Raw genomic sequence first — 130,652 nt, forward strand, 5'->3', positions numbered from 1 at the left:
CTTTACTTTTGCACTCCCAAACTACTCTCAGCAAGCACATTCAAAACCGAGGTCAGGCCCAAAATACAATGTTGGCTGACAAGAGAGGCCTTGCACCCAGGATCACCAATTTTGAGAAGGCAACGAGGACTGCTGAAAAGATGAACTCCACAAAATTCCATGGAAACCCACTCATCGGACCTTTCTGAGAACACTTGAAATGCAGGTTTCTGCATGCAAGGAACTGTGTGTGACAGATGGCAAAGTTTGCCAAATGCAAACATGCCTACCAGCTCTGAGAAGCCATTCTCATTCACACTTCTTCAACCTGGGAAAAATCCCCATGTGCTCACTGAGAACAAGTTAGCTTGTGCTACTTGAAGCTGCTTCCACAAACAGTTTTACTTCTGCACTTCTAAGCTGTTCTCATCAAGCACATTCAGAGCACAGTTCAGGCATGAAACACAAAGTGCACCAGAAAGAGATCACCAACTTGCAGGAGGAAAGAGGACCAGCTGAGAAGATCAGTTCTCCAAAGTCTCACTGACATCCACTTATCACATTTGTTTACAATATACACTTGAAGTGCAGGTACCCAAATGAGTGAACTGTTTTTGATCAATGGCACAGAGGCTTCAATGTGAAAGCATGCCTGTCACCTGTAAGGAGCAATTTTTCTTTCTTCTAGCTAACACAGAAGAAAACACCATGTGCCTACTTACAACAAAGTTAGTCTTGCAAGTTGAAACTGCTTGCAGCAAATGGCTTCCATTCCCCACTTGCAGCCATCAGTGGTTGACAGATGGCACAGAGGCTTCAATGTGAAACCGTGAATGCCAATCATTACAAGTGCTTCTGACACACTCTAGTTGAACCAGGGAAAGCCCAAAGTGGTCAATGAGAACACACTTTGTTCCTGCAAGTGGAAGCAGCTTGCATAAACTGCTTCAGATAGAAAATTCCAAGCTCTTCTCAGCAAGCACATTCAGAAAACAGTTCTGGCCCAATGGAAAAAGGGACCTAGCAAGAGGATCCCATACATATGATTACCTTCATAAGGTAGCTTCCCAACTTCTGTGTGGAACTGTGTTTCTCCTTGGCCCTTATGCTGTTTTGGAGACCACTAGCTCAGCTTTGTGCAGGATCATCAGACCTGGACTTTTGGCAAGATCTGTACAGCCCTCACACATGCTCAGATGCTACAGGACTTTGCAGACCAGTCCAGACAACAGTAGGCATCCATTCATTGTCTGCAGTCTACAGATTCCTAGATGCATGGCATTCATTATCATCAAATGCAGAATTTTCATCAAAAACCATATATATATATATATATATATGTATGTATATATATATATTTCCAATCTGAATCAAGAAAATCAGAAATATCCCCAAATCCAAAGAGTGGATCTCCTTTGTGATGCTACCAGTGGAAAATTCCACAGCTGACCTCATGGGATGGTACACAGTGAAAACACAGCTGCATGAAAAATATTACATGACATGACCTTCTGGTTATGTAGAAAGTGGCATGTGAAGTACACATGCATGTCTTCTTCAGACATGGGATTCATTTGCAAGACACCTTATCAATGGAAAATACTCCAAAATGGGAGAAATCAGAACCACATCTCCAAAGTATTTCAGAAGAGACCAACTCCATCTGTGTATCTATCGCTCAGTCAGTGTGTGTGCTCTAGTGTGTGTGTGTGTGTGTGTGTGTGTGTGTGTGTGTGTGTGTGTGCGCTCTAGTGTGTCTTTGTTTGTATTTGTACCAAGATAGCCGATACTTCATTGCCCCCATTGGAAAACTGACTCAGATAATGCCATCTGCCAAACTCCTAAAAACCAAACTTCTTGCTAATACAAGGAAACATTCCTTCCTGTTGGTTTGGATGTGTCCTTTAGGAATCACTGCTACATTTAGTATACTCAAATCATCACAGTAGATCAGGAAACAAAAACATATATATTTTAAAATAATAATATATTAATGGAAACAACAAATACAGGATAGAGTAACAACTGTGTTACTAAACAAGGTCAAGGACAATGGCAAACTATAGATACAAACTTTGAAGAAAATAATTATCAATGTAAATATTCCTGGGCTGCCTCAGCCCTGCCCAGGCACACAGCAGCAGAATAGTTTTGCAAGCATCCTCAGGAGGGCTGGAGCCTTCTTTGTAGGACGAGAGGGAGGTTGAGGCTGGATCCACTCATCATTATTTTGGGGGAGGCTCCTTTTCCTCAGCACGAAGATGGGTTTTCTGTGAGGGTTCTTTGCGTAAAATACGTTGGCCTGCGCTGGAATCCTCAGCTCTGGAAAGAGAGGGGTATACAAAATAAGGTGGCTCAGGAGGTGCTCTCTGGGACACCCCAACATCTGAGAGCCTGTGCCAGAAAAGGCCAGAGCCACACACCTGAGAGCTCTCCAATTCAGCACCAATACCAACAAGACAGCCTCCACAGTCCTCCCTGAGGAAGAACTAGGCAGAGCACTTCCACAGACCTAATGTCGGTTCCTACCAAAAGCTTTGGACTCCAGAACATCCCAGGTCCTCTTACATCTGCCAAAGTACACCACTAGGGTTTGCATCTGAAATCTCCCACAAAAGGCTCCTGTGCCGAAGATTCAGTCCACACATGAGCCATCTTCATGAGTGGGTTTGGAGGGAAGCATTGGATGGTGAGTGCTCTGGTGTCAACATAAAATTCTCATTCAAGATGAATACACTACTGGGAGGTGGGAGGGACTGGAAGAAAGGTTGAGCGTGGTTGGAGGAAGACCTAAACAGGGGTGCGCCCTGGGCAATAATACCTTGTTCCTGTAGGCTCCACTGAATCCTCATTCTCCAAGTAGAGGTCCTCCTTCTCCATCTTTCTCTCTCTCCCTCTCTCCCAGCCTTGTTCTCTCTCTCCCAGTCTATGCCTGTTTGGCAAGGGCTGAGAAGCTCTCCACTGCCACACACTAGAGCTTTATAGACAGCCTCAGTACACAACCAAAGAGAAAGTTGTGAAAGCCAGAGAAAAGGCCTAGGATTCCTCAAGTATGGCCACAGTGAGGACAGGCTGACCAGCACAAATACCACATTAGAGCCATGCTTCTGCATTGGTGGAGCCCACCTCCATGTGAACCAGGCTTCTGAGAATGGAGGCCACATTCCAAATGCTGCCCTACTGAGAACAATGGTTCCAAAGGCCAGCAAAGGGAATGCTTCCCTCCAACATGGTGTATGGTCCAGTGGTGCCATGACCCCAAGTGGGAGAATACAACAGCCCGCTTCTCCTTCCTCTGAACACGTGTTTCCTGTCACCCTCCTCTAACCTAGAGCCTGTTCTCCATCCCTTGTGGGTTGGATGTGAAGATCTCTGCTATGAATTTCTAAGGCTACCAAGGCCCCAGACAGACTTCCTCTTCCATTGATTCTACTAACCTAACAGTAGGTTAAGATAGGAGACAAGTGATTCTAGAACTCATAGGGATGGTGGTCTTCAGCATACATAGGCTGGGATAATGGCTGCTGTGGTGTTTGGCTCACAAAAACCAACCAACCAACCAACGAAAAAGTGCTGGCATTATTATCAGATGAGCTTTGTGGCTACGTGCTCAGGAAGCCCTCATCTGACTCTAGTTAGGGATCATAACCTGGCTATTGTGATCACTCCTTGGCAAGTGAACTCAGGTACAGAAGACCATGGAATTTATGCAAAGACAGATGATTCAAGCTGTCTCCCAGGCTGTGTTTTCTTCCCAATTTCATCCTGTTACTGCTTGCTAGAATCCTGGCAATGCTCTGCCAAGGCAGAGGTTTTCTGGTCACACAGAAGGCTTTCAATCCTACTGCTTCAGTCCACAAAATGCCAGTTCCCTCTTTAGCCCATGCATTCCATGTTCCTCTGAAACCACTCCTATCCCAGACCATGAAAGCATACTGCTCCTGGAAAGAGGCTTTCCTCCTCACTCCTCAAAGATGTCAGCTTTGGATGCCTGTTCATGTACAGGGGAGGCACCTGGTGGGGAGCCACAATATCCACTGGGGTATACCATTGGACCTCGAGACCTTCCACCAGCAGAAGTGCAGTTGGCTTTGTGCACGAACCCAACACACCTATTGGAGTGTTCTTGGGGGTCAGAGACTACACTTTGGTGCTAAGAGTTGACGTGAGTCCACATCCTGACCCTTGCTCTCTGCCATCTGATTGTCCCACTTACTCTGACGGTGAGACATGATTTGGCCCAGCTCATAATCCTCCGGCTTCTCCTGAGTACGCAAGTGTAGGTCGAGGGCCCTGCGGATGACGACAGGAGCCCGATCGTGGCAGGTCACCTGGAGCAGCATGGAAGACAGGCCTTCAGGAAATGGGCCTTGAAGTGACTACTCAAGGACAGTGGGCAGGGGCATTCTGGAGGCACCTCCACTCTAAATACAAGGGCAACATCCATGACCCTACTACCTGAGGCTGACCTCCTGCTCATCACGTGGGCTCTTCCCATAGGCTACTAGCCCAATCCTTGTACATAACTTCCTGGACCTGCCATTGCTCTTTGTGCAGCTGCACTTCTCTCCAAGTGAAAGGACCCCACTACCTGCATACAGATGCAATCTCATCCCACAAGTTGAGAGGAATTGGACAATAGCCTCCAAGATCCCAGGTCAGCCTGAGGATGCAGGCGGCATTGGGAATGGCCTAGGCACAAAACCTACAGGCTTTGGTCTGGATTGCCAGGGCCCAAATCAGACCCAGGAACATGACCACACACAGGAGTGCTGAAACATAGCCACGAGAGCTCCTGGCCTCCAGAGGCTCAGTGCTGGCTGGGGTGTAGGAGGGCACCTCATCCAGCAAGGGTGGTCATTGGGTTACCTGGACATTTAGTGTGCTTGTTCCACATCCATACTGACTCTGCAGAGAGACCCTCTCAGCTCCTTGTTCAAGGAACATGCAGAACCTCACACTGCTGTCCTCCTCCATAGACGTCAGCATCCCATAGAGTGGAACCTGCAATCTAGGTCCTGGCCTGTTCTCATCTGTCACCTATACCTGCCTCTGCCCTTCTGGACTGCATGCTGCCACCTGACACACAGACTCCCTCAGACATGGTGGTGGACAAGCTTCTGCTCTCCCTCATCTCAGCTCCAGCCCTTCACACTGACCTCTCCCTTCTTGATTCCCATCTATCCTCCTGATCATCCAGAAGCTCCAAATTCAAGAGGGCATGAGTAGTCCATGGTATTGGACCAGTGTCTGCTCCCCACCCAGGTGTAAGCACCAGGGGACACCCCTGCTCCCAGGCTTACCAGGACCTTCTTGGCCGACTTTGGACTTTGTATTTCTAAGTGTACACGAATTAAGCAGGTGTCTCCCACCTGCTTGTGGGAATGCGGCCTGGAGGACTTGCAGGTTGATTCTGAGAACTGTGGGGGATGGAACATCAGCAAACCCAGAAACAGAAAGCCACCCCAGCCTGTCAGTTGGCTCTATGGGCTTCTAGCACATATGTCCAGGTGCTCAGGCTTCTTATTTCCCCAGGTGGGAGTGGAATGGCAACACAAGTACAGCTTGAATAAGGTAGGTGTTTACCTCCTTTCTCTTGACCTCGCGGCGTTTCCTCACGATGAAATATTTTATCCGCGGGGTCCTAGACTGATACATGGGTGAGTGGTCAGGGGCCTTGATTTCTGCAGAGCAAAGTGGAGAGAATTGTTAGATGGCACTCAAGGATTTTACCACAAAACACACACAACCCCTGAGAGTCTCCGCCAGGGCGAGCCTGCACCAGAATTGAGAGCCCTCCTATCCAGCTACAGTGCCACCAAAGACTCCCTCAGTGATTCTTCCCTGGAGAAGATGATGTACAGGATTCTAAACCAAAAGAGCACCAGGCAATGGAAACAGCACCTTGGGCCCAGAACTTCTCAGTGCAGGTTGGATCTGCCAAAGGGACACTGCTAGGCTCTGCATCAGGATTGGCAAAGGCTCCTGTGCTTAGGCCTTTCTCCCCAGGGCAGCCATGCTCACACATGGGCATTCAGGGAAGCGTTGGATGGTGGGCGAATTCATCCCCTTGCCCTGGATGAATCCACTCATGGATGACTACGTGAAGGGGAGGTGGTATCCATCAGAGGTGTGTTGGGCATGGACATGGGAGGACTTCAGCAGGGTGGTGCCCTGGAGAACTCTATTGTTTTCTAGGTTCGCTCTCCTTCCCCTTGTTTCTCATCAGGAGCTGTCTGCTTGGTACTTTTATTCTGGTTTTTGTTCTACTTCTGGCTCTTCTTTCTGTCCTGCATCTTCTTGTAGTTCTTTCTGGGTCTTTTTCTTGTTCTTACATGGTTCCTTCTTGTTCTTCTTCTTGTGTATCTCCCTCCACCCTTCCTTCTGTTCACTTCCTTCTTTTTCTTCTTCTTCCTCCTGCTCTTCATCGTGTGATCCTCTCCCCACTCAGTTGTGTCCTCTTTCTCCTCCTCCTTCTCCTTATATCTCTGGCAATGGTGGGGCGTCCTGAGGAGTTCAAATCTATCACACTCTTCTGCCCAGATGCAGCCTCTGTTCAGTAGTCCAAGATGAATCAGTTCTCAATCAATGGCCAGGAGTGAAACCAAGACCAAAGACAAGTGACTTCCTTTCTTTGTCATTGTCACAGTCAAGAAAGACTTCCTAACAGACACCGTATTCTGGATAGGCTTCTACCTGTGGAAGTCCGCACCTCATCTGGACCAGGATTGCTAAAATAGATTCCACCTCCATAAAGTTTCCCCAATGAAAACAAGGTTTCCAAAATCTAGGAGAGGGCCAGCATCACTGCCACCCTCCTGCCATAAGGCATAGATGCCATCACACCTAGTGGGTTCCAGGCCCCCCGTAGTCCTCCCTTTTGACGTCTGTTACACACAAACCTCCCCTGGTCTGGAGCCTGCTCTCAATAGATGCTTGGGTTGAAAGTCTGTTTCTGAAATCATCTTCGTAGATTCTCAGTTTGGTAATTCCTTATTGACTGGCTTATTTTTGTACTAGGGATAAAACCAGAGGCAATTAAGCACTGAGACCATTCCCAGGCCTTTTTACTTGGGTACAGGGTCTCCCTAAGTTTCTGAGGTTGTTTGGAAATCCCCATCCTCCTGCACTGCCTCCCAAGTCCCTGAGATTCGCAGACACTGCCCCTTGCCCAGCTCCTTGCACCTCAGTCTTCCTCATGTGTGAGACAGAGCCAACCCAAATGAGGTGGTGTGGGAAAATTGGAAAACTCACTTACGTGCCCTACAGATGGTGGGTTCTATTGTGGACAGGCTGGGATGGTGGAGGCTAGGAGTGTCTGGCTCACAAGAAAGGAAAGAGCACTGGCATTGTGGACAGCTCAGCATTGTGGCCTCTGTTCTTCAGATGCCCTTCTTTGTTGCTGGAAGGAATAATAACCTGGCCATTCTGATATCTTCAGGAGATGGGCACCCAGGCACAGAGGACTTGGAATTGTTCCCAAAAGAACCCAAACAGGCTGTCCCCTAGCCTTGACTTCCTCTTCACTGAGTCCTGTTCCCAGTTGCTGCAATCCTGACATTCCTGTGAGTAGGCAGGACTTCTCATATCCTGGCCATGGATTGGGACCTGTGCTGCTTCTGTCCATAGCAATGCTGATCCAATCAGGACCCATGTTCTCCTCCTCTTCATTTGAAGGCATCCTTATCAGTGAGCCATAAACCAAACTGATGATGGATTGAGCCTCTCTCTGCCTTGCCCTCATGGATATTAGCTTCACATTGCCAGACCAGGTCCAGGGGAGAACACATTTAGGGAGGTTCAGCAGCCCCCTTGGGCCTCATTGAGCACCTCCACATTGGACACGCCCATCACTGCACTTGGTCTCCTGCACCAGGCCCACCACACTTTGGTATTTTGTGGCCAAGGCCCACTTTCTCTTGGCTATGAGTTATCCTGAGCCCACTGTGGATCATGTCTCCCCACTGTCTGATTGTCCTACTTACTCTCATGCAGAGGAATCATTCTCAGCAGCTCAAAGTTGTCCACATCCTCATGCTGCAACAAATTTTGGTCCAAGGCCCTGCGGATGAGGCTCTTCACTGTATCCACACTGGTCACCTGGATCAGGGTGGAATAAATGTCATCAGAGAATGGCTTTTAGAGGAGCTACCCAGAAGACTGTGGTCAAACATTCAGGAGAAATCTCAGCTACATATACAAGGGCACAATCTTGTTATCCTGCTACCTGAGTGTAGCCTCCATATAACCCCTGGGTTCTTGCAACGTGCTACTAGAACAATCTTGGTACAAATATCTGCCTGTACCTGCCATCTCCCCTCCCCCTGGGGAGCCACATTCCACTCAGGTCAAAGGACCAAACTGCCTATGCACAGACATACTCTCATCTCACTGAGACGAGAGCAATGGGCCAGGGATCTGTGCACCAAGTGTGCTCTGGGGTGCAGGCTGCCTTTGTGCGTGGAAGAGGCAGACGCACTGAAAATTTTGGTCCTGACTGCCACTACACAAAACAGACTCAGATACAAGAGTGTGTACTTGAGTGCTTCATGATAGCCTTGAGAGGCCCTGGCCTCTGGAAGCTCGGTGGGGGTCTGGTTGTAATGATGTACTTGACTCAGCACTGGCAGTCACTGAACGTGTCTTCTCTGAAGCTGGACACCTGCAGCATTAGCGTGTCTACTGCACATCCATAGAAATTCTGCCAAGAACCCCTTTAGCTCCGCATTTACATACATGCAAAGGCTAACATTCCGAAGCTTTGGCATGACCCCCCAGGTGATCCCGACCCCAAATTCCCACACCTAGTCATGCTAAGGAGGTTCTCTTCCCTGCTACAAGGAACACATCCCCTCCTACACATGTGACAAGTCACTGCCACCTCCTCTGCTCCAACCTCACTCATTGAGAATACCAAGTTCTAGGCACTGCAGCCTGCACCCTGGACATATCTCTGACTTCATCTGTCCACAGAACTTCCGTCTGCACTTCTGGCCTGCAAAACCCACACTACAACACCCACTCACCACTGGAGCTGGGCATGCTGATGCTCTCCCTCCTCAGGTCAAGCCCTTAAGATGGACCTCTCTCTTCTTTATTTCCCACCACAGCCCCGGGGTTGGCTGTGTCTCCTGCCTTCCACTGTGTGGACACCCAGGAGGCAGCCCTACTGTCGGGCTTACCAGGATGCGCTTTGCCTCTCTCTCGCTCTGTCCCTCTAGGAGGATATAAATAAAGCGGTTGTCTTCCACCTGCTCGCTGGAGTGAAGCAGTGAGGAGCTGCTACTGGTGACTTTTCTCATGCAGCACTCATTGCTTTGGGTGGCCTGGGGCAATGATCCTGCAGCCACTGCAGAGCTGCTGCTCACAGCTGCTGGGGTCCTGGATGCCACTGCCACAGAAGGCTCCAAGAACTGTGGGGGATGACAACATCAGCAAAGCCCAGCACCTGCACCCCACCCAGCCTGGCAGTTGGCTCTGTGGGCATTCTACAACATCCATCCAGAACCTGAGGTTCTTGTCCCCTTGGAGGATGTGGAGTGGCACCAGGAGTAAAGAGTGAAGAAGGTGACTGTTTACCTCCTTTGGCTTGACCTTCAACGACTTGCTGGCATCTGTTTCCCGAAGAAGAAAGTTATAATGCACTCCTCCAATCAGGCCGTAATATACTTTCGCATCAGCAGGGACCCTCAGCTCTGGAGAGGCAGGGGCAGAGGCGTGGTAGGTGACACTCAAAAAATACACTACCCAACATCCCCCACAACTGAGAGCCTCTGCCAGCTCAGGTCTCACATACAGACCTGAGAGCCCCCGAATCCAGCTACTGTTCCACCAAAGACTCCCCACTGATTCCTCCCTGAGGACCCTCTATGCACAGGAGGTCCAGTACAGGAACACCTTTCAAGGAAATAGCCCCTTGTACCCCAGACTCTCTTAGTTCACGTTGGACCCAACAAAGAGAAACAGCTAGACTTTGTATCTGGATTGGTCACCAAAGACTCATGTGTTGAAGGTTTTCTCCCCACTGCAGCAATGATCACAGGTGGGTTTGGGGAAAAGCATTTGATGGTGGGTGCCTCCACCTTGCCAGTGGATTCATACACTCATACAGGGCTACACTAATTGGAGGGGTATGGTTTGGAGGTGTGTTGAGCGTGGGTGGAGGATGTCCACAGCAGGGCTGTGCCATCCAGAGCAATATATTTCTCTTGAATTCCCCACTACTGCATTTCCTGCTCATGAGTATAATTCTCATTCACATTTTTAATCAATGTATTGTTATACTTCTTGTTCACCTTGTGTTTCTCCTTCTTGTTCTTGTTCTTCTTCATCTTCTCCTCATGCTTCTTCTTATAGTCATCTTGAACTTCTTATTCATGGTCTTCTCCTTCAACTTATTTTCATTTTTCTACTCCTCCTTCTCCTTCTTCTCCTCCTCCTCCTCCTCCTCCTCCTCCTCCTTCTCCTTCTTCTTCTTCTCTCTCTCTCTCTCTCTCTCTCTCTCTCTCTCGCTCTCTCTTTCTCTCCCTCCCTCCCTCCCTCCCTCTCTCTCTCCAAGAACAGTCTACAAGCTGTGAAGGGTTCTATTCTACTACACACTTCTCTCTAGAAATGGCCTCTGGTCCTAATTGGACTCAGTTTGCAATGAATAAAAAGATTGGAAGCCAGAAATGATTCTTCATTGAACTGCTTTTCTCATGTACTCATCTAGGTCAGGAAAGGCTGCCAAAGTAGGCACCCTGTGGTTGTCTGTCTTCTTTGACACAAGACAAAGAAGCCTCTCTTCTTGGCCCTTTGTGGATAATAGCTTTGCAATGCCTCCTCAGGCCAAGGAAAGAACACGATAGGCAGGTCCACAGCCCCTGGGGAACATGAAGAACCTGCAGATTTATGCCCCATCATTACACTTTGTTTTGTGCACAAGTCCCACCATACTCTTCCTGGGCATTGGGCCAACGCACACTGTGTTTTGTCTCCCAGTTATCGTGAGCCCACTGTGACTCACTGCTCCCTACCCTCTGATGGTTCCACTTACTCTGATGGTTCTCGACAATATGCAGCAGCTCATAGTTTTTTGGATCCTTCTGCTGGAGCAAGTGTACATCTAAGGCCTTGCGGATTACGACTGGAGTCCTGTCCTGGGAGGTCACCTGAGCAGGGTTGAAGAAAGCTCATCAGAGAGGGAATTTGGGAGTAGCTACCCAGAGGACAGTGCTCGAGGACAATCAGAGACAAGAGAGCTCTCAACACAAGGGCACCATCTTGATACCCTGCTACCTGAGGCCTTCATGTGAACATGTGGGGTCTTCCTATGAGCCTCTAGTCCAATCTTGGTACAAGAGTTTGCTTCAACCTGCTATGCCCTACAGGGACAAGGGAATAAGGACCAAAAGGCACACTCTAGTCCCCACAGATGGGAGGAATGGTCCAGTGGACTTCCATATCCCTGCTCTGGTCTGGGATGCAGCTGCATTTTTGTGTGGACAAGGCACAAAACCTAGGTGCTTTGGTCTTGACACCCAGGCACAACACACACACGGACTCTTTAATGATAGGCATGGAAGCTGCTGGGCTCGAGAGTTTCAGTGCTTGCTGGGGTGTCAGGAGTTTTGGACCCAGCAGGTGCAGTGGTTCAACATGGCTCCCCTGGAGGTGGTCACCAGAGTCTCATGATGGATACTCCACACCCAGGAAGATCCTGCAGAGAGACCCGCTAAATCTCTATTCACATACATGCAAACTAGGACACTAATGGGCCCCTCCAAGGCCCCCAGTTGTCTGTGACCCACACCTACCCACCCTAATCATTCTACAATGGCTCCCTTCCCTTCAACCAGCAACATATCCCCTCCCACACACAAGAAAATGACTGCCAAGTCCTCTGCTTCAATATACTCCTCCTCAATACCACGGTTCAATATACTCCTCCTCAATACCAAGGTCAGTAGAGGATGGCCTGTACCCTTGATATTTCTCTGACCTCCTCTGAACCCAGCACTCACTCCTGCACTTCTGACCTGCACACCCCCAAACACGCAGGCCCACTCGCACCCAGACCTGGCATGTTGCTGCTCTCCCGCCTCTCTCTTCCTCACTTTCTGCTCTCCTTCCTGACCTTCCAGAAGCTCCAGTTCAAGAAGACAGGCCTAGTCTAAAGTGTTTGCTGTGGACTCGGTCTTCCCCACTGTGGGCTCCCAGGAGACTCCCCTGCTCGAAGACTCACCAGGATGCTCCTATACTGTGTTGTCCTTTCATTTTCCAGGTAGATGCGAATGACGCACCTGCCTCTCATCGGATTGGTATATTTGGGCCGTGGGGAGTACTGAGTGGAGACCCCTGATGTCCTGGACTCCGGCTCTGCCCCTTCCCTGGGAGAAGGCTCTGGCTCTGGGGTTGGCTGAGGAGCCGTGACAGGAACTGAGCTTGTAGCTAGAGGAGAAAAGATGCCAACATGACTGCCTTGCCCTGACCTTCCCACAGACAGACAATACCCCTGCTGCCAGGAAGAACTCAGAACCTTAGCCCACACAGGACCTCTTTGCAGACTGGGGTCACTTCCTGAATGGACAAAGGCTTATCCTAATTTCCAACCCAACACCAGGCATACAGACTCCCTGCAGTGGAACAACAGTCGGACCTTTCCTCATATACCCTTAGGTACTCACCACAGTCCGCCTGGCTCTCAGGCTCTGCCTGGCTTGATATGCCATCTTCAGTAGGGGCCAGCAGGTGGTGTGCTTGGTGCTCCAGGTTAAAGCCACTCAGGAGGAGCCACACATATGGCAGCAGCTGCTGCAGACTCAGAGAGCCTGGAGGCTGATGGGAAGCCTCGGTGTGGAAGTTCACCCAGGTCCCCAGGAAGGAAGATGAGGCACTGTGGGGAGGCAGGTGTGGAGTCAGCAAAACCCTGGCCTTGCCTTCGCCATGGCCTCCAGAGCAAACCTCTGACCCTACCCTCCTGAACCGTCCCTGGTTCTGAACACACCAGTCCACCTCAGGAAAGACACAGTGGCTGTACAGGCAGGGACAGGACAGGTCACTAGGCAAAGAACCTTCAACGAAGGAGCGTTAGATTCATGGTATGACCAGCTCTCCCCTCCTCTGGGCAGGCCCGACACTCTTCTTCCTCTTGGCTACCTGCTCTCCAACCTGGAATGCACCTTCCAGGAGTGTCTGTCCTCCTGCCCACTCTTCTCAGGGCTCAAGAGACACCTCCTCCCCTGGCGAGGGCTGCAATGCTACCTCATTCTCTGTGAGCTCTCACTGAGTCCCCCTGAGTAGCGGTGGACCTCTCTTTTCCCATGAGTGCAGACCACATCTCTGTGGCCCTGAGGGAGGACAGGGAGGTGTAGAGTAGGGGATCCATTATCCCAGGGCCTTCCCCAGAGGACCATGACTACCTACAACTCCCTGCCTTACCCCTCCTACTGTTGAAACCCCACACCTTACACTACAGGCAGAAAACTGAATTGGGGAGAGCAGTCTTTCCTCAGCCTTCCCAAGTCAAATCACCTTGCAGGTCCCTACTCTAGAAACAGGAGCCCACCCTCTTGACCCCAAGCCCATTCCATGTTGAAGTTGGTCCAAGGGTCCACCATAGTCACTGAAGAGGACAACGTGCAGTTATGCCCCATGGAGTCAGGGATGCAGTCACATGTAGGATATGTACTCATGGCACCTGCGGTTTGAGGCTGACCCCCATGAAAAGGGACACAATGGCAGTCATTTGCACCCCATTTTTCACTGAATTATGAAACACGTGACTGGAAACGTGTCTTCACACAGTGGGTGCTTTCTCCATGTTCATCAGTGAATGAGCCCAAACTGCTGATTCCCACATATCTCTGGGTGTGGGAGCTGCCATGTCCAAAGCCCCTGTCCAGCTATGTCCCAGCTAGGATGCTCTGTCCCACTATGGAAACTAACATGTCTTTATTAACCCAAAAGTGCTTTTCCAAGGCCCGAGTTTTGAGACGCCTCTGGCACAGATCTACGTTCTTCACAAAGCCAACATCACACCAGAAAGACCACCTGGCCTTGCTGAGTCCACCTGGGAATGAGCTCAGTGCACACCATTGAGCTGTGGTGCCCAGTGTGTGGGGACTGCTCCACGGACCTCTGTGGATCAGCTGGAGTCAGAATGGTTTCTCTGCCTGAGAGGGGATGTTCACTCCCCTTGCAAGGCTGTGGCAGGCACCTCCAGGACTCGTCCCATTCGGGGCTGACATTCCACTATGAGTGTGGTCCTCTATCTCATTAGGTATCACAAACCTTTGGGTCCCTGAGAGGTACATGGCAGCCCCAGAACCCAGGCATGAGGGGGCTACACACTTGGGCTTGGTGGTCTGGTGCTTACCTTGGGAACAAGAGATCCAGCACCTGCTGGGTGGGGATGAAATCCCAGGAGATTAACCCCATGTTGCTGCTGAAATGTAGGTTTCTCCCACAAATGACAGGCAGGAGCTCATTCCTAAGCTGGTCCTGCCTGTAAGGTTCAAGGCTCTGTACCCTGAAGGGCTCCTCCGTGTTCTCATCATTTTCACCCTGGGTTGGGACCAAGAATGGTGGGTTCAAAATGGAAATGGTGACAAACAGAAAAATAACTTGTGCCAATACACTAGAGTCAAAGCACAATGGGACAGTTCCCATCAGTACAAACACACACACACACACACACACACACACACACACACACACACACATACAGAGTCAGAATAGGAGTCCTGGGCCATTCATCAGGGATTAGACTAGAGGGCCTGCTGGGCTCACCTGCCCTGTGCTACTTACTGTTATTCTTGAGCTCCTCTGCGACAATCTCCAGAGGCTCTGGCGTCTAAGATGAAGCCTCACCCAGTGCATCCACAAAAGGGCTAGTTGGCCCCCCTGAGATTCCTGGGAGCCTGAGGCTCGGCATTGTTTGCAACCACAGGAGAACATCCTTCTCCCTCCAGTTTCTCCAACCAAATGAGCTCGGATGGCTTGGTCAGTGAAGTGGGTGCCTGGATACCAGGGTTCCATGTTCTGTTTGATCCATTGTCAAGGCAATGATGTCATTTCCTGTGTCCATACCTGAGCCTCTTTTCACATAAGACCACTTTCAAAAGCCCTATGGGCTGCTGATTTCTCCTCCATGCCTACCCATCTCAGGTGCGCAGGTGTTCGCCAACAACTACCCAAACATCCCCACCAAAATCTGCCCTGCTTGGTGCCACTAGAGTTCCAGCTTGGAGCCTTCAAAAATGCATTCACAACTAGTCCTTCCCTCTCAGCAGCTTTTGGACCCTGGTCCCATTAATGTGCAACTCATGCTGTGCCCAGTCTTTTCTGGAAAGTAGGGTAGCATCTAATCTCTAGGGTTTATTGTGTCTATTGACCCATAACACCCTCTATTCTCTCTGAAACCAGAGATGGGACTCACAGGTGGCTAAAGCACAAATGTAGAGATGGGACAATCACAAGAAGGGCAGAGACAAAGAATGCACCCCAACTCAATCAGGCCTGTGTCCCACACAGGAATGTGGCCAATGTCCGTCCCATCGTGGCTGCAGTTCCCTCTCTACACCATGGCAAGTTGGAGGGGACTGAGATGCAGAGGCTGCTCCCCTCTGCCATACAACTTCCCAAGGCTTCTCCTAAGATTTCAAAAGGGCCAAGTGTGTCTAGTGTTGGGGTCTCACAGAGACTCCGAGTTACCACATCATCCTGCTGCCCAGAACCGGTTCACCCCTCACCTCAAGGGGGCTCAGCCTCTGGATTCATGGGAATTGAAGTGGGTACAGGTGATGGGATATCACCTCCAAGACTGAGTTATGCCAAGTCCATGACCCCTGTCTGCATCCCTGTCTCCAGCACCACTCCCCTCTCTCTCTTTCCTCCTCAGAGCAAACAAATCCATTTAGCAAGTGTGTCCTGTGATAAAGACATGACGGTCACACATCCTCTCATTACAAAAACACTGAGGCTCAGCCAACATGGATCCTACCAGGAACACAGGCATAAACTCAGAGTCCGATCCTCCCAGCCGAGCCTCAGTGGAGCCTGGACTCCCAGCCTCCTGAGTCAAGGAAACAGAGGTGCCTAGCCAAGCCACCTTGGATGCAGCCGCACAAAAACTGAACTCATCAATGCCCCTTGCTCTCAGTTTTGAGTAAGAGGGGAGGTGGTGTTTCACAACACTGGACATCAAGTGCAGTCTCCAGGCTTTGGGGTGTACCCTGACCTCTCTATCTGCCCAAGCCCTCCAACTCACACTGGCCTTTTACCCAACCTCCTCCTAGGGCCAAACTCAATCCTGCCTCTCAATTTCTGCTGCCTTCGCCAACACACTGCTCCCCAAAATGAGCAGGGCTGGCTCTCTGTTATCATGCTGGTGCCAGCAGCAATGCCACCCCACTGACATAATTCTGAGTCCCAACCTAGGCACTCCAGCTGTCTTTGCCACACCTGGCCTGTTTGGGCTCTGGCTCTTGCTCTTTTCTTTCATGTGCATGTGTTTTGAGGTTTTGAGTTTCTCCCACTGCAGAACTGCAGCTGTAGCAGGGTAGAGTTCATGAGGGTGACATTCTGAGACACATCCAATTTCATCAGGACTGTTAACTGGGGTGATGCTGGAACACAGTGATGAGTGAACACATGGGAGGTGGTTGGACCCACCTTGCCTCTGAGTGGCTTCCTTTAAGGACAGGAATGTAGGGATGGGAGCCCCTGGCATGGGATGCTTTGCACAAGGCGTGACCATGGGCTCTCTTTCCTGGCAAAAATGGCTCCAATCAGCATGGAGAGCACTGTCATTCCTGGTGGCTAACAACAGCCCTGGACCCCAGAAAGGAACCCACACTCAAGATTAACGTCCGAGTGTGCGTGTCCTCGAAAAAATGAGGTCTCCTGATCCCAGGTGCAAAGGGGTAAGTCCTCTAACTCCAGGGGCCATGAAGGGACATCTGAGTTTCCCTTGTCCTTCTTTCCCTCTCTGAACCCATGGTGTCCTCACACTAACCACAGTTAGGACCCTGGCCTCATTCCCCAGTTGGGATCATTAGACTCCATAAAGGACAGTCTCTAAGATGCTCAGTAAACCACCACCCTCTGCACAACCCATAACCCTATTCACCCAAGAGGCAAGAGGATTTCTATTCAGGAAAACCAGGAAAGGGAGAGCCTTTCTCAAGGACACAAGGACATTAGTGAGTGAGGGAGTGATTAATGGATGGAGAACTATTTCCACCACCAACTTCCAGGAGCATATATGGCCCTTTGGGCACAGGTACGGACCCTTTTTTTCCAATCAAGTTTTTCAGAGAAGTGAGGCTGCCTTCTAGATGGCACCTCCACACTAAGGGGGTCTCCTACTTCTTCCACATGTATATATTGCAACGGGCCTCCCACTGTGCATCTGAGAACACTCTGTGGGCATCTGTAGCCTTTCAAGACCCCAGAAACCATGCGGGCACCCCAGCACCAGCAGAGCATTTGTGCACATCACAACAATCACCCCGGGTGAGAACTCTCCATTCCACTCTGTACTATGCCCTGCCATCTGTACTGATCAGTCCAACCCCTCTCCTTCCTGTTTCTTGATTATACTACCATGGTTCCCACACATGGATGCCAGGGTGCTTGTGGACCCCCAACCATTTGGGTTCCAGGAACAAATGCCACAGTGGAATGTGTTTGCGAACTTCTGGATGACGGGAAGTCCCACCCTCCAGGTTTTCATCTTCAATGTAATGAGTGCAGAGGGAGCCAGGAGGGCTCTGTCAGGTAGAGAGGTGGGAGCTGATGGAGCCTCAACTAAGTGCCCAGGACTCTGGGTTCAGAGCTGGTGTTATGTGGAATTGTTGAGAGATGTGACGAAAACCCAGCTCACTATATGCAGAGACAGCAGATGCCCTCACGTGGTCAGGCTGCTGTGCTTCTCAGAGCCCCAAGATGTTCCACAGGTGTGGAGGTGGGGAACGCACGTGCCAGCCCAGGCTGCTCCTGAGCACCTCTACCTGGATTCGAAGCACGTGACTCTGCATCAGAGTCATCACATCAATGTATCCAGGCCCCCCACCCCAAAAGTTCTCTCAGAGACACTGAAGTTCAACTGGCTCTGGATTTGACCTTTTCTCTGGGATTCTGGGGGCCCATTAATTAGGAGGTCACAACAATTCTCAGCACACAGGCTGAGCCTACTGAGATCCCAGGAGTATCCAGGCATTGCTTCTATTTATAGTCCATCAGAGATCTGGAGGAGCAGGCAACCTATAGGCTGCGTGGAACCAAAGACCCTAGATCCTGAGATCTGAGCTGGACACACAGGTCATGTGCACACAGTCACCACTGTCACTGAGAGTGCAATTGAAACACCCGCAGAGTTAGCAGTGGACCTGGTATGCCCACGAGTGAGGGTGATCTGCATTTCTTGAAAATGATCGTGTCCAGAGAAAGGCAAATTTTGTAGGATTTCACTTATCTCAGATTCTCAATTATCAGGTTCATAAAAAGTAAATACCATGTTCTTTTCCTAGGCCTCAAGGGCACTAGAATTCAGCATTGATGGCAAGAGTATGTCCACATGAGTTCTGGAGATGCATGGTGGTGACGCCTATACACCAACATGAACATGCTTAATGCCACTCAACTGTGTACTCCAAAATGGTTTAATTACAAAACGGATGTTTGGTGTCAATTACCACAATGTAAACACTTGGGAGACTGCTGATTGACTTATCTTAGCATAGTTTGTGTTGTATTGGCACTGGGTAATTCATAGCACAGATTTTATTTCTCAAACTTGGGAGGCTGGAAGACCAAGACCGGGGGCCAACTTGTAAGAACGTTCTTGTTGTGTCCTCCTGGGCAAGCAGGTGAAAGAGGGACAAGGGCTGATTTGAGAAGCCCTTTCCCAGGGAAGGAGAATCCATGGCCTAAGCACGTCTTCAAGTTCCCACCCACTAACACTTTATAATGCAGAGACAGAATAGAATGACAGCCCATGCTCCCCAGAACATCCCAACTTTTGGCATGAGTCCATTTCTGCAACATTTCACAAGTCATGATTTTGGATAAGACAAGAGTTAAGCTGAACACATGGGGAGCGGGCTCCCTTCTCGTCTGCTGCTTGCAGTGTTGCAGGTGGCCTTACAAGCCATCACTGAGGTTCTGCACAACAGCTCCGACTGCCCCCCATCACATCCCCATGAGGCTGACTCACACACAAGTCCTGAACACTCCCAAGCCCAGAAACCAGAAATGTTACAAGAAATCCAAGGGAGATTTGTTCAAAGTCAGCCCAAAACACCAGTCCACACAGGCTCAAGTCTCTTACAAAAGTGCCCGAGTATTTGCATTTAAACCCTGCATATCTTCTTCCTGTAGCACTTCCATTATCTCCAGATGACTTCTGACACCTAATACAATGAAAGGGCAGTGTGATTCTCTGTAACACTGTAAGATCCAGGAAACAATGAGGAGAGAAGTATCTGTCCAGAGAGACACAACTCCTTTCCTAATAGTTTGGATTTCCAGCTGGTGGGGATCATGGATGCAGAAGAATGGGTGCAGGGCCAACTGCACTTTCTTGCTTTGCATTGAGGGGAGGAAACACTGCAGCCAGGATGAGGGCTTCTAGGAGCTGATATCCTTCAATTCAACATCTGGACACATCTGACCTTCAGGCTGGAAGACTTTCTAGCAGGGGATCCAAGGACTTGCCTACTGTGGAAGGAATCCAAAAGAATAACTTACTTTAAAGGACATCAAAGAGGTTCAGGAGGGAGGGAGCCAACCCAATTGTCTAGACCACTTTTAGAGGTCAGGGGGTGGGTTCCAATGCAAAACACCGCAGTCCCATAGAGAATTCTGCAGTGTGTTGGTGATTAAGGAGAATGTGTGAATCCAGGGGTCACTAGGTCCTCTCAGCCATAAGGAGGGAACCTGCCATAAAGGAACTAGGACAAGGGTGCGAGGAATGCTCACTGGGGGGAGATCTGAAGGAAGAAAAGTGTACTCATTAGAAAAGTGTCCCCTGAAAAATTCTTAGCCAGCCAAAAGTCGTGCGAACTTGTGTGGAAAAAGAGTCTTTGCACAGTGATGAAGCTAAGAGCTCACATGATGGAACACGGCATCAACTGGGACCAAATCCAATTTCTGATATTCTTGTAGGAAGAGGAGAGTCTGGACCCAGAGACCAGGGAGACTTGGGGATACAGCCTAAGTGAGGATGGAGTCAGGAGGGGATGCCCATATGGGAACCACAGATCGTGGGCAGCAGTAGGAGAGTGGGAAGGGCTGGGAGAGTTGGGGGGACAGTCCCCTTGAAACTTGGGAGGGGTTATGGAACTGGGACAGCCCAACACCTACTGTGATGAGCCTCTGGAGCTCAACGGAAGACACATCCTCTGTTGTCGGCCACCCAGTTGACAGAGTTTGGTTGCAGCAGCCTAGGACCCAGCTGAAGGTCTGAGTTGTTGGCCATGCAGGTTGGATCTGGACCACAGACACCCTCATCAGAGACTGTAGGGTCTCAGCCCTGAGGCAAGACAAGCACCAAGTCAGGCCAGGTGGGGAAACGGCGAGGCACACACTCTGGGGGCTGGTGCCTGTGTTACTGGGAGCACTTCTGATCCCAATTCCCTGATCTGCTGCCAACACAGGCTACAGAGGAGGGTACAGGGACACAGACCACGGATCTGCCCCACTCAGTGGGCCCAGGCCAACACCACACCCAGCAGCCTCGTGCCATACCCAGTGAGTCTCAAAGCGGCCCCCTCTTCCCATCCTGAGAGCTCTTCCCTTCCTCATGTGCCACTAGCTCCCTACTGTCTCTGGCAATATCTACTCTGTGAGATGACAACATCCATGGGTACTGCTCTCTCATCCCAGGACAGTGTGGTCCCACACACCCTGGTGAAATGGGCCGCCTGGAAGCTGGACCTGGAGGTTGTTGAGGCTGAATGGCAGGTATGGTCCTCTGGCACTTTATTATTTAAGTTAAAAACACAAAAACAAAAACAAAAAACGGGTCTTGGTGCTCAAAAATGTTTGATTTGCATATTCTCATCCCCTAACCCCAATATTTTCATTATTTCCTCACATATGAAATCTTACTAGGAGAAAGTTAATTTCGTATTATACAAAGTTGATTGAAATAACATTGGTATAAATAATCAATCACCATACTTTCAATTTTTGTTCCGCTTTCCTCTTAGAAACCACATGGATACAAGAGAACAGAGGACAGACTCATGGAAATGCTTGAAATGACAAGAAGCTCCCACTCAAGCTCAGCATTTAGTCCTGGACAGGGTAAGACCAGGCCACTTTGACATCTGTCCCAAAGAGTCTACCAGACAGAATCCTCTGACTGATCCCTGACTGAGCCATAGGAACTGGCTAGAAAAGCCTTGACATCCTCAATACATTCTTCACTTCAGAATACTTGACAACCATTGATATCCATCTCTCGTTACCTTGTTCCCCAGCCAACCATTCTTCAACAAATTCAAAGGAGCAACTCATGCAAGCACACAGAGAGAGGTGTTCACTACACACATCCATGTGTGAAAAAGACAACTGGTATTTCTTGTTGGGGCTATTTCAAATGAAATCCCTTCTGCATGACCTCCACAAACCAAAGGAAAATATCTGTGAAATTCCCACATAGAAGAGAAGATACACTTGCCAAGGAGGCAGTGCCAAGAATTTTGACACTGCAAATGTAGAGTGTGTGTTTAGGAAGCAGTCACAGTTTCCATGAGAGAGTCCCATGAAATCAATTGGGAAGATCCATGCTCTAGCCCTACCATGCACGTGATGTGACTTGAAAGAGTCATTTAGTCTTAGTAACCATCATCACTAACCACTAAGTCAATGAATAAAGGTCCTCAGGTGTCAAGCGACAAAATGTGGGATGAGCATGGATGAGGATGGGTGGGAGAATCCTCCCCCTCTAACACAATTAGGGAAGGATGTGCTGCCCTCAAGTGGCTGGGGGACCTGGGATCCTGCCACAGAGGGGGATTCCAAACCTCACATCCCCTGACCCAGGCCAGAAGACCAGGTAGAGTCCAAGGACCCTGGGGTGGCCCAATGGCAATAAAGGTCAAAAGGAACTAGGGATCTGCCTGGACCCTCAATCCCCTACTCTGAGCAGGGCTGCATGACGAGGCCAGAGGCCATCCACAGCAATCTGCCTTTATAGGAAAACAGGGACTGCAGGCTGCCTCTGGCTCACTGAATCAGGGTGGTATTTTCATAAAGCAAGACCACTTCTTCACATTTGACCAGCAGCTCATGCGCTGACAGCACAATGGCTGGCTTGACTCAGGCCCTGAGAAATGAAATAGAAAATTCATAGCAAACACATCTTTAGCTCTTCCACATCATCAGGGGGTGCGATTCATTTCCGTCAACAAAGGGGTCTGAAATGGTGTCTAAACATGCTGGGGACTCACCTCTGTGTGAAACTCTTCAGGAAAAAGGGGATCAAATCTCATGAAGCAACTCTTCTCCCTTCTAGCCCATGGGCAATGCAAGGAACCTGCATGATACCAGAGGCTCACTTCTCTCTTCTGATGTCTTCTGGAAATGAATCATTAATGCTTCCTTCAAGGTGAAGCAGAAGCCTGCATTCCCAGCTGCACAGAAGTGTCTGAGGGCACTGTCTCCCTTAAAACCCAAGAAGAAAAACAGGTCATTAAAGAGGCATATGGATTAGAGTACATGTTCAATGATCCATCCTCCCTGGAGCCTTCCACACGCCCATCTTCCACATTCACAGAGCAATGCTTGGCCATTCTCAAAGACCAGGAGACCATGATGCTCATCACCAGGAAGTCATTAAAGGACTCGAACAGAGCAGCATGGGTTGCAGAAGGTGGCACACCAAGGATCTTCAGCTCTGCTGCTACAACACAAGACCTTAACTTCAGTATTGACTTTCTGCCACCTACCAAGTACGATATTAGTGTCAAGCACAACATGCAGACATGCAAGTAGCAGGTGACACCCCACATCCATTTACAGAAGTGGGCAACATCTGCATTGGAACAAGAAAGTATCTTATCCTTACTGATAAAAATCATAAGAAACAAAGAATAAAATGGATGCAAGATTTCTCATTTCACTATTACGTAGCTGTTGGAATTCCCTATTAAAAAATACTTCCTCCAAAATAAAAAGTATCTCAGACATGTGTCAACTATTCAATGGATGACATTTTAAAACTATGGCCTTTACTTAATATTTATGTATGCTATAGCCCTGCCTAATGCTCTTTGAGAAAGGAGCACATAGAATTGGATCTTTGAAAACCTCACATTTGCTGATAAATATTACTGCTTATGTCAGGCATGGTGAAGTGAAAAGTGGGACTTTGGATGCTCAAAGAACACAATGTTGTGGGATTGGTGTCCCTGATTCATAGACAGTATGTGGTTTCTATGAAAGCCAGTGAGGGAGCAGGAGTAAGGAAGCTCATTGAACAGATGACCTCAGGGGATACTGGCAAGTAGGCCAAATTGAAGAACATGTTCCAGCTAACAATGGTATTTGGGCTCCTGAGCCCAGACTGGTTGTTAAAAAAGGTGCAGACAGGCAGTGTTCATGTACAAAATGTCTACCATTTAAAGGTGGGTAATTTAAATGGCATCTAGTTACACATCTGAAAAAATGGTCTGCCAACTTATGAATTTCATTTTAACAACAACAAGAAAAAAAAAAACCAGACAATTGTGGGAGGCCATCCTCGCACGTGATTTGACTTACTTCCCTGGCTGGGTGAGAGGCGCTCAAACATAGTTGTGTCAGAGCCATTCCCCACCCTTTCCCAGGTCCGAGGGCTTGTCCATGCAGAGGCGTGCCTGGCCACTGACCTGAAGACCCAATCGTTGCCCTTGACCTTGGGATGCTGCCCCCCTTAACGTTCACTGGATGGGATTTTCCCTTGAATTTTTTATTCCCCAATAAAAGCTTACTCCCTGCATGCTCTCCCTCTCTCCCTAGTCTCTTGTGTAAACCTCGCCACCACATTAGGTGGCTAGAAGTGGGAGCTAGAAGAAGCCGTCTCAGAGCTGTGTGAAAGGTAATGAGAGTCTTGTGTCTTTAATTTAAAACTCACTAGCAATTTCTTATGAACTGAACCTTCTTTCATGAAGCTCGAGCTGGTCGCAAGGCAGAAACAATGAGACATATAAAGATAAAACCTTGTCTTCACCAGGACGCCTAGAAATAGGTTTTATTTGGCTCATGCAAATAGCTTTCAATAGAAATTCTGATTTCTGAATGAACCCATTTAATTTTATAATGCACAGATCACAAGGCTTTCTTTACAGAATATTCTCTTCTTCCTCTTAAAGCCTCACATAGAAAATGTCTCACAGGACATCTGAGGGGAATGACCCAAAGGATGAGAGAATGGCTGGAACCGTTCTCAAATGTGCCCATATAGCCTAAAGTGTAAAGGCATCTAATTGTTATCTAAAACAATTATGAACCTATTTGATCCATTATTAATAAATATCACCACTTTATCACTTGAAGCAAATCACAGAAAATTGGAAACAGATGATCATTGGCTTTGATACCTTTACTTCCATTTCATTACCCAGAGATGATCAACTCTATACTTCAAATGATGCAAATTTATTACAGAATGCCTAAGATCCTGAGGATTTATTTTGGCTCAGCCCATGGTATTGCTTCATTATTTTATTATTTTGTAAGTAATAAAATGTAACTTCATGTTGGATAATATATTCAAGTCATGAAAATATCATCCAACATCATTCTTCCCATTAGCCCAATTTCTCTGCATGCTCACTTACTCTTTAGGAATTTTACTAATTATTTGAAGGTTCTAGAGGACCTGTTAGACTCGTAATGGACAAACAATCCAACATACTCCAGGGTATGTAAGGGTGCCATAAGAAAATAAGGTCAGCCTACAGCAATGGGCAGCTGCCTGCCCCAGGGTGGGAGGAGCCCTGGCCATGGCACCAGGGCTGCTGGGCAGCAGAAGCCTCCACAGCCCTGCAGGGAGCCTGGAGCACAGCTCTGCAGAACCATGCCTAGCCCTGGACAGATGCACATGAGTTCCCATCACAGGCTAGAGTGACAGTCCCAGGTGCATGCCTGTCATGCCAGCCACCAGGGAGGCTGAGGAAGAGGAACCTTCGAGGTCAGCCTTGGCAACTTGACCCCGTGGCAGAGGGGAAAAAGTTTACAGGGGTCTCTGAGGGTGTAGCTCAGGTAGGTCACTTGCCTAACAGGCTCAAGGACCTGGGTTCAATCCCCAGAACCACACATACACCAAAAAGTGACCTTGGAACATGGTTTAAAATGATGGGTCAGGTACACAGAAGGAACAGGAGAGGGTTTTTAAAGCGAGGACTTAAAACAAAATCCACAGGTGCGACAGGAAAACAAAAGGACACAGAGTCAGTGAGACCTGAAATACCTGGGCAGGTCTGTCTTTTAACCTGCCTCCTGCCCCCAGGTCACACTGGGCTCCTCCATTGGCCCTCCCCTCTCCAGGGGGCCTGCGGATGGATCAGGCCACCTCTTCTCCTCTGAGGTCCAAGGCGCAGGCCACACTGCTGAGGCCACCGCATCCTGAACAGGACCCTGCAAATCAAAACCCACCAGCTGTGACCAGCAGCTCCGCTGAGGAAAGCCCTTAGGTGAGAACCAGGACAGCGAGGTCGGGCGGTGGGCGCTGTGGGGACCGCCCTGGGCTCCAGGGGACAGGCAACCCGGGGCCGAGGTTCCAGGGCGGCGTCAGAGTCCTCCTGGGGTCCCAACCTCCTGTGGGCGTCTAGACTTGGCCGCTCCTGGCCAGCTCACCTTCTCCGCTCCTGGATCCCAGGAGCTGGACCCACCACACCCGGAGCTGCAGCCCCGCCTCCAGGGCACTACTTCCGGGCTCCTCCCACACTGAGCTGTGGGGGACCAGGCTCCAAGTTCCCGCCCTGGCATAGGCCCCGCCCCCGTCTCCCTGGGGAAGGTGGGGCCCTTGGAGCCCTGCCAGAGGAGCTGTCACCTCAGCTGGTGAGCTAAGGCGGGACAGCAACTAACTAGAGTCCTCACCTGTCCCCAGCTTCCTAGGAGTGAGGCCTGTGGCTGCAAAAACGAGATCCAACTATATGCTTTCCTATAAGAGACTCACTTTTACACTCAGAAGTTATAAAAGAAATCTTAATTTTATAAATTAATCCTCTATCTTAATTAACTCCAGAGTTTTAGAACAATTATCCTAGGGGCCACATTCAGGCTTCCAGCTGGCTGGAAGGAAACGGTGATCGTGACCCTGGGCTGGCCTGAGCGAGGGGATCCCCGTTCCTGAGCTTCCTGGGAACTGGAGCAGCACCTTGCCCACTGTCCAGAAGCATCAAGGCATGGTGCAGGCCAGTTTCCCCCACTTCCAGGCGGGAGCAGCCTCAGCCCTCTTTGAAGCCACTCAGGTTCCCATGTCTACTCCTGACCTAGGAGCTGAAGACTGGCAGCCTCAGTGCCCCATGTGCACCCAGCAGTCATGCTGCGACTCCAGAGGCTGTTCTGCCCCAGGCCCCCATGGCCTGTGTTCCAGCTGCTGCTGAGTAACAGTGGTCGCTGTGCTGCGCAGGGGAAGGCTGAGCCCTCCTTCCTTCCTTCCTTCTCACCCCCTCCTTTGCTGTTTGCTGCCCACCTCCCTGTTCATCTGTCTGGCAGGCTGGGCACTCCCACAGTGGGCACGCCTTTCCTTCTGGCACCTTCCCACTCCATGAGGCAATGCTGCTTACCTTTTTTTTTTTTGTTTTTTAAATTCCTTTAGAGAAACCTCCTGACTTTTCCAAACCTAAGATGGCCAGAAAGTTCTGTGTCACCAAAGGTTAGCTGAGTTGAAGTAGTAAGAACATATCCTCTTGACCTCACACGGGGACCAGCAGTCTCTGGTGGCAGAGGTGCTGTGATTGGGGTGAATGGGCCTCAGGTAGGCCATATCCTATTTATTTTTAGCAATAATATAACAGCATTAAAAGAGAGGAAAAGAATGCATCAAGGAGAGTAACTAAGAACAGAGTAGGGACAAAGAGCATGAGAAGAAGATTAACATTAAACAGGGATGAGAGGTGGGAGGGAAAGGGAGAGAGAAGGGAAATTGCATGGAAATGGAAGGAGACCCTCAGGGTTATACAAAATTACATACAAGAGGAAGTGAGGGGAAAGGGAAAAATAATACAAGGGGGAGAAATGAATTACAGTAGAGGGGGTAGAGAGAGAAGAGGGGAGGGGAGGGGAGGGGAGGGGGGATAGTAGAGGATAGGAAAGGCAGCAGAATACAACAGACACGAGTATGGCAATATGTAAATCAATGGAAGTGTAACTGATGTGATTCTGCAATCTGTATACGGGGTAAAAATGGGAGTTCATAACCCACTTGAATCAAAGTGTGAAATATGATATATCAAGAACTATGTAATGTTTTGAACAACCAACAATAAAAATTAAAAAAAGAAAAAAGAATGCATCAAAAAGGCAAAGGGAAGTCCATTTCTAGCACCGCCACACACACGTGCACGTAGCTTCCTTCTACAGGCCAGCGCTTCTTGGTGCTCAGAACTCAGAGTTAAAATTCGGAGCTTCCCCTCCCCTAAGGGGCTGAGAACCTGATCACTGCAAATTGAACCCTTTGTACAAGAGCTCCAGAACGAGAGAGGTAATTCCTATTTAACCCTGAGAGAAGGCTAAACAATATAGAGCACTAAGTTAGATCTGAAACAGCTCCAGAGTCAGAAAGCCAAGCCTTGGGGAGCCCGAGACACCTGTGTGCTCCCTGCCACGATGACAGCGCCCCCTAGCCTGTCCCAGCCCAGCCAGCTCGCTGAACAGTCTTCTGGGCCCCTGTGCAGGACCCTGGAGCTCTCTCCAGGGAGCAGGGGTCTGCCCAGCTTCATCCGCATTTTCAAGGTCTCTTGACACCCACAGGCTACACTCATGTAAGGCTGTGGGCTGGGGCAGCTAGGGCCCTAGGGGACAAAGGGCTCTGAGACAAATACTGGGCTTCCTGCTCTTGGCGCTGCTGCTCCACTGTTCTGTGCTCGCTGGCGTCCTGGAAAGACCCCTCGTGTCTCCTGGGAGCAGAGACATGGCTGAGCCAAGGTGGAGCTGGTAGGCAGGGCAGGTGGGGCTGGAGGTGGATGCTCCTTGGAAAGAGAGGAGAGGCCTGCAGGTGCCACACTCGCTCCCTTCTCTCTGTAGGTAGCAGGATGGGTGGCGAGGATGCCCAGTTGGGTCAGTCCTGCCTTTGCCCCTCCAGGTGCTCAGGCAGGGCAGCAACATCCTAAAGTTCACATCTGGCCCCTGACCTTGACCTATGTACACCGCAGCCCATGGTCCACGGCTTTGGAAAGGCCTAGGGCCTCTGGTTTCACTGCCATGGCCTGCTGTCGGTGAGCCAGCCTGTCCCTGGGTCACAACAGCAGGGTGCCCAAACCCACCCTTAGCATCACCAGGGACGCACACGGCAGGATCCCGCCATGTGCAGAGGCAATGCCAGGACAGCCCAAGTCTGGGTAAGGGGCAGGGGCGGCAGCAGCAGGGCGCCTGAGAGGCATGCTCTGATACCAAAGGTCTGGGTGCCCGTGTGCACTACACTCAAGCGAGAGCCTCAGTCCCTGAGGTTGGGGACAAGGACCCAGGGCCCTTCTTAGTAAGCCAACACACAGAAGAGTGCTCCTAGTTTCATCCACCCCCTGCACCACAGTCAAACCTGACCTTGAGATGGTGAAGGGACTTAAAAGCTAGTATCTGGAGCCACAGAAACTGCCGGAAGCGCTGTGCTGACAGGGCTGCGGGGGTGCCCTGGGCTCCCGGAGGAGCGGCTGGCAGCAGCAGCAAGAGGGAGAACTAGGCCCCATGGGTCCGGCTGGCCCCTGACAAAGACCGCTACTGTGCTGCTTCTCCTCACACTGGGAAAAAAACACAATTTTTCTGAGAAAAGATTTGCCAAAAAAGGGCCACGAACATCCAGGAAAGAAAAAAGAGGCGGGGCAGGTAAGGAGAGATTAATCCCCAGGAGCACGTTATTAACAGTTACTGAAAGACTCAACACCCGTGTGTGATGACAAGCACCTGTCAGCTCTGGAGAAGGAACAGGGGATATTTAAAGCAAGGCCCTGACCCAGGGGCGAAGCCACCACTCAGTCTGCTTCCCCTGCTGCTCCCCAACCTGCATCAGGCTCACCGTCTCCTGTCCCCTGTGTGACCTGGAGGAAGGCCCTCTCATCCCTCCAATCGGTTAACATCTGTTTTAAATTCCTCAATCCTCTTCATTTGAACAAATTTCAGGAAATGGCAGCATGTATCTACCTGATGTGCACTGACATTTATTTGGATATAAAATAATTATGATATAGACAATTATAGCCAACACCATTGTGTTTCCCTATAGCCACGGACTATAAATATGGACTAAGTGTTTTATATACTTGCTTTCAATTAAACCTCATTAGAGCTGGAGGGAATTGACATTGCTATTATCCCCATTTTAAAGAGGCAGCCACTGAAACCCTGAGAGAAGGTTACATGACTACAGGGGATCCAGTGAGAACTGGAAGCTCTGGGATCTCCCCAGGAAAAGGCAAATGAAACCATGGTGAGAAACTGCTGTTCCCTTTTTAAACTGGTCTAAACAGAAAAATCATATCATATGCTGCCAAGAACACGGAATCACTGAAACCCGTGCACAGAGAGGGGGAGAGGGTCAATGGCACAGGCGTTCAGGGAAGCAGCCAGACCAACACCAGATGTAACAACAAACCCTCTGCTAGGCAGTCCTACTTGAGATGTAGGGAGCCTCACGTCCACACACGCAGAAACGTGTATGCAAATATTTAGAGCAGGTTTATTTATAGTTACCCAAACCTAGAAAAACCCAAATGACCACCAACTAGAGGATGATAAACACATGGTGGCATGTCCATCAAATGCAGCAGTTACCATACAGAATGAACAGGAACAAATCACTAACAAAGGCAACAGCGTGGACGAGCCTCAGATGTATGATGGTCCAAGACGCCAGACTCAGAGGCTGCAGGCCGCAGGCCACATGAATCCACCTACGGCATCTGGGAAAGGCTAAAGTGCTGGGGAAAAAAACTGAGGAGTGCTTCCCCAAGTCCAGAGCTGGGAGCTGACAACAGAGGGACACAAAAGAACCTTTGAGAGCAAAGGGAATATTCTTTGGATTGTGGTGATTGTCACGTGATCGGTACATTTGTCAAAACTCCAGAAACTGCAACCCCCAAATCATAAATTTTACTGCATGCAAGTCAAACCTAAATAAACCTAACATAAAAAAAAAAAGTTCATACTGTAGTAACTTGGCCACATCAGTGTTTATAGCAGCTCAATTCACAGTAGCCAAGCTACAGAACCAACCTAGGTGCCCTTCAACAGATGAATGGATGAAGAAAATGTGGTATCTATACACACAAGAGAGCATTACTTAGCCTAAAGAAGAAGGAAACTAGCATTTGCCAATAAATGGATGAAACTGGAGATTATCATGCTAAGTAAAATATGCTAGTCAGTCCCCAAAAACCAAAGGCCAAATGTTCTCTCTGATATGCAGATGCAAACGCACAATAAGGGAAGAGGAGGGGAGAGAAGAAGAAAAGTTCATTGGATTAGACAAAGAGTGTGAGGGGGAGGGAGAGGGGCTGGAAATAGGAAAGACAGCAGAATGAGTGGGACGTCACTTTCCTGTGTTCACATATGAACCCACGACCAGTGGAACTCCACACTATGTACAACCACAAGAATGGGAAGTCGCACACCATGTATGTAGGATATGTCAAAATACATTCTCCTGTCCTATAAAACCAAAAAGAACAAGTAAAAAAAGATTTCCCTGAAGATAGGCCCAGGCATTGGTAAGTCTCATTTGTTCAAAAGTAGCTGAAGGATTTATTACCAAGTCTGTCACTTGAGCTTAGTGTTAAAGAAGAGTAAATGATGCTAAGCTTTATTATTTTTCTATTTCTCTTCTGCTCTTTGGCAAAAATAATTAATTAGGTAAAAAGTAAATGACAAGAGACAGCCAAGCAGGGGGGACCCAAGGCAGATGCGACCTGGGGCCGAGTGCCCCGCGGTCACTGCCCGGGAAGCGGGACGCACCTGAGCATGCTCCATGACCTTTGGGTGAGAGACCTCAGTTTCACCAGGAGTTGAGGCTGCCTCCGCATGGTCATCATCTGCTGGAAAACACTGCCTTGCGCTGTCAAACAGAAACAGACCCACAGCTGTCAGCGCTCGGAACGGGTAAGACTATTTGTTAAGACTATTAAGTGACAGGTCAGCACAACTGGTGGTTATAGCAGGCAGGAGGCGCCCACATCCCTCCGGCTGTCAGAAGAGACCTGGCGGTGACAGACACCTGCGGCCTCCCTACAGCACCCCTGGCCACTAGGGCAGATGGCCGCAGCAGCACGCAGGGAAAGGGGGAAGGGCACATGCGGCCCCAGGAAGAAGCACCTACACCCCAAACCCCAACTCCTTCCTGTTCCAAGGAGGAGAGAGCCTGCCACTGGGGCAACAGCCTGGGTTGGTGTCCTGGACCACACAAGGACGGGAGGGCTGAGGCGTGCGAGGGGGCTCCAGCCGTCAGCCCACAGCTTCCCGAGGGAGGGCCCATCTGTGCTGCCCTCCACTCCCTTCCCTGGTGTCCCCTGGCCAACAGACATACTGACGGGTGCTCCATCTTCCTGGAGGGTGAGGTGGCATGCATGTCACGATTTCAATGCCTACACGCCCTGACCCTGAAATGGGCCATCTCTGAGGAAGCCGGCTTCACTCACTCTGTACCTGCCACAGCATCAGCTCAGCGTTCAGCGACAGAACTAACGCAGGGCCCCATTTCTCACGATTTTCAACATTATAGTCTTACATGTGCTACCAAAATAACAATCACTGAGATAAAAATGACTAAGATCACATCACCAAATGGCACATCTTAAAACATGGGAATCCAAGTAGAAACTGTCATGCTTACTGGAATACGGCTGCCTTCTCTGAAGCCTCTGCCATTTGTTTCATCTTTAAGGAAAAGGAGGTGCCACGGTTTGGATCTGAGGTGTTCCCCAAAGGCCCACAAATTAAAGGCCTGGTCACCAGCCTGTGGCACTGAGGGAGAAGGTGTGGGACCTTTAAGAGATGGGGCCTTATGGGAGGAGGCTAGGACACTGGTCAGTTGAAGATACTGGACCCCAACCCTTCCTCTGAGTCCTGGCAACCATGAGATGAACAGGCCTCCTCTGCCATGTGCTCCCACCTTGATGTCACAGGCTCAAAGAAACGGCCAAGCAATCATGGACGGAAACCCGTGAAGCAAAATAAACCTCTTTCTTCTGAAGTTGATTATCTCAGGTACGTTGTCACAGTGACGGAAAGCTGACAGAAGGCAGCGCACCACTGCAGTACCTCTTCTGGACACTGAAGGGTCCACTTCAACACCTTTTTCATAAGGAGTGCCACCATTCAAGAAGAGCTCGTAAGTCCTGTGAAGGAATAACATACTATGATGGCTGCGCATGGCGGGCATTCCGTAGACACCTGAACCAGAAGTGAAACATTTTTAGCACAAATGTATTCATTCTAATTATGTCTCATTGATGGATGAGAATGACAGTGTTGACCCTTCCATGGGGTGTCATCTCAGCAAAGAGACTCTGTCCCAAGCATCAACACAGGAAATGTACTTATATGAAAATGAGAAAGATTTCTGTTATTAAGATGGGCCTGAGGCTGTAGCTCAGTGGTAGAGCACTTGCCTTGCACACGTGAGGCACTGGGTTCGGTCCTCAGCACCACATAAAAATAAACAAATAAAAATAAAGATGTTTTGACTTGAATGACTTGTTAATAGCAAGTAATTACTGTTTTTAAATGTGTTGAATCAATATTTGAAATTAACCCATTATGAATTTATATGATTTTTAAAATAAAACAGTAACATAGATCGTTGTAAAATGTTGGAATGGGGGCTGGGGTTGTGGCTTGGAGGTAGAACACTTTGCATAGAATGCGTGAGGCACTGGGTTCGATCCTCAGCACCACATAAAATAAAAAATAAAAATATTGTGTCTACCGATAACTAGAAAATAAATATTTAAGAAAAATGTTGGAATGGCATAGACAGGACACGTAAAAAGTGAAAAATTCCTCTGTCCTTCCCTCTACTTCAGTAAGTCTCCTGCCCTGACTGTCACCCACCCTGTGACTCCCTGTGCCTCACAATACACATCAGAATGCTTCCCTATCGACCGAGCTCCACCTTCTAGGAAATAACTGGGACCTCACTTTGCCAAGGTGGAATTTTGGATGTTTCCTTATTTTTTTCTTCTAAGTATAAGTGAAAACCCTGAACATATTTTTTAAAAAATCATAAGAAACTTGAGTTTCTGTATTCACTCCTGATAATGGGGCGCCCCTCCTGCTCCGGCTAGGATGAAATTAGAAACTAGGGTTCAGTGGTAAGGAGGCTGTGCAGGGCATGTTATCCAAGTTAATCCTCACCAGGAGCTTGTGGGGTAGGAATTATTTCCCCAGATTAAAGGTGGGGGGAATTTGGACACTATGGCGCATACCTCCTGTTATACAGGCAGTGTGGGACCCAGCACCCTGAGTTTCCGTAATGACAAATTTAGAATCTTGATCACCATCCTCCCTACTGCTTGTCCATCTGTAGCCCTCTGTGAATGTCCTGTTTATATCCTAGACTTAGATCTTTATTTTCCCCATTTAAAAATTCAGATGAGCTGGGTGAGGAGGCACATGCCTATGATCCCAGTGACTTGGGAGGCTGAGGCAGATGGATCACAAGTCAAAGACAGCCTCAGTAACTTAGTGAGGTCCTAACTAACTCAGCGAGACTCTGTCTCAAAATAAAAAATAAAAAGGACTGGAGATGTGGCTCAGTGGTTAAGCACCCCTGGGTTCAATCACTGGAACCAATAAATAAATAAATACAAATTCAGATGATCTTTTACTTATTAGTTTTCAAGGGCTCTTTTTACGTTAGGGCTAACAACATTCCAACTTTGTGGTATGCATGAGGATATTTGCTTCTAGCTTGCACTGTGCTTTTAAAGTTTAAATTTGCTTACAGGAGGGCCGGGGCTGAGGTAGAGCACTTGCCTAGCAAGTGCGGGGCCCTGGGTTCAGTCCTCAGTACCACATAAAAATAAATAAATAAAGGTACTGTGTCCAACTACAACTAAAAAATAAATATTAAAAAAACTGCTATAATTTCAATGTCCTACACAGATTCACAGAGGACCTGGGGACCCTGGACTTAGCTTTTGCACTGTTTTCAGCATGGTGGAATGTGCCAGTACTTCAGGGAACAGTCCCAGCAGGCAGACAGTGCAAGCATATTCTAGAACATGTCCTATGTGTCCTTCTCCCTCTCTGGGTGAGGGTGTGTGTGTTGCTTTCATACACTACTTTATACAACACTAAAATCAACATTAAAAGCCCTCGCCCCAAAAGCTGTTGACATGCCAACAGAACAAACCTGAGTTCCTTGATCCTAAAAAAAGAACTTCTACAAAATCACACAACTGCTAGGAATTCGCAGAGCACTTACTTTGCTGGTATTGGAACGCCACTGGCATCGAAGAGCCTGAGAAACACCCAGCCGCAACTCAACTCTCCTCTCTCACCCGTTGACTGGGAAATAAAACAAGTCTGAGAAACAACATCTGAACGAGTCAAAATTATAAGCACATGCAAGCCCCTGAAAGGAACAAGGCCAGTATCCCCGCTTAGGGCTAAGCAGTTCTGCCCCAGAAAATCAAATGAAACGTGGTGGGTCCCACGGTACAGCAGAGGTGGCACTTTAAGTGATGCTCACCTTTTGTCAAAATTTCCCTTGAAAATCCCTGAAACTGTTGATGTGCCAACAGGTGCCTCAGGAGCTGAGCACTTCCTGTGGCATCACCCAGAGGCACATGGGTGCTCCTGAATCAGCAAGCTCTGTCTCCCTGCAGTGGACTGTGGGGATTCAGCATGCAAAGGCCTTGACACCTGGAAGTCTGCCCCACTGTCCACTGCCAGAGGCCACTGGGCCTGGCTCCGGGCTGCTCCTCTCCTCGCTCTGACTCATCTGCGACTCCCCTGGGTTTACTTGTCCTAAAGAAACCCAGGATGATGCAGTACACAGGGTACCTGTGGTGGCTCTGGGCTACGAGGGGCCGGGTTCCTATACTGCATTCAGATGCTGCTAGGGGGTGGGAGATGGAGGGCTGCTAGCATGGCCACGCCTCGGCTCCAGCAGTTCACATGACACCATGCTTCTGGTGTTCCCTGCACAGAACCGCCACTTGGCCAGGTCTCTCAATAAGAATTGCTGACTGCAGGGCCAGGTGCACTGGGTCCTGGGGTTGAAGTGCCATGGTGCTTCTGATCACTTTCTGAAAACCCCTTCTGTTCTGAATTTCCATTCTTTAGGAGCTCTGGCGTTCACTGGTGCTACACATGTAAGCAGGTCCTGTTCATCTTAAATGCCACTGAGAAAGCAGCACTGCATAAGAATCATGAGCACTGCCAGCTCGTTCCACCAGAGATGAAAATCCCACCTAGGGAAACCCTCCAGGACTTCACTCACAGACACACACACTCCAGCACTCCTTTTTTTTTTGGGGGGGGGGGAACTGATCCCAGGGGTGCTTCACCACTGAGCCACATCCCCATCCCTTTGAATTTTTTATTTAGAGACAGGGTCTCACTAAGTTGCTTAGGTCCTCTCAAAGTTGCTGAGGCTGGCTTTGAACTTGCCATCTTCCTGCTCAGCCTCCTGAGTCGCTGAAATCACAGGCCTGAACCATGGCACAAGGCCTGCCAATTCCCTTTTAACTGGTATATTATAAAGTGACATTTATCTTGCGTCTGACATACATTGCGAAGAAATTCCAAGTTCAAATAATATTCCCAGGTCTGGAGATGAAGAATTGGACCTGATAAAACAGTCGCCATGGAGCAAGCATGGCAAGAAGCCAGTGACCTGGAACGATAAAGAAACATGGGTTACTGACCACAGTGCACAGTGGGAAGGGGCGTTCTGCCCCGTCCAAGGCACAAGGCTTGTGCCTTTGCATTACCACAAAGGTCTCTTAAGGAAAGTTAAGAGCAGACGGACTGACCCATCCACACCACTGACTTGGTAAACACACTCAGCTCCCTTGTTGAGGGAAACACCTTTCTCTTCACTTACTTTTCTCCGAGCAGGGCTAACATACAACCTGTGCAGCAAACCACCCCAAGGTGCTCAAGGCCCACTTGGCATATGCTGTAAGGTTTTTATGCCAATCGCTGTTCATTTTAAACAGAATTGAGTGGCTGGGCACACATGTCTGCTGGGCTTTCCTGATGCCTGCCTGGAACAGGCCCCCTCCCCTTGGGCTCCTCCCACCCCTCTCCCTACACAGCATCCATCCCCCCCTTCTTGCCTATAAAACCCTACCCCGTCTTTGAGGTCTAGTTTTCTTTTACAAAACCTCCTGAGGCTCAAGGGCTAGAATTAACTTCCCTCTCCTCTGTGTTTCCCAAAGCGCTTGGAGACCCATATCCTCACAGCCTGCCTGATCAGAGTAATCCATAGCGCCCGCCCCACAGGGCCACTCTAAGGATTGAATAAACCAGGGACCCAAGGGCCTGTGCGTGGCTAGAGCATCCTAAGTAGAGAGCATTCTTATTATTTGCACCTGTGTTTCTTCCCCACTGACATACAAGTAAACCCTCATGCACTAGGAAGAAGTGGGCACGTAACGGATACCTCAGTTCATTCAGGAAGGTGACAAGCACTTTGTTATTCCTCCCAAAGCTCACCTTTATATCCTGAGAAAGCATGACACACAGCTGTGCATCACAGAACTGTGAAATGACAGACCCAAAGATATGTGGTGTGTCTCCCTGGAGGCAGGGAGGTCAGGAGGTCAGGAGGCCACGCTCACTTTCAGGCATTGTGCTGTAGTCAAGCAAGGATGCCTGCGGCACCCAGCAAGCTGCGGGCCTCACTCACAGCCAGTGCCCTCTCAAGGAACCCCCATTTGTGTTAAGATCTTTATTAGGAGAAGGGTAATTAGGGTGCAGTAACAAAGGGAGTTAGTTGAGGGAGGGAAGTAAACACTCAAGTAATGAAACCTGGGGGTGGAAGTAGGTGAACTACAGACAATTTGTATTATTAAAAGAACAGAGAGACATCTTGGATTCACTAGCATCCATCCCTGCGAGACTGACTCAGTGGTAGAAACCTTAACCTCATCCCAGTTCTGACAGTCCAGAGTGTACTGGTTCCCTAGGCGGCACCTTTCATTTCATCAGAGGAAAACACAACTGTCATTAGTGCAGTTGTAAGACTCCATTTCTGAAAAACACTTCACTTCCTAAATTTTATCTTCTTGTCTGCATTTTTCATCAAATGGGCATTTCCTAAAATTGAAATCCAATGAATAGGATGATTCATTGGAATTATAACCTTGGTGAGTCAGAAACACAAATAACTTTAATCAAAGTTCTCCTAGAACAGTAAAGAATCTAAGGGTTCACATGTGGCTCCATGTGCTCTGTGCTGAATGTGATGCTTCCACAGCCTCCTCTTAGGTCTTAACTGCTGGTCGCCTAGGAGGAAAGCAGGGTGTTTCCTGTTCTGCTACTCAGCACATTTCTTACCTGGGGAGAAAGGTCCAGGTTTTGGGCTTTTTGGGTTGCCACGTGGCCCTCACAGTGTGAATGTTGCTCAGGACCTGAAAGATTTTCCGATTTCAGATCAGGCTGTAGGAAGTTCTTTGAAACATCACCCTCTTAGTCCCAGATAATTACCAGTGGCTATATTGGTCAGGGCAGAGGGAGAGGAGGGGCTTCCATTTTTTATTTCATGCAGTTCTGTAAGATCTGGGTTTCTTTCTTCATCCAATATAGTATGCATCTAACTTTTCAAACAGTGAAAACAATGGTCCCAATACTTATTAATAAAACAATGAAGGAGCTGATAAAATAGATTCACATTTGTGCCCTTGTGACAGTAATAAACCACATCGAGTGAATACTCAATATCTGAGATATGCTTACTAGAAGAGGAAGTGACACTTTAGGTAGAAACCTCAGAAGCCTAGAGGACTAAAACAGAAGATCTAACACTTGTGTCATCAGAGTCCCAGAGGAGAGGAGTTTAAAAGGTACTGTAGGAAATAATGGCTGAAAAATCCCCAATTTCAGCCAAAGACAGAAACCGACAGATTTAAGAAGCTGAGCAAATTCCAAACAGGGGAGATCCAAAAGGATTTGTGCCAGGTACACCACACTTCTAAAGTAAACAGGAAAAAAAAAAAATACACTGAAGGTAGCAAGAGAGAAAAACAGCCAGGTTAAGCCAGGGGAATGACTCAGATGGCAGTGGGTGTCTCGGCAGAAACCAGAGGCCAGGAAGAGGTGGCACCACGGTGTTTAAGTGGTAGATGAAAAGAACTGTCAATCCAGAGTCCCACATCTAGTGGAAAGGTCCTTTAGGAAGGAAGGGAGACAGATACTCAGATAAAGCTAGTTTAAGAGAATCTGTCACCCTGAAGGGATGGTTAAAGGACACTCTCTGTACAGAAGAGACAAGATAAAGAAGCAATCTTGGAACATCAGGAAGGAGATCAATGGGAACAGTAAAGATCTGATTAAATACTACTAATTTCTCAGTTGATGGTTAAAGCAAAAATTGTAAGACTGGATGATGTGGTTTCAGTGTATGTAGAGGAAATGTGCAAGTCAGTTGTGAGTGAATGAGGACAAAGAGAATTAGAGAGAGGGACAGTCTCTGCCTCTCTCCAACCAGAACGCTGCCTGTGGTCACTGTGATTAGCTGGGTGTATAAAATGACACCTACAGCAAGCACCCAGGAAGCCACCCAGAGAGACCACTCAACACCACGGATAATTCAGAATGGAGTTCTAAGAAACGAATAAACCACACGCAAGAAGGAGGAAAGAGAACAGAGGACAACAGGGAGAGAGAACAAAGCCGGGCTCCCTCCCAGCCCTAGAAAATAAAACAAAAAAGAAAAGCAGGCAGCAGACCCAGAGGCTTGAGGCTCCCCCCGACGCTGAAGGTGTGGGTGCACCTGCCCTGCGAGGACGGTGGGTGCTGGGAGGGCGTCCTGGATTGGCACTGCCCAGGCTCGACAACAGAGCTTTCCTTTGTAATAGGCTAGATTTGTTAAAGAAGCCTTCAAAGAGCAAATAATGCAATTTTCTAACTATTAAATGTGATGCAAAACTTCTCGATTTCGAACTCTGATAAAAATTAATTTCATAAATGAACTTCTAGGATCTGGATATAAAATGAATCCCATATTTTCTGTTATTAAAGTGAAATTCTAGTTTTTGTTTTCGGTTCTCACGTGAGAACAGGAGAGTACAGCAGGTCCTCTCTTCTTGGTCACTGCTGACACCTCCTGGCGCGTTTGCGGTGGTGCTTTTGTGCACAGTAGCCCTGTGGTCACCCTTACTCCAAGTTCAGGTGGAAGAAAACCACCAGCGCAGCGCCACACGCAGTCCTCCCCGAGGCCTCCCTACCTGTGTGCGTGTGACCATGGTCTATCCAGGGGTGGATGTCTGAGACCTACTGCCCGCTCCACACCTGCTCTCCCTCCACCCTCCACACTCAGCCCACCACCAATCCCGTTGATTCCCGCCTCCTGCATCTCCCCCGACCTGATCTCCACCCAAGCTGTAATCGTCATCACTCTTTTGGTTGCACTTATTATGCTCCATGTGTTGTTCTCCATGCTTTACTTATAATAACCCAGTTTGCTCACATTGATCCCAGGAGGTACAAGAGGAGGAGCCTGAGAGCAAGGTCAAGGTCCCATGTTGTGCAAATGCCAGCGCCAGGGGCAATCCTAAGCAAGCTGGATCCAGATTTTTGCTTCTTCAAGATGATGCCTATTGTCCTCTGCCTGCCATGCCAGGGCCCTGCCCCCAGTGGTCCACTTGAGTCCCCTCTGGCTGCCCTCTCCTCCCTTTAACTTACCTTTTCTATTTATTCTTCGGAGAGGAGCCAGAGATCTTTCTAGAACATGAATCTCATCATGTCACCTCCTTCAGTGCCCTCTGCTGTTTTTAGGACAGACGCGCACTGCTTCTCACACTGCCTGCCTTCCAGACACTCCCTGTCAGGATTCCACACTGGCGGCCACCCTGCTCCCCCTGGAGTCCCCTCCCCAGAGGGCCTCTGCCTGCACATCCCATGGAGGCCTGGGGCTCCTCAGCTCAGGGGGTGAGGCTGTGAGGAGCTCTTCTGCGGCTCCCACCCACTCTGGGAACCCCTCTAACTAGGCTTTAGCTGACATCTACCAGACTGTCTGTTTCACTTCCACTTTGTGATTAGTACAAAATATTTTCTAATTTCCCTTTGACTCATTGATTATTTAGAAATCTGTTAATTTCCAAGCATTTGAAGACTTTGCCCACGGATCTTTCTGTTACTGATATCTAGCTTAATCTCATGTGCTCAAAGGCCATACGATACCTGGCTCTCAACTCTATTTTAGACTTGTTGGGGTTTATTTTCTGACCCAGGTCCACCTGTGTAGACTGGTGGATATTCCACATGCACTTACAACATGCTTCTTACTGTTTAGAGGTGAAGTGCTGCTCAATACTGATCCTACCTAGTTTGTCAATAGGTTAATCAATTCCTAATATCCTTTCTCATCTTCTGTCTGCTTGTTCTATATTCCTAAGAGAACAGTAGTGAAGTTTCCAATTATAATGGTGGCTTTTCCCATTTCTTTTTTCAGTTCCATCAATTTTTAGGTCATGTGTTTTGAAGCTCTAACATGGGGTGACTGGGTATGTATCTACTTTGTTTGACATTTTTTTTTTTTAATGCACTGGGAGTTGAACCCAGGGCCTTGCAGATGCCAGGCAAGCACTCAACAACAGAGCCACATTCCCAGCCGGACATTAATATCTTGAATAGTGAACCCTCCTCCCTTTAACTTACCTTTTCTATTTAAGGTGGGCTTCTTGTATGGAGCATCTAAGTGGGTCTCTCACTGTAACTCTTACATTCCCCTAATAATGTATTACATGTTAGGTATATTTTTATATGCCTATTGGTTTCTCATGTTTTCTTTTTTGAAGGGCCTGTTCAAGTTTTTGCTCATTTAAAAAACTGAGTTATCTTTTTATTTCTTAGCATCCTTGACTTGTTCTTAATCTTAGACTAAAAAAAAAAAATTCTACATTTCACTGTCAATGAGAGAAATTCAGGTTTTTCTTGTTCTTTATAAATTTGAGGAAGTTCCCACCTGTTCCTAGTTTGTAGGGGATTTCTTAAAACTCGTGAATGGGCACTGGAATTTGTCAATGTTTTTTCTTTGTTTATTGAGATGTTCACATGATTTTTTCTTGTCTACTAATATGATGAAATAACATTACAATTTCGCATGTCCAATGCTGGATGCACAGGTGTGTACATCTGAACATGGGGAGAAATTCCAGCTGGTCGTGACCTACTGTCCTTTCTATAAATTGCTAGATCCAACTTGAGAATGTTGTTTAGGATTTTAGTTTCTATATCCATGAAGGATACTGGTCTTGTAATGTCATCATTTGGTGTCATGTTTTTCCTAGATTTAGGAAATACGTTAGGGAATGTTTTCTCCTATTCTTTGGAAGAGTTTGCATAAGATGGGTATTATTTCTTCCTTAAATGTTTGCGGGAAGTCACTAGAGTGAAGCCATAAGGACTTGGATTTTTCATTGTAGGAATTTTTTTAATTGAAGTTGTAATTTCTTTAAAACAGAAATTCAAATTTTCTATTTCTTCTTATGTCAGTTTCAGTAAATTATGGTTTTTTATAAAATTATCTATTTCATCAATGTTGTCAGATTTACTGGCATACAATTCCTTATAATATCCCTTATTGTCCTCAGTGTCTGCAGGATCAGTAATGATGTTTCTATTTCAATGGGAGATATTGATAATTTGTTTTTTGTTTTGTTTTTTTTATTTTGTACCAGGGATTGAACTCAACCACTGAGCTACATCCCCAGCCCTATTTTTTTTTTTTTTTTTTTTTAGAGACAGGGTCTCACTGTATGGTTTAGCACCTCACTGTTGCTGAGGCTGGCTTTGAACTTGCGATTCTCCTATCTCAGCCTCCAGAGCTGCTGGGATTACAGGTGTGCATGTGCCACCTCGCCCGGCTTTCTTTCACTCTTTTTAGTCAGTCTTTCTGGGCATCTTTCAATTTTATTAACCTCTTCAAAGAATCAACCTTCATCTCCATTGATTTTCTCTTCTGTCCATCTGTTTTCTATTTCATTAATTTCTACTCTTTGTTATTTCCTTTTTTCTACATTCTTAGGTTTAACTCACTTTTCAATTTCTAGTCTCTTAAGTTCCCAGCTTAGATCACTGATTTTAAACCTTCCCTCTTTCTAGTATATGCAATTAAAGCTACGAATTTCTACCTAAGCACCACTTAAGCTACATCTCATGAAAGATACATTATTTTTTTAGAAGTCATTCAGACTATCATTTGGTATTAGGTAAAAAATGGTCTTTTAGGAATCAGGGAAGAGTTGAGCAGAAAAGGATTCCAGGAGACCTCACGGGAAATGGCGATGCTCCATATCTTGCCTGGGGAGCTGGATATACATTGCATTTTCAAAAATGCAATGCTCTATACTTAGACCTGAACTGTACACAACACTAGAAGACAGGTACCAGTCCCTCTCATAAGTGAAGAAATCTAAGGCCCAGATGGGTTAACTGTGTGTGTGTACCAACATCACACACTGAAGAGCCAGGGTTAACCTACTGCGGTACCACACACTCACACACACAGCGCACTCCACATTTAATGTGTGGTACCACACAAGGGCTTCTCCATCATCCTGTGTGAGATGGTTCAACTCAGTGAGCTTACCTTACTGCCATCAAACAGACAGAGGCAAACATGTCTGCTGAGCACCTGGATGCTCGTTCCTGGGAGAGGAATCATCTTACAGCTCCACAGGGTGAGGATCAAGGAAACACGACTTGGCCTTGACTTAATCTGAAAGAAAAACATAAAAACCTATTAATAGTGGTACAAATCCATTTCCAAAGCATCATTTGTAAAATACAGCTTAAGAAGATATACATAGAATACAAAAAGGAAAACTTTTACATGGATATACATACACAGAGTTTCAATAGTCTGTTCAAAATCAAACCCAGTTATTTCAGGTAAATTTTGCATAAAGTTATATTTGAAATATTTGCATTTTTTTCGTAACTACTTAAAAACTTCAATGAAAGACTACTAGTACTAGCAGGTAAAATATATGACCTGACCCTCGAATCACTGTATTCTAGTCTCCAGGTCCATTCCCATACGATGTGTGGAATTGAAGACAGTTACCCTAGCATGACAACCAAGATACCTGGCATTAATGTCACCCAGCTACCTCCTCTTTGGCTCTTAGATGCTTTGACATAGAATGTCATGTTTGGTCTGACTGTTCAAATCTATTTCACAGATAAAGGTCAGATTGTGAATACATAAACTGGCATTCTGTATTTTTATTTTTAAAGAACAGCTTCAATCAGCTAAACTTTACATTCTGCTTTATGATCACAAGCCTTTTCATTTAAATAATTTATATTGTTGCAAAAGATAAGATAATATCAATAATCTGTCACCTTTTTATTTAAGTAATGAGAGCTGGGTTTTTAGTTCCCGGGCACAAGTTCACGGCATTAACTGTGATCTGCTCAAGCACTGGTGCACCAAGCAGCCCCTCTGCCCAATCGCAATACAGCACCTCCTACTAAGGTGCCAGTTGATGCTCAGGGTGAGAGGATTAGGGGCACCAAGTTCTGCACCCCCCTTCCTACCACCCCGGCCAACACTGAGGGGTAAAGTCAAGGTAAATGGGAAGAGAGTGACATACTCTAATGCAGTTTATATCTGTTACAGGCACATATAAAGTAGAATTGGCAGACTTTCGTTCTGAAGGGTTCACAGATCATTAAATACCTTTCCTAGGGTCAAACTCAGAACATATCTGCTTTCCTTCTTGTGAATAATAAGAAAAGTGTACTCTTCAGGAACAGAATTTCATCCCTCCCTTCCCCTGAGCCTTAAGTCCCATCTCTCCTTTACTACCTTCTCTCCCTTTGAATGCTACAGAGTCAACCCAGGACCTCATGCTTACTGGGCAAGTGCCCTACTTCTAAGCCACGTTCCTGGCCCCCATCTCTTCTTCAACTGTGTCCAAGAGACCAGTTCAAACTAACAAGATTCCAAATTCATTTGGAAAATCTGGTAGGTACAACAGAGGAAAATTTTCCAAACCTCTTACTTTAGGTCCGTACCTGGTAGTTCCATGGTTTGTTACTGAGCATCTCAGTACACTGGAAGCCAGATGTTTGACATTTTGCTGTAAGGGCAGTTCCTTTTGGAAAAAGTTCCATATCTATACTCTGACCCAGGTCAATAAGTGCCAAACCAGTAGACAAATCGTCATCTTCATCGTTCTGTTCCAAAAACCTAGATTAAATACAATTCAGGACAGGAAATGAGCACAAATGACAAAGGGCTGCTAGATGTTCAGGAAAGAACCCTGTTCAGAGGTCCACACTTGCCTGTTTCCCAGTATGAAATTGTCTGGCTTAATGTCTCCGTGAATGATCTCACAGCTGTGGACGTGTTCAATCATGTAGAGCATCCTGATAGCGAAAGAGATGACGAGAGCCTGGGGCATCACTTTTTTGGGGGTATTTTTGTAGAGGTTAATGGCATTCTAGAAACAATGCAAATGGTATCCTGAGTTGGATGAGGATTAATGAAATTTCAAGTCAAGGACTTTGCCCCTGTTTAGCACTCCAACTAAAGCTCTAACCAGAAAATATATGGGTAAGGCACAAACCAGAAATGCACTTAAATTCATATCCATATTATAAAAACAGAACACTTACTAATAGTGTCCCATAGCTGTAGAGATCTCCTACCAAGATGCTCCCATTCTGGAATAAGTGGGCAAAATAGAATTTGATAAACATGTGGTGCACAGCTGGCTTTAGTCTCTCCATCAGCTGGGTACCAATGTAGAATTTCCAGAGGTTGGCAGACTTCTAGACCTACAAGCAAAACCAGGTATGTGTTATTTATATCCAGAGTCACATTCTGGAAAATAGTATCCTAATAAGGGACATGAGAAAGCAATGACATTATGATTTGTTCTGCAGAAAGCAATTCCAGATCCTCATAGTATTGTTTTATTTCTTAATTGCTCAATAAAAACATCACTGTCTTAAAGGAAAAAAAAAAGAGGCTGAAAATCATTTCTCTACAGTTCAAAAATGTATTTGCACCATTTACCTTTAGGACACATTTCTGTTTATTTTTGGTCTCATTCACATCTCCCTGGGTAGCTTCATAGACTTAGGCGAAGGCCCCTTCTCCAACAAGGTGATTGACGTAGACCAGTGAAGAACCTGGGAAGAGATAAATGTGTCAAAATGACAAATGGGCTCAAAATATTAAGGACTTTATCCAAATGAAGAATTTGTAAAATTTTCTTTGTACTTGAATTGCTTTCATAAATAAAAATGGCCACAGTTGCTTGGGAAATGTTTTACAGGCTTAGATGAAAGGAAGTAAATACCTGCAACAAGAGCCCCCTTACCAAGTTCAGGGCAGCCTGCGGGGGTCACTAAGGTGCGTGGGTTTGGGCACTCAGTGCCTCCCCATCAAGGTTCTCGCATTTTAAATTGAGCAGCACCTGTGCTGCCCATCTTGCAGGCAGATGACAGGAGAAATCCTCCCTGAAGTGATACATAAAGCTTTTTGAAATAAACACATTTTACAATAGGATAAAAATAAAAAAGACATCTTGACCAGGCTCCAATAGCTGGTGCTGCTCTCCAGGCTTTGCAACGCTGCTCAAGGGTGACAAGAAGAAGAGAGATGCCGGAAGGTCGGCCAAGAAAGGCAAGGGCCCAGTGAATAAATCTGGAGCAACGCTGAAAAGAAGAAGTGGTCCGAAGGCAAAGATTAGGGCAAGCTCAACATCTAGTCTTGTCTGACAAAGCTACTTATGACAAACTCTGTAAGGACGTTCCCAACTCCGAGCTTCTAAGCACAGCTGGGGTCTTCGAGGGATAAGGACTTGCGGTTCCTTGGCCAGGGCAGCCCTTCAGGAGCTCCTCAGTAAAGGACTTTTCAAACTGGTGTCAAAGCACAGAGCTCAAGTAATTTACACCAGAAATACTGAGATGGAGATGCCCCTGTTGCTGTGCAGATGCACTAGCAGGTCCAAGCAACTGTGCATTTGGAAAAATAAAACTTTATTAAAACAAAACAAAAAAATTAAAATAAAAAGGGCAAAATAAAATGATAGCAAACATTTGCAATAGACAATTTAAAATACTTAATTCAACTTTTAATTTTACATAGTTTTTGATTGATAGAAAAGTGGCCAAGAAAGCGGAGTTTCTGCATCCCACATGGCTCTTATGTCATAGACAAGGAACCAACCGAGGAGTGCTGCTGCTGCTGACTGAAATCCACACTTGCAGACTCACTAGTTTTTCTGTGTTTCAGGATACATTATATTTAGTCATTCTATCTCCATGGCTACTCCTAGCCTGTGACATGTCTCAGACTTTTCTTGTCTTTTTTTTTTTTTTAATTGACCTTGATAGTTCCAAAGAGTACTAGTCAGATGTCCTTCAAATTGGGTTTGTTTATATTTTCCTTGTGGTTACACTGGGGTTATTGATTTTGGAGAAAAAGACCATGGTGATGTTGCATTTGATTCTTAAAAATTCTAAAAATAATCCTCCCATTCAAAATCAAATATATATTTAAAAAAAAAAATCTGTGACTTCCAGTCTAGCACATAAGCAGCTTGAAAGCTGTCACTCCACTTTTATGGCAAGAAAGTAACTGGACAACTGAAATTCAACAGCTCTTCTTGAACTATTAAAAAACTGAGATCAGAGGGAAAACTGCTGCACCCAAAGTGGGGAGACGGAGAGGAAGACACAGAGATTCACAGCAGACACCACGCTGGAATTAGCAATGGGAAGGATAGTACTCCTCAGATTATCTAAGAAGATGACTCTCGGTTGTTTGGTGCACGTCTGCAATCTCAGCGACTAAGGAGGCAACTTAGTGAGACCCTGTCTCAAAATAAAAAATTAAAAGGACTGGGATGTGCTCAGTGATAAAATGCCCCTGAGTTTAATCCCTAGTATAAAAAGAAAGTCTCTAGGGAACCTTAAAGGCAACAGGGAAGACAACACAGCTTAACTTCTAGCCAGATAAAGGTTACACCAAAGCCTAACTATCTCAGTTCCATTTACACAGTCCATCAGGTCTGGCCAGCAACAAAATTGACAAGGCATATTAAAAGACAAAACACAGCTTGAGGAGGCAGAGCAAGCACTGGAAATGGGCAGAGATTTCAGCATTATCAGACCAGGATAGTTTTTAAAATTGTTATGAATGTGCTAAGGATTCTAACAGAAAAAGGAGACAATTTTCAAGAACAAATAGGTCAAATAAGCAGAAAGAAGCAAAAAGAAATGCTAGAAATAAAAAACCCACTCTGTGCCAGAAACCAAGAATGTCTTTTAGTAGACTGTACACGGCCAGGGAAAGAATCAGTGAGCTCCAGGACACCCTAAGAGAAAAACTGAAATGTAAATTGAAAAGAAAAAAGTGTGAGTTTTCAAAAATTCAAGACCAACACCAAACCACAGATCCTGGAATCTCAGAGAATACCAGGCAGGACAGATAGAAAAACCTACACCTAGGCACATCACAAAGAAAATGCAGAAAATCAAAGACAAAGAAAATTTTGAAAAATGCTACAAAATAGAAATAGCTATAAAAAGAGCTTACTTCCGGAAGAACAAGGATAAGTACATCAGATTTCTCCTTAGAAACCACACAAGCAAGAGTGTGCAGTACAACATTTAAAGGGCTGAAAGAGAAAAACCACCAGCTAGAATGCTCTACTTCATGAAACTATCCTTCAAAAGTGAAGGATAAAGACTTTCTTACACAAAAATGGAGGGAATCTGTCACTGGTAAACGTGCACTGTTCTTCAGAGAGAAGGAAGATAATATAGGCCAGAAACTTAGACTCAAAGAGTGTTAAGTAAAATACTTGATGTTTCTTATTCTAAATTATCTAACAAAAACCCATTTGTTCAAAACAATAGTGTCCACCTAGTGGTGGCATACCAGTGGATAAGTGAAACCAACAGCAGCAATGACAGAAGAGGTGGGCAGGAGGGAGGGAATGACACCCCTGCCGCATGGTGTGGGCCCTGCTGTGAGGGGGTGACGTGCTATCGGAAAGTGGACTTGGACTGGCTCTGAGTGTATATATACTGCACACTCTGCAGAATCCACTTGCAAATGTGACAAAGATAATATTATTGATATGCTGAGAGAGGAGACGCAACAGAATATGAAATAATTCAAAGCCAAAGAAGGCAGAGAGTGGGGGGAAAAAACCCACAAAGAACAAGTGTAATGACTAGAAAACTAACAAATGAAATATGAGTCCAGCTATATCAATAATCACTCAGAACACCAATGATCTTCACCCACCAATGAAAACACACACATTGAAAGTATAACGACAAATGCAGATTAACAGTTAATAAGATATAGGATGCTAACAGTTATCTCAAGAAAACAGAAATAGCTGTATTAATTCCATACAGCAGATTTCAGATCAAGGAAAATTAACAGGCATAAAAGGGGCATTACAGAATGAAAAAGGGGTTAATTCTCCAACAGGACATGTTGTGTATACATCTCATGAAAAGAATGTGAAAATATATGAGGCATGCATTGATAGAAATGCAAGCAAATCACTATTACACTTGGAGATTCCTATATCCTTCCATCAGAAATGGACCATTAAGGGGCTCAGGATGTGGCTCAACTGGTAGAGGGCTCGCCTGGCATGTGTGAGGCACTGGGTTCAATCCTCAGCACCATATAAAAATAAAAAAATAAATATATTGTGTAAAATATAAATATATTGTCCACCTAAAACTAAAAAATAAACATTAAAAAAAAAAGAAATGGACCATTAAACAGAAAATTGGATCTGAATGACATTTACAGAATATATGACATTCTCACACTGACTTGGAACATTCACCAAGACAGACCACATTCTGTGCTGTAATATACACCCTCACAAATTTAAAAGAATAGAAATCATATAATGTCTGCTCTCAGACCACAGTGGAATTAAACTGGGGATCCATTAACGCAGACAGCTGGAAAGCCCCTACATCTTGGGAGATTAAACACACTTCTGAATAACACATGGATTGAAGAAGTCTCATGAAGGACTTAGAAAAGAAGAAAGAGTATATAACTAAAAATAACACATTTTAAAAAAGAATTGTTTACAAAAAAGTAAGAATAAAAATAACAAAAAAAAAAAGATACAAAATTAATGATTTAAGGTTCCACCTTAGGAACTTAAGAAAAAAGAACTAATTAAATGTAAACAAAAGAAAATATTATGAAAGAAATCAATAGAGAAAAATAAGAAAACTCCAAAAATTGTGTTTTTGAGAAGATTAATAAAATTGATAAACATCAAGTCAGGTAAGCTAAGAAAAAAAAAAGACACAAATAATGAGAAATGAAAGGCTCATGGACGCTAAAGACATAATAAGAGAGTATTCAGAACATAATGTTCACAAGTGAGAAAAACTTAGATGAAATGAACCAATTCCTTGAAAGACAAAATCTATCAAAGCTCATAAAGAGAATTAGATAACTGGAATAGTCCTGCATCTATTAAGGAAATTGCATTAATAACTAATAACCTTCTAAAGCCGAAAGCACCAGGTTCAGATGCACTCACTGACAGATTCTATCAAATCTGTAAGGAAGAAATTATAGAGATTCTCTATAATCTCTACCAGAAAATAGTGGTAGAGTATACTTCCTAATTCATTCTATGAGGTCAGCATTTCCAGGTTACCAAAACCAGATGGAGATATTATAGGAAACACTACAGACAAATACTTCTCATGAATGTAAAAATCTTAACAAAACATTAGCAAGTAAAATCCAACAATGTATACAGTAAGTTATATACCACGACTGTCTTAGTCTGATTTCTGCTGCTATAACAGAATATTATGAACTGGATAAATTATAAAGAAAAGAGATTTATTTGGCTCATAGTTCCAAAAGCTGACAAGTCCAAGATTGAGGGGCTAGAACTGGTGAGGATCTTCATCGTCCATCCTAAGATGGTAGGAGCATCACATGGTGAGGGTGAGGCGGGAGATGGCCTGCCAGAACCCCCATTACAACTAACCCACCCAGCAACAATGGCCTCAGTTCAATCGTAAGGGTATGCCTTCATGGCTTAATCAACTCTTAAAGATCCCACCTCTTAAACTGTGACAATAGCAATTAAATTTAAACATGACATCTGAAGGGGACATTCAAACCATAGCAATGATCCAAGAAACACAAGGATAGCTCAACATCTGAAAATCAGTTAACCTGACCCATCATACCAACAGGCTAAGAATAATCACATAATATAATCACATGATCATATTAACATATGCAGGAAAAACATTTGATAAAATCCAACATCCGTTCATAACAATTCTGAGCAAACTAGCAACAGAGAAACTTCAACTTGATAAAGAACATGTACAAAACCTATAGCCAGCATTAGACCTGATGGTGATACACTACATAGATGCAGCCCCAAGGTCAGGAATGAGGTGAGGATGTCTCTTATCATTTCTATTCAGCATTGTACTAGAATTCCCACCTAGTGCAATAAGACATTTATTTATTTAATTTTTTTTAAAAGAAAGAGTGTGAGAGAGAGAGACAGAGAGAGAATTTTTAATATTTATTTATTTATTTTTTTTAGTTTTTCGGTGGTCACAACATCTTTGTATGTGGTGCTGAGGATTGAACCCGGGTCACACGCATGCCAGGTGAGCACGCTACCGCTTGAGCCACATCCCCAGCCCAGCAATAAGACATTTTAAAAAAATAAGTATACAGATTGGAAAAGGAAGAAATAAAACTATCTTTCTTTATAGATGACAGGACTATCTAAAGAATCAACACTAACAAAATCTCCTGGAACTATTAGTGGATACAGAAAGCTTATAGGACACAAAGCAGATATATAAAATACAATTACTTCCCTATGTTCCTGAAATACACAATTAGAATGAGAAATTAAAAAACAAAGAATACTTAGGTAATAATATATATTATGTACCAGATCTATATGAGAAAACCTAAACTCTGATGAAAGATCAAGGAGATTTAATTGGAGAGATTTCCATGTACAGGGATAAGATTCAATTTTGTCAAGATGTCATCTCTTCCCAATTTGACTAAATGCAATCTCAATAAAAATCTAGAAGTTATTTTGTGAACACCAACAAACTGATTCTAAAGTTTATATGGAAAGGCAAAAGACCCAGAAAGTCAACACAATATTGAGATGGAAGAAGGAAGTAAAGGGCTGACTTCATCCCACTCTGAGACTGACCATAACCCTGTGGTGCTGGCAAGAGACAAGCAAACCCATGGAAAAGAGCTGAGTCCAGAACAGAACCACACAGACTTAGAACTGCTCTTGGGCAAAGGATCAAACATGAGAAACAGTGTCTTCAGTAAGTGGTGCCAAGCATTCAGACATGCACAAGTGACAATGAACCTAGACACACACCTTATACCTTGCACAAAGGTTAACTCAAAATGGAGCATAGACCGAAACGGAAAAAATAAAACTATAAAACTTCTAGAAAAGATTACAGAAGACTATTTAAGTTTCCACTGGTGCAATGAGTTTTTCGATGTAACACCAAAAGCATGACCTGTAGGGGAAAAAAAAACCTGATAAACTGGACTTCATTAATATTAAAACTTCTGTGCTTTAAAAGACACAATTTAAAAAAAAATAGAAAGACAAACCAGACTGGGAGAAAATCTTTGCAAAACAAGTATCTAATAAAGAACTGCTATCTAAACTATTTGAGAAATTCTTGATATTTAACAATATGACAATTAAAGAATGGGCAAAAGATCTGAACACATAGCTCATTAAAAGTATGCAGACAGCAAGTAAACACATGAAAAAATGTTCACTCTCACTGGTGAACATCACTGTTGTCACCCTGAAATAGTGAGACACTATTGCACACCTACCAGAAGGGTAAAAACAACAGCAAAAGCTGCGAGGGTGTAGCAGGGAGTTCTTGCTCACTGCTGATAAAGACACAGATGGTATGGCCACACTAGCAGAGCTTGGCACTTTCTCATATAAGCAAACACTCAGCCCTCTGTATATGAGGATCTAAACTTTTTTTTTTTTTTTTTAAAGAGAGAGAGAGAGAGAATTTTTTTTAATATTTATTTTTTTAGTTTTTGGCGGACACAACATCTTTGTTTATATGTGGTGCTGAGGATTGAACCCGGGCCGCATGCGTGCCAGGCGAGCGCACTACCGCTTGAGCCACATCCCCAGTCCCCAAATCTATAAACTTAACCAACTATAGATTGAATATGTACAAATATTTTTAAATCATTATTCCTTAAATAATAGAGCATATCAACTACTTACTCTGTACAAAGTATTGTAAGTAACCTCAAAATTATTTAAAGTATATGTTAAGTTATATGCACGGCTACCCATTTTATATGAGAAACTTGAGCATCATGGACTTTGGCACCCACTGGGTTCCTAGAGCTAGCCTGTGCAGACCTGAGGGATGAGTGTATATTCATGCCTCGAAATCCAACAATCACACTCCTTGGTATTTACTTCAATGGGTTAAAAATACGTCCATAGAAAAACCTACATACAATGTTTAAAGCAACTTTATTCATAATTGCCAAAAGTTGGAAGCAATGAGGTGGCCTTTAGTAGGTAAATGGGTAAATGAGCTGTGGGGTACAGGGCCATCCAGACGGTGGGGACTATTCAGTGATTCAAAAAAAGCTAGCAAGCCATGAAAAGGCAAAGAGGAGCCTTAAATTCTGTTGCTAAGTGTCAGGAAATGGCCTGATGGGCTACAAACTGTAATTTCAAACACATGACATTCTAGAAAAGGCCAACTGTGGAATAAAGGGCCCAGTCAGTGTCTGCCAGGGCTTCTGGGGTGCAGAGGAAGGGGAGAAGGGGAAAGCACAGGAGACTCAAGGCAGGCCAATTATTCTGAAGTGCCCTGCAGCGAGGAGATCTGCCAAGCGTTCCAAACCCCAGAACGCACAGTACAGGGAACCTCGAAGGAAATCGTGGACTTTGGCCACATACCGGTACTGGCTTATCACTGTCACAATCAGCAGGCACACTTATTCAAGACGCTAACAGAGGATCTGGGAGGGGCAGGGAGGTAGGCATGGGGAACTCTGATGGCCCCTCAATTGTTCTGAAGGCCTACTGCGGCTCTATGTGTGAAAAGCCTTGCTCTCGCCTTATCCACAACCACCCACTTTCCCACTCCCACTAAGCCAACTATTTTAGTTTTGAGTATTCTTCAAGAGTTTTCCAGAAATATTATCAAATGAGTATATAATACTATCCCTCTTCTTAAGAAACATGTAACACACACTGTCCATACAGAATTAGTTTCCATTCTGCCAAGTGTGGTGGTGCATATTGTAATCCCAGCTACTTAGGAGGCTGAGGCAGGGGGATCACAAGTTTGACACTGGATTGAGCAATGTAGGGATACGTTGTCTCAAGATAAAATAAAAAAGGCCAAAGATGTAGCTCAGTAGTAGTCCTTGCATAGCACGTGTGAGGTCCTGGGTTCAAGCACCAGTACTAAAAAAAAAAAAAAAAAAAAAAAAAACCAAGTTTCCATTTGGATGATAAAAACTTATAATAAGATTGTGGTGACAGTTGCACATGTGCTTATTATCAACGTCCTTAGTGCCTCAGTATATTGAAAAGTGGTCAGAATGGAAAAAAAAAATCCTCATTTTGTTATCAATGCCTGTTTTTGACTATAAAATCTGTAAGAAATTCTTAAATAGTCTAACTGCATTTTTAAAATTTTGCAGTTCTGGAGATCAAACCCGCAGCCTCACACATGCCAGGTTAGTGCTCTGCTGCTGAGCTTCCCCAGCCTAAGCACGTGCATTTTTACTTTGATAGAGATCTCCGACTTAAATGGGTTCCAGTCCAACAGCACTCATGGTTCTATAGCCATGGATTAACAAGATTTCTCAATACTGTAGCTGTAACTCTTTACTGGGGCTGGGGGACAGGAGGAGAATCTCACATACACATGAATCACCATCAACGTTCCATGGATGAACAAGAATTCAAAGCTATATCACCCATAAAGTTCTTACCCAATTGAAATTCAGTCTTGGGCTTGATGGACGGAAGTTTACACTGCCACTCAAAAGTATTTGGATAGGAACTCACTGGTTTAGGAAGCCCAGACAGAAGTTTGAGAATCAACTTATCATCCCACGGATTCTCAATAGTGAAGTCTTAAAGGAACAGGAATAAGAAAAGAAACATGAGTTCAGTATTCAAAGATTTTACTTAATAAATTTTAGATAAAGCAAGTGGAGACATTCATTCATTAATTAAGCTTTCAAAAGTCTCATCCTTTAGAGAGCATTGATTCAAGTAATAGAGAATTGTTTCCAAAAGTCAGAACTGGGAGTTGTGCAGTTGACCATCTGCCATTTTGGATTTGAAAGTTTAAATCAACATTCAGGGTGACAAAGGGATATCATCTGCATCTCACTCCGCTCACCTAAAATGCTAGGTCCTGCCTTTAGCAGTGATGGCTGCACATTTAAGGCACAGATGGGGTTGGTTAGTGACCTCAAATGTGCTCAGACAGATACACGGTCTTTAACTGCTTGCCCACTCATACCCACAAAACACAATTTGCACATGAGTTGTACTTTGGTCTAAGATAGAAAACAATTTCTAAAGGGAAGATGAAGGTTTCTCTCCAACTTAGAATAATAACGTATTCTTATTAGTGGCAATTATGAAAGGACTGCTAGGGTAGAACCTAGCCTTGTCCCCTAGCCACTCTATCTCTGGTCCATATTCTCTACCAGTAGGTGAGACTGTCTGGGTGACAAGGGGTAGTAGGAGGGATCTCTTTAATCTTGACCCTCTGTTGACTTTTCTGTAAAGTGGGGAAAACAGCATTAGATTAAATGCCTGACACACAGTAGGCCCTTGAATTCCAATTCCCTCTTCCAACAGTACTTAACTTGAAATCTAAAATTAAAATGGATCGATTTGCCCTTCAAGTACATTCCTACTGGACTGCACTTCAGTACAGTGAGAAGTGTCTGACTGTAGGTTCTACTCAATGGCACACGGGTCCCCCTCTGAGTTCTTCCACAGAACAGCTCTTCCTATGCTGTGGTCCTAATGGCATGACTAAGCCTGAGCCTCTGTGCACACCTGGAGCACTGACATCCCCATGGGGACCCATCTGCATCCGGTCTTCTTGGGGCCTGGCACTGGCATCGGACAGGTCCTCCACAACGGCACGGTCAGTGTCTGTGAGTTTACAAGCTTCAAGGCCCCGTACAGCTTCCTGGGTAAGTGCAGCACCCGGGGCAGGCTGGCTGAAATGGTACAAGGATGCCAAAGAGAGGTCTCTGGGGCATGTGCCTTCTGGGCTCTTCTCTTGAATTGAACTGGATGTGAAGAAAATTATAGAGAAAATCAAAACACCCTATTATTAGAAGCCTAATGGACTTGATCACACAAAAGTTCTACAACAGAGTTTCCTTTTCATTCTAGGAATGTCACTTCAAATATGCTGCACAGCTTGAGTTGATTAAATCATTTTCTTACACAACTATAGGCAAATACAAAGCTAGTCCAATATTAATAGAAATAAAAATCAAAGACATGATGATATACTAGATAAATGGGGGTGGTGATATGCTTGGTATTATTTAGCAGGGAATGTCGAGAGAAAGGGTATCTCAGCAGCACTGCTATGATCAAGACTGGATATCTAACTTCTTTCTAAAAATGACTTCTTTTATAACATTCAGACAACAAAAAAATGTCAACCACAATCTAACAAAATCCTACACATTTCCATACATATGGGTGTGTGTATATACATGCATACACAGCTGATTCCCATTCATAGGTTTCAGATTTGTGAATGCACCTATGTGTTAAAATTTACGTAAACATCCAGATCAACATTCTATAATTTTCAGTCATTTGCAGACTTTAGAGAAATGAAAAATCTGGGTGCGTGTTCCCAGGCCAGGTGGAGCAAGGTGAAGCCTACAGCTTATGCTCCTCACTGCCCTGCTTGGAGTCTAATGCCATGGTTTTTGCATTTCTGTGCTTTTTGTTGGGATTTCAGGTGTTTTGCTGAAGTGTGTCTATTGTTCCTAAACATAGAAGGCTCTGAGATGCCTTACAGAGAAAACAGGTAAGCCTCATCCAGGCACAAGTGCAATGTAAGTCATGAGTAATATGTGTTAAATAAGGTGACTTTAAACAAACATGGCAACAGGATAAGCATGTATTTCCCCTGGACAAGTGTCCAGTATACACTACAAGGAACAATGAGAATCAATCATGTATATCTCTACACCCACATTTAACCCTTACATCTATACATATACATCACAAATAAATATGTCCCTTTCTCAACTGCAACAATTTCTTAGTATTCCCTAGTTTCCCAAGACCATGATAGTTCAAATAGTACTGGCCACTATTTGGCTTCTCAAATAGACACTAGGGGTACCTTACCTGTACATTGAAAAATTGTTTCCATACCTTATACTACCGATACTGGTAACATGGGTATCCAAATTACTGTCAATGCATAAATGATTAACAAAATCTTTCTCTCTTGTCCATAAGAATCTGAGTCTGTTAACTGTTAGCTCTTTTCCCCTAAAAACTTACTCTGTCACCATTGGTTATGGTTAAAAATAACCCTCACTGGTTAACTGTATCTGGAGTAGAATTACAAATATCTGCTAGGAACCCATAGTTTCAGTTATTCATTTTTCAGAAAAAAAAATGAATTAGCATAAGCATGTAGAAAATGGTTAACTCACCAATAATAAAATAATGCAAATTCAATAAATTTTGGTTTTTAATTGAAATTGTGCCCAGTGGGTTTTCTCATGGGCACCCTGGGACCTGATGGAGGTGTTGCATAAGGCTCTTAAGCGAGGATCCTGCACTTGGTTCATGTGAGCCTTGCTTCCTTGCAACTGAACTGTCACATGGGGCCAAAGACAACAGTTCCTTGGGTAGGATGCACCCAGCCAGCAACTGGGATTTCTGCCCTATGTACTTCTAAGTTAATCTTACATCAAGGATGGCTTATGGCATTCTTGTGAGTCAAAGGTCTGGCTGGGCTTAGCCACTCCTGATGGCTCTTGTTATCAAAAACCTCATTCAACTGTGACCCAAATAAACAAATGATTGGATAAAAGATGTGAACAGAAATTACTTAAGAAAAAAAAATAAATGAACCTAAACATATAGAAAGTGATTAACATCAATAATAAAATTAATGCAAATTCAATATATTTTTGCTTTTTAATTGAACTTGTGCCTTGTGGGTTTCTAATAGGAGGCAGTGAGAAGAAGGGGTCAGCACTCAGACAAATACAGGTTCACACTCCAATTCTGTAAATTTGCAGCCTTATGACTTTAAGTCAATAATTTATCTGAGACTCAATTTCCTTATCTATAATGGAAAAAGAAAGAATAGTCCCCACAACTCAGTTATTATAAGGGCTAACTGAAAGACAGAGTCCAGGAAAAGCGTAAGTACTGTGTCTAGAATAAAATAGTTACCCAGAAGATGGCAGCCTTGGTTAGGATCTCTGAGGTTTACAGCCTGCGCAGACATGGTGGGGTTTACGGTGCCGAGTCTACCTTTACTGCTTATTCCTTAGGAGGCTTAAGTACCTTCTCTTCTCTTTAAAGGAAGTCATCAATTTTCTCAATTTTACTGGGTATGAAAAGCAATTCTGTGTTTGCCCAGTTCTGCAACAGTCTTCACATGGCAGGGTCTCTTTTTGGTAAAAGGCTTTCCAGTTCTAATCCCCAAATGAGTACAAGTCAGTTGCAGACTCTGTCACCCTAGCTGCTTCTCTCACTGTCCTGATACCAAGAGGGGGGCTCATTACTGGGCTTAGAGGACCTTCTGACTACAAGCTGCCAATTGTTAAGCACTTTATGAGTTGTTTAGGATGGGATTAGGCATTCTCTTACATCTGGAAAAGGAAAGCTCATGGAAAGCTCAAGTGGAAATGCAGAGAAGGGCACAACTGCAAGTTACCTGAACTTTCTGTCTCTCAAGGGCTCCACCACATTCTCAACACAAGAACTCAACGGCACATGGGTGCACTGCGTTGCTATCATGCTTTCTGAAATACACAAAAACGAGAGACACAAACATTTCATGCATGTATATGCACGCGCATACCATTTGACATGGTTACAATTCTAGAATTCCTTTATATGATGACTTTCATTATAATTTCAAAATAGTGTTCCATGGCAAAGTGCGATAAGATGCGGAAAATCAAGATCACTCAACCCTCTCGTACAGGGGAGCACTTCAGTTTTGACATCTGATCTATAATGATCCTTCAAGAACAAAGAGTCCAGAGAGCAGCAGGTCCACTCCAGACAGGATGACCACACAGGTGGTCACTGGCATGGGTGACAGGTCACAGCCAGGTTCAGGAGATTAGTGAAGTGAAATTCCTTGGCAGTTATTTCATTATTGCTTTTAAGAAGTACCAGCAGTGACAGAGTTTGGCTGGTAAATTGGTAGTCACTGAAATGGTACCAAAGTCCCAGATCTCATAATATTTATACTGTAGGTTGGTAATAAAAAACTAATAATTATCTGTGCTCAATGTAATGCCACATATCAGGGTTCAATTCAGAGATATATATCTCTTTTATATAGGGTGCTATATTTGGGATGCAGTAGAAATAAAAGACTATTTGTGAGTTTTGTCATTATTCCCTTGAAGCAAAACACTAAAAAACAAAATTATTTTATGTGTAATGTATCCTTGGCTGCATGTCTGAAATAATAAAAATTTATAGAAATGTATCAAGGACCAAAATTGGCTATTTTTTTATTCATTAAAAACCATGTTTAGTATTTTTAGCATTCAAATAATTATCTGTAGTGCTCCCCTCTTGACTTTTGAAAAACATAATCATACTCCTGTACAAATGGTTTGGACTTTGTATATTTGCCTTTATATGCTTCTATAAGTTTCCCCCATTTCTACCTATGATCTGTTATTAAATTTTCAAAATATGTGGACTTTATGAAGTTAGTATGCCAAAGAAAAAAACAATTAATGGATTCCAAGCCCCTTTATGGTTTTCGAACGTCCCCCTTAGAATTTTCAAGAACACTATAATAGTAATGAACCAACTAATACTAATGTTTGTAGAAGACAGACACTGAAAAAGTATGTCGCATACCTTTATCTTCCAGATTGTTCACTGCGTCTGCTGGAAGCTTGTGGAAGGGGGTAGATGCAAGCTGGGCAGCAGAGGTGAAGTCCCCTGTGCTCTTAGGACTGGGTGCCAGGGTTCTGTTGCAGCGAATACCCCAGACGGTTGAATCATCCAAAAACTCTTCAGAATGAGGCACTTCCTACAACAAAGGAGGAGCTGAAAAATAATCGCCATCTTCTTGTTTTGTCTGTGAAATTTAGACATTAAGACTTCAAGCTGGGTGCAGTGGTACAGAATGTATCCCTGCCATTCAGGAGCCTGAAGTGAGAGGATCACGTGAAGTTTGAGACCAGTCTGAGCACCACAGCGAGATTTTGTCCCCAAAAAACATTTTACCCCTCATCTTTAATACATCTCAGTGGAACTACAACACAAGGGTCACATTTTTTATTTTAATTCTACATTTTTCTTTAAATTTGAAAAAAAAATTCCAGGTTTATAGAAAGATTACAAAGGTGGCACAGTCTCATATAACCTTCATTAAGCTCCCACTAGTGTCAATTTCTTCTAGATCCTGGCACATTTCAAAAAGTTAAACACCACTTGTAGCTATCAGTCCTTATCTGGATTTCACAAGTCCCCTCCAATATCCCTTGGCTGTCCCGGATCCAGTCCAGGATGGCATGTGGACTGTCCTGTTGACTTTGTCTCCTCTAGTTTATGAACATCTATCAGTCCTTCCTACTCTTTCCTTGCACTGAAATTTGTGAACACTAGTCAGGAACTGTGCAGAATGTCCCCCTAATTTGGGCTCGTTTTCTCACATGTAGATTAGAATTATAGGTTTTGGGGAAAACTTGGGGTAAAGGACCTTCTCATTATACAGTGGGGATGCATGCTAGCTAGCCACAAGGCTTGTTCCTGGTGAGGTTAAACCCAATCACTGAGAAGGCATTTGTGAGGTTTCCTCACGGGAAACCATTTTTCCCATTCTCTATTTGTTAGAGAATGGGAAAAATGTCTTACCCAAACTCAAGGGAGGTAAATTAAACTCCACCTTCTAGGATGTCATTAAAGCATTTGTGGACAAATGTTAAACCACCGCAGAATCAACAGTGGTGAGATATTTGGAAGCTCCAGAAGTGCCTGTTTCTTCCTGAAGTTTTACTCACCAATATCTGTTCCTTAGTGGATCTTGCCTATAGCATTTATTTTATTGGGACTCTAATGATGCCTTCCACATCACTTGGAATTCTTCTCTAAGGAAGAATCATCCTTTGCTCCCTTTTATTTATATCAATATCTGTTTTATTTCTTGGGTGATAATTCAATATTACTTTATTCTACTTATTGTTCAAATTTTTCTAGGTTTAGCCATTGGCTCATTCAGGTTGGCATCTATATTCTTTTGATATGCCACATCTTTCTTGGTTTTCTTATAGGAAAAAACAAAACCCAAAATCCTTCCTTAATTTTCTAGCACAATATGCTCCAGACTTATCTTGTATTTTTCTTGCCCCAGCCCCTAGAATCAGGCACTTCTCCAAGAACAGAATTACGGGTCAAGTTTTTTAGAGTCTGTAGGGAAAGACAAATTGCTGAGTCAGGTCCATAGCTCATGACCCCCTTTGGTTGCCCTTACAATGCCACCCATGGTTTTTATTTTTTTAATTTGTTTAGATACGCATGACAGTAGACCGTATTTTGACATATTATACATACATGGTGTATAACGTAGGATTCTATTCCTGTGGTTGTTCATGATGTGGAGTTATACTGGTTGTGTATTCATATATGAACACAGAAAAGTTATATCGGATTCATTCTGTTGTCTTCTCTACTTCCATCCCTTCCCTTCATTACATCCCTTTCCTTCAATCCAATGAACTTCTGTTTGCCTCCCACCTTTATTGTGTATTAGCATCCACATATTGTAAGGGTCCGGCGAAACGTCGGAGTAAGAGACCGCAAGAGACTGTCTTATGCAAAAGCAGAAGGGTGGGTTTATTTGGAGACCAGCATGCTAGGGCTCTCTCTATAGCAAAAAGAGATAGAGCCCTGAGAACAGCTTGAGCAGAGCTTATATACTTTCCTTGGAGAGGGCAGCGAGAGAAGTTACATTTTGTAGTTTGGCAGTTGGGGACAGCTCATTCTGGGAACAAGATTAGCAGACAGTCCACAGTTAGGGACAGCACATTCTGAGAACAAGATTAGCAAACAGTCCTTAAAATTTCAACAGTGTTTTGTTAAGCATATAGAGAAACGGAATGACAAGTACCTTTTTTATTAACGTTTCAATATCAGAGAGAATATTTGGCCTTGTTTTTTTGGGATCGGCTTATTTCACTTAACATGATAGCTTCTAGTTCCATCCATTTACCAGCAAATGCCATAATTTCATTCTTCTTTATACCTGAGTAATGTTCCATTGTGTAAATATACCACATTTTCTTTATCCATTCACCCGCTGAAGGGCACTTAGGTTGGTTCCATAGCCTAGCTATTGTGAACTGATGTGGCTGTGTCACTGTAGTACTGTTTTTAAGTCCTTTGGGTATAAACTAAGGAATGGGATAACTGGGCCAAATGGTAGTTTAATTCAAAGTTTTCTAAGGGATCTCCACATTGCTTTCCAGAGTGGTTGCACCAATTTGCAGTCCCATAAGGAATGGATGTAGACCTTTTCCCTCACATCCTTGTCAACATTTATTGTTACTTGTATTCTTGATAATTGCTATTCTGACTAAAGTGAGATGGAATCTCAGTGTAGTTTTAATTTGCATTTCTCTAATTGCTGCAGATGTTGAGTGTTTTTCCATATATGATTTGACCTTTCGTATTTCTTCTTCAGTGAAGTGCCTGTTGTGTTCCTTTAACTATTTACTGTTGGGTTATTTCATTTTTTGGTGTTATGTTTTTTGGGTTTTCTTTGCATATGCTGGAGAAATGCTCTACCTGAGTGGCAGATGAAGAAGATTTTCTCTTATTCTGTAGGGGAGAGAATTCTCCCTCTCTCCATGTTTTCAATTGTTTACTTTGCTAAACTTCTTAGTTTGGCACCATCTCATTTATTGATTCTTGATTTTGCTTCATGCATTTTAGTTGGTTCCTAAGTGAACATGATGAAGAGTTGGGCCTACATTTTCTTCTAGTAGATATGAGTTCAATTTCATTCTGCTCTAGATGGATTTCCAGTTTTCTTCTAGTAGATATGAGTTCAATTTCATTCTGCTCTAGATGGATTTCCAGTTTTCCCAGCACCATTTGTTAAGAGGCTATCTTTTCTTCAATGTATGCTTATGGTGCCTTTATCTAGTATGAGATAACTGTACTTATGTGGGTTTGGTTCTCACACATAATTTTTATATCTTCTGCATTGTCTTCATAAAATCCACCATCTCTTCCAATGGAGGCGAAACTGGCAGATTGCTTCTTCAGATGATATAAGATAAAGTACTGGCTTATGTTTAGCATCAGGATATATGGAAAATGCATTGTGGGTTTGGTAAAAGTAATAGTTCAACAAAATGTACCTTTAAAGTGATGGCACTATGTCTGCAATTCACTTCATTATTTGTGAAAATTTTAAGCTCAATAGATCATCAGAGGGATTAGGGAGCCAGGCAATAGTTCATCCAAACAACCCCCCAAGGGACTACAAATAGGAGCCAGGACTTGGTGTCCTAGTGAGGTGCTTGGTGAGCCAGTGGCTCTCAATGGTGCCTCACTGCCATGGGGTCAGGCAGGGGCTGGGGATCGAGCACACTGTGGGTATACTTAGGACCAGGGTGGAAGTCAATGAGGACGGACACAAAGGCCACCGTAGTGGAATGCAGTGGGCTACTGGGCAGTGAAGGGTGCCTGCTGAGCTGTGCTGAGGATGGTCCATCTCAGTTGGATTCAGATTTGTTGGGTTTCTCACTGATATTCCACTTAGGCCTCACTTCCTCCGTCTAGGAAAAACAAATATCCCCAGGTGGCTTGTTCTTACTAGAGGGAAGGCTCTTTGAGGGCAAGGATCATATCAAATACATTTTTATTTCCTATACATATTAGATATCTGGCACATCACAGGTATTCAAATAATTGTCAAACAATATTCTAGCAATATTAGAACAATAACAAGTATTCTAATAAGTAGAATAACGATTTTCTACTTCGCACAATATATTGTGGTTTTATAGACATCACACCATTTGAGTGGCATAATCACTTGGCAGATCTGTGTCAGATGAAGTAGAGATTGGCTTACGTTTGGTTTTGAAGGAAGTCTGTTGCTAGAGCGTTCTCCAAAGGTCCTGGCTCCTGTGGGCTTGTTTTTAGGCTGTGGTAACCTAAAGAAAAGATTTATAAAATCAAAAACAGCAAAATATGGTGATGAAATAAATGCTACCACTTGATCTAATGTTAGAAAGATTCTCCCCTCATTTATTAAGGGGTTTCTTACTATTGCACTTCCAGAAAAAGTGAACTGACTATGTAAATATAAGTTGACTAACAGTTACCAAAGAGAGGGTAGAAAATGCAATTTTTGTTAGTTTTTAAATTGTTACAATTTTTTTTTTAGGAACAAAATAACAATTAGAAGCATGGCCAATAAAATACCTTGGATGCCTTGAAACACCTTAGCTCTTTTCCCAGTGCCTGGCTGAGATAGGGAACTTCTCTCTGCATGCTGGTCATGCTTTCTCCATTCTGCCTCGGTGTGAATTTCCTCCATACCAAGACACTTGTAATTCACCCAGATACCTCTTTTTCCATAGTTTAAACTATTAACCACTCTCTAGTATCATGTGCCTCTGCCTTAAAACATTCTCTCTGCAGCGTTACCCAGTGTAAGCTGCCTCCTTTCCCACTTATCAATCCTGCAAATGTAAACAGCACAGTACGGACAGCTGCACTGATTCCTCTACATTCTGAAACAATTTCAAACCAGAGAATCCTGTTCTTTGACAAATTCTAATGCTTTCCTTTTTCTACTGTGCTTTCACTTGGAGCTCTGCCCTCCTGGAACCCATGCACAGCACTGTGGCTCTGCAGAACACTGGCAACAAGCTCCCAGCTGTTGGTAGAAAGGCTTATCAGTGCAGAGCTGGGCCAGAACCAGACCACCCTGGCAGACAGTCCAAATTCCCTCCCTGCTGCCTCACCATCTTGAGTCCTGCAGGCACCTCCAGGCATCCTGTGGCAGTATGACATGTGTCCCCCCAGTGATATATTAACTTGATGTTTCTTTACCCATAATTTTCTTTGTTTCCATCTTCAAAAATAGGAAAAGCAGATGTCAAAGTGACAACTTTATTGACTCCCCAAGCCCCAGAAGAATTTGCATTTTCTGCAAGAGAATAAAAAATGTATTTCATGACTGTTCTAGGAAAAACATGACCCTTTACACTAAAACTTCAACTACAAATGAAGTGGGAGGTAGAGGGGAAAAGCTTATAGAAAAGAACTGGCATCAGTTTTTAAATACTAGGTGGTAAGGCAAATCACTTTGAAGTGGGATGAAGTGATTTAACTATAATCACTGGGCAGCCTCAGGTCCCAAATGACTGCCACACATCAAGAACACAGTTCATCATTCTCCTATGCCACTTCTATTATCACCTGACTCATTCAATAAAAGCTCTCAGTGGTTTTAGTTTTCATTTGCTTTAAGAAAAATCTCTTCTCCCAACTCCAAATGGATCCTACTGATCTTTATTACAATCTCTGGCTCCCAGCATGAATCCCCTGGCCCTAGGTAAGAGGGCTAGTTGCTGGCCTCCAACCACCATCTGGCCACTTTTCTACCAAGAAGGCCTCAAATCACTCCTGGACTACTCAGCTCTTCCTGATGTACCTCCCCATGGGGATTTTATCCTCCTTTAGATATCACTGTTATAGCAACCCAACCCACCTAACCCAACCCAACATAATGCAAACCCCAACTCTACCACACGCATGAAAACCTTGTCCAACTCTGCCACACTTCTATTTCATGCACTTTCTGTGATGACCAAGGCAAGGCCACATCTTAGGTAATCCCTGACAATGCCTGGGCTCCACCCACAGTACAATGCATCAATTAGCTTTCAAATAAATTATTACTTTGAAACTGGGCTTCAAATGCGTCTTCATTTTGGTCTAGAGATGGCCATTCATCTTTGTCATCAGAAACATCAGGAAGTGTAGGAGCCTGGAACATATTCATGATGAAACCTAAAAACCAGAAAGAATATCCATCAACAGATTGCAAAAGAGTTTAAATTTTTTATAGTTTAAGGTGCTACACATTCAAACAAAATGGTTTACCCAGTGCTTCCTTGGTGTGCACCGTGGGCGAGGGCTGGGCTCTGGAGGGTGTTGCCTGAACCATTCCCAGTGACGTGTTTGGAGTCGCATGGAAAGAACTTGCGCTGGCCACCTTGTGCGTTTCATACACTGGCAAAGGAACAGGACCAAGAGCAGGATCATCAGGTCATTTAAAACGTGTTAGAAGGCACACAACTGCTTCAATAACTTACGACAATTAGACCAGGTTACCGTGGTAACCGTAATTGTCAATAATCATCACTCCAGACCCACATACTTATCTTTGTAAGAATACATAAAGTAGGTGAGGCAAGAATCATAGTTTCACACAAAATAAAGCGAAGGCTCAAAGACACCGGGTGTTTGGCCTGAGATCAAACCAATTAGAGTTTTGTCACAGGTAGCATCCTGAGCTCCACCATGTCTCAAGTACTGTCTGCTTGTGGTCAGAGTGTAACCCCCACCCCCCCACTGTCAGTCCTAGACCACTTTCCATCCCACTCAGCTTGAGCCAGTGGTGTACAAGGCCCACACAGCCTGGGCCCTGCTTGCCCAGGTTTCAGTGTATTCCTCTTTGCCCTGCTCGCCCTGAAGCTCTGGCCTCTTTACTGTGCTTAGAACACCAGGGATAGTCCTGCCTGGGGGCTCTGCATCTGCAGTTCCTCTGCTTGAAAACTGGTTCTCCGAGGTGGCTGCATGAGTAGCTCCCTCCCTATTCCTCTATGCAGGCATTACCCTCACCAGCATCTTCCCTGTTCACCTTCTCTGAAATCTAACCCCTTACTTCAATATTAGCCTTTCATTCCTGGGGGGATTTTCATTGTTTTGTCAAGATTCCATCTCTAACGATGTAGAATGGTTGGTGCCCAGCATCCAGCAAGCAGGCACCAAGTCTCAGTTGAATAGAATGAGTCTCCAGCTGTTTCAGAGGGCCCACCCTCATTAATAGTCAATGGAAAGAATGCCACAGCCACCTGCAGGGGGAAGGGAACACCCACACTGTCCCAAGTAATTTAATAAACTATGCACACACTTCCAGTGTGGTGCCAGACAGGAGAACAGTATTCGTAGTTAAACTTTGAATCACCTTTCTTACTCGACCCAACTAACATGACTCATTTTAGATTAATGTACTGAGAAAGTTAATAGAAAAACTTGCATAAATTAATCTTTCAAAGAACTCTGAACTGATAAGATATTTACAATTAATACCATTGTTTTCAATAGTCTGGGGCTGAAATAACCCCTGGATTCTAAGAAGAGGATTCCTAACGCTTAGGTTTAGTAAGGTCAGAAGGCTTCCTGTCCCATAGCCCCAGTACAGCCCAAGGAGTGTGCCCCAGCAGGCCAGGATGAAGAGACCCCCATGAAGCTCACCTTCTTTGGTCTCTGCTCCACTCTGTGGCTGGAATCCATGAGCACTCTGACTCATACATCTGGAAGAGAAAACCCTGAGACACACAAGAATCAACATGTCTTACAAGAGAGTTTCTCATTAACTCTCAAGAAATAATAGTAAAAGAAGCTGGTCAACAATCACAGCCTGTTGCTGAAACACAGATGAAGCTGCTTAGATCCACGGTGTAAATAAATGAAATGTTTTTTCTCTTCAGTTCTTTTTGAGGAAAACACTCTTACAGATAAAGGCCAGGCATGGAACACTAGTATGTCGTGTCACTTCTGTGTCTCGGCACCACAACAACCAGCCCTCCTTGTGGCAGGACAGGACAATGGCTTCCTAGTTCCAATGGGCTCATTTGCTGTACAGCATAAGGGGCTGACTGGGCACTGATGCCCAACAAGGTGGAGGCACCAATGTGCCTCAGCTGAGCGAATACCTTTCTGATGAGCCCACAGCCTCAGGCTAACATCCAGATTTTAAAACAATAGCTACCAACAAAGATAAGAAAGCTATGCAAACCACTTGCATTAAAGCTGTGGTTAGTACACTAGGGGCAGGGGCCTCACCTCATACTGCCCAGGATTCCCTTAAGGAATGTCATTAAAATGTGAAGGAAAAAGCACAAAGCACTTTTAATTAAACAATATCATATCAAATCACAAGTTGCAAGACAGTCACAGTGACTGAAGATAAAAACAAACAACAAGTGATGTGACATTAATTCTAATATCTGAAACCCAGAAAACTCTCAAAATTGGGGAAAAAAACTTTCACAATAGTGTGGACGTGGCTTGTGACATGGACTCACAAACATGGATCCCATACTGCTCCGTGGGAGGACAAAAGGAGTACGAGGGCATGCCAGCCACTGCCTGGAGTAATGTCCCCTGCAGGCCTTGGCCACAGCCAGGAGGCAAAAGGCAATTCCAACTATAGGTGTTTATTCTTCAAATACAGAGCGACTTGCGTTTCAGGAAATTTTAATTTATAATTCAGAAGAAAAGTATGAAGACAAACAAATCTAAAATCTAGAAGAGGGATAGATCCCTCTAAAGAGGTATAAAATACACATGTTTGAAAGTTTTGGGCTCAATTTTTTTGATAATTTTTTTCAACAACATATTCATGTAAATCATTTTAGCTGGGTATGGTGGCACACACCTGTAATCCCAGCTACTCAAGAGGCTGAGCCAAGAGAAGCCCAAGTTTGAGGCCAGCCTCAGCAGCTTAGTACATACTCTCAGGAACAACAAAACCAAAAAAGAGATGAGGATGTTGCTCAGCGATAAAGCACCCTCAGGTTCAATTTCCAGTACTGCAAGAAAAACATTTTTTAATAGAGATACCCCATCTCTTACATAATGCTCTTGATACTGCAGGTCATAAAAAAGAACCTGACAGATGCCATTTACACCACTCTCATCTCCAGGACTGGCTTTGACTTACCTGGACTCTGTCACTGGCTGGGCTGTCAAAGGAGTAGGAGGAGCTATGCTCTGGCACACTGCTGGGGACACCAAAGCAGGAGGAACAGCATCTGCCGCAGGAGGAACAACAGGAGGCACCTCTCTGGGCTTCTCGCTCAAGTTCTTTGGGGTTTGCTGATTGAGTGACGGAAGACATCGAGCACCAAGTTCCCACTGAGCACCTGTGCCTAGCCCCACACATGCTGAATCCACCTTTCATGCCAGACAAACAAAGGAACAAAAATAAACCACAAAGACCAGAATGTTATTATCAGGTATTAGAGCTTTCAAAGCATGTGACCCTTATCCTTCCAGGTGCTTTAAAACACCTGGAAATTTTCAACAGTGACCAAAAAAGACCACTCCAAAACATAACGAATGCTTTGTTGCTTCCAACCCCGGCTGTGAATGCCACTCACACTTCTAACCATTGGAAAATAACCAGCCTCTGCAGTCATATCAGTATTTAAGAAGTGTCTTGTTTCTCTTTATTAAACTGAGGGAAAAAAAAACAATAAATCAATGTTACCAAACGCTCACAATGGTGTTCTCTTAAACTACCCTTGATAGGCAGCGTCGTCTTCCTAAATAGGACATGTGTATATGAACTGCCTCAGAAATAGGGTTCATGTTGGGAAGAATTAGACTAAAGGTCTTTGTTTTTCTACTCACAAGTACATAGATTAGAACTAATGTTACCAACTTAAAAGACAGAAGGGTTAATTCCTTGCCCAAAAAGTATCCTTACAAATTGTTAGGAAAAACATCAAATGTCTAGAATATTGTTTTAAACAATAACACTACTTATCAAAGAATATAACTTAAAACGACCTACATCTTTTCCTTACCTACTAAATTAGTACAGATCAAAAATAATTGTACACCCCAACTGGAGGAGGAGCCCAGCCTCCCGCCTGCACGGTCGGCAGACCATGCGACCCGGAGAGGGGGCACAGCTGCCCGCCAGAGAGGTAGACAGACCACCCCAACTGGAGGAGCCGCCTGCCCATACGGTCACCTGACTGAGCTCTGGACAAACATAGGTCTCCCCAACACCCCCCACCTCATCAAACACCTTATGAGAAAAAATGATGAAACTCATCTTGGAAACTCCCACCAACCCTTAAAACTCAACAACCGGTGGGCGTGGCTACCAGTTTGGTTCTTCAGCGGATCAGGCACCTGGTTTACATCTCAGAGAATAAGAGTGGAGAGGCCACAGGTGGAAGTTCAAGTCCTCTCATACTGACTACCACCACCACCCTGAACCCAGAGACTCCAGCTAGGAATTGACAATGCCACCAACTGGAAGATATGAAAACAGAGTTCTGAGAGGCATTTTTTTTCTTTCTTTTTTTATCTTCTCTCTTTCTTTTCATCCATTCATCCAGTCTCCTCTACCCTTCCCCCTCTGGTCCTCGAAACCTCAACATATGTGAAACCAAGAATTGTGCATGAAAAAGGTCTTTAACAACTGAGTCACCAGAATAATGTAATATAGAGGAATTCCATATGCCCCACCTCTCTCCCCCCTTTTATTTCTTTTTTCTCTTATTTTCTTTTTCCCACCCTCTTTTTTCTCTTTCTATCCTTGTTATTTGTTTTTCTCCTTCTTACTCCCTCTATCCCAAAAGACACAACATAATCTATGGGACACAATGAAAGCAGTTCTAAGAGGAAAATTCATTGCTAGGAGTTCATTCCTTAAAAAAAGAAAAAAAAACATATAAATGATCTCGCACTTCATCTCAAAACCCTAGAAAAAGAAGAGCAAAACAACAGCAAAAGTAGTAGAAGGCAAGAAATAATTAAAATCATAGCTGAAATCAATGAAACTGAAACAAAAGAAACAATTGAAAAAATTGACAAAACTAAAAGTTGGTTCTTTGAAAAAATAAATCAGATCGACAGACCCTTAGCCATGCTAATGAAGAGAAGAAGAGAGAGAACTCAGATTACTAGCATACGGGATGAAAAAGGCAATATCACAACAGACACTACAGAAATACAGAAGATAATTAGAAATTACTTTTAATCCTTATACTCCAATAAAATAGAAGATAGTGAAGGCATCGATAAATTTCTTAAGTTATCTGATCTGCCCAGATTGAGTTCGGGGGATATACACAACTTAAACAGACCAATATCAATTGAGGAAGACAGGGATGCCCTCTCTCTCCACTTCTGTTCAAGAAGCCATCAAAAGACTACCAACTAAGAAAAGCCCAGAACCGGATGGGTATACAGCAGAGTTTTACAAAACCTTTAAAGAAGAACTAATACCAATACTTTTCAAGCTATTTCAGGAAATAGAAAAAGAGGGAGAACTTCCAAATTCATTCTACGAGGCCAACATCGCCCTGATTCCTAAACCAGATAAAGACACTTCAAAGAAAGAAAACTACAGACCAATATCTCTAATGAACCTAGATGCAAAAATCCTCAATAAAATTATGGCAAATCGGATACAAAAACATATCAAAAAGATTGTGCATCATGATCAAGTAAGATTCATCCCTGGGATGCAAGGATGGTTCAATATATGGAAATCAATAAACGTTTTTCACCACATCAACAGACTTAAAGATAAAAACCATATGATCATCTTGATAGATGCAGAAAAAGCATTCAATAAAGTACAGCATCCCTTTATGTTCAAAACATTAGAAAAACTAGGGATAACAGGAACATACTTCAATATTATAAAAGCTATCTATGCTAAGCCTCAGGCTAGCATCATTCTGATGGAAGAAAAATTGAAGGCATTCTCTCTAAAATCTGGAACAAGACAGGGATGCCCTCTCTCACCACTTCTGTTCAACATAGTTCTCAAAATACTGGCCAGAGCAATTAGACAAAAGAAATTAAAGGCATAAAAATAGGAAAAGAAGAACTTAAATTATCACTATTTGCGGTTGACATGATTCTATACCTAGCAGACCCAAAAGGGTCTACAAAGAAACTACTAGAGTTAATAAATGAATTCAGCAAAGTGGCAGGATATAAAATCAACACACATAAATCAAAAGTATTCCTGTATATCAGCGACAAATCTTCTGAAATGGAAATGAGGACAACCACCCCATTCACAATATCCTCAAAAAAAATAAAATACTTGGGAATCAACCTAACAAAAGAGGTGAAAGATTTATACAATGAAAACTACAGAACCCTAAAGAGAGAAATAGAAGAAGATCTTAGAAGATGGAAAAATATACCCTGTTCATTAATAACCAGAACTAACATCATCAAATTGGCAATATCACCAAAAGTTCTCTATAGGTTTAATGCAATGCCAATCAAAATCCCAACAGCATTTCTTGTAGAAATAGATAAAGCAATCATGAAATTCATATGGAAAAATAAAAGACCCAGAACAGCAAAAGCAATTCTAAGCAGGAAGAGTGAATCAGGCGGTATAGCAACACCAGACTTCAAACTATACTACAGAGCAATAGTAACAAAAACAGCATGGTACTGGTACCAAAACAGGCGGGTGGACCAATGGTACAGAATAGAGGACACAGAGACCAATCCACAAAATTACAACTATCTTATATTTGACAAAGGGGCTAAAAGCATGCAATGGAGGAAGAATAGCATCTTCAACAAATGCTGGGAAAACTGGAAATCCATATGCAACAAAATGAAACTGAATCCCTTTCTCTCGCCATGCACAAAAGTTAACTCAAAAGGGATCAAGGAGCTTGATATCAAATCAGAGACTCTGTGTCTGATAGAAGAAAAAGTAAGCTCCAATCTACATATTCCCGAAAGACCTTAAAAGATCGCATTATAGGGATACTGCTACATCAATGTTCATAGCAGCACAATTCACAATAGCTAGGCTGTGGAACCAACCTAGATGTCCTTCAATAGATGAATGGATAAAAAAAAAATGTGGCATTTATACACAATGGAGTATTACTCTGCACTAAAAAATGATAAAAGCATGGCATTTGCAGGGAAATGGATGGCATTAGAGCAGATTATGCTAAGTGAAGCTAGCCAATCCCTAAAAAACAAATGCCAAATGTCTTCTTTGATATAAGGAGAGCAACTAAGAACAGAGCAGGGAGGAAGAGCATGAGAAGAAGATTAACATTAAACAGGGATGAGAGGTAGGAGGGAAAGGGACAGAGAAGGGAAATTGCATGGAAATGGAAGGAGACCCTCATTGTTATACAAAATTACATATAACAGGAAGTGAGGGGAAAGGGTAAAAAAAACAAGAGAGAGAAATGAATTACAGTAGATGGGGTAGAGAGAGAAGACGGGAGGGGAGGGGGGATAGTAGAGGATAGGAAAGGCAACAGAATACAACAGACACTAGTATGGCAATATGTAAAAACGTAGATGTGTAACCAATGAGATTCTGCAATCTGTATACGGGGTAAAAATGGGAGTTCATAACCCACTTGAATCAAATGTATGAAATATGATATATCAAGAACTATGTAATGTTTTGAACAACTAATAAAAAAATAAAAATAAAAAATAAATAGAAGAACAGAAAAAAAAATAATTGTAATACAGGTTTACTTACATATTGTTTATATAAAATGCTTGGAATTAGAAATGTGTCAGGTTTCAAAATTTTTTCAGATTTTGGGAATATTTTCATAGACTAGTTAAGCATGCATCCCTTATTCAAAAATTTGCAATCTGAAATGCTCTCAGATCCACAACTTTCTGAGAATGGGACATGACACTAAAAAAGTTTCAGATTTGGGAGCTTTCCAGATTTCAGAGATGCTTGACCAATATTCAGTTCTGAAGAAAATATTTTAAAAAGAATAATCAGAGATTTTCTCTACCAGATAGCAAAATAGGAAAGCTATAGCATATATACAATATGGAAAGATCAAGAAGAGATATACTCTCACTCCTCTTCTCTATCCAGAATTCACCTAATCCTCCCATGCTCCCCCTCCCTACCCCACTATAAGTCAGCCTCCTCATTTGATTTTTTGGCAATTGGAGAAAGGGAGGGGGCAGGGGATTAGCAAGGGAGGTGGAATATAATGGACATCATTATCCAAAGTACATGTATGAAGACACGAATTGGGTGTCAACATACTTTATATATAAACAGATATGAAAAATTGTGGTATATATGTGTAATAAGAACTGTAATGCAAAAAAAGGTAAATAAAGGCATGAATTGGCGTGAACATACTCTATATACAAAGATAAGAAAAATTGTATCCTATATGTGTAATAAGAATTGTAATGCATTCCGCAGTCATGTATTTAAAAAAAAATCAATAAAAGAGTAAATAAATAAATATATATATATATATATATATATATATATATATATGTATAAAGAAGAGAGATAGTGACTAAAACAAATATTAGAAATGAATTTTATAATATAAAAACTTAGTATGTGATAAACATATTTTGAATAAAGGGGCCGAGCTGGTCAATAAATGATTTATGGACAACTGGCAATTCATTTTGGAAAGTACATCTTCATGCCACCTCTACACAGGAAAATCCTATAAAGGGACCTGGAGGACCAGACCCTTAGGGTACTGAGTATGATGGAGGGACAGAGCTGTGCATCACATTTCTTTTGTTACAACACGCTTCCCAAGAACAAAAGGGATTACATTTGTAAAACCGAGAGTCAGAATGATCCAGGACTTTCCAATACCAATGGTAGAAGCCAAAAGGCAACGGGCAATGCCTTTGAAAACTCTAAGGGAGGCTGAGGCAAGAGGATTGCCAGGTCAAGGCCAGCCTGGACAACTTAACAGACTCTGTTCCAAGATCAAAAGCAAACCAACAGAAAATGCACTGAGAGTATAGCTCAGTGGTAAAGTAACCCTGGGTTCAATCTCTAGTACTGCATAAAATCCAAAATGACTTGAGGGAAAATGATTTCCTTCCTAGAACAGTTCTAGTCAAATCATCAACCAGTGTGAGGGTAGAACAAAGACACCATTAGACAAGCAAGAGATCTCAAAAACTTAACCCCTCATACATGCTTTTTAAAAAAGTTATGAGAGATTGTGTACCTTTAAAATGGGGACCTTAAGGAAAAGCAATGGCATGTGAATCAGGGATATACCACCAGAGAGAAGCAGGAAGAACCACTCCTCAGAGGCTCTGGAAGACATCTGGTCAAGAAAAGGGAATGGGAGTGCATCTGATGTATTGGATGTGATTGATGAATATTTTAAGTTTCTTCAGAATTTGGGGATAGATGACTGATAAGAAGCAAGAAAATACATAAAAACAAGACAATGAGACAATTATTTTAACAATTGCTTATATCTATCAAGGGAAAACACAAGTTATATAAAAATTGAAATAAACATTAAAAATGAAAAAACCCAATAGAAAAATAGACAAATCCATCAAAGTCAATTTATTTGATTGGTACCAGGGATTGAACCCATGGGTGCTTAACCACTGAGTCATACCCCCGGCCCCTTTTATTTTGAGACAGAGTCTCCCTAAGTTGCTGAGGTCAGCCTTGAACTTGTGAGCCTCCTGTCTCTGTCTCTGGAATCACTGGGATTTTAGATGTGTACCACCACACCTGGTTTTATGGTCAATTTAAAGAAAAAAGAAGACAAAAAGCCACTAAATCAATTAAAAATGTCCAGTACCACTTGTAATTAAAGAAACAGGTGGTTGAAAATACTTAGGATAACTAACATTATCAAAGTGTATGTGAGAAACAAGTAATTTTATATACTATTGATATGAGGTAAAATGAAATTTTTTAGAGGACAGTATTTTAGGTGCACAAACTTCAAAGGCAACAGTTGTACTTCCATCATTTCTAGAGAAACAATCTTGTATCATGTTTGTAACAGTCTCTGTATGATGTTGGTACCTGCCCTGCTGTAAGTATGACAGAAGACCATGCTGCAGCGGGTAAACTGGGTCTCTGTGCAGTGATATTGAAAGATATGTTTGTAGAAAAAGCAGAAAATAAGTCTTATTTATATGGAAAATTCAACTGTGTTCATTTTTATGTGTGTTCATGCACAGCATATATCTGGAAAAAAGATAAATTTCAGCAATTAGCACTGAATAAGAACATTCGTGGATATTCATGTATGTTTGAGTCTTCCCCCGACCTGTGTGGGCAGCTGAAATTAAGGTCACTTGTGTGAATTTCCAGGGACATCAAATAAAACACAGACACACGCTTTACCTTTAAGCAAGCTTCAGGACACGGCTTTTCTGCTCTCGGCCTCAGGCTCCCCAAATGGGGGAGCAAGAGAAAGTCACGAGAGGCTGGCGAGAGAGAGCAAGCACATTCGGAAGCGGGCTTTTATTGGGGGACCTTATTCTTAGAAAGTTCCATCCAAAAAAGGCCAGAAGGGGCAGGGTTACAAGGGATAGATGAGTGTAATTCAACCCAAGGGGCCATGGAGCAACACACCTACATCTGAAGGCACGCCCTCAACTTCCTGGACCAGGGCAATGTCCAGGTCACTATAAGATGTAGTGACTGGTCAAAGCCTCTCGGCTCCAGGATGGAAGGTGCAAATCATTCAGAGTGGCTCCCCATAATTGGGTATACATACTTATATCTAGTGAATGTTCTGGCATAGATTTTGCATAATATATATATATATGTATATATATATATATATATATATATATATATATATATATTACACACACCTTTCATTCAATATTAAAAAAAAAATCATTGCAGTCATGAATTTTCTATCATTTTAAAAACATGCATTTAAATAAGCTATACCTTTAAAGTATCCTATGTCATAGACATATACAATGTGGAAGATAAGCAAATGTAATATAGCTTAAATTATTCCCAATCTCTCCCATTCATAAATAATTTCAAGAAAATATGTGGCTGTAATATTCATCCCTATTTCTTCTTCCCACACAAGACAATGGCAAACAGAAATATGTCTAGATGACACATTATTGGAAGTCTATAGTCATTGTATGAAAGCCAGAAAAAGGACGCTAAGTGCTAATGTGTGAATATATAAGCATGGTCACACACATACATGAAACCTCAGCCCTCTATTCTCTACATTCCTTTGTTCATTCTTCATTTGAATGTCTTTCTGAATCACACAATTTTAAATTTTGGAAAGTTACTAGCTAGAATTAACTCTAAAACAGGGCCTAGAGAGCCAACAATCCCCACCGCTGGGCACAGGACGCCCAGGTCAGAGCATGTCTGTACCTAAGGCTTTTCCTGGACACTCGGCAGGTCCTCCTGGGACAGCTCCACCACTTGATGCAAATTCTTATGAAGCTCATCCATTTTCTGCTTTAATAGCTGCTCTTCAAAAGCATTTGCTTCTTTCTTTTTCATATAATGTCTGTCTTCATTTACTTAAGGAAAAAAAAAGGTTTATATGCAAAGCTTAAATTCAGTTCATCAGAGGAATACATAACAAATGGATAAAGTCCAATTTTAAGATGGCAAGTCCTATTTTAAGATGGCAACATTTTTTAGTTTTTTCCATATTTACAATCTTTATATGCCCTTAGCACAGTAACTATTAAATTCAGAGTATAAGTTACAAAAATTTATGAAGATCAAGTCTACCTGGTAATAGCACACAGTATCTTATTAAATGCTTCTCATAAAACAATTGGGGTTGTGCTAATCATTTGAAAATAATTGATCATTTCAGTTTTTAAAAAAGATACGATTCTCTAGGAAGTAAAAGTAAAAGAGTTGGGGCATCAAGCATGCTGTCAGTCACACAGCTCAAAACTGGCTCATGAGACAAAGTAGACTCTGGCTGGACACTTTCAGGCTGTGGTATGTGAATGAAAAAATTATCCAGGCATAATTCAAAATGGATCTCCAAGAATACTGACTTTTTGTTGTTGACCAAATATGAAAACGGGCTGGCCTGGCGTCAGTTTTGTTCTCCTCCTTCTCCTTTGCCTCCTGCCAGGAACTCGGTTTGCTCCTAGGTTCCGGGTGACGGTGACAACTCTGATCAGCACTGGCCCACGATGATCACATTTGGTGGACTTGCCTTCATGCCCTCCTTTGCTATTCGATGTGAAATCACTCTAAGCCTCAAGGCATGGGAGTATTAGACTCCAGTAGGGAGAATACGTCAATGAGTGGTATGGGTCTCCAGCGGCCAGTCTTAAGGAATACCAAGTTTCTAGAAGCACTGGGCGCACTTCCTGGCTGCCATGTGGAATGCCAGCCATCCATCGGGCTGACCCAGGCAGTGTCTTCCTCATCCCTGGCCCAGGGGATATTTTTAGGCCCAGGGGGATATTCTTGGCCAGCAGAGGGCTCACAGGGACATGGGGTCCTTCCAGCTCATGGCTCTGCCCCCGCCCCAAGCCTGAGACAACAGAGCCACATTCCCAGCCTGACATTAATATCTTGAATAGGGAACCCCCCTCCCTTTAACTTACGTTTTTCTATTTAAGGTGGGCTTCTTGTATGGAGCATCTAAGTGGGTCTCTCACTGTAAACTCTTACATTCCCCTAATAATGTATTACATGTTAGGTATATTTTTATATGCCTATTGGTTTCTCATGTTTTCTTTTTGAAGGGCTTGTTCAAGTTTTTGCTCATTTAAAAAACTGAGTTATCTTTTTCTACATTTCACTGTCAATGATAGAAATTTAGGTTTTTCTTGTTCTTTATAAATTTGAGGAAGTTCCCACCTGTTCCTAGTTTGTAGGGAATTTCTTAAAACTCGTGAATGGGCACTGGAATTTGTCAATGTTTTTTCTTTGTTTATTGAGATGTTCACATGATTTTTTCTTGTCTACTAATATGATGAAATAACATTACAATTTCGCATATCCAATGCTGGATGCACAGGTGTGTACATCTGAACATGGGGAGAAATTCCAGCTGGTCGTGACCTACTGTCCTTTCTATAAATTGCTAGATCCAACTTGAGAATGTTGTTTAGGATTTTAGTTTCTATATTCATGAAGGATACTGGTCTTGTAATGTCATCGTTTGGTGTCATGTTTTTCCTAGATTTAGGAAATATGTTAGGGAATGTTTTCTCCTTTTCTATTCTTTGGAAGAGAGTGCATAAAATGGGTATTATTTCTTCCTTAAATGTTTGCGGGAAGTCACTAGAGTGAAGCCATAAGGACTTGGAGTTTTCATTGTAGGAAGTTTTTTAATTGAAGTTATAATTTCTTTAAAAGAGAAATTCAAATTTTCTATTTCTTCTTATGTCAGTTTCAGTAAATTATGGTTTTTTATAAAATTATCTATTTCATCAATGTTGTCAGATTTACTGGCATACAATTCCTTATAATATCCCTTATTGTCCTCAGTGTCTGCAGGATCAGTAATGATATTTCTATTTCAATAGGAGATATTGATAATTTATTTTCTTTTCTTTTCTTTTTTTTTTTTTTTGTACCAGGGATTGAACTCAACCACTGAGCTACATCCCCAGCCCTATTTTTTTTTTTTTTTTAATTTAGAGACAGGGTCTCACTGTGTTGTTTAGCACCTCACTGTTGCTGAGGCTGGCTTTGAACTTGCGATTCTCCTATCTCAGCTTCCAGAGCTGCTGGGATTACAGGTGTGCATGTGCCACCTCGCCCAGCTTTCTTTCACTCTTTTTAAAGTATCTTGGTCAGTCTTTCTGGGCATCTTTCAATTTTATTAATCTCTTCAAAGAATCAACCTTCATCTCCATTGATTTTCTCTTCTGTCCACCTGTTTTCTATTTCATTAATTTATACTCTTTGTTATTTCCTCTTTTCTACATTCTTAGGTTTAACTCACTCTTCAATTTCTAGTCTCTTAAGTTCCCAGCTTAGATCACTGATTTTAAACCTTCCCTCTTTCTAGTATATGCAATTAAAGCTACGGATTTCTACCTAAGCACCACTTAAGCTACATCTCATGAAAGATACATTATTTTTTTAGAAGTCATTCAGACTATCATTTGGTATTAGGTAAAAAATGGTCTTTTAGGAATAAGGGAAGAGCTGAGCAGAAAAGGATTCCAGAGATGGCGATGCTCCATATCTTGCCTGGGGAGCTGGATATACATTGCATTTTCAAAAATGCAATGCTCTATACTTAGACCTGAACTGTACACAACACTAGAAGACAGGTACCAGTCCCTCTCATAAGTGAAGAAATCTAAGGCCCAGATGGGTTAACTGTGTGTGTACCAACATCACACACTGAAGAGCCAGGGTTAACCCACTGCGGTACCACACACTCACACACACAGTGCACTCCACATTTAATGTGTGGTACCACACAAGGGCTTCTCCATCATCCTGTGTGAGATGGTTCAACTCAGTGAGCTTACCTTACTGCCATCAAACAGACAGAGGCAAACATGTCTGCTGAGCACCTGGATGCTCGTTCCTGGGAGAGGAATCATCTTACAGCTCCACAGGGTGAGGATCAAGGAAACACGACTTGGCCTTGACTTAATCTGAAAGAAAAACATAAAAACCTACTAATAGTGGTACAAATCCATTTCCAAAGCATCATTTGTAAAATACAGCTTAAGAAGATATACATAGAATACAAAAAGGAAAACTTTTACATGGATATACATACACAGAGTTTCAATAGTCTGTTCAAAATCAAACCCAGTTATTTCAGGTAAATTTTGCATAAAGTTATATTTGAAATATTTGCATTTTTTTCGTAACTACTTAAAAACTTCAATGAAAGACTACTAGTACTAGCAGGTAAAATATATGACCTGACCCTCGAATCACTGTATTCTAGTCTCCAGGTCCATTCCCATACGATGTGTGGAATTGAAGACAGTTACCCTAGCATGACAACCAAGATACCTGGCATTAATGTCACCCAGCTACCTCCTCTTTGGCTCTTAGATGCTTTGACATAGAATGTCATGTTTGGTCTGACTGTTCAAATCTATTTCACAGATAAAGGTCAGATTGTGAATACATAAACTGGCATTCTGTATTTTTATTTTTAAGGAACAGCTTCAATCAGCTAAACTTTACATTCTGCTTTATGATCACAAGCCTTTTCATTTAAATAATTTATATTGTTGCAAAAGATAAGATAATATCAATAATCTGTCACCTTTTTATTTAAGTAATGAGAGCTGGGTTTTTAGTTCCCGGGCACAAGTTCACGGCATTAACTGTGATCTGCTCAAGCACTGGTGCACCAAGCAGCCCCTCTGCCCAATCGCAATACAGCACCTCCTACTAAGGTGCCAGTTGATGCTCAGGGTGAGAGGATTAGGGGCACCAAGTTCTGCACCCCCCTTCCTACCACCCCGGCCAACACTGAGGGGTAAAGTCAAGGTAAATGGGAAGAGAGTGACATACTCTAATGCAGTTTATATCTGTTACAGGCACATATAAAGTAGAATTAAAGATCAAGAGCATATTCTACTTCAAATACTGGCATAGCAAGAATCTTTTTTTCTTGGTGGTACCCAAAAAGTGTGATCATGAGGTTCTGCCGACTTTTTCATTCCCACTCAACTAAGATCATGTCACTTCCACTCTTCCTGACGGAGCTGGCAGCTTCCCACTGCAAGAGATCTGAGATGAGCAGCTCGCAGAGAGCAAAGTCTGCTTAGTTCTTGGTCTCAGAGGTCTTAGTCCATGGTCGCTTGGCTCCACTGTTTTGGGGCCAGTGGCAAGGCAGGGAATCAGAGCGGGGAGCACATGGTGGCGTGATGTGTAACCTCGCAGCAGCCAGGAAGCAGATGGGAGAGAGGCAGGGGCTGGGGTCCTACAATCCCTTCATGGGTGTGGCTCAGCCATGTAACTTCCCCTCACTAGGCCCCAGCTCCAGGTCCTACCGCTTCCCAATAGCCCCCAGGCTGGCAGCAAGCCTTGACCCATGGGCCGTGGGGCACCTATCCAAAGCACAGTGCTGGCCAACACTGACTGCGTTCTCATACTCTGCCAGGCACTGCCAAAGCCTTCATAAATTCTCACAACCGCTCGATGTTAGGAGGACTGTCATCCCTGTTCCCAGATGAAGACACTGAGGTAAAGCATGATGAACAGGGAGACTCAGTATTACATCCTTTGTGGCCATGGGAGAAGGGCACAACCGCTAAGAGAAACCAGAGTCAGGGGACCAAGTCTAGGTGCTGCCTTGGCTATGTGAACACCACTGCTTTAAAGCCACATGTCACTCATGTGCTGGCCCCAGGACAACGGCAGCCAGGCTGCAGCATCTCTGTTGTCGCTGTACTCACAGTGCCTGTTTTCGCGTCCCACATCAGATCTCTGAAGGCCAGCTGTGATGCCGTGAGGTCAGGTTGCAGAAAGTAACTTGCTCGAAACTGATTCCCTGAAAAAACAGCTTTCCTTTATTTTCTTATAAAAAGAAGAATGAAATTCAAAACCAAAAGTCTAAGACATTATGCTACAAATTTAGGAAACAGATATTTCCAAAATGCCAAGGGGCTTACTAGCAACTTGCTTTCCAAGACAGATGAACCAAGATAGAATCATGCTCAAAATTTTAAGATAAAAACTGATAAAAGACTACTTTAAGATAGTTTTAAGGAAGATCTTAAAGAGTTTAGACCAACAACATGCTTCACAGTGAAGATGATTTATTCAAATATTTCTATAAAATGCAGAAATGTGTAACATTTTTTTATATATTTTAGAAAAAATACATAACCATTAGTTTTGCTTCTTTTTTAAATTTTTTTAGTTGTTGATGTAACTTTATTTTTATTTATATGTGGGGCTGAGGATCGAACCTGGTACCTCACACATGCTAGGCAAGTGCTCTGCCATTTAAGCCCAAGCCCCAGTCCCAGCCCTGCTTCTTTCTTCACATATATGTTTTTAGTTGTAGAGGCACAAAATACCTTCATTTTATTTATTTACTCTTCCGTGGTGCTGAGGATGGACCCGGTGCCTCACATGTGCTAGGCAAGCGCTCTACATTGAGCCCGGCCCCAGAACCTAGTTTTACTTCTTAACACAAAAGTGCAGGAATCCATCCACAAAATGCACGAGGACCTTTTCAACACTTAAGCCAGCGAGGGGGTAGGTCTCGTATTTGGGAACTTATAGTGGCACTTCTGCTATTAAGACCACCCAATGCAAGTGAACTCCCCCTCCACTCTGCCAAAAGGTCCTGCGCAGCACCGGAGATGGGTATGACCTGTCAGGAATGAAGCAGCCTACCTGTCCCCACCTCTATCCTGCTTTGGTGAAGAATTTTCTACCAAAAGTCTTTGATGTGTTCCAATATAAATAAAGCAAGCGCGGGCTCCATTCTTTGTTAGGAGCTAGACCCATCTGGTCAGCTTTGCCCTTTGATGCCCCTGCTCTGAAACTGCTTTCCTGTGTTCTGAGGTCATCTCGTGGTACTTTTTTTAACTATTACTTCCCAGCCAGCCCATCCCTCCGAAGGGAAGCCATTCCCTTGCCCACGCAGGATATGGGAGATACATAAGCATTTTTATACTTCTCTTCCATAGTTTATCATGAAGAACATTTATTATAAAATCACTTTTTTGTTTAAGAAATCATTTAAGTCCCTGCCCTGTGCCATGGGCTGTGCTAGGAGCTGCAAATGGAGCCGAGAATCCTTGTTGACCACAGCTGAGTGAGGGAAACAGAGAAGTAGGCACATGAGACTAGTGCATGTGCTCACAGGGTGGGAGGGAAGCCGCGCTGCCAGAGCGGGCATCGCTGCCAAGGTAGAAGGGACCCTGAGACTACAGGATGGGAAGGAGCAGGAAGAACCTTCCCAGCAGAAGTAACCTTGAAGCAGCCCTTCCACCCGCAGTTAATGGCTCAGGCACACAGGAGCCAGCCTGCACCTCATGACTCCCCTTCAAAATGAGCTTCTAGACAAAAGTTGCCAAGTACCGGGAAATCCAGGGTGAACAGGAATCAGAAAGCCCACAGAACGCTCCAGGAGAGCCCTTGCTGTGAAGAGGAGCAGAGGAAGGGAGGCTTCCTCGCTGGGACGGGATGGGCTGGTGGCACGATGCTGGGATGGGACGGTGGCACTGTGGTGCGCTGCTCACAGTGGTGGCAGGGGAAGGCAGGATAGGCAGGCTAGAGAGCAGGAAAGGGCTGGCAATTAAAAAGAATAGGGAAGGGCTGAGCCCACAACACAGGTAAACAGATGGTCCTCTCATAGAACTGGAGTCCTTGCTTATGGTCACAAGAGGGACAAGGAAAGGACGTGCTCCAAAGAGAAGTGAGACTCGGCATTTTCCTCAACTTGTTTTAGCTACCAGAGAAAAATTAGCCTCCAAGCATGGCTGCAGAGGCCGAGCGCCACCGTACCTTCCTCCAGCAGCTGGGAGAGTGTGGAAGGCCTGAAGCCTGCGGGGAAAGCCCCCATGCTGGTTAACACACCCATGGTGTTCATCTGCCGAGGAGAGGACAAACAAAAGTGGTCTGCTCGCTTCCATCCATGGTTCCTCACCTCCCCACTGTGTCCCTTCAGCACCACAGCAAACCCAACCCAACGGGAAAACACCACGTGCACGTGTCGGGAAAGTGCTGCAACGTGACCCAATTCCTGAGAGGACGTGGCCATCACTGGATCTGCACTCTCACAAGGACTTGGGGCCCACATAGTGCTGGGCGCAGAGCTTTGTGTTTCTAGATCACTGCTTCAAGTACATTCTGACTGTAATGCTCCTGCTCCACCCCCACCCCAACTGCACTGCCTTTCAGCAGATGATACCACTAGCATCTCCTTGGGAGTTAGAAGAGCAGTAGAAGGTCAGGAAGATGCTAACTGAACCGTTCATGGTGATTACTCACGGGGTGGAGAATTTTCATTTTGTCGTGTCATTTTTTTTAAATGACAGTATTACAGATAGTGTCTTACCTTTCTGGGTTTTTCAGACTTTTCAAATAATAACTAAAATCTAATGCCAGCCTTTGCCAAAATGATAAATAATCTGGACAGGATCAATGAGAAAGATTCCGAGCTCTGAAATCACACCATGAATGAGATGATCTACTCTTCTTGTACAGAAGCCCTAATGAGAAATGCTGGTTGCAGCTCAGGCTTGCTAAGGCAGAAAGAGAAGCCTTCTGCCCTGCACCTTCCACACCTGAGCCTGGGTAGATCTAGGCAGTCTAGAAGAGTCTCCATCCTGGTTTGAATCTGAACTCAACCAGAACTAAAGGTAATAGAACACTTAGGACATCCCAAATGTCTTCATTGCCAAAAATATTATAAGACATCAAATATAAAGTATTATTAATAAGACAGCAGATACCAACCTCCGAGATAGCTTTTTGAACAGCACTGCGGCGAGTATCAGTTCTGGGGAAATGAAAGAGCAGGTAAGTGCAGGCGCAGCCTCTGCCCCTCACCACACGAATCAGAGAACAAGTACAAACACTCAGTAGATTCTGAAGACCAAACAATCTCTAGGCGAGGCCAAGCTAGAACTAAATGCACTAAAAATAATTGCAGAACTAAAGTAGCCATGACCTTTAGGTCAACAATAATATGAAAAGCTCTCTGGGTATAAGTTGACTCCATTTCAAGAAAATCTTGCATTATTTTAATAGTAAAAATAAATAAAAAGTCGGCAGAAGCTGCTCGCTCTCCCGCGCTCTGTACCTCTGATTAGCTTCGGATTCACCCTCCGTCCCCCCGGTGTCCTCCTCACTGCCCTCTTCACTTGTCGCCTGCTCCTCTTCTTTGTCACAGGGCTGGAAAAGTGTTGAAACAGGAAGTGCTTTCCAACTAACACAAAAATCAACCAATAAAAATGCTACGACTTTCAGAAACTTTCAGGCACAGAGGGGAATTTATATGTGACAGGGAAAAAATTTCAACCCATGACTGATAACTTCACTATGTGAAACAATGACAAAGACTAAAGTAAACAGCAAATTCACCAAAATAAATCCCAGGTAGAATTTATTCAAATGAAAAAAATTAAAAGAATTACCTTTGATAGGAGAAAATAAAGGTGGAGTAAAGCCCTTTGCAGTTACGATACCAAAATTTAAAAAATCATAAATGGAAATGCTAGCAGATTTCACTAATAAAAAATACACGCAGCTGAAGGTCAATAAAGAAACCATTAACACCAAGTTCTAAGGGTTAATTTCATAAAAAGCTCTTATAAATCAAGAAAAAGATTTTTTAAAAAAATTCATTTGAAAAATGGTCAAAGAAACTGAACTGGTTATCCACAAAGAAGAAGCGCAAATGGTCGTAAATCAAATGAAAGGATGCTCGGCCTCATTGGGAGTATCACAAGTACAAATAAAAACTATGAGGCTGTTTTGTTGACCACATTGGCAAAGGCTAAGACAGACTGGTACTGGCCAGCCTCGGCAGATGCATGGGGAAATAAGCCCTCTTGACATAGGAGGCCATAATTTTGCCAAGACAAAATTGGCAAAATAAATCAAGATATAAAGGTGTAAACCCTTTGAAGCACTGACAAGCATGTAGGATTTCACCCAAGAAGAACAACCAAGAGTCTACAAAGAGGTACATTCAGACTGATCCAAACAGGCTGCAGGTGGCCACCCTCCACCTCTTCCTCTCTAGCAGAACCACTGACTCATCGGGCCTGCTGAGACTCCATCTGGCCAGCCAGCCTCCCTTGCAGCTAGGTGTGGCCTGGGGACTAAATATGCTGGTCGTCGAGACGTGGCTGAAGTTTTCTAACTTCCAGAAAACTTTTTACCTCCTTAGATAGCAGCTCATATTTCTTGATTCTTTCCTCTTTTTCCTTTTGCTGCTCAGAATCATTAAAGGATTTGGCCACTGACTTAACTAAAGAGGTAACCCAGGAAGAGCTGCCTCACTTGGAGCTATGGAGTTGCAGGTGGGGCCTGAACCAGCACCAGAAAGCCATCTCCACACTCCTTCCATGTGTGGGAGAAGACGCAGCTACCTCAGGTGAGCTGCTTTGGGGAGATTTTTTGGTAACTCATAGAAGCTAATTTTAGGTTCTTTGTGGCATAATTGATGGTGATTATAGGTTGCAAACACCCTGAATAAATGTCACCACGAGCTGGAATGCTTGCTGCCTTCCAAAGGACCACCTAGACCTGTCCTGCATGGTGCATAGCCCTTCGCCACCCGTGGCTACTGAGCTCTTCACATTAGCACAGGTTGAGATGTGCTGTCCACGTAAACACACACTGGATTTTGAACCTAATATAAAACAAGTAACTCAATGTCCAAATATAGATCATGTGTTGAAACGATATTTTTGATATATTAGACAATATAAAATATTAAAAATAATTCCCCCTATTTGTTTACTTCTTAATGAGTGTAATGAAAATATATATTTGTGTCTTTTGCTGGCAAAGAATTCCTAAAACTCTTGGAATCTCCTGAATTCTTATCCATAAGAAGTTTTCTTATTCCTAAGAAGTTCAACCATTCTAGTGTGCAGGCTAGTGAGGTGCCTCTAGAGGACCCCTAGACAGCTTCAGGAAGGGATTAGAGGTTGGAACCTTCAGCTCTTCTTTCCAAACTTTAGGGAGGATGGAGGAGCTAGAGATTAAATTCATCACCAATGGTCAGTGATTTAGTTAATGAGAATAAACAAACTTCCATAGAAACCCCCGGGAGGCTGAGGCTTCGGTATCTTCCAGGTGGGTGAATACACAAAGGCTTTGGGGAACAGCACGCTTAGGTCCTGCATGCCCCACCTCAACATCTTGCCCTGTGCGTCTTCTTCACTGGTGTTCCTGAGTTGCATCCTTTATAATAAACTGGTACATCCAAGTATAGTTGTCCCGCAGTATCCTCAGGGGATTGGTCCCAGGAATCCCCATGGATACTAAACCTAAGGATGCTCTAGTCACTTATATAAAATGATACAGTATTTGCATATGACCTGTATACATCTTCCCACATACCTTAAATCATATACAAAATACTTATGATCTCTAACACAATGTAAATGCCAAATAAATGATTATTGTATTGTATAGTTTAGAAAATAATGACAAGAAAAAGAAATGTACATGTTCAATATAGACGCAACTGTTTTAAGATATTTTTGCTCTGTATCCTCAGATACAGAGGACAGACAGGAAAGTGTTCTCCCAAGTTCTGTGAGTCACCCTAGGGAATCATGAGACCCCTGCAGAAGGAGATGAGACTTCTGAATTTTTGGCCAATCAGTCAGAAGTACAAGTGGCTGCTGGGACATGTGACTGGCATCTGAACATAGGGCAGTCTAGTGGAACTGTGCCCTTACTGTGTGACACCTGTGCTAAATCCAGGAGTTAAGGCCAGAATCCAACTGAGTTGCTGGACACTGGCTGGTGCTATGGAGCTGATATGGAAAATGACACCCGTGGTGTCAGAGAATAACCCCGCCCCTCCGTCAGGAACTCAATTACAAGAAGAATTTCTCCTTTCTTAACGCAAAACAAAGTACAAATTTAAAAATAAAAATAAAGCTCACTAGTCATGAGTAGCATTTCATTACTAATGCTTTAAAATATACACTGAAAAAAGGAAATATTTCCTTAATTCAATATTTATCCTAACTTTTATCAAATGCTTCCCTACTGCCATACCCCAATACCTTTGTGACTATAAATGAATCATTCCTTTGGGTTGCTCAACACACATTCAAATTCTACATGCAAATGGGGACCATTTACACAAGCATTTATGAGGACCCGTACTTATTCTAGCAATTTGATTATTGCAGAAAATATTTTTGAATTTGTAAGTCTCTCTTTGGAAAATTTCTTCCAGGAGTATCATATAAATCCCTGAAGAAAAATGATTCTATTAAGTTAAGCCCTATTTTGAAACAAAAATAGTTTACCCAATGTTCCTATCTACCTAATCCATGTTTTCAACAATACTTGTCCATTGAAAACAATACTTGTTCATGTACGAAATATAATCCATCCTTGAAAAACAGTAATTTCCACTACTGAAGACATGTAAAAGCAAAGACTTTCTTAGAATATACATTATTATTTAGTATTGGTGGCATTTTTCCAGGAAAAGTTAAAAAAAAAACCTATGAATTAAAATGTATTAGCTGAGTGCAGTAGCACATGCCTGTAATTTCAGAGACTTGGGAGTCTGAGGCAGGAGGACTACAAGTTTGGGGCCAGCCTCAGCAACTTGGCAAGGTTCTAAGCAACTTAGCAAGGGGTCCTGTCTCAAAGTAAAAATAAAAAGGGGTGGGGACGTAGCTCAGTGGTAAAGCACTCCCAAATTCAATCCCTGGTACCAAACCAAACAAAAAACAATAAAGATATTACTTGTACAATATTCTTGCATATTTTACTATTAATGAGTGTCACACTTTGAAGTTAAACAAAAGATCAAGATTTATATATTCAATAAAAATTTCTGGGGCTGGGGATGTGGCTCAAGCGGTAGCGCGCTCGCCTGGCGTGCGTGCGGCCCGGGTTCGATCCTCAGCACCACATACCAACAAAGATGTTGTGTCCGCCGAGAACTAAAAAGAATAAATGTTAAAAATTCTATCTCTCTCTCTCTCTCTCTCCTCTCTCACTCTAAAATTTAAAAAATAAATAAATAAATAAATAAATATAAAAAAAAAAAAATTTCTTTGAATCATTTCACTAGCAGAAAACTGTCTCAAATCCTTTACAAACCACACCTGCATGGCTGAGGCTGTAGGTCAGGGGTAGATCACCTGCCCAGCTAGGCCAGGTCTGATCCCTGCTCTGCATAAACAAACAAGACCCCACAACTTCATTTTTCTATCCCACCTGCCACTTATGTATGCACAGGCCTAGAATGGACGTGCGCCCCTTCAAGTCTAAGCCAACAGGAAGAAGTGTGATAGTGCTCCCCCTACCTCAGCTAGAACACTGCCTAACTCACCTGAATAACTCGGTACATATGACATTCAGAAACTAATTATAAAATTTTACCCCTTGTTAAGATTTATCAACACTAAAGCCACATCTTTAGAACAGGTAACTTTAATAATAGACTCTCACATAACTACTGCTTGTAAATCATAATCCCTTATTTAAACAGACTGAGCCTTTAGAAACATTCTCCTTACACTAGGTCCCCGTCTTCTCTACTTACCTTAAATGTAAGGTCCCCAACTTGCTGAGCAGTAAAATCTCCAAGAGCAATATATTTTCTACTTGTTTGTTTAGGACATTCATTTTCTTGTTCCTCTTCCTCTTCTGATTCTTCTTCCTCTCCACCACTTTCTTCCATTTCGTCATCATTTTCACCTTCTTCATCTTCCTCAGAAGAATCCTCATCTTCCTCTTTGTCAGTAAGTACATCAGTTCTACAAAAAGCATTTGTATGAGGAGATCTCTTGGAAAAACATGCGAATACAAACCCAGTTGGAGCAGAACCTCTGTACCTTGAAGAACTGTTCCATTTTTGGAGCTGGCCAAAAAAAAAAAGCAATGAAAGGAAAGTACAACTAATGGTTCCCACAACCGTGCTGAGCACACGTGACCTGAAGGACTGAGGGTGGACAAGGAGCCGGTTCATATGAGCGAGGCCTGTGCTACAAGAGCACTCCACCCCCGGCCTGGGTCCCCCATTCAGGACACGCTGCTTGAGCGCTCTCACACAGTGCTTGAAACACAAGTGGGGGTTTTGATTCTGGCTCTCTCTCTTCCGTGGGTGACCTTCTTGTAAGCTCTCCCTTTCTCATAAATAAAGTTGAGATAACAACAGAACCTGACTCCTAAGGCTGTCATGAGGATGAGGTGAGTGACAATCCGTAAAGTGTTTAGAACAATGTCTGCCTGCAGTGAGCTTCCCATCAGAGCCAGTTAGGATGAGGGCTGAGGCAGTGGCTCAGTGGTAGAGCTCTTGAATGTATACTGGAGTATCTGGATATACCTAGAGCCATTTATCTTCATCACTATTGTATTTCTTTCCTCTTAATCAGTGTTGCTAAGAATTTATCAATTTGATTAATATTTACAGAAAAGTCAATGTTTGGCTTTGCTGAATGCACCACTGTTTATCTGTTGATGTCACTGTTTTCTGTTCCCATTGTATTTTTTCCTTTCCCTTGGGTTTACCTTGTTCTTTTTTCTGGCTTCTTAAGTTAACAGCTTCAATAATTGATTTTTGGTATCTTTTAAAATTATTCATTGAAGCCATGAATTCCTTTCTAAGCACTGCCTTGGCTGCAACCCATGAGTCATACATCCTTTTTAAAATATTTTTTTAGTTGTAGTTGGACATAATAAATAAAGGTATTATGTGGTGCTGAGGCTCAAACCCAGCGTCTCATATGTGCTAGGCAAGCACTCTATCGCTGAGCCACAACCCAGCCCCAGAGTCATACATTTTTATCATTTGAAATATTTTCCAATTTCCAGTGCAATACTTTCTTGAATTAATGCATCATACAGATAAAGTATGTAACATAATTTGCAGACTTTTAATGATATCTAGTTATTTTTCTGTCACTGAGCTTTAATAAAATTCTAAGAGATCAAAAAATATATACAATTTCAATTCTTTGAAATTTATTGAAAATTGCTCTCTGGTCCTATATGGCTCATTTTGACTAATGTTATATGTTCATTTGAAAAGAATGCATATTATTTATTTGCACAGATTTTTATAGTTGTTTGTGGTGGAAAAGTTAAGTAAAATATCAGCTATTCTGACATTCTTAATGCTAGAATTCAGTGAAAATTCTAGAATCTTCGAGTCAATATTCTTACCATTTTTCCCACAGTGTAAAAAGCTGGGGAAGAGCATTTGAAGGGTCTAAATAATTGATATTTTATTGCTCCCTACAAATTGGGTTTGTTTATACCTACAAGTCTTTTGTAATTTGTAAGAGAGATTATTAACATTCTCTCCAGCAGAAAAACAATTATGTGTCTACTTCAAATTTTTAAAAAACATTTATAAGAAAGGGGACCCTGTCAGTAGACACTGCAAGTCATTTTCCTTACCCATCAACACTGACACTCAGGGCGTCATCCTAGCTATTTAACACTTGTTTACGTAGCTTCTCGCACCTCTGTTTTGCTTTCCCAACTACATCTTGAGTAATCTGAGGGCAAAGACTAGGACGTGCACATCTTTACATCTCTCTTGGGATTTGACGTGTCCTATCATGCACAATAACTACTCATTATTCAGACCATTGTGGTCATTTCCTCATATCTATGCTGTTATAGCATATATTTATTTCAGAATCAAATGTAAAAATGATAGCAATATAATATCTGAAAGAAAGGAATGAAGGCAAGAAGATAGCATACTCAGTTCTATGTTCTCTGCTTGTGGTCACAGCAAGCGCCTGCAGCTGTTGAGTGAGCTTGTCCAGAAAATTCTGCTCCTCCTCCTTTCTCTGATTATAGTTCCTGACGGGTGCAGACTCATCCGCCTAGGAGAGAATATTTCATTGAAAAATGATTTTTAGTTTCCTAATTACATTCATCTTAAAAAAATAACAATAAAAACCACAGTAAGTGCTGTAGGACAAAATAAAGACTAGTGTGAGATTATACTTACCTTAGGGAAATACATCAAGAGTTACAAGAAATGTAGTGAAGTAATTGAGTTGGAATGCAAGCCAAATGAAAACACAAAACCACATGGTTTTGTTTTCGTTTTGTTTTTTGCTGAGCACTGCAGACACTCTAGAGTCAAGTAGGGGACAGGGTCTGACAGGATATTGGCTCCAGAGTCAGAAAGGAGAGGGCTGGTCCCAGGTTCTGCCGCTTACTGACAGAGACATTGTTTCTTCACCTTTGAAGGCTGTTTTCCCATCTGTGAAATGGGTTAACTAGGTTTTCAAACTCGGGGCGAGCCTGCCTCCTGCGTTGAAAAGTTCTGTGTCACTGCAGAAATGCAGAGGAGACACTCAGATGCAGTAACAAGGATTCAGACACAGGCAGGGGACACTTTCAGGTGACTTCCACTTGCTCCATGAGCCTCTAGCCCTAGACACGTAGATGAAACTCAGGCCCATAGAAAAAAAAAAAAAAAACTCCTGAAGGGATGGCCAAGGGTAAAGCTGGCTCCTCCAATCTGGCAGTCATTGCTGTAAGAGCCACCACCGAGACGAGACTTCCTTCCACTCACCGAGGGCTAGACTCTACCCACAGTGGGATTAAAATCAAAATGGCTCCAAAATGCAACTCATCTAAATTATACAATGCACACATTTGAAAGGCAGTGTCTGGTTTCTGGGTCCTTAATGCTGAAGACCTCAGCAGGGCTGGAGGTTCTCTTCTGCTCTGAAGCACACCTGGGAGACCATGCCCCCACTCAGCACCTCTGGGTTGGGCTTTATTTCTAATGCAACCCAGGAACTTACCGACTCCAATTCATTCTTCTTCATGAAAATATTTATATAAAAAGTTTTTTTTCTAATATGATTCACATAATACTTACTTTTCTTAGCTTTTGAAGAACATTTTTATTCTCATCTATTGCCTATTTTAACTGGATACATCTAAATTTAAAAAAAAAAAGAAAATATAATGATTTTTCTGTTGTCACAATTAGAAAGCTATTTAAAAAAATCATTCAATCACTAAGCAGGCAAGGCCATTGGCTACTGTTAAAAATAATGTTTAAAAATCCACATGTAAAAACCTTTGTACCCATTGCTTTAGATGATCCAAGGGGCGCTCCAAGGCCCTGGGCAGGAAAACCAGGCTCAGAAATGTCAGGGACCTGGGGCCTCAGTCTCCTGAGTCTAAAATGAGGAGGGGCTCTGGGTTCTAAGACGCCTCCCCAGCTCTACAGTTGCCAAGGCCAAGGAACTGGACATGAGACACAACTGACCCCCACCACAGCTGTGTAAGTCTCCCAACAAGCCCGACTCCAGGCAGAGAAAATAAGGTTCTAAAAAGAACCACAGTGGGTCCCTGGGAGGGCAGCAGGGAGGGCAGGTGGGCACCCGGACTCCGAGTGGGCACTCGGACTAGTGGCAGTGGCAGTGGCTGCCTCTTCCTGCCACTGCCACTACACACCCCTTTTGAACAGGCTCTCGGGACAGGTGCAATGCTTTGGGCTACAGAGACAGCTCATATATCTCAGTTGAAGTCTCAGACACCCAGAGAAGAGATACAAAAAATGACCAAAAATGGGGTACAACTGATGATAGGGGAGTTTTCCTTCTTTTTCTTGATACTAAGGATTGAATCCAGGAACACTGAACCACAGAGCCACATCCCCAGCCCTTTTCTGCATTTTATTTAGAGACAGGGTGTCCCTGAGTTGCTTGGAGACTCACTAAGTTGCTCAGGCTGCCTCTGAACTCATGATCCTCCTGCCTCAGCCTCCTAAGCCACTGAGATCACAGGTGTGTGCCGTGGCACCCAGAGGAGTTTTCAAACATCAAATCTTTTTGTACTATTCGGAGCCCTGGCTTTTCTCTCACTCTCTGAAAAGTGACTTCTGTGTTACTGGAGCTGTTTTTCTCTTACAGATGTGAATGAAATGACATAAAAGGGAAAAAGGGTAGGAGTCAAAAGTCCTTTGTGAAATGGGCAGAAAAAGAGAAATGGCAACATGAAACTGGTTGACCCTGCCAGGTGCCTGCCCCAAACCCTCCTCTGGCTTCCTCTATCCTGTGACCTGCCCTCTGTTCTCAGCCTCCACTGCAGGTGGTGGGGGGACACCTGGGCTGGCCAACAGAACATAAAAGAGCATGCTCAGGATGCCCCCTGCCCCCAGCCTCTACAGCAAGGCATTAAGAAACCCCCTCCCCTTCCTGCTCTTAAATACTGCCCCCTAAGGACTTTGCAATTCTGAGGACAGACATCATCAACAAGCTGAGGCTGGCAGAAGAGACAGAACGTCACCAACCGCTGGTCTTGGGACATCAGGAGCCACTGACCCACCTGGGAGAATCCAGCAGCAGAGTTTTGTCAGATGAGACTTAGTAAAGCTGCTTATTTTGACAGATGGCCTGTTGAATGAAAGAACTCAGAAATCTCACTTGAGAGCCAGAGTGCAAAATGATTTTTTTATAATACACAATCCAAGAAAATATCTGCTTCATATCTATAAAATTATCAAATCCTCAAACAGCCCAGATTCTTAAGATTCCTGGTTCAGGATAAAAACTAAGCACACACCCATCTTCGCTGCCTCCTGAAACCGAACAAAAAATGACTAAAGTGTTTTCGAAGGTAATAACCCCAAACAGCAAAGAATGGGAAAGGATCATGGGCCAGCAAGAGAGGGCAACAAATTTCTGCTTCATGGAAAAAACAGAAGCATGTTCGTTTATCAAGTGACACTCTTATCAAGTGTCACACAGGCACAAGGGACACCCGGCAGAACACTCCAGGATCATGAAGATCTGTCTAGGATGCACATGGGTGCACGTTTAGGGAAATCAATCTTAAAGCCATCAGGGGTCTTTGTATTACTCGGGGAAAGAGCAAAGATTCTCATTAAGTTTACATTTAGTTAAGGCTCTTTTGTAATAAAGGTAGCAACTTTTAAAGTTTATTTACAGAAATCCTCAGCCTGTTAGCTCTCTTCTCTTATCTCACCTTCTGTTTTCCCACTGAACCAGAAGATTCTTCTTAAAATATAATAATAATAATAATAATAATAATAATAATAATAATAAATGATTTGGGGAGAATCATAATTACAAAAGAACTTTCCAGCACACCTATTCCTGCACTGAAGGCTCCTCAGACTAAAGGCTGGTTCCTGACCCCATGATGAGCCCTGTCCACCTGCAAAGAACTTAATTTGCATTCAGCATATGGTGCTAACAGGAAAGACACCAAGATATGCCACAGTGAAAGAACCCGAGAAAGGGCTCTAGAATAATCAACCCAGGCTCACATTCTCAAATAAAAATGAATAGTAAAGGGCCACCAGACTAAATAAAGAAAACCAGCAACATAAGGATAAAATGTAAAATTAATAAATAAATAAATAGGAATCCGAGCAACAAGGAAGCAAAGACAATTCAAAGAACAGAAGAAAACTTAAAAACAAACCTAAGCATGGAAGGAGAAAATCTGAAAGCAGGAATATGATAGTATAAAAAAAAAGACTGAAAACAAGAAAAAACACTAGTAAATGAACAACATGATCAGTAAAATAAAACATTCATAGAAGTTATAAAAATTTTTGTTAGTGTTATATTTGGAATGTCTGATGGACTTAATTGTGGCTGCTACACAAAATACTGTCAGTATTTGTTACCCAATCCTCAATTACAATTCCATTTAGGAGGGAAAAAAAAAAGTCAAGAGAAACTCCCAGGCATAAGAAAAAGACAAGCAACAAAAGTATTCATGAGAGGTTTAGAAACCTAGACAATCTATCCAAGATATTCAATACCCGACTCAAAGATGTTTCAGAAAAAATAAATAAATGGAAGTAAAGAAGTGATCTTTAGTAAAATAAAATTTCCCAGAGCTCATGAGAAATATATGAGTTTTCAAAGTGAAACTATCCACTTGGTGCTAAACAGATAAAAACAATGCCAAAATATATTCTGCTAAAATTTCAAAACACCAAGGCTGAAAAGTCAACAGGCTAATTATTAAGGAACGATAATTGGACTTACCAGCATCACTGCATGCAAAGAAAACTCAACAATGCCTTCAAAAGTTTTAGTAACAATTATTTTAAATTCTATAACCAGCTAACTATTAATCAAACATAAGGGCAAAATGACATTTTCAGACTTGCAAACATCAGTGTGAATTTTTAAGGGACTGTGAAGGGATCATTTTATTCACAAGCTAACTATGGCTTAAAAATACTTATTATTGCCAGGCGGAGTGTCACACATCTACAATCCCAGCAACTCTAGAGGCTGAGGAGGAGGATTGAAAGTCTGAGGCCATCCAGGGCAACTTAACAAGACCTTGTCACAGAAGAAAAAAATAAAAAGGACGAGGGATGTAACCATGTGGCAAAGGGGCCTGGGTTCAATCTCTTCTCCCCATAAACACTTAATATTTTTTATTTTGAGAGAGAGAGAGAGAGAGAGAGAGAGAGAGAGAGAGAGAGAGAGAGAGAGAATGAATTTTTAATATTTATTTTTTAGTTTTTGGTGGACACAACATCTTTATTTTATTTTTATGTGGTGTTGAGGATCCAACCCAGCGCACCAGGCATGCCAGGCGAGCATGCTACTGCTTGAGCCACATCCCCAGCCCCAACGCTTAATATTTTTTAAAAGAAAATTCAAAACTTAGCTTTCCCCAGGGCTTCAAATATAGTCTGTATATATTATTTTGTTTTTAAATCTAGCAAAGCAAGCACGATTACCTTTATTATTTTCTTCACTATTATTAATTAACTTAATTTGAAATAATTCCTTAAACAATCAATCCTGCCAATAATGGTAAATTAAATTCCATTTGACATTTTAAAAATTATTTATATTTTACTTTGCCTTTAGACACTTTGAATTGCTGGCTTAAGTAAAACTTTTCCAAATGCTTCTAATAAATAATTTAAGTTAATAGAATGAATCTCATGCTCTTTTCTTTTCTTCCCCATGGTCTTATTACTTAAGTATTTACTATTTATCTCCTGGTGCCCCTTCTCATGTTCTTCTGAATGCTATAAACTCTTTAAATACCCTCAAATATGCAGATTTACTTAATGATGTTCTGAACTTAATGCAAAAGTGTTAACAGTCTAGTTCAGTTTAGTTCGTTATGTCTATTTAATGTTAAAATTTCCCAGGGATTAAAACCAGAAACTACTTACTCATATAGAGAACACAGTATCTTTTCAAGAAAATTAAAGGTCATTATCCCAAGCAAAGACAAATTGCTTCTAGCAAGATTTCTGATCATTTCTGGGCTACATGAGCCAAGGGTCTAGGGTAATTCTGCGTGAGCCACCACAGTGCATTCTGAGCAGATTTTAGTTGCTGCACAATAGCAACAAGCCCACAACCACTAGGTGTAGCTAGTTCCTTCTAGACCTTCATGACATCACCCTGCAATCCTTCCATTTGGTTGTAATGGACTAAACCCTGCACCTCTGAGGTTCTCAAGTGCTCTCCCTTGCTTCAGGAATTCTGTATTTCTTAGCCACCTTAAAACATTTTCATAGGCTCCCAACTTTAGTGTCTTAAAGCCAAGTAATGCTAGATGCATTAACTAACTGCTGTGAGCCTTGATTTTCTTATTTATGTTAATAAGTACCTTATGGTATTATTGAAAAAAATTTAAGAAAAAGTTTGAGGAGTACAGACTATAATGCCCGGCACATACAGGATATAAAATAAATGAAGGGTACTTCTTTTTAATATTTACTATTCTTTATTTGATCTTATCATTTCAAATTAAGACCAGGTAGATTTAGATAATGATAGGAAATATTTAAAAGTACATTTTAGAAAATCTTATTCACTGTTACCTCAATATTATCTACCATTATTATTTTGTCTTTCGGGTGAAACAGAGATAAATAAAAAGAAAAAGCAAGAAAGGAAGGGAAAGAGGGCAAGAAAGTCTCAAACAACTTCTGTGCCTTAAATCCAACTCATTGAGATATAAGCTTAGTCCCAAGAAAACCCAATAATTGAGCATACTTTACCTTTGGTAAATATCTCGACTTTTATTAGGTTCTAGAGCTTCTTTCAATCAGCTCTCAGAAAGCAGACTATCAACCTACGGCAAACGGAGACAGTTTAAAACATCATATTAAGTTATGATTCTTACATTTCAGTTATGTCTATTTACTTTTCTCCCCTTATGAAATAAACATAATAAATAATACAATAAAGTCAAAAGAATTTTATAGCAATACCTATATGCCACTACCTCGATTCTACTGTTCACATTTTACCCTACTTATTTAGTCTATCTATCCATCAACCCACTTTATTTTTATGCATTTTGAAGTCAACCGCAGTCACCAATACACTGCCCCCTAAATAATGTGCTATAGGGACCACTAAGAGAGCTGAATATTTGATGTAAAACATACAAAGACATGCACAAACCTAAAAGGTATATCTGCTGCATTTTGACAAACATGTGTGTTTATAACTGAAACCTCATAGAAGAACTCCAATGTCCTTTCTAGTAAATTCCATCCCATTCCTCCTGAGACAAACTTGTGTTGATTTTTGTCCACCCTAAATTTTGCCTGCTCTTGAACTTTTACATAAATGAACTTGTACAGTATGAACTCTTGTCTACATGAACCATGTAATGTTATGCTTCCACACTGTTGTATCATAAGTTTATTCCTTATTACCAAATAGTATTCATTGCATCGAATGTTACATGACTTTGTCCTGACTTCCTGTGTTACTAAAGACTACTTGCATCTTTGTCAATGTACCCCTCCAAAAAGGCACATCTTTCTTTGGTTTCTTTTCTGCAGATTATGTGCAAAAGATAAAGTAGATAAAAAAGTAAATTCCACTAGCTTCTTCTCTGTCCTTATTATTTGGCATCCACCTGAGTTATTTACAAAATTCATACACTCAGTGACCCAAATAGAAAGGTGATTCCTTGTCCCATGGATATCATGCTGGAAATTTATTCCACTTTCTTTTTTTTTTTTTTTTTAAGAGAGAGAGAGAAAAAAAATTTTAATATTTATTTTTTACTTTTCGGTGCACACAACATCTTTATTTTATTTTTATGTGGTGCTGAGGATCGAACCCAGCGCCCCCAGGGCATGCCAGGTGAGCACATTAGCGCTTGAGCCACATCCCCAGCCCCGTCCGTCCACTTTCTTTTCAGGTCTCTTTTGTGGATACAAGAAAGAATGAGCTAATACTATTAAAACGTCCTTTCCAGATATTCAAGGTATCAAGTGGTTCCTGAATCAATTTGTCCCCAAGTTGAATAATTTTGTAATCATCTTTTATTTTTGCTTTACTAACTGCTTTTATAGTTTACTTTTGAAAAATTTCCTGGTTCTCTAAATGTCCTACTAAATTTAAAATTAAGTGCAGAACCACAGTAAGTTACCGGTAAGTAAGTCAATACTCCATCAAGTTTTATTTTTCATTTCTACCAGGAGACAATTTTGCTTTTGCTGTACCACTGTGATTCCAATACAAAGTCACTTAAATATTTATGTGCCAAATTCTTTGGTACATTTTAAAATTTATTTTTTTAAATTCTTTTTAGGTACCAGGGATTGAACTCAGGGGCACATGACCCCAGCCCTATTTTGTATTTTATTTAGAGACAGTCTCACTGAGTTGTATAGCACCTCATTTTTGCTGAGGCTGGCTTTGAATTCACCATCCTCCTGCCTCAGCCTCCAGAGCTGCTGGGATTACAGGCCTGCATCACTGTGCCTGGCTTATTTTTAACTGATATAAAATAATTTTATTTAGAGTAAAAATCTTGGCAATAGATCCTTTTTACAAAATAAAATTAGCAAACTGATAAAGAATCTAAAAAAAAATGAACCTATTAATTGCTATTTACTTTTTTTTTCTCGCAAGGTAATAGACCTGGGATGAAATGTCACACACCTATAATCCAAGCTACTATGGAGGCTAAGGCAGGAGGATCACAAGTTCAAGGCCAGCCTGGACAATTTAGCCAGACTCTGTGTCACAATAAAAAATAAAAAGGGCTAGGGATGTGGCTCACTGGTGGAGCACTTACATGCCTAGCATGCACAAGGCCCCAGACTTATCCCCAGTGCCACAAAAACAAATAAATAATAAAAGAGCTGGGATGTGGCTCAGTGATAGGGCACACCTGGGTTCAATCTCAGTACTGGAAAAAAAAAAAGGCATAGGCATTCGGTGTACTTAAAAATGAGAAAAAACACTACTCCCAGCATTCCACCACAGAGATACCATTTCAGCATGTTTTCTTTTATATCTTTTTCATGTACTATATATAGAAAAACGTCATTAAGATACCTTTTATTCCGTTTTGTTTTTGTTAACTTGCCATTTGATCACAAATATTTTCCCTAACACATTAACATTTAACAAAAGTTTAGTAATAGTATTATTATATCCCATCAAAAGTTATTCATTCCCCTATTACTTCTCATTAAAGTGTATCATTTTTTCTATTAAGCAACAATGAGACCAGTACTTTTACTATCTATCAATCTCTGTCCCAACGTTTCATTATTACATAGGGCAGGTTTCTGGAACTCCACTACCCAGCCTGGGCGCATGCACATGGGCTACACCTCCTCACAGTGCTTTCCAGAAAGCTGAACCTGACACCCTGGAGCAGCGAGTCTAGGTGCCAGGCCAGCCACGCCTCCCCCAAGACTGAGAGTGGCCATTTTCACAGTCTTTGGGAGAGTTCATCTCCTTTGCCACTGGTTTATCTTTGAAGTTAACTTTCATGCTGACATCACTTGTGTGTCCTCTAGTTAACGTCCCTGCTCGCCCTCCAGGTCCTGCAGTCCTGACACAGTAGGACTCTTCCTGAGGCTTGGGCCCCAAGAGCGGTGGCTCCAGGGACAGGGACCCCGGAAAGCGCGGAGCGGGCGCGGGTAGGGCAGCTCCAGCGCAGCCCTGGGCTGCAGACCCTGCGGCTGGGGGCCGTCAGGGCGGGGGACACGGTCTCTCGTGGACGGTCGGGAGGTTCCGTGGCTGGCCCGGCCGGGCGCAGCGCGGGCTGGAGCGGAGTTTCGCGCGGGGTTTAGCGCGGGCTGGAGCGGGGTTTGGCGCGGGGAGGTCGCGGGGTGCGGAGCGTTTGGGTCGGACGCCGGCTCCCAGGGAGTGGGGTCGCTGGGAGGAAAGCCCCGCGGCGCCCCGCGCCCCCTCGCCCACCCCGCGGTGCGCCCGGCCCCACCGTACCTGCTGCTTCAGGCCAGGTCCAGCTTCTTCTGCGTCGTCGCCAGCTTGTCCTGAAGCCTCTGCTTCCTCCAGTCCAGGTTGCGCCTCCTTAGCCGGTTCGCCTGCCAGCCGAGGAGCACTCCGGAGGCGAAAGCCACCAGCACCGACACCTGCAGCGTCCTCTCCGACACGTCCGTCCGCCATCGCGGCCGCCCGGCGTGCACCGCGGCCTACGGCGCTGCGCGAGGGTCAAGCAACGCCGCGTTCACAGCGGGCACCGGGCGAAGAGCCGGCGGAGCAGCGGCTTGGGCGGGGCGTCCTGCTGGGTGTGTCAGCAACAGGTCAGCCTTCTCCAGAGACCTTCCCAGTGCTTGGAGAGCCCGTCCGCACCCCTCTGAGCCCTCCACAGTGTCCCATCTATCATTAATCAGATGTTTCCTTGCACTATTAGCTGACATTGGTGTCTTGCCAAGTGTAAGCTCAGCACCTCTTTATTTTTGCTCAGCAATAGAATTTGAACCACGTGTGCAACTTAAAATCCTCTGGTAACTCGTTTCTTTCAAAAATAAGTACAAGCAGATAAAATTGTTTTTAATAATATATCTTATCATTTCAACATCACTTTGGAAATTATTTAAGAGATTTCTGGTTTTTGTATTGTCTTTGAAACTTGATGTATATCTTTACAATTAACATCAATCATACTTTTTAAACACTGAGTTTTCAGTGGAGATATGTGATCTGTATCTAATTTTATAAAATTTACAGTTGAAAAAGAAGTCTCATTTACTTACACAAAATTTTTTTTCCTGAAACTGAGTTTACTATGGGTTTTTAAATTAAATTGATCATTAGATTTCTTTAAATTGAAAATGAAGTTCTTAGGGCTGGGGCCCAGTGGAAGCGCTCTTGCCCAGCATGTGTGAGGCACAGGGTTTGATTCTAAGCACTGCATAAAAAATAAATAAAATAAAGGTCTGTCAACAACCAAAAAAAAAAATTTAAAAAGAAAATGAAGTTCTTTTGTCACAATAGCCATGCTATGCCAGAGCTAACAGGAGACAGAATTATTGAGATGAGGGGCACACACACTTCTAATGATACAGGTCACTGTGATCCTGCGTGTCCCACTTCCTGGTGTTCAGGCACTTAAGTGTGCAGATCCAGAGACTTGCTTATAACTAATAGAATAAAGCAAAGGTGATACGGTGTCACCTATGATTGCTTTATGTTACATTGAAGGCTTTCCTTACAGCTTGATGAAGAGGGTGGAAGTGTTGAAGGAGTTGACATCAAAGAACTGTGAGTGACCCCTGGGAATGGCGGGGTGCTCCAAGCTAACAGCTAGATCCCTTATCCTACAACCACAAATAAACCAGCTGTCTGCAACCTGAATGAACTTGGAAGCACATTTTCCTCACTGCGGCCTCCAGATGAAAACACAGCCTGGCACCTTAGTTGCAGCCTTGTGAAACTTTTAACAGAGGACCTAGCTAAAGACTCCTGGCCCATGGAAAGTGTGAGAGAATAAGGGTGTATTGTTTAAAGTTGCAAAGTTTGCAGCAATATGTTACACAGTGTGGGAAAACACTTTCCCACTCTGGTTTTCAGTACCAACTACCTCTTATGCAGACGCTCAGTACTTCAGACATCAGATGTGGGAGAAGCCCCACACACCAACCAGTTCTGCAGTGAACATCAGCAGTTGAATGTCCTCCAATTCTATCTGGAAATAGTGTCAGATACTACAAGTTGAGAGCTCAGAATCACAAGACTCTGACCACACCCCGCCCCCTTCAAATTGCCAGTTTCAAGTGGTAGGTTGTCACTTATACTTCAGACAGGTATAAATCAGGAGTTCCCACAGCCCTGTCCTCGGGTTTGATTTGTTTGCTCACAAAACTCAAGGAAACACTTTACTCATGTTTCCCATTAGTGTCATCTCATCTCTTAGCTCACCCTGTTGTGTTTTCAGCACAGAGCCGACCTCCGCTACAGCCCTGGGTCCAAGCAGTCCTGGCCTCTTACCTGAGGGGCTGCAACAGCCCCCACCGGCTTTCAGAGTTTCTCTTCCTGTCCACCATGTTCTATTCCCCACACAGCAACCAGAGTAGGTGGGCCTGCAGGGAAGAAGTTGGATCATGTCACTGCTCTACTCAAACCCTGGAGTGTAGAAGCCTCTGTGGTGGCCCCGAGGGCTCTGTGTGACCAGCTTCCCTAGCCTTAGCTCTCAAGAGCCTGCTCACTGTGACCTGAACTGGTGGAGAATGTTCACAGGGTGGGACCCTGCCGTTCTTCTTCTTCTAGATACTCCCTGGCTCGTTTCCCCATCTCCTATAAGTTTTTTTTTTTAATCAACTTCCACCTCTTTATGAAGCTATCAGACTAGGTAAAAATCTCAAACTCAAAACTAACTAACTAACTAAATAAGTCACTCACAAACTCAGCCATTCCCACTCTTGGTGTTCCCGATCCCCATGGTCCTTTTCTGTCTCCCTCTAGTCCTGGCTCCCTGCCACATACAGCAGGATTTACTTATTACATTTACAGTGCAGTGCCTCCGGCCCTCCCCCCACCTAGAATATAAGCCACTTGAGAGCAAGGATTTTCGTCTCCACTGTGCACCATGAATCCTAAGTGCTTAGAACAGGGACTGGCAGATAACTGACACACAGTGAATATTTGATGTTGATGACAGTAGGGAGTGGTCAGCTGTACCTTCTGGGTGAATGGCTAAATTAAATCAGTCTCTCCTCTCAGGTCCTCCCTCCCCCCCATCCTCCTCTTCCTTCCCTCTTCCTCTTCCTCTTCTTCCTCTCTGCAGTGCTGGGCATGGAACCCAGGACCTCCCACTGACTAGGCACGCATTCTGCCACTGAGCTGTGTACCTCCAGCTCAGAACTGAATTTTGAAAGATAAGTAGGTTAATCGGAAGAAAACATGAAATTTCTCCTTAATTAAGTTTTCTCACTTATAAAACAAAAAGTTTGGTATGATGTGTTAATTTTAAGTCATTTTGGAGTCTTTTTCTGAGACTGTGTACCTGGGCCACTAGTGGTGTTCAAATTTGAACCTCATTTGGAATTCTGGCCTCATCCCTAAGATGCCTTGGGCTAAAAATAGGCAGATCCTGGACACGGGAGCCTTAGACCTACAGAGCCAGCCAGACTATGCAATGCCCTTGTTTTAACATGAGGAAACTGGGGTCATATTCAGAGAGCTGCTGGGAAGAGACAAAGATCTACAATCTTAAAATCCCTCTTAAGAAGCCAACATGTCCCCAGCTTGAATCTTTGTATGTTTTTCACCTTGGAAAATTGTTTCATTGGGACATTTTAGTGGATTTGATAATGGCAAACTGGTTTTGAGGTGAATATTAAATTTGGATTAATAATAGGCTGAATAGTCAAATGTCATGAGTTAATTGATTACAGGGTGTCTTCTGAAGGATACATTAATTGCTGCTGTTGAGTTTGCTGTTTGAAGCACTTACCAAGGGAAAAGACATTATCAAGTACCATACTGAACCTTTGCTGCTTATGTAAATTCATTTAAAGTCTATAAATGACGTTACCTTCCTCTGCAACTCCCAGGCCCTGAGCAGTAAAGTGGTCACTTTATACTTCAATGTGCCCCAAAACATGAATCTGTGATCTGATTAAAACAGAGCATTCGCCTTCTATTAATCCAGTCCCTGTCGCTAATAACACAGCACCAGAGTGGAGGAGTATAAAGAGGAGAGGTTTGTTTCCTAGGTCTACATCAGGGGCAAGGGCAGCAGCTGAGGATGGTCTTCTTGCTGCAGAGCCCGAGCCAGGGCAGAGCTTCACATGGCGAGAACCACAAGTGTAAGGATGGGTATCCTCCGAAATCTCCACTCCCCTCCCTTTATAAAGTCACCTGTATCCAATCATGGGGACTTCACTGGGGTGAATTTATTTAATCCTAATCACCTCCCAAATATTTCATTTCTAAACACCATAGGTTTTTTTTCATCTTTTAATTTTCATTTTGAATATATTTTTAATTTATTGGTTCTTTTTAGTCATACATGACAGCAGAATCCATTTTGATATAATTATATAAGCATTTATTGAGTACATTTTATTCACAGAAAAACAAACTTTAAGCTACAAATCCCAGATTATACAGCGGGAAGAAATTTTCTTCGTTTTCCACACTGATGGAAAGGTTCATGCTAAATGTAAAAAAGCCCTATAATTATATTCACAACATTTCATGTGATTGTTCATAATACTAATACAAATATGTAAGAATCAATATGTTTGAGGTTAAGCATAATAATAATGAAAAATGCAAAATCTAAGAGAAATTACATCAAAGCCTTTGTTATATCAAATAAAAAATGCAAATTTGTTACTAAGCACATAGACAAATGGCAAAATATATTTATATAGTAAAATATATATGTCTTCAAGTTAGACAATGCTACAGTAATGTTGGAGTGGTCGGACTGTAGTTTGAAGTCTGAAGTTTGCAGCTCTGCACATGGATTTTTGGCATTCACCATAGTGTTTGATTGACCTGGTAAAGGCTCTCTTTCCCATTCCTGTCAGAGGAGAAGTCAAAAGCAATTTGCATTTCTATTGCAGGGACAGCCTTATATTTTCACTGTCTTGCTTCAGAGTTCTGTCCATTTGTTCAGAGGAACCTTGACAATCTTGAAATCCTGCAAATAGCATGCTGGTCCATTCATGGCAATGGGCTGGTAACAGGAAATAGTAGGAACTGTGGGTGCCTTTGTAGGACAGGTACAAGTCGGAAGGTCATAGAGACAACTAAGTTCAGGGTCAAGCTGCATGGTGAGTGTCCAGGTGTCCAGTGGTCTGGGCAGGTCAGGATATCCCTTCTAAAACGAAAACCACCATGGCTCTTTCAAAAACGGCCTACCTGGAGCAAGTCCATTCACCTAGCTACAATCCTGGGTCTATGAAATACAATTACTCCTCATTCCTCCCGAGTCTGTGAATTTGACAACCTGCTAAAACGTATGTGCAACTCCAAAACCCATACCCGCAGTACTCAATTCTCATATCGCTTTTGCAGGAATTTGCAGACATCTGCAGAACTGCCAAGCCTTGGGTCCTTTCACGTGCACACCCCCAGCTGAGGTCATTCAAAGTGGTACTCTGACTTTTTGCTTCAGTTCTCACTTGCTACAAACAAGTGTCCTTTTCTATTGAGTCCACGATTTTTTTTTTGCATGTTTGCATTTTTTTTCTTGGAGATTTTGCTGTTTCAAGTGGCCCCAAGCAAGCACTGAAGTGCGGTGTCGTGTTCCTAAGAGCAAGATCTGGGACTTACCTGTGGGGAAAATATGCTAGGTAAGCTTCACTGGGGCAGGAGATACAGTGCTGTCAGCTGTGAGTTAAGTGAGGGAAACAGAAGTGCACATTGAACAGGGCTGCAGCCTGACCAGTGGGTGAAAATGTGATCATAGCCCATAGGAACCTACCCCGAGGGGCAGCAGTCAACGTGGCTAATTCAGTGGTCAGGGACTTTAGGACAAGAATACCAAGCATCAACAGTACTCCGACTGTTTGAGAATCAAAACTCTTCTTCAAATCTACCTTCTGGGGAGAATAATGGTTTCAAGTGCAGTTAGATCACAGTGGGGCGATCGTGGTTTACAACAGCGTATCACAAAATTATAAGGAACTAGAAGAGAGGAGATTAGAGCTTCCTGACACTAAGAAGTGGTGAACGTTTAAGAGGAGGGCGATGCTAATCACGTTGTACATGCTGTGTGTATGATCACCACTCCACACACTTGCATGTAATAATAAAATCCATGCCTAGAGGAATTTTTCACGCCTTTTTTGTTTTATTACTGGGGATTGAACTCAGGGGCACTCGACCCTTGAGCCACATCCCCAGCCCTATTTTGTATTTTGTTTAGAGACAGGGTCTCACGGAGTTGCTTAGCGCCTTACTGTAGCTGAGGTTGGCTTTGAACTCGCCATCCTCCTGCCTCAGCCTCCCAAGCTGCTGAGGTTACAGGTCTGTGCCACTACACCTGGCTTCCCTCTTCCTTTTCTTCTGTTTCCCTCCTTCCCACTTTTCCTTCCTTCTCTCAGTCCATCTCCTTCCCTCCCTCCCTCACTTTCTTTTTTTCTTTCTCTCTTCTTCACAGTGATTGTTTAGGTGTAGAGACCTTGTCAAGTTCACTTTCGGCCTGGGTACATCATAGGTACATCATAGGGGAGGCAGAGGCACGTGATTTTTTCTTCCCAATGATGTCAGGAGTCGCGGTGGCCCTGGCCCTCACCCCTGAGCTCAGCAGGAACTGCACGTGGTCATTTCTTCTTCACTTCTCACCTGGAATACAGCAGTAAGGAGAAACTTCCTGCCATCCACCCGGGGGTATCCTGAATACAGTTTGATTAAATGAGATTAAAGTTGGGGTAGATGTTGGGTCTTCTCCTCATTTATCAGTTCTCCAAATAATGAATTGGTTTCCGGGCCCCCTCTGGCTGAACTCTTTTTGTCATTAGGAACTCACAGAGTTCAGCTTACTTCATGTTTCAGCCTGTGGCCATGATTGCCCTTGTTGGTGCTCCAACGATGTCATCTCTGGCCAGTGAAGCTGGTCCCTGAATCCTTCCATACATGACCAGTCCTCTCGGGTCAGTCCCTTTGCTCTCTGGCATGACAAGATGTCCCAGGCTCATTTGTGTACAGTGGTCCTTGACTTAATGATGCTGTGAATTTACAATTTTTTTTCTCACCTTAACCACTGAGCCATACACCCAGCCCTTTTAAAAAACAATGTTTAATTTTGAGACAGGGTCTCATTAAGTTGCTTAGGGCCTCATTAAGTTGCTGAGTCTGGCTGGCCTTGACTTTGCAATCCTCCTGCCTCAGCCTTTGTAGCTGCTGGAATTACAGGCGTGTCACCACTCCAGGCTAACAATCTTTTGACTGTGGGATGATGTGAGTGTATACCCACACAGCCACTCTGCTTTTCATTTTCTGTACAGTATTCAATAAATTATGTGACATACCTGACACTTCATTATAAAACAGACTTCACATTAGATTACTTTTCCCAGCGGTAGACTAATGTAAGTCCTCTGAACATGCTTAAGGTAGGCAAGGCTAGGCTATGATATTCCATAGGTGAGGTTATTAAATGTACTTTTGACTTAAAAATGTGTGAGTGAGTGTGTGTGTGTGTGTGTGTGTGTGCACGTGTGTGCACACACTGTGGAACAAACCCAGGGCCTCATGTATGCAGGGTGAGTGCTGCATCACTAGTCATACCCCACCCCCACATTTTCCACTTACGGTGGATTTATTAGGCTGTGACCCCATTGCAAGTCAAGGAGTAGAGTATTTCCGTCTCTGGAATAAGCCATTTCTCCTTTTAGTAATACAAACTATTTAAAAACTGCATCTGCACATGGGAGATGCCTCATTCTCTTATTCCCCAAGATGACCTTATTTTTTTCCCCCGAGATGACCTTTAAAAAGGTTTCTAGTATCACCTTCCTTCGTGTCTTTATTATGAGTGACTGTTTACATATTCAAGCCCCCCCAGGTAAACGGAAATATGACATGTACAGGTCTTTTCCAACTTTCTCTTTTCTTTTTTTAAAAATTTTTTCTATTTTTTTATTACTAGTTGTTCAAAACATTACAAAGTTCTTGACATATCATATTTCTTTCATTTGATTTAAGCAGATTATGAACTCCCATTTTTACCCCGTATACATATTGCACATTCACATTGGTTCCACATCCACATTTTTACATACTGCCATACTAGTGTCTGTTGTATTCTGCTGCCCTTCCTATCCTCTACTATTCCCCTCCCCTCCCCTCCCCTTCCCTCCCATCTTCTCTCTCCACCCCATCTACTGTAATTCGTTTCTCTCTCTTGTTTTTTTCCCTTTCCCCTCACTTCCTCTTATATATAATTTTGTATAACAATGAGGGTCTCCTTCCTTTACCATGCAATTTCCCTTCTCTGTCTTTCCCTCCCCCCTCTCGTCCCTGTTTAATGGTGATCTTCTTCTCATGCTCTTCCTCCCTATTCTGTTCTTAGTTGCTCTCCTTATATCGAAGATGACATTTGGCATTTGTTTTTTAGGGATTGGCTAGCTTCACTTAGCATAATCTGCTCTAGTGCCATCCATTTCCCTGCAAATTCCATGATTTTGTCATTTTTTTAGTGCAGAGTAATACTCCATTGTGTACAATTCCACATTTTTTTTTTTATCCATTCATCTATTGAAGGGCATCTGGGTTGGTTCCACAGTCTGGCTATTGTGAATTGTGCTGCTATGAACATCGTCTTTCTCTTTTCACTAAGTAGTTCCTTTCAGCAGTTTGGCTAAGTGTCCCAGGAACCTGTGTATTCAAGGTTTGGTTCTCAGGGTAGCACTATTGGGATGTGGTAGAGGATTTCAGAGGGAGAATTAATAGAGGTCTTTGGGCCTCTGGGGGCACACACTTAGAGGGGATTTGGGAACTGTGCCCCCTCATCTTCTCTTTTGCTTCTTGGACACGAGGTGAGCAGTTTTTCTCGGCCACGTGCTCCCCATCATTGCCACCCAGCAATCCCACTAAGAAGCCTAAATATACTGGGTCTTCCCAAACATGAACTAGATCCTCCAAAACTGAGCCCCAAATAACCACTTTCTCTTTATAAGTTAATTATCTCATGTATTTTGTTATAGGGATGGACAGCTGAGTAACATATTGGCCATCGCCTCATGGTCTATAGGTATATCCCCCATTTTTTTTTCTAGCTGGCGTATTCTACCAGTCCTCTCTTAGTGAATATTTAGATTGTTTTATCCTTTTGAGAATAAATAGTAAAAGAAGAGAATCTGCAAAAAGAAAACAAATATAAGTACAAGTATGTAGTGAAGAACTAACCCTGGCCAAAGAGAGATCTAGCCTCTGCCCTCAGTCACCGGGAGATCCTCTGGACTGGGAACGTCCTGCTGGGCAGAAACATGGAGTTTGCCTGGGGGCTCTGGGCTATGGAGTATTAGTTCCAACCTCTAGAGAAACCAAACCAAAGGTATTAGCCCAGAGATAGGCGGCAGTCTACGGGTTAGCCACGCAGGCTGTGACCAAGTCCCAAGAAAACCTCTGGGCACTGAAGCCTTGGGTAAACCTCCTTGATGCAGGGTCTTGCTGAGTTGCTTAGGACTTTGCTAGACTGCTAAGGCTGGCCTTGACCCATGATCCTCCTGCCTCAGACTCCCGAGCCACTGGGATTACAGGCGTGCACCACTGCACCCAGCCAGGAACACATGCTTTTAAAGTCTACTTTCATAGGCGCAAGAGAGGAAGAGAGAAGGACATCTCTCCCCTTCAACCCGCTGCTTCTTTTTAGTCAGTTTGAGCAAACTTCAGTCCTGTACTTGCCTTATAGAAAGTTCCCTGTGAAGACTAACCAAGATCAAGGAGGAACCTCCTGTGGACAGAGGTGCCGGGTTTCTGTTCTCGTGACTAAAAGGCTCAGGGGTCACTCGAGTTAAACTGGGCTAACTGGGCTGCATGAAACAACCACACAAGAGACACAAATACCTATTTCTTTGGGGTTGCTGTGACAGCTCCTCTGACCTTAAAGGTCTGCAGAAAGAGAGAGAGAGAGAGAGAGAGAGAGAGAGAGAGAGAGAGAGAGAGAGAGCACGCGCTGACCCCTTTTATTGAGGAGAAGCTATTCAAGTGAGGCAAGGGGTCAGGTTTCAGGGGGCTGAGTATCTTCATGATGTCCACTGTCAGCAGGTTGACTGACACCTGGGTAGGCCATACCCAAGGGCACAGTAAGAGGAGGGGACACACACTAGGCACTTCCATGGAAGATTCTATCCTAAACAGGGCAAGGGGTTATATTACAAAGGAACAGGTGAGCATAGCTTCACCCATGGGGCTGTAGCAAGACACACCCATTTCTGTGACTAAGTGCCTCAGCACCCAGCTGGGGAGTGTAACTCAGTCACCTGTAAGGTTGGCCTCCCACACAGAGGGTGAAAGTCTGACCTAAGCCTGGGATGCAGGGTAGAAGGCCATCCACAGTGGGTGCAGGTAGGATATTTGTTTTACAGAAGCATGTGTGCCTGCTTGTGTACATGTAGATAAGGAGCTGTAGGGAAGGCTGTCCATCAAAATGTGCTCACAGTGGCCTCGATCTTTGATTAGTTGTTTTAACTCTTCACACTGAACACATTTACAAAAAAAAAAAGTTATTTTAAAAGACACTACCATAAAACAACCATTCTATAAGTTGTCACTTAAGATAGAAATGGAATATTTGGCCTTTCTCAAGAGCAGGCAGGCAGTTTTATATAATCCATTCAATCAACAGTTGCGAAGGTGAGTCCTGGATACATCCTGTAGACAGCTCTGTGGCCAGCAGCCAGTGTGAATTTTCTTTACCATTCTAGGTCAGGTGCTGGGAATTCAAAGATAGAGCCTGCCTGTCTTCTTCCTCTGACAGATGCTGTGGCCTGAGGGGTGGGGGGACTACATCTGCAAAGTGCCACGTGGCTGTCTTCATGAAGAGTCAGGACCAGAGAGGACGTGATCCGCTGGCCTTGAGAAGTTGAGGAAGGGCTCAGAGGGGATGTGAGGTGGGGCCTGGGTGGGAACAATCAAAGGTGGGGCTGCAGATGTGGGATTTGGCCGCCCCCCAGGAGCTGAGGCCACACAGTGGGCTCTGCGGGCCAGCCTTGTGACTGGAGCATGATGTGAGCTCTGAGGCGCAGGCCAGCGTTCTGCCAGGTTTCCACCTTAACACACTGAGGAGACTGAAGTACTTTCTCACACAGCCTGTATTGCCAGAGGTCCGTGAGGCCAGGCCGCATCCTCTGAGTGGGGTCTCACAGGCGCCCATAAATGCACGGGCTGAGCCTTGCTCCTTCCTGGAGGCCTGGGGCTGCCCCTGCAGGAGGAGGTAACAGCTTTCCAACCTGCCCAGGGTCCTTGATGGGCTTGGAACGGTTAACCTTCCCTTCCGTCCTCTGCTGACATTAAGAGCCCTTGAGATTCCATGGGGCCAACCCAGGTCATCTAGGGTGACCTCCCTATTTTTAAAGTCACTTGATTAGGAACCTGAATTACATGTGTAAACTCCTCATTTGTCTGAAAAGAAATAGATTATACACTTCCAGGGATAAGGGATAGAATCCTTGGGGCTGTAATTCTGCCCATCTTTCTCTCTCTGACCTTGACCTTGCCAGCCATCAGGACCTAGCAGATTCCTGCTGAACCATCCAGAAGGACAGTAGGTGCCTATAGGTGACAGAGCCAGTCAAAGCCTCTCTAGGCCTCGCCCTTCTGTTGGAGGTGACCAGGAATTTGGTTGGTACGGGTGTCCAGCAACACTTGCCCTTGCTGGCTCTTGGTGGCATGGAAGGATTTATCATTATTTTAAATTCATAGCCAACATTAAAAGAAAAAAACTCAGGAACAGGATCATGAAAAATCAGATTTCTGCTGGTCTTGGTGGCACATGCCTATAATCCCAGCAGCTCCAGAGGTAGAGGCAGGAGAATCGAAAGTTCAAAGCCAGCCTCAGCAAAAGTGAAGCTCTAAGCAACTTGGTGAGACCCTGTCTCTAAATAAAATACAAAACAGGGCTGGGGATGTGGCTCAGTGGCTGAGTGCCCCTGAGTTCAGTCCCTAGTACACAAAATAAATAAATTCACATTTCCATTTTCTCTTGAAAATTTTGCATTTTTGGCAACCCAGAGTTCCAGTTCAGGATGGTATTGGGAAGCCCCAGGAAAAGAAAAGAGGACCCACATCTCTTTCCCTGGGGGTATCCCCCATAGGAGGCCGCACCCCATCTCTGGGGGACTCCACCAGGGCAGGAGGGAACCAATATTTACCAGCGCCCAGCAGCAGCCGCCCCTGCGCATATATTAGTTCATTTAATTCTCCAAAGAAGCTCTGGAGGAAGGTTCCCTTCCTATTCCGCTGATCCTGAAGCAGGGCACACACAGTGTCGCGCTGGGGCGCACAGTCTGCACACTGGGCCAAGGACTGTTGACCAGGCCACCCGCGGGGGTCCCTGCAGCCCCGCACGCGGTCCACCCCGCCCCGCCCAGGCCAGCGCGTCCTGGAAGGGGCCTCCAGAGCTCTCGCTGTTGGCCAGAGCAGGTCCTTCGCCCCCAGGCCGACCCGCCTTGTCCCGTTGACAGCCCAGCACAATCGGGGCCTTCCCCCAGCTGGCGCGGCCCTGATGCTGGAGCATCCCTTTCTGGTGCACCGCAGCCGCGATGCCCTGGACCGACCCAGCCGCGGGAGTTACTCGCTTATATCTGGAGCCCCGCGATTAGCCTCTCGCCCAAAAGGTAAGGGGCGCCATCCCCGGTGCCCGAGGGCGCCCGGATCGCAGCGCATCCAGTCGCCCTCCCCGCGCCAGATGCTTCCCCAGAGAAAAGCCCCGGGAGAAAACCAATCGGCTAAAAGCCAGCACCGGCTGCTGCGAACCAGGGCCCCTGTGGGGACGTGGGGCAGGGAGCCCCTCTGCTCAGGGCGCTTTCTCTGTCCTCTGTGCCCTGAGAGCCCGGCTGCTCTGGAGAGCTGCGAAGCCAAGAAGCGCACAGTGGGCTGGAGGGCAGCCCTGCGAGTTGGTGGTCACTTGGAGCTGTCAAACCTGTGCCACAGGAGAGGCCTCCGATCCGCGGGGACTGAGCCGGATTGCATGGAGACCTGATTCCAGGTCTTGCTGGCCTGGCTCCGGAGCCACGCACTGCGCTGTGTACCCGCAGGAAAACAACCAAGGGTCCCACCGCAGGATGGGGTTTGCAGCCCTGGCTTTTCCTGGGTCTGCAGGACCCAGCTCCAGGGTGGGCTCTGTGTGTTTGCTGTGACAGACAGGCTCCTCTGGATGACTTGGAGCTTCCAAGCAGCTGCTCCTGGGCTGTGTTCTTTGGCAGGATAAGAAACAGAGAGTGGAGAGAGAGGCAAGAAGCCCTGTTCTGATGGAGCAGTTTCCAGATCACGGGCTGGTCTCCTCCTTGAGCCTCTGTAAGGGGGGATTGGTAAATCGCAGTCACCTTGTGGGATGACCACGCAGGTTGGGTCCAGCCCAGTGTCTGGCACACAGTGACGCTGGGCATTTCCTTCAGGCCATGCAAGTGTGTAGGAGGTCAGAATGTTTTAGTCCTGCTTACCATCTTTCCTGGGCTGGCCCTGCCATTCAACTCTGGGCTGAATGGCATCCCCTGCTCCCTTGCTTCCCAGTGGGCTAGTAGCCTGCTGGAGAGTGTCCACAGGGCCCTTATGTGTGGGGTGGAACATTGGGCTTCCCATCTGGCCTGCTGTTCTCCCACAGAAGTCAGGCCCCTTCCAACAGGTGGATTCTACCAAGTCCTCTCTGTGAGTGAGTGGGTGAATGAATGAGTGAGAAGGCAAAGGACAGGAGGAGGAGATGGTTTCTTGGTTCCCAGTCTTGCCCTTGGTCCCAACATCTACAAAATGACAGGCTTCGTTGTGATCATGAGAGACTTCAGTGGAGAGAAAATCATTTTAGCCAGAAATGCTCGATGCCCTCCCTCTGTGTGTTTCATATTTCTTTGTCTAAATAAGAGACGCATGCAGATGACTAATACTTTGAGAGATCAAGAAATACAGCTGGGCATGGTGGCACTGGCCTGAAATCGCAGTGGCTGGGGAGGCTGAGGCAGGACGATCTCAAGTTCAAAGCCAGCCTCAGCAACTTAGCAAATAGAAGAAGAACAGAAAATAAGTCAGAGTCCTGGCTGACTCCAGTGTGAGCCGTTTTGTTTAATGCATGTCTACAGAAGCCAGAGATTTTGCCACTCCAGGTCTTTCAGAGACCTCCTCCAGGAAGCAGGCACTAAGGGTAATGCACCTGGTACCAACAGACAGTCCTCAGCAGAGCCCCATATTTTCTGAGGCGGCAGAACATCTAGATCTGGGGAGGTGGGTGGCCAGTTGACTGGGTTAATCTTTTGTAAGTTAGCTTTGGGTCACAGAACAGGAAACTGCATAGTCCTTGAAAAATGCATCAGCATCCCTCACTTTCAGAGTTGAAATAGAAATATCCCAATGCTAGGGATTCCCAACCTCACTGTTGGTCAGACTCATTGGGAAGTTTTTAGGAAGGTACTTTGTTCAGCTTTGCCCCTGAGATTCTGATTTTACTGTCAGGATGTGGCTCATGCCACCAGTAACTTTAAGGCTGCTAGGGGATTCTGAGGTGCAGCCAGAGCTGAGAGCCTGTGCCCCATGCTGTTTCTTGTCAACTGTCCTCTGTGGTCACCTCTTGATATTTTGTGTGCTTCTATTTGAATGTTCTCACTCTTCAACTTTTTCATGCAGGTCTGTGATTACTCTGTCTTCAAGCTCTTGGGTCCCTGGTGTTACCTTATAGCCATTTGCAGAAAAGTTCGTGTCAGGGGAAGATGGCAGTTACCAGAAGCCTGCAGAGGGCTGGCCAGGGCTCCCTGGTCTCACCAGAGAGCAGTGTGGGTTTAATCTGCAGTGCCCTCAAGAGCAACATAAAACCAGCCAGCTAGGTGGGAATGATTCAGTGACAGAGGGGACAGGGCTTCTGATGATCAGGAGGGCATGTCCCTTGCCCTAAGAAAAGCACAGTCACCTACCTCCAGCTGTGTCATGGGGTTGATCATAGATTGCAAAAATGCTCACCAAGTCTTCTGATCCTTGAATGCAGGCCCCTTTGCAAGGTGACTTTGCAATTCCTTTCCATACAGTTAGGGTCCATTTCTGCAGCCCTTGAACCTGCAGTTGGCCATGGGACTTGCTTTAGCCAATGGGACATTAGCAGATGTCCACAAGCAGAGGTGTGCGAAGCCCATGAGTGTTGGTGCTTGCTCTCTGGATGCTCTGGACGCACATGGCCAAGAGATGTGAGCAAGATCCTCCTAGAACACCCAGTGCTCATGACTTTCAGGATCAGCTAAGTGGACTCCAAAAGAACTGCCCAGCTGACCCGCAGAACACGGGAAAATATGAAGTTCAGGTGATGAAGTATTGGGGCGAACAGCAATAACTAACCAGCCCCACCTTGCCAGATGTTATCCATCTTTTAAAGAGAAATCATAATTTCAAATTTTTGTGTAAGTTCCAGTTTTGAAAAAAATTGAATTAGTAGCCAACATTGTAAACACATTCTACAGGCCAAACAAAACATACCTTTAGACTGCACTTGGCCTGTGGGTTGTTGGTTTGCAAGTGGCTATGCTGAGGGTCACGAGGTGTTTGTCCTAATGCCTGTTTGCAGTCACTCACTCACTCACCCTTCTTGCCAGAGTGGCCGGTGCCCTCCACCTGTGGCTGCTGTCTGTACGGGATGCGCACTGTACGGGCACTGCCCCAGCTTCTCCGGGTGGTCTTTCCATGTGGAAATGTAAGATCGCTCGTCCTCCTGGAGAGACTGCAGTGTGAGATGGAGTCCAAGGAAGGACAGTGCGAGGGTAGCGCCTGAGCATGAGATCAGGCGTGGAGGGGGGGCCCGTGGAGGGCAGTGGACAAGGAATCCCATCTGTTTTTTCCAGAGAATGTTGTTCCTGGAGGGAAAGCCAGGGAGAGAACGTTGGAGAGAGGGGATTGTGGGGCCCCTAAAGGCCAAGCCAAGGATTTCCCACTTGGTTATCTGGGCAAAGGAGAGTAGCTCTAAGGGAAGAGAAGTCACTGGCAGCTTTGCACAGGGGGCCCTGGGAAACAGGGGCCTGCTCTGTTTATCCACATGCAGGATGAGTTTATGGCAGGACTGGAGTCAGGCAAGACGGGGGCAAGACTCTTTGTAGTGACAGAAGGAGTATTGGCATTGGGAGGAAAAACCCTAGTGGAAGAATGTAAGACATGTGGGACTTCTCTTGACCTTGAGATAGGGCTAGTTTTGCTGATTTTCTTATCTATATCATCAAGACATGTTAGTGTGTTTTCAAAGCGCTTCCATCAGCAGCTTCAGATTCCTGGCTCCTGTCGCCTGCCTGCCTGACGGAATCTGGGGCTGGCGGTGGTCACTCCTAGGGCAGGGGAGACGGAAGAGGGTGTCTGCTGGGCGTTTGGAAGGAACGTCCTTGCTCTCCCCTGAGAACCTCTGAAATCATCTGTGCCTCCTTTCTGTGCTCTCCCCTCCCTTCTAAGGCTTACAAAGTTGGGACAGGAGGGGAGGGAGAAAACACAACTGTTCAAAATCCAGTTTTCAATCTCGAGAAGAGGAAACGTCACAGCTATGAGAAGAGGAGACAAGGGAGTCGGGGAGGTGCATCCCTCACGGTGCAGTGAGAACCGACCTCAGGAGGGAAGTCGCAGGGAAAGGCCAGTGTAGACCCTGCTTCCCACTGTCACTGGACCGTCAAGTCACATTTGAACTTTAAAAAGCGGATCCCAGGTCCCGCCTCCTGTGGGTTCTGACATGGCTGGTGTGGGGTGTTCTTGGCACCAGGGTCTTTGAGAGCTCCCCAGGGAGTGGACCCCTGCCGTGAGGACTGAGAACCCCTGTGTCCACCAGGGCCCTCTGTGGGCTGGAGCAGCCTGTAGGAGGTGCCTCCAGGGGAGCATCTGTATTTGGTGGTTGCCATTTTCATGGTAGATACTGACAGTGGTTCCCAAAGGCTATCATTTGGATCTAGAATGTTCCCCAAAGTCCCATATATTAAAGGCTCCATCCTCAGCCTGTGACTCTCTTGGGAGGTAGTGGAATGTCTAAGAGGTGGGGTCCAGTGGGGGATCTTAGGTCATTAAGGGTGTGCCTCTGAAGGGCATGTTGGGACCCTGGTCCCTTCCTGGCTTTCTCTTTCTGCTTCCCAGCTGCCGTGAGGTGAGTGGGTAGCTCTGCCATGCACTGCCTGCCATATTGTGCTGCCTCACTACAGGTCTAAAGCAACAGGGTCAATCAAATGTGAACTGGATATGGAAACTGTGAGCCAAATAAACTTTTTTCTCTTTACAAATGAGCAACCTCAGGTCTTAGAGTGGCAGAAAGCCAACTAATACACCATATGAACTTGAAAAGTATAAAGTGTTAGAATGCGGTGTCTAAGATAGGTCACATTCTTGGGTTGGATGAAAAGAATTGGTTTTCTGGGAAGACACAAATGGCTTTAGTACAAGTAAGCGTGCTTACTACAGTTCATCTGCTGAGAACAACATCTCCCAAGTGAAATGGGCAGGAGAAAGAAGTTGCACAGTAACGGGAAGGAGGGAAGTAGGCCCAGAAGGCAGAGTAGAGGAGATTGCAAGTGGAGACAGATGTCAGAAATGTGCCTCCTCTTAATGCAGGGAAAGCCTCGAGAGCACTTCTGTGGGCTGTCTGGAGCAGGCTTGGTGTTACAGAGCCTGAGCAGATCTTGACAACCAGGGGTGTCCGCATGGCCAGGGGCACTGGAGGGAAACCTGTGCTGGTCTCATTAAGGTCTGTGTCTGGGTGATGTCTCAGGGAGATAACCCCCTGGCCTGGCTCCCAGGGATGGTGGGAGTGGTTTTCCCCATCCTTCCTCTGGAGGGCCTGTGAATGGTCTACCTCAAGCTTGTGAGTGTCAAAGGGCTCCTGTCTCAGTGTCCAGTCATAAGGATGTTAATAGCTTCATTTTTTAAATTTCTTTTCCTGGGTGTCAATCAAATCCAGGCTTTGTACATGCTGAGCACACACTCTACACCAAACCCTGCGTCATCTTCTCAAACCAGGAACAGCAGAACTTTAAAAAGATATTGCTGTGAATACTTTTTTAAAAAGTCAGAATTCTTTGCTGCCCCAGTATGATCTTTCTGAGGTTTAATAGGACTTTATTTTTTTAAACATATATTTATTTTTTTCTTTTTCTTCTTTAGGCATAAAAGACAGTAGAATCTATTTTAACATTTACATAAGGTAAAGAATTTTCTTAAAGTTGATGTGCATGCACTGAAAAAGCTAGAAACAAATCAACTCTTATTGATACAAGATGTTTTTACCTAAAACAGAATTCTAAGAGTATACTGGGAAACTATTTATTGCTCAATATTAAAGATGCTTGATGGAAAAATAATTGATATTAATAGTTTTTCTATTAATATTTTATTACATATGTTAAAGAAAAATGTATAATGTGTCAAAAACATAGATAGTGCATCTTAGGTTTTGGTAATGTGCCCTGGTGAAGTGTCTTCCTGCTCTGGAATGCGTGAGACTCCAAAAGCGATCCATTCTTACAGAAGTGAATCCATCTCTAAGGATATGGTTCTGCATCAACTTTTAATTCAAGCATTTCTTTTCTGTTTGGATAATTTTTAACAGCTTTATAGAACTATGATTGACCATCTGCATACAGTTGGGAATCTTTTGACCCTATGAATACGTGATGCATTTTTAAGATTAACTTGCCTGACCAGTAAGAGACACCCATTCAAAACAGGCAGGAAGATGGCTTCTGTTTACAGTGGATAGCTCAGGCAGTCAATTAGCTTATCAGACTATTTTTCTTTCTGAAGTCTATGGAAAGGGCTAAATAGCTGGTCAGTGTGTGTATGTTCTCATCTCATCGATGCAGAATCAGAATGTGAATCATCACACAGGGAGGCAGCAGTCCTGGTCCTAAGGAAAGGCAAACAAAGTCTCTAGAAGCCCCTTTGGCTGGTCGGTGTTAGACACTGTTTAAAATCACATCACCCTTAGTGACAAGCAGGAGAACGTGCACGCACGTGTGTATGTGTTTGGGCGCGCGCGCATGCTTACCTGCACAAGTCTTCTTTCCCATACCATTTGGAAGCCTGTGGGATATCTATGTCTTCTTTCATCAAGAAGTAATGCACTTTTTTAATCCTACAAAAACACTCATAGGGCTCCAAGATATTTATGTGTGCACGTGTGATATTCTTGTGTGTGTGTGTGTGTGTGTGTGTGTGTGTGTGTGTGTGTATAATATACAAAAGAATGTTGAGCTGAGCACATTGGCACACGCCTGTAATCCCAGCACTTGGAGGCTGGGGTAGGAGGATTGCAAGTTCAAAGCTAGCCTCAGCAACTTAGCAAGCCCCTGTCTCAAGGCGGGGGGTGGGGGGTGGGGGGAGGGGGGACTGGGGATGTTGCAAAGTGGTTAAGCTCCCTGAGTTCCGTTGTACCCACCTCCATAAGAATATGTAATGCAACTATGTTTGAATAGAAAAAAAAATGAGTACTATCAGAATGATAAGTTGCTTGTTAAGAAGAATACAACTCTGTGTCCTGACAGGGGGTAAAGTCCAGAATATATTGGCTGAAATGTGTCCACCATGAGTTACATGAAAGCCTTGTGACTGGTTTTCAGTTCCATGTATGTATAGAGATCTACCTTAAGTAGATTTGGAAGACATGGATAATTCACTTGTCAGATTTCACCTCAAAAATCCCTTCAATCACCCACCAAGTGGCTTAAATATAATTTGGGGTTTCTATACTTGGGTTTGTGTGCATATACTCATATGTATATTTGGACAGACGGAACCTTTATTTATGTGTAAATATGCCACGTAAGCCATGTACATATTCTGTTCAGTGCTTTCTTATTATCCTTCCTCAAATGAGAACCTGTATTTGAGTTCTAGAAAATGCAGTGTGCACATGGCCAGCTCTGCTGCAGGATCCTTGGTCCCAGGGGACCCACCAGGAAAGGCACCTATGGCTCTGCTGATGGTGGCAACCTCTAGGGAGCTGGGCTGGAGGTGGAGGGACAGGGCTCCCCTCCGTGCCTGATGCATTCCAACAAGGAAAAAGCAGTTTAGTTCCTGTGCTGATGTTTTCTCCCTTCCAGAACCTTCTCTTGGAGCTGCCTATGTTTCTGATGCCCAGTACAACAGGAACGTTCCATTCCAAACTTCCCCTCAGGCTATCAGGTAATTTAATCATCTAGCTGTCCACTTGTCCACCTTAAGTTCTAGAGGTTGAGACAAACCTGGAGGCATTCTTTCTACAGAAACTTTTCAGAGGGGTCTAGGTACGGCACATAATTTGGGTAAAACCCAAGAGTGTTTTGTTCTGTGGTGCTGGGAGTCGACCCAGAGACGGGCCTGTGCTAGGCAAGCGCTCCACCATGGACTGCAGCCAAGCCCCTGAGCCTGGTGGTTTGGGTTAAGTTCTAAGAGCACAGTGTCACACGTGCAGGAAGCATCTGGTCAGTTAAGAGCAGATCTGGGGTAATGAACACCACCAGGGCCAGGAGATGGAGTGCCCAAGCTGAACGCACATGGCCACCTTTCTTCCTAGCCAGCGTTACCTGGACTGCAAAAGAGGGCTTCTCTTTTCCCTTCTGTCACATCCTAATGCTACCCACACATTCACTCCTTTCCTGGGAATCCAGCATTTTCTATCTCCCCCTAAAGTTTTAACTAAGACCAAGCCCTTGGCTAGAGTAAGGAAAAACCCTCTCTTACATCAGCGCTCGGTGTCAGGGTCTCCAAAAGCAACAAACACCTCATGTGCCCAGACTGCCAAGCAGGAGTGGGGGACTGTCCCACTCTGCAGGGATCTGGCATGTGGCAGCCACATCTGTCCTGAGTATACCGCGTTGAGACGGGCTGTGCACATTTTCACATTGGACTCAGCCACGCCCACATGGCATTAGGTCACTGTAACTGAGGGTTCACCTTGTCAGTCTCTGGTTCAGAGTGTTCTCTTATTACTGTCACAACAATTCCGTGAAGAAGGTGCTAAAGCTGGCTGTCCACCAAGTGTGCTTTGAGATATGATCATCGTCTTGATGTTTTCTGTTAGTGTTTTATAGTTTGAGCTAAAGTGATATCACTCCTGCTCCTGAGAACCTAAAGGGCATGTGACCCATCACGAGTCTTATTTATTTATTTGTTTATTTACCCGTTTATTTGGCAGTGCTGGGGATGGAACCCAGGACCTGGTGCGTGCTTGGTACTGCTCTACCACTGAGCTGCCATCCCAGCCCCGGCCCCTGTTCATCTTAGCACAGAAGTTTGAGTGTTATATAACTCCTGCTCAGTGGTTATGACCACCTTTACTGTTTTTCCTCTCCAGACTTTACCATTTTTATAATCACTGGGCCATGCGGATGGCCACATACTTCTTCATCTGTGTCAACCTCTCTCTTGCCCTGTTTGAGGAACCGGTGCTGTTTCTGCTACCGTTCTTGGTAAGCATTAGATAAAAGATGTTCAACCAGACCTTGTCACCAGTGAGTGGGGCCCCTTGCTTCTCCCTTGTTTTCCTCAAATGTCAACAAATAGGAATTTGACTTTATTTTTTTCTTGCTGGGGCTTCAGAGAATTCTGCTTGTTGGCTAATGTGCCAATCATAAGGGATTTTGAGGGCAATGGAACTTCAGAATAAGCTGCTGAATTTGTAAAATGAATCAATTTTTGAATCCCGTCAATATGATGTCTCAGGGTAAGCTACAACAAATATATGTTTATTCAGTGCAACGTGTTTGTTTCCTTCAAGAAAATGTTTCCTGATACATATAGGCCAGGAGCCAAAACCTGGAGACTTTCTCAGTTAAGAGAAGCCAGGAACTTTGTGTTTCATTGGAGAGTTTCTGCCTAAATCTCAGAAACTAAACCTCAATGACATGATCTGATAGTGGGTTTATTGCAGAATGTCCCCCATTCCTAAAATGATAGTATGGACCATATCCCGCTAGGCCAAGGGTACTTTTGGCTTCTGCCTTCTATTTGATGATATTTTCCCCTCTCTGCTCCCCCCAGCTCACTCTTGAAAGGCCTTCTGTTCTGCCAGCCATAGTGACATCTGCTGGCGGACATGGGAAGTCACAAATCTGGGGGACCCTCTCAACCAAACCTTGTTAATGCTGCCATTTATCACAGGGGCAGGGGTGCGGGCTCTGGAGGGCTGGGCATCCTGTCATTTCTCCCATACCCTCTCCCAAGATAGCAACCATGTCTCAAGCAGCCAGTTCCCACCTTCCATTCACAGAACTGAAAGTCAGGCAGATGCAAACCCCAATGCTAGCGTGGGCCCTGGAGAAGAAGCCACCACTCCAGGTGACAATAGACTTGACTGGATGCTTGGGGACTGAAGCAAGGCAGTTCTCACCAACCTCTGCCCCCTCCTCATTTTTAGCAGGCCTCTGCCTGCGGCTAGGAGAGGAGTGGAGCTCTGTTCCCCACCTGGCCCCGCTGTCTCAGCGCTGCTTTAGGGGCAAACTTGCAACTAGGTGAGTTGAAAGGGTTTATTCCAACTCAGAGTTTCTTTTCTTCTGATCTAACACAGGAGATGTCCACTTTGCATTTCTGAGAAGTTCATGGTGTCCTAAGAACTCCACTTCACTTTGGCTACTCAAAGTGGGGTGGCTTGGACAGCAGCACCAGCATCCCCGCTCAGAGCTTGTCAGAAACGCTGCCACTCAGAGGTGCTGGAGTTTTGCACGGATAGAAGCCACCTTTGAAACAAGCCGCAAGGCCATACCTTCACACACCCAAGTTCATGTGCTTGTATTCCACACTGGGTTCCTCACCTGGGCGCCCTTGGCCCATCAGGCCATATCCTTCTTAGTCTGTAGAGGTCTTCCTCATGCAGTGTAGACATTCAGCAGCACCCATGGCCTCTACCTGAGTTTTGCACCAGCACCCCTGACTTGTGATAACATAAAATGTCTCCAGGCATTGTAAAATGACCCAAGGGGAGGGGGAAAGTCACCTGTGTTGAGACCCATCATCTTCAGGGTCACCTGAGACCTTGTTACAAACACACATTCTCAGACTCCGCACCAGATTGGCAAAACCAGGAACTCCAGTGGGGCCCAGGAAATTGGTTAACTCTCTGTGAGACACAGGCACTCTGAGATGGAAGAGGACTCGGGAAAGGCCCTGCAGTGAATCAGTATTTGGTGACAGACCAGTCACAGGGGCCACAGCATGACCAAGAGGTTGCAGCCTGCTGGTGATAAAGAGCCCAAAGCAGTAGCCACCTGGGAGGGTTTGCAGCCAACACTTCCCCCTGTGCTATCTCCATGACCTTGGCCAAGTGACCTGATCTTTCAGTGCCTCAGTTGTCACCTATGGAAAATGGGGACAACCAAAGCACTGTTCCTCTTGCAACTATTGAGGGATGAGGAAGCTTTTATGATAAGGTGCTTAGAAGAGTGCTTGGCTCCAAGACCTTCGGACAAGTCAACTAACTGGTCTTGTCTTCACCATCACTGGCCTGTCTTGCCCCCGACTGTTCCCCTACAAGCCAGCCAGGCATGTGCTTCATTCTCTGCCACATCCTCAGCAGGAAGTCCTGCCTGGCCTGGACCAGGCTCTCAATGAACATCGGTGGAGAAAGGCATTGCAGTGCCCTTGAGGACATGAGGACACCAGCAGAAGCCCTCTGTCTCAGGGGCTTGAACTTTGCTGTGGATCCTGTATGTTCTGCAAAGGGACCCCAGCTTCCTAGATCCGATTCTATTAGAAGGTGTCCTTCCAAATGTGGCAACAGAGCAAAGGTGAGCTTCTCCATCCACGTGGATTAGATGGGACCTCAGGTAGATCTGCAGGCTGTTGTAAACAACAGTCAATCAACATACACTTAGAAAATCATGGAAAGACTAAAGATGGGGGCGGGGTGCTTCACAGATGCTGTGTGTTTTCTTCCTCTACTTCTAGGATTCTCTTTACCCACCTCCTGAAGTCAGGCATACAACTATCCCCATTTCAGATATGCAAACACTGAGGTCCCAAGAGGTTACAGAACAAGCCCAAGCTCATTGTCTAGTAAGCAGTGAAAGTGTTCTTCTCATGCTGGTCTCTGATTCCAAACCCACACCTGCCTTTCTTCCCAGGGTACTTCCTGGTGTGCACACAGGGATGACATGCCTTAAGATTGGGAGGACAATCCTAATTTCAAACCTTCTACCTCACGTTATGCTGAAGACAATCCTAAGCAGAAGAGCACGTGTCTTATTTGGTTTAAAAACTCCATCTCTGGTAGTAATGAGATCTCTCTGCCACAGCCCCGCCAGACAGCCATTTGGAACCAGAGGAGTGTGGAGAAAGAGTGACCACAGGAGTGTGGAAAAAGAGGACATAATTCAGGAAAGTGAAATACAAAGAAGCAAGAGCTGAATATACTAGAACAGACAGGATCAGCAGAAAGAGCTCAGCTGAGAGAGGCCTGGAGCAGGGCTGGGGCGAGCCAGTGCATTCCACGGGTATTGATGAAGTTCTGCTGTGTGCCTGGCACTATGCTGAGAAGTAGATGCTGCATTGAGTACAGTCTCTGACCTTGCCCTGCTAAAGATCCCAGTCTGGGGATTCAAAGCTGGATGACATTGTCCATCACTATGCCATTTCTTCACACCCCAGCTGACCTAGAGCCCCCAGCACCACGGCCCATTTGCCTACAGTGAAGGCCAGCAGCAGAATCCTGCCATGGCTGGCAGGAGTGGTTGGAGAACCCCTAGCTCTCTCACCTGTAGGAAGGGTTCTATTAATAACATGATTTACATGAACCTCCAGCACTCCTTATCAGAACTGTGTTTACTCACTTAGTGACAACAACTGGCTGGTACACCCTGTCTTCCAGTTCCTAATCACTTCCTGTTCTCACCTGGAGTTTTCTAGCATTGCCTTCCAAGAAACTACTTGCTAACAAATCTGGATCACAGAGTCCCCACACTCAGGGAAGCCAGAGCATGAAAGAAGGTTCTAGAAAGATGTACAGTGATCCAAGTCTATCTGGCCATTTTGTGCCTGAATTTATAGTACTCCTTGGCTGCTCTGACTGCCCTGATAAGTTTAGGAGAAAACACAAGCCATATTTTGGCATGTAAAATGCATTCAGGCCGAGTCACTTTCACACAACCTACCAAGTAGGGGTAGAATGAATTTTAAGTACAACAGAATGCCGAATGCCTACTCATTCCAGTGAAGACATGCTGCAAATAAGACTTAGAAGATGTGCTGCAAACAAGACTTAGAAAAGTGTCCTCAGAGAAGATTCTATCATTCTGCATTTGCTTCTGAAAGTTGAAGCACACAGTTCTAATGATCCCAGGAAGAGGTTGATACCCAGTTGAGTTGGCATATGATGTGCCAGAGCTCAGGACTTCAAGGCTGCTGTCTGGTGGTTCCCGGGCTCTTCTGGTCCTCACCTTCACTCAGTGTCTTTTTGTTGGTGATGTAGTTCAGCAATGGATTACTGGCCCAGAGACTTGTTCAGTATTGCTCAGCAGTAGTAAAACACTGTCACCAGTTGTAGGTAGTCAACTCCAGGTGAGAAACTTGATAGATGTTAATGCTCACGGCTTCAAACCGGCAAGCTGCCCCTCAGTGATCATGCTCTCTAAAATATACACCATGCTAAATTGTGTGAAAGAATTCTACGTCTAGCCAAACCACAGGAGCTCTCAAAAGCCAGCCCAATAACATTTAGAGGATTCACTCTCCAAAGCAAGCTTGCCAATGCCTGAGCGCCCACACACTCTATTGGCACCAACCTCACCTCCTTTTAGAATGCACACATCCAGCAAGATATCATCGCCTGTGGTGGTTGAGCAGCCTTTCCAATGGACATGGTAGATGTGAATGTATCACGTGAATAAATCAGCATTTACCAACAACTGAAAGAAAAAAATTCACTCTGTGTTATATGATGATGGAGCTGCTCTGTGATCTAGACCATCCCCCTCTCCTGCATCCTCTCTGTTTGCCTCTGCCTGGATGGACCTCCAACTCAGCCCAGAAGGATGTGTCCTTTCTAGTCAGAAGCCCTGTCATGGCTTCCAGTTCCAGGCCCTGATTCCTGGTTAACTGCAGCCAGAGCTCACTTTCAAGGTAGTCTCTTCAGATCCCTTCCCTACCCTAACCACAGTGTGGGCTCTGGCCCCACCCTGACTCTCTACACCACCATTCTACATTATTGTCTTCTTCTCCCTCATTGTGACCCAGGACTACCCATGACCATGACCAACTGTTGAACCAGTGCCTCAGAGGGTAGAAATGACCAGAGATTGCTAACTTGAAGATTTCACAGATAGTTAATGAGACATCCTGACTAGTCAAATGACATAAGAGGAAGTCAATGAATTCTAACCTCAAGGGCAAATCCTACAGTACACTGGCTGTCAAATTCAGCTACACACTGGAGCCACCTGGGAGCTGTGCATAGTACTGATCGCTGGACTACCCACTGGCCCTGGGCTGATGGAATGGCTCTGGGCTAAGATGGGACACTGGGGTTTGTAAATTACCAGTTGAGTATAATGTAAAGCAAACTTTGAGAACACTGCTTTTTCCCCACATGAAGAACTGTGTGCAAACAGATGCAGAATTACACAAATCTGCAGCATAAGTCTCCTTGAGATCCATAGATTAAATGCACTGCAGTGACCAGCACCCTGGCTAGGAACACCACCAGCCCCCTGGAAGCCTCCTATTTCCACCTTCCAGGTGATCACAGCCCTGCCATCCAAGCATGGAGGAGTCCTCCCTGCTGAGAGATTTCAGTGTGGAGAATGGAGAGCCCCTCTCTCCTTGGAGTCCCTGCTTTGACAACAAGTGCACTGGAGAAGTTTCAATCAAGTGGGAAGCACATGGGCAGGCTCCCTAGATGAGGCCCTATTGAAGGGAATCTACATTTCCAATGGAACAGATGCTTCAGAGAGAAACTGAGAGTGCCGGCTCTGAGAAGCGGTTCCACTTCATGCAGCTTCAACCAGAAACAAACCTCAATGTGCTTACAGGGAACAAGACCGTTCCTTCAGTTGGAAGCTGCCTGCACAAAATGCTTCTGTTCTGCACTTCCAAGCTTTTCTCAGCCAGCACGTTCAGAAGACGTGAAAGTGCAAATTGTGCTACCCAGAGATCCCTTGGGACATCACCAATATTCACGTGGAACATTGGACGGTTGACAAGATTAATGGCCCAGAGTTTTATTGAAATATTTTTCTCAATTTTTTTGAAAACTCACTGGAAATGAAGGTACCCATGAGCAACAAACTCTGCTTTATACAAGACACAGAAACTTCTAAGTAAAGCCCATAACTGCTGGCTCTAAGAAGGATTCCTATTGCTACTAGTTCAACCAAGCCCAAATCCCAATATGCTCTCTAGAAACACATTTACATCCTGCAATTGAAGCTGTTTGTATACCCTGCTTCTCTTCTGCACTTCACACTCTTCTCATTGAGCACATTCAGAGAACAGTTCAGGCTCAATATCCAAAGTGTGCTAGCAGGAGAGCCCTTGTACCTTGGAGCACTTGCTCAGAGAGGAAGTGATAGGACTGATGGGTGGTCAATACCTCAAAGATTCTTTGGAATCCATTCCTCAAACGGATTCTGAAAACTATCTTGAAGTTGCATGAGCCTGTCTGCAATGACCTCTGCTTAATATTGAGTGCATAGATGGTTCCAAGTGAAATGGTGCCATCAGCTCTGACAAGAGGTTCTGCTTCCTGCATGTTCAACCAAGGAAAACCCGCCACGTGTTCACTGAGAACAAATCTACTTTGTGCACAAACTTTTTCTGTTTGCCCCCTACAAATGCATCTCAGGATGCACATTCAGAACACATTTCCTGCAAAAAACATGAGAAAGTATCATTGCAAAAGTCCACTCTGGTCTAGCATCACCAACATTGATTAGGAAATGAATTGCACAAGTTTCATCTTATCCCCTTGGTCTCCTTCTTCTAAAAACTCATTGAAACTGCAGGTACCTGACAGTAACCAACTTGCCATTGACCAAGAGCACAGTTGCTTCCAATGGAAACTGGGCCTGCCAGCTCTCAGAAGCCATTGGATTTAAGGCTACTCCAGCCAGATACAAAGCTCAATGGGCACGAAGAGAAAAAAGTCATTTCCTAATATGAAAGCTGCTTGCCAAAATTCTTCTGTTTTCACTTCCAAAATATTTTCAGGAAGCACACTCAGAGCACAGTTTCAGCCCATATGCAAAGAGTGCTAGCAAGAGAGCCCTTGGACCTAGGTTCAGCAACTGGAGGAGAACTGTGGGCCCACTGGGAAGAGCAATTGCCCAAGGTTGATTGAAATCCATTGCTCAATTGTTTGTCACAGAATTCACTTGAAATCCAAGCGCCTGCCTGCATTGAACTCGCATTGACCAACTGTACAGATGGTTCAGAGGGAAACTTCCACCTCTGAGAAGCGGTGGTTCTTCATGCTAGTTTAAGTAGTGACAAACCCCAATGTGCTCACTGAGAACAAAATGAGCTCCTGAATGTTGAAGCTGCTGAGAGACTTCTTTACTTTTGCACTCCCAAACTACTCTCAGCAAGCACATTCAGAGCGGAGATCAGGCCCAAAATACAATGTTGGCTGGCAAGAGAGTCCTTGCGCCCAGGATCACCAATTTTGAGAAGCCAATGAGGACTGCTGAAAAGATCAATTCCACGGAATTCCATGAAAATCTACTCATCAGACCTTTCTGAGAACACTTAAAAAGAAGGTTTCTGCATGCAAGGAACTCTTGGTGATAGATGGCAATGTTTGCTAAATGCAAACATGCCTACCAGCTCTGAGAAGCCATTCTCATTCACACTGCTTCAACCAGGGAAAAATCTCCATGTGCTCACTGAGAACAAGTTAGCTTGTGCTACTTGAAGCTGCTTCTGCAAACAGCTTCACTTCTGCACTTCTAAACTGTTCTCATCAAGCACATTCAGAGCACAGTTCAGGCATGAAACACAAAGTGTGACAGAAAGAGATCACCAACTTGCAGGAGGAAAGAGGACCAGCTGCTAAGGTCCATTCTCCAAAGTCTCACTGACATCCATTTGTCACACTTGTTTACCACATACAGTTGAAGTACAGGTGCCCACATGAGTGAACTGTTTTGGATAAATGGCACAAAAGCTTCAATGTGAAAGCATGCCTGTCACCTGTAAGAAGCAGTTTTGCTTTCTTCTAGCTCACACAGGAAAAACACCATGTGCCCACTTACAACAAAGTTAGTCCTGCAAGTTGAAACTGCTTGCAGCAAATGGCTTCCATTCCCCACTTGCAGCCATCAGTGGTTGACAGATGGCACAGAGGCTTCAATGTGAAACTGTGAATGCCAATCATTACAAGTGCTTCTGACACTCTAGTTCAACCAGGGACAGCCTAAAGTGCTCAACGAGAACACACTTTGTTCCTGCAAGTGGAAGCAGCTTGCACGAACTGCTTCAGTTAGAAAATTCCAAGTTCTCAGCAACCACATTCAGAGCACAGTTCTGGCCCCATAGAAAATGGGTCCTACCAAGAGGATCCCTTACCTATGATCACCTTCATAAAGTAGCTTCCCATCTTCTGTGTGGAAGTGTGTTTCTCCTTGGCCCTTACACTGTTGTGGAGACCACTAGGAGTTCAGCTTTGTGCAGGATCATCTGACCTGGACTTTTTGCAAGACCTGTACAAGCCCTCACACATGCTCAGATGCTACAGGACTTTTCAGA

At 44.2% G+C, this 130,652-nt stretch overlaps 1 protein-coding gene and 1 pseudogene across 2 annotated transcripts; both read right to left on the minus strand.

Moving 5' to 3' along the window:
* Positions 1-1,929: 1,929 nt before the first annotated feature.
* Positions 1,930-13,041, minus strand: LOC144369151 (uncharacterized). Its single transcript, XM_078028248.1, has 10 exons — positions 12,645-13,041; positions 12,203-12,408; positions 11,015-11,129; positions 9,559-9,674; positions 9,162-9,392; positions 7,965-8,079; positions 5,566-5,663; positions 5,283-5,399; positions 4,196-4,310; positions 1,930-2,301 (listed from the first exon to the last, which is right to left on the minus strand). Exons 2-10 carry the CDS (start codon positions 12,269-12,271, stop codon positions 2,096-2,098), a joined length of 1,182 nt encoding a protein of 393 aa, XP_077884374.1. The 5' UTR covers positions 12,272-12,408; positions 12,645-13,041; the 3' UTR covers positions 1,930-2,095.
* Positions 13,042-18,605: 5,564 nt separating this feature from the next.
* Positions 18,606-98,119, minus strand: LOC144369150 (mitotic checkpoint serine/threonine-protein kinase BUB1-like; annotated as a pseudogene). Its single transcript, XR_013428624.1, has 32 exons — positions 98,111-98,119; positions 91,825-91,949; positions 89,654-89,867; positions 85,202-85,293; positions 84,856-84,898; positions 83,902-83,986; positions 81,837-81,931; positions 79,941-80,069; positions 68,635-68,867; positions 67,164-67,237; positions 65,787-65,915; positions 65,583-65,693; positions 64,731-64,827; positions 63,745-63,826; positions 59,517-59,691; positions 58,345-58,432; positions 55,467-55,705; positions 54,380-54,523; positions 45,365-45,480; positions 44,962-45,123; positions 44,629-44,786; positions 44,359-44,533; positions 42,926-43,075; positions 37,672-37,745; positions 35,899-36,004; positions 34,589-34,671; positions 32,340-32,498; positions 31,120-31,219; positions 26,742-26,797; positions 22,419-25,587; positions 20,326-20,494; positions 18,606-19,680 (listed from the first exon to the last, which is right to left on the minus strand). The product of XR_013428624.1 is annotated as a mitotic checkpoint serine/threonine-protein kinase BUB1-like (transcript).
* Positions 98,120-130,652: the final 32,533 nt, after the last annotated feature.

The sequence above is a fragment of the Ictidomys tridecemlineatus genome, chromosome 12, assembly GCF_052094955.1.
Source record: "Ictidomys tridecemlineatus isolate mIctTri1 chromosome 12, mIctTri1.hap1, whole genome shotgun sequence".
Classification (NCBI taxonomy): Eukaryota; Metazoa; Chordata; class Mammalia; order Rodentia; family Sciuridae; genus Ictidomys; species Ictidomys tridecemlineatus.

What these genes read in the sequence shown, in the direction of transcription:
- LOC144369151 (XM_078028248.1), bottom strand. Translation starts at nt 12,271, where the DNA reads ATGAGAGGCAGGTGCGTCATTCGCATCTACCTGGAAAATGAAAGGACA. An exon ending in TGAAGGTCAAGCCAAAGGAG is followed by an intron (nt 9,393 to 9,558) that starts GTAAACAGTCAC and finishes CATCCCCCACAG; the next exon opens with TTCTTGGAGCCTTCTGTGGC. An exon ending in AATCATGTCTCACCGTCAGA is followed by an intron (nt 2,302 to 4,195) that starts GTAAGTGGGACA and finishes CTCTCTTTCCAG; the next exon opens with AGCTGAGGATTCCAGCGCAG.